The 144,179-nt window shown below is 39.7% G+C and overlaps 3 protein-coding genes and 1 pseudogene across 5 annotated transcripts; 1 reads left to right on the top strand and 3 right to left on the bottom strand.

Annotated features, from left to right (window-relative positions):
• Positions 1-68,950: 68,950 nt before the first annotated feature.
• On the bottom strand, positions 68,951-76,173 carry LOC148060952 (uncharacterized; annotated as a pseudogene).
• A 2,470-nt stretch (positions 76,174-78,643) lies between these two features.
• On the bottom strand, positions 78,644-80,875 carry colec11 (collectin sub-family member 11). Of its 2 annotated transcripts, none has more exons than XM_087779872.1 (7): positions 80,840-80,875; positions 80,313-80,471; positions 80,171-80,242; positions 79,421-79,492; positions 79,302-79,355; positions 79,131-79,226; positions 78,644-79,053 (listed from the first exon to the last, which is right to left on the bottom strand). In XM_087779872.1, the coding sequence occupies exons 2-7, from the start codon at positions 80,437-80,439 to the stop codon at positions 78,644-78,646; spliced, it is 831 nt and encodes a 276-aa protein (XP_087635998.1). In that variant the 5' UTR covers positions 80,440-80,471; positions 80,840-80,875. The 2 variants fall into 2 exon arrangements, with proteins under 2 accessions (XP_087635998.1, XP_087635999.1); XM_087779873.1 differs by having other exon boundaries at positions 78,644-79,035.
• Positions 80,876-83,095: 2,220 nt separating this feature from the next.
• LOC148060950 (unconventional myosin-VI-like) lies at positions 83,096-116,323 on the top strand. Of its 2 annotated transcripts, XM_087779483.1 has the most exons (33): positions 83,096-83,182; positions 86,708-86,854; positions 89,945-90,014; positions 90,297-90,370; positions 90,695-90,824; positions 91,131-91,236; positions 91,343-91,398; positions 91,473-91,570; positions 91,645-91,809; positions 92,626-92,706; positions 93,759-93,939; positions 94,288-94,432; positions 95,540-95,697; positions 97,134-97,225; positions 97,641-97,713; positions 98,658-98,785; positions 99,250-99,345; positions 99,730-99,900; positions 100,472-100,510; positions 100,591-100,684; positions 101,402-101,532; positions 101,763-101,840; positions 101,909-102,038; positions 104,952-105,042; positions 105,244-105,394; positions 106,656-106,864; positions 106,927-107,005; positions 109,964-110,124; positions 110,208-110,258; positions 111,915-112,018; positions 113,491-113,625; positions 113,865-114,083; positions 115,505-116,323. In XM_087779483.1, the coding sequence occupies exons 2-33, from the start codon at positions 86,738-86,740 to the stop codon at positions 115,702-115,704; spliced, it is 3,813 nt and encodes a 1,270-aa protein (XP_087635609.1). In that variant the 5' UTR covers positions 83,096-83,182; positions 86,708-86,737; the 3' UTR covers positions 115,705-116,323. The 2 variants fall into 2 exon arrangements, with proteins under 2 accessions (XP_087635609.1, XP_087635610.1); XM_087779484.1 differs by lacking the exon at positions 110,208-110,258 and having other exon boundaries at positions 83,097-83,182.
• Positions 116,324-117,895: 1,572 nt separating this feature from the next.
• impg1b (interphotoreceptor matrix proteoglycan 1b) lies at positions 117,896-134,475 on the bottom strand. Its single transcript, XM_087779898.1, has 19 exons — positions 134,409-134,475; positions 133,141-133,143; positions 131,407-131,616; positions 130,312-130,478; positions 130,209-130,237; positions 129,706-129,740; positions 129,594-129,640; positions 129,360-129,509; positions 128,440-128,498; positions 128,180-128,373; positions 127,722-128,117; positions 125,997-126,586; positions 125,572-125,661; positions 121,588-121,807; positions 121,183-121,393; positions 120,068-120,253; positions 119,813-119,990; positions 119,483-119,566; positions 117,896-117,979 (listed from the first exon to the last, which is right to left on the bottom strand). Exons 1-19 carry the CDS (start codon positions 134,473-134,475, stop codon positions 117,896-117,898), a joined length of 3,000 nt encoding a protein of 999 aa, XP_087636024.1.
• Between the last annotated feature and the right edge of the window lie 9,704 nt (positions 134,476-144,179).

Here is a 144,179-nt window from a genome sequence, read left to right as displayed (position 1 = left end):
ATGGGTCACAAACCTTTATTAATGTTTTTTTGCAATTTCCAGTCTGCAAAGTTTTAGTTTCCTTTTTGCGAAGTGGAAATTGTTGCTTCTTTACTTTGGTTTGGACAAGTTTCTTAGCCTCGCTGAAGGCCTCTGCTGCACCTGTAAGGCATAAATACATTAATTCCCGTTTATAAACACTAATTTTGTTGTTGAAAATGCGATACCAATTTCTTATAAGTGTGGGTAATGTTGGCTCAGCTTACTTAAGAAATTCTGTCCACCATCTGGGTTGTTGTCCTCTGCAATATAAACATGGCAGTATACTGAAATCAATGGTCTATAAACATGATACCACTGCTGCCATGAACCATGTATTCAAAAAATACAACAAATTGGCCAATAAGTTTCATAAAGTCAAGAATACCTGATTTGTCAACAGACAGGAGCTTTTTAACTTTGGAGTCGAAGCCTTTCTGGGTGATTTCACCTTAAACAATCAAATATGATTAGTTTGACAATAATTAAGAACGATAATATTGAGCTAATCCAAACACATTTTCATCCTTGACATCTTAATACAATTTACCATATACCTGTATTATATTTTCTCATTGCCATGAGATTTGTAATGAATGTATTTTTTAAATCAACCGTAGAATAAAACAAGACAGCATTTATTGACTAATGTTTTTTGTTTCAAGTATGTCTACAATGGCAATCAGGCTAACATAAATCAAGTATAACCCTTTTAATGGGTTGCAAGTACTTTCCCGCCTATATATACATAGCCACACAAGATGGCTAATGAGGGCTAATAATGTACGTAGAAATAAGTTAATATTTCTACATCACTAAGGGCAGGTGCAATATCATGTATAATGACTAATGAGACCTGAATAAACAATACAAAGAATTTACCGTCTTCGAGCTCCTTCTTCAGGGCGTCATACATTTGTACCTTATCCATGTTCTGGAATAAGAAAAAAAAAGTTAAAAAAAATATATATATATATATATATATTAACTTTTCAGCTAAATGTACGTAGCAATACGCTGATATATCCTAAAAATCGCTTGTCGCTTCATAATAAAATCATATAATACAAAAAAACAGACAATGCAATCGACTTACCTTGCTTGTATCCAAAGCGAATATTAATTTTTTTCACCTCAAATCGCGCCACGGTAGTTAAAATCAGTGACGTCAGGTGCATTTCCGGTTTCAATCGAAATAAATAGTTGTTTCCAAAATGCCATCGGATTTTTTAGTATCGTTATCACATGAATTTTTGTTTTCATTCAAAATAAAATGATACGTTTATTTTTTTTTCTATATGCTATCCGATGTTCTTTTGGCTGATCGGATCATTATCGCGTGCATTTCCGGTTTCATTCGCAATAAAACGGAACGTTATTTTTTTTCCCCAGATGCTATCTGATGTCGATTTGTCAAAGATCACGTCGTTATCACATGCATTTCTTGTTTTATTTGAAATAAAAAGGAGCGATTTTTTTTTCCAGACCATATCTGATGTAGTTTTGTCTGGGGACTTTTATTTTGAAGGTTGACAAAGTTCGATCTGACGGAGGTTTGTCTGAGGCCGTTTAGTCTGAGGCTGCTTCGTCTGAGGCCGTTTTGTCTGAGGCTGCTTCGTCTGAGGCCGTTTAGTCTGAGGCTGCTTCGTCTGACGGATGTTTTTCTGAGGCTGCTTCGTCTGAGGGATGAAGCTGTTTAGTCTGATACCTGACGATGTCCTAAAATGTACACCGTACCTGTGTGTTTTTTTTTGTATTCCAGCACTTTTCACACTTTTCTCATGTGATTCAAGCTCAAGACAATTTTGGCGGCGATAAATAAAGTGTATAACTTAATTTTTTTGTTTTAAGTAGGTTTGTGTCTATATATCTTAAGCAGAGAAAACTGGGATATGGGTAAATTAACAGCCTGAATACAAGACACCAGATTTAATTTCTTCCGTTAACAATTTTGTTAGAATATTGTCGACCAAAGTTGCTGAATTCTATTTAACTTATGTAGTTTGAATAAGGGAGGATAAGTAGATAAATCAGATTTCACCAGAGGCTCATATAATTTCAGAGATAAGTCTTCTTACCTTTAAATGCATATTCTTCACGAATAAAACGACAAGCACAACAACTCTGTTTTATTTTACGTACAGAACAGTGTTGTATTTGGGTAATTTAAACAGATCTTTAGAGGCTTCTGTAAGCAATGTTCCTGATTAAGCAATTACAGAAAGCAACATTTGACAAAACATTTGACCAATAAATAAATGTATCATAATCGCTAGAAAGACTTCTTACAAAATATGTGTGTGAAAAGCAAGCAATCACAAATACTGCATGTGTGTCTTGTAGTAAATGAGCCAAACTACACTGAAAAAAATATATAAACGCATCTCTTTTGTTTTTGCTCCCATTTTTAATGAGATGAACTCCACATACACAAAATAACTATTTTTTATCAAATATTGTTCACAAATCTGTCTAAATCTCTGATAGTGAGCACTCCTCCTTTGCTGAGATAATCCATCCCAAATCACAGGCACATGGCATAGACTTCTCAATAAAAAGCCAATCTGAAATGTTCAGTCGGGTCACAAAGCAAATTGTGAATGAAGGAATATTGTTTATTTCAGGCATGTCAGTTTAAATCATCAACATCTCACTTCATCATAGTTCACATATTACATGCATGTCCCAAAAGGGAAAAGTGGTAGAATCAAAAGCTTATCTAGTCCCGGCCCCATTACCCTAAGAATGAAATCATAATCATAATTATATCTTAATCTTGCGCTTATATCACTTTAGCATAACAGATTCTTGTCTCGGGTTTCTCAGGCTCCACTCATTATTTAGTTACAGAATGTTCTTTTGTTATCCTCCCATGTGTCTCAACACCATGTCTGATTAGCTTGTCTGACCTTTATCATGTATCATTCTTCAGTGGTTGAATTTTTTATAAGACATTAATAAGACATTTAGTGTTGCTGAATGTTTTACATCCTTTTCTAGTACATTCCTTTTTTTAACACCTGTGACCGATATGGATTTTTTTTTTAGGTATTCTGTATCCTCTTTTGTCTGAAATTAATATTTCCTCTAAGATTCTGTTTATTTTCTCTGTCATAAAATATCTTTTAAACGTTACAAGGGAGGCTTTTGTTTGCGGCCTTGTACATCATTGTACAGTGCGATAATTAATCAAGTCAAGTAGTTTAAGAATGTTGGATTTGATATATAACTGATTTATGTGTGCCCTATAGCTGACATAAAGTAAGATTCGCTAAGCTCAAAGTATTAGCAAGGAGTGTATGGAACACTTGTATGTATTACCCCAGATCTCAGCGCAGTATTGAAGGTGTGGAGAGATTAGTGCGCAATACAAAATATGGAGCTCTTTTTGATTTACTATTTTCTGTGCCTTCCATAGTATATGGAGATGCTTCTGGCCAACTTACTTTTTAAATTTCTGATGTGTGAAACTTAATATTTCATCAATAATAACTCCCAGTACTTGTAGTACTTGTACCAGTATTCTCACTGACCCTTTCAATATTCACTCCATTTACTTGACGCGATGTTGACATTTTTGTTTCAGCCTTTAATAGCGTGTATTTAGTTTTCGCTAGATTTGGTGAAAAATATTTACATTAAATCACACGTGAAGCTTAGCCATTTCCTGATTTATTGACTCCATGAGTGGTTTCAAGGTACTCCCAGAACAGTATAATGTAATATAGCAGGTTGATGTGTTGTCACCTATTTTTAAATATTTGGATCTCTTGTGTAAGTACCTCTTGACCCAATTCAGTACTACCTTTAATGCCATATCTATACAGTTTAGCTATTAAAATATCATGGTTAATAGTGTCCAATGCTTTTTTTAGGTCTATGAAAATTCTTATTGAGTGTAATTTTTGGTCGAAGGTTTTTGGTCACTGAAGTTTTTAGGGAGCAATTGTCATGGTGACAGAAGGAATGTCCACCAGAGCTGTTGCTTGTGAGTTGAATGTTCATTCTCTACCATAAGCCATCTCCAAAGGCATTTTAGAGAATTTGGCAGTACATCCAACCAGCCTCACAACCGCAGACTACTAAAACTAGTACGCAGATTCTCAACAGATAGTATGTCTCAAATCAAACACTGCCGCTACGCACTAACCAGAAATGACGAGACAGCTTCTTCTTCTACAACAATGAATGCAAACAGCTGTAGGAACACTATCGCCGACACCTGCTGGCAAAATGTTCTGCAAGTTTGAAAAAAGAAATAAAGAAATGTGAGAAACCAAATGTTTGCGATATTTACGCCGGTCATCAGCACTGAAGAAGTCTCATCCTCCTACTGTTGGCTGAAACTACACCTGTAGGTAAATGCATGTACATGCATATATACTGTTTATATATATACACAGTATATATATATATATATATATATATATATATTTATACACCTTTTTTTTTTTTTACCTAAATTGTGTTCTCTGCTAATAAATTGTATGTGCTTCAATTATAATAGACATTCTTTAACCCTCCTGTATCAAGGAAGGAAGGGAAAAGGGAGGACAGACTATAGGTAGAAAGAAAGTAGGTCCTTGGACAAAGGGAAGGAAAAAATTATTGTGAATAGAAGGAAACGGGTTAGGTCAACTTGAGCCAGAGGTACAACAGGTGAATGTATTGTAAATAGGATATATAGACTTTGGTTATGCTCAAGATAAAAAAAAAAATCATAACAGGTGTCGGAAAACCTCTTATAGGCCTACAGCACTGATGGTGTTAATGTCGTTTGAAAACGAACTATACAGTAACGTATAACTACTCCCCTACCAGTGAAGCATAATTGTAAGTCAGCATTGTCTATATTGTGACTGATCATCACACCAGCATTGTAACAATACAAGTATTAACAGAAAGTCGACAGAATGATCTCAAAGTAGATACTGATCATGTCTTATGTATTAGTGCACAACTGCATTCAATAGCTTGCTTCAGTCATTTAAAGTGCAATACAAAGGAAAACACAGAAGAACACAAGAAGATTTATTAAATATAACTTTATTAAAACATGGACTTTTTTTCCTCCAAAAGGCTCCAAACCCCAGGCAGTACTGCCAAATGAATGCCACAGTGCCACTATTGGCACTGTACTTCGAATATGGAGACCTCGGTCCGGACTTCCGCCTCTCCAGGGCATCTTTCAATTCGCTGATGGTTGCCCTCGACGAGGCATATGACCATGGACAGACTACTACCTGAATAAGAAACATTTTTAATCTGTTCAGTTGTGTGACCACACAGTAAGTAAGTAAGTAAGTAAGTAATATATATTTATATAGCGCTTTTCGAGACCAGGGTCACAAAGCGCTTTAACAATCAAAACAATACTCAAAACAGTACATACTTCAAAGATCAAGACAACACCGAGAACAACACAGGAGTTCGAGAAATTCAAGGAAAAGCCTGCACAAATAGAAACGTCTTAAGATGTTTCTTAAAGGAGTCAGTAGACTCCATCAAGCGTAAAGAGAGAGGAAGATTGTTCCAAAGCTTAGGAGCAACAGCCTGAAAAGATTTCTCTCCTCTGGTCCTGAGCCGTGTGCGTGGAACCATAAGTAGATTCTGATCCACAGACCTCAGAGCCCGAGCTGGGGTGTAAGGCTGGATCAGATCAGTGATGTAAGGAGGAGCCTGACCATGAATAGCTCTGAAAGTAAGAACCAGAATTTTAAAGTTGATCCTGAAAGAAACTGGAAGCCAGTGAAGAGTTTTAAGGACCGGAGAAATGTGAGTTCTCCTACTTGAGCGGGTCAGAATTCTCGCTGCAGAGTTCTGAATCAACTGCAGGCGAGACAGCTCCTTCTTGTTAAGACATGAAAACAAACTGTTACAATAGTCCAGACGAGAAGAAACAAACGCATGGATTACAAGCTCCAGATCATGTTGTGACAGCATTTTCCTAAGTTTAGAGATTTTTCTCAGTTGAAGGAAACAGTTTCTGGTCAGTTTTCTACAGTGTTGAACAAGAGACATGTCTTTATCAAATACAACACCCAGGTTTCTCAGGCTCAGTTTGACAGACTGACCTAAGTCACCCAAGTACTGACTCAACCCTGGAATCGTATCATCAGGAGCAATCACCAGAGTTTCAGTTTTGTCCACATTAAGCTGTAAAGTGTTTTCACTCAGCCATTGTTTGATTTCTAGCAAACAATTGACTAAGCTGTTCAGCCTTTGGGGCTCAGTTGGGTCAAAAGAGCAGTAGAGCTGGATGTCATCAGCAAAAATGTGATAAGAAACATCTGGAAATCTCTGAATGATTTTACCAAGGGGAATCAAGTACAGCAAAAACAATAAAGGACCCAGAACAGAACCTTGAGGGACTCCACACAACAGATCTGCCGATTCAGACCTCATTTGATTGGCAGATACACTAAAACTGCGCCCAGAAAGGTAAGATGAGAACCATTCTAACACAGACCCAGACAGTCCCACTTCATCCCTTAGTCTTCTCAGCAGGATCTGGTGATCAACTGTGTCAAAGGCTGACGACAGATCCAAGAGAACCAGAACAGTGAATTTACCAGAGTCAGCCGACATCATGATGTCACTGGACACTTTCAGTAAAGCTGTCTCCGTAGAGTGATGTTTACGGAAGCCAGACTGAAACTTCTCATGGATGTCGCTCTGATCCAGGAACAAAGACAGCTGCTCGGACACCACCTTCTCCAAGATCTTGGACAAGAAAGGGAGCTTAGAAATAGGCCTGAAATTACTGAGGTCAGTTGGGTCTAAGCCTGGTTTTTTGAGCAGAGGCTCCACAATGGCATGTTTAAATGCATTGGGAAAAACCCCTGTGGAAAGGGAGAGGTTCACCATATTGGTAACCCAGGGGCCAATTACATCAAATACTTTGATAAAAAGCCTACAAGGAAGGACGTCATCTGAGCAAGAGGAGGGTTTCATCTTGTTCACTAGTGCTGAAATATCACCCAAAGATACAGCAGAGAAGGATGACCAAGAGGAGGAGATGGGCTCAGAGACAGTAGGGGTTCCCAACAAAGGGGGAGAGATTTTCTCTTTGATCAATTTAATTTTGTCAATGAAAAATCTCAACAATGCATTGCTGTCAGCTTCACAGAAGACCGGCGTGATTTGAGGAGCAGGAGACACGAGAGAATTAATCGTGTCAAACAAAACTTTGGGGTTTTTCCTATTTGCTGCTACCAGTTTTCTGATGTAATCAGATCTAGCAGTTTCTACCATCTCATTGTAAGAAGTCAACAGATCCCTGAGGTGAAGTCTGTGCACCTCAAGTTTAGTAGACTTCCAGAGACGCTCAGTCTTTCGACAAAGTCTCTTCAGACTCAGGAGATCTTCATTTGTCCAAGGGCACCGTTTTTTCTGAATTTTCAAGTTCGATTTAACAGGTGCCACTTGATCTAGTATTTCAACACAATGATCAGTAAAACAGTGAATCAAACTGTCCACATCTGGACAGTCATCAAAGGAAAGACGGTCAAACATAGCAGAAAAACTGTCTGCAGTATCGGCTGAGATGACACGTCTCTGAGACCTAACTTTCAAAGGCTTAGGTTCAGGGATGAAGTCCAGGTTGAACAAGACAAGAGAATGATCACTCAGATGGACATCATGTACAGATACATTAGAAATGTTCAGGCCAAGAGTAAAAACTAAGTCTAAAATGTGGCCTTTTTGATGAGTGGGTTCAGAAACATGTTGCTCAAAATTAAAGGCTTCAGTTAAAGTTAAAAGTTCTTTAGCAGAACAAGATGTGACGTCATCAACATGAAGATTAAAGTCTCCAAGAATAAGAACAGATTCCATCTGAATAATGGAAGATAAGAAGTCACTAAAGTCTTTCAAGAACATCGCCGCAGGACCAGGCGGACGGTAGATTGACACACAATAGAAAGGTCTTGTAGAACCAACCAAGATCATCTGAGACTCAAAAGAAGTGAATTCCTGTGTCTGAATCACTTTGCAAGAACAACTCTCCCTAAAAACAGTAGCAAGACCTCCTCCACGACCAGAGAGGCGAGGCTTCCCCAGGACAGCGCTCCCTACTGGACAGAGTTCGTTCAGATGAATAAACTCTTCCTCTCTCTGCCAAGTCTCAGAAAGACATAATAAATCCAAATTAACTTTTGTGAAAAGATCATTAAGAATAAAGGATTTATTAGTAATGGAGCGAACATTAAGAAGTCCCACATTCAGCACCGATGACGTCACTGACGACGCCGCGTCACTGACAGGCGCGCAGAGCGGGATCTTTTGAAGCGAACAGCGGTCACGTGGGTACCAGCTGTCACTGAAGTTCAACTCGGTTGTAAAAGTCGAATTAAAGAGAGGAAATGAAAAAATCTTACCACCTTTCGTTGAGGTCTGGACAGACGGCAGCGCTGATGTGTCGTCACACACAGTGAGAGGAATGTCGATCAAACACCGATGACGTTCGATGACGTCAGAGTTGTTCCGAGCGATCGCAACTGCACGTCTCATCCTGACCTGTACTCCAGCCCGACTCGATCCCTTGTGGAAATCGCCCGGTACTCAAGAGATCAAACGATATTCCACAGAGTCCGAGTCGATGAGAAGCGGAGCCGGAAACACGTTCACCGGACGTTGGTAACGGTCGCGAGTGAAGTCCTCCATCGACTCTCTGATGTTGAAAAGAGCATCACGATCATAGATCCGAGATGCTTGAGACATATCTTAAGTGATATGAGCATAATATCCGGACAAGTAGTCGTTAAAACGACTGTTTTTGGCAATTATTGCAGGAGCTCACGTTTCAAGCAGCCGATCAAAGGCTCACCGGAAGCGGAAGACACAGCTAAATTCATTGACATTTTTATGGGGATCCCACGGTCTGCACATGACGCAAGGGTGCTGAAGCACAGTCCCCTCTATTACCAACAGACTTACCCTCCTGCAGGGCACTGCCGCCAGCCTCTCCACAACCGTCTTCAGGCCCGCTAAAATGGCCACCTGTCCAAAGCCAGATGTATTGTGGAGAGAGCCTTTGGGATCCTAAAAACAAGGTCGAGGTCTATCTTTATGAAGGCCTTGGAGGTGGACATCCGCTATGTCTCAGAGACCTGCTGCATCAAACTACACAACATCTGCCTCAGCAGCGGTGATGAGTTTGAGCCAGAGGATGCTGATGTGGAGGGAGCAGCAGGAGACCACTACCACCCAGAACCAGCAGCCCCAGGTGTAAAAATGTTATGCCCTCTGTAGTTTGAAAATAGAAGTAGTAATATTGCATTATGATGCAGTTAATTATGCAGCCCACAAATGCATATGTTGCTCTTTTCAAATTCCTTAAAGTATTCTGTGTTTCTCTTTTGATTTTATTATTCAGCCACAGTGTTGTTTTGCTTTACACATACAACATTAGTGATGGCGTTAATGGAAACCAACCTTGTTAAGGTTTTTCCACTTCTTTTATACAAAGGCTGGGGTCACCTTCCCCCGTATGTTTAGTGACTGTTCGCTCGCAAACTAGTGAAATAACATTTGCATTCGCTTTTTCATCCAAAATACACATAAACAAACGTAACTGACGCTTTGTGCAACCAAATAAGCCTAGACGCTCTTGTTTTGGATTCATCCAAACAATCCTTATGCTTATCCTTATTATCCTTAACTTATCCTTGATGTCTCAATCCTAGTCAGGATTGCGCGACTGCATTTGATTTGTGGCGGTCACTTCTCTTTACTTAAGGAGCCTTAAAGCAGGAAGAGATCGCTAGTTTGATCGCGTCTCATGACGAGGTTTGGCTCCACTTTGATCTTTTGGATCTACCCTTATTTGTGTGACTGTTTCCGCTTCTGGGTCCCAACATTATTACTACTAATATACAAGGACAAGTGAGATGTTTTATGCCTTCCTAGTAGCCATAGTCAAATACATATATTCTAGAATATCTGCAAGATACTCCATCAGTAACTTCAGCCTATACCTAAACACAGCTTCAAGAATATCTTGCATTAAAGAGAAGTAGTTGCACAAATGAAAACACTCAATGGTTCTGTACGTCATTGTAATGCATTTATAAAAGTCCCACACAAAATAATCATTGGGTCATCCTCACTGTAAACATTTAGGGCATCATCCCTCTAAATGTAACACATATGACAAAGGTATTGTCCACTCAATGCCTCCCCAAGCAGCCCCCAATTATCCAAGAAACAGTACCAGCATGGACCATTTTAGTGGAAAATGCAGACTCTAATGCAGGCCTCTCATAATCGTCCAGAAAAGGGTTGAGATAGTGAACTCTTTTTACAAACAGTCAAGCACACATGAGTTAATGAATCAGTGTCGGCTTAAACAAGTAGCACCTGACTGACAATCAACTGATTACTCTTCAGTCACCTGGTTGGTTCAACTATATGGGCTTGACCGGTTGGATCCAAAACCAAAGTTAAGCCGAATTGTGTCCATTTTCGGATATTGTCAATTGCACAGCCATATGATATCACATGTCACGTGAATCCTATTTTCCTGAATTTTATAATTCAGTGGACTAATAGATAGATAGATAGATACACTTTATTAATCCCTCTGGATATCTCCTTCGGGATATTGCTGAATAATAGCTGCTCGTTGGCGCTTTTTAACCCTTGATTTGATGAATAAACGCATATGTCTAAAATCTTGCTCGTTGTTGTAAGTTGAGTTCTTATTCAGGAAATCACGAGTGAAATAGGGGAATGCATTATAAACACCTCTCTTGCATATTGCCGAAATGTGCTTCACCAGATCAGGCGCTCAGACGGAGCGGTTACATTTAAACTTTGATGGTTAAAAAAAAAGCTTAACATACATAAGATAATGGCGTTTGTTCCCTTACAAGACTTATTTAATGTTGTGTAAAACTGTTTGCTCAGCTCAACTCTTCACAGAAATGTTACAGGGCAATCCTTCACTTTATTTAACTCTCTCCCTCTCTCTCTCTCATAGACACCCTCAGAATCACACATCAAGGTTATCCATGAATGCTTTCAAGCTGGGGAGGGATTTTAATGTTTATCGTCATCAATAACGGGAATGCAGTAGACAAAGGTTTCAGATGTAGTCTCCTTTATGTAAAATGTGCCATTAAAATACAAAACAAGCAAAGATTTAATTTACATATTGTGTATTAGTTGATTGTTAATATGCAAAAGTTAGCTCCTAAAAATGATGTGATTCTTTTCTGTAAATAAAGTGAAGGATTGCTTCTCTAAAGTTTCTGTGAAGAGTTTGTCTGCTTCAGGCACTCATTGTTGAGCTGAGGATTTAGACAACATTAAGATAAGCAGTTCAACATATACTCTTGACATATCATTGTAAATGAACCAACGTTGTTACATTATGTATGTTTAGCGTGTTTTCAAACATCAAATTTCAAATGTAACTGAGGAGGTGTTTTTGGAATGCATTAACTCATTCACTGAATTTCCTGAATGAGAACTCGGCTTTAAAACAAAAAGCACAATTTTACACGTATGTGTTTATTCGTCAAATCAAGGGTTAAAACGTGCCAATGAGCGAGTAATAGTCCACTAAATTATAAAATCCAGTAAAATAGGAGTCACTTGGCATTGTTTACATACATGTGACGTCTGGCTGCGCTATGGACAATGTAACAGCGACACATGCATTTTATTGTTTCCAAAATTACTATTTGAACAAGTGTATCCCACTGGAACTCGATAAAGTATTCCAGGTCCTTATTTCTCCTTCTGTTGTATCGGATTCCTAAAAATCTTTTCTATTTGTTCCACAACCCCCAAATATCTCTTTCTTTCACTTTGTCTATTAAGATTTAAAAATGGGTTCCTACTAAGTGTTTCTTATAATGTTGATATTGTAGAATCATCTGTACACACAGGAGATCATGCCTAATTTGGCAATGCAGTTCAGAAGCTTTAAGGACGCAAACAAAACTTTGTGCCAGACCACAATTTTAAATTTGTCTGGAATGACATCAAATATTGACTCCGTAACCAGCCGAGGTTTTGGCCGCTATACACAAAGTTAAACAGCGAACTTCCAAAAGCCTCTTTAGCTACAGCAGTTCACCTGTTATGGATTTTATCATCGTTTTATTTATTGTCTTATATGACAGTTATGTTTGGATGATTATCAGCATCTGTCAGATCCCTGCACTTCCACCTCCAACAGAAGAAAATTAAATAATTTGATTACTTCAGAAAAGTTTGTTTCTCTCTTTGTTTGTGTCTGATAGGTGGACGGGATCATCTTCAACTCATCATATCGTCATTCATGGGCAGAGATTTATACTATAAAGCATTACCATGTGCTGCTCCCACTTTTAGATTCATCAAATAATCGGATCTGAGTGTCCCGCATCCTTCTCAAATCTGGGGTAGATTCTTCCGTCTTTCCTTTGATGACTGCCCAGACGTGGACAGTTTGATTCACTGTTTCACTGGTCATTGTGTTGAAATACTGGATCAGGTGGCACCTGTTAAATCAAACTTGAAAATTCAGAAAAAAAAGGTGCCCTTGGACAAATGAAGATCTCCCGAGTCTGAAGAGACTTTGTCGAAAGACTGAGCGTCTCTGGAAGTCCACTAAACTTGAGGTGCATAGACTTCACCTCAGGGATCTGATGACTTCTTACAATGAGATGGTAGAAAGTGCTAGATCTGATAACATCAGAAAACTGGTAGCAGCAAATAGGAAAAACCCCAAAGTTTTGTTTGACACAATTAATTCTCTCGTGTCTCCTGCTCCTCAAATCACGCCTGTCTTCTGTGAAGCTGACAGCAATGCATTGTTGAGATTTTTCATTGACAAAATTAAATTGATCAAAGAGAAAATCTCTCCCCCTTTGTTTGGAACCCCAACTGTCTCTGAGCCCCTCTCCTCCTCTTGGTCCTCCTTCACTGCTGTATCTTTGGGTGATATTTCGGCACTAGTGAACAAGATGACACCCTCCTCTTGCTCAGATGACGTCCTTCCTTGTAGGCTTTTTATCAAAGTATTTGATGTAATTGGCCCCTGGGTTACCAATATGGTGAACCTCTCCCTTTCCACAGGGGTTTTTCCCAATGCATTTAAACATGCCATTGTGGAGCCTCTGCTCAAAAAACCAGGCTTAGACCCAACTGACCTCAGTAATTTCAGGTCTATTTCTAAGCTCCCTTTCTTGTCCAAGATCTTGGAGAAGGTGGTGTCTGAGCAGCTGTCTTTGTTCCTGGATCAGAGCGACATCCATGAGAAGTTTCAGTCTGGCTTCCGTAAACATCACTCTACGGAGACAGCTTTATTGAAAGTGTCCAGTGACATCATGATGTCGGCTGACTCTGGTAATTTCACTGTTCTGGTTCTTTTGGATCTGTCCTCAGCCTTTGACACAGTTGATCACCAGATCCTGCTGAGAAGACTGAGGGATGAAGTGGGACTGTCTGGGTCTGTGTTAGAATGGTTCTCATCTTACCTTTCTGGGCGCAGTTTTAGTGTATCTGCCAATCAAATGAGGTCTGAATCGGCAGATCTGTTGTGTGGAGTCCCTCAAGGTTCTGTTCTGGGTCCTTTATTGTTTTTGCTGTACTTGATTCCCCTCGGTAAAATCATTCAGAGATTTCCAGATGTTTCTTATCACATTTTTGCTGATGACATCCAGCTCTACTGCTCTTTTGATCCAACTGAGCCCCAAAGGCTGAACAGCTTAGTCAATTGTTTGCTAGAAATCAAACAATGGCTGAGTGAAAACACTCTACAGCTAAATGTGGACAAAACTGAAACACTGGTGATTGCTCCTGATGATAAGGTTCCAGGGTTGAGTCAGTACTTGGGTGACTTAGGTCAGTCTGTCAAACTGAACCTGAGAAACCTGGGTGTTGTATTTGATAAAGACATGTCTCTTGTTCGACACTGCAGAAAACTGACCAGAAACCGTTTCCTTCAACTGAGAAAAATCTCTAAACTTAGGAAAATGTTGTCGGAACATGATCTGGAGCTTGTAATCCATGCGTTTGTTTCTTCTTGTCTGGACTATTGTAACAGTTTGTTTTCATGTCTTAACAAGAAGGAGCTGTCTCGTCTGCAGTTGATTCAGAACTCTGCAGCGAGAATTCTGACCCGCTCAAGTAGGAGAACTCACATTTCTCCGATCCTTAAAACTCTTCACTGGCTTCCAGTTTCTTTCAGGATCAACTTTAAAATTCTGGTTCTTACTTTCAGAGCTATTCATGGTCAGGCTCCTCCTTACATCACTGATCTGATCCAGCCTTACACCCCAGCTCGGGCTCTAAGGTCTGTGGATCAGAATCTACTTATGGTTCCACGCACACGGCTCAGGACCAGAGGAGAGAAATCTTTTCAGGCTGTTGCTCCTAAGCTTTGGAACAATCTTCCTCTCTCTTTGCGCTTGATGGAGTCTACTGACTCCTTTAAGAAACATCTTAAGACGTTTCTATTTGTTCAGGCTTTTCCTTGATTTTCTGGAACTCCTGTGTTGTTCTCAGTATTATCTTGATCTTTAAAGTATATACTTTTTTGAGTATTGTTTTGATTGTTAAAGCGCTTTGTGACCCTGGTCTGGAAAAGTGCTATATAAATAAATATTACTTACTTACTTACTGTAACCTTATCTACATCTAATGTCTAACATTTGTTCCATTTCTTAATATTAAAATGACTTGAATGATGTAGTCCAGGGGTGGGCAATACGTCCGGTCGATTGCGAAGCTGTTGCGAGTCGATCGCGTGATTTAATAAAATATGATATAAGAAAATAGTAAAGAGAGCTCAGATTGGCTGCTGCGCATGTCAATCAAATGGTTATTGGGCCGATTGGTTGACAATTTAATTGACATGCACAGCAGCAAATCAGAGCTCCCGCCTCTTCCACTGAACGCACGGCAAAGTTCATATGAATCAAGAATAAAAAGAGCAAAACGTGCGACAGAGTTTTTTTTTTTTTGATTTTTGAAAAAAACTTTATTTTCAGTTTCTTTCAACACGAGACACTTGTCATTTTATACAAACAATCCTTTGTTTAGACAGGAAGATGCGTCATGAATAAATAAATTAAAACACAGAGTTAAAAGAGAGCTTTCCCTCATTTACTGAACACACAGCTGTTGTGCAGCACCAAACATCTTTAAACTCCGTTAGCGTGTTCATCAGGTCATGGTATCTAAAATCAATTCTTATCCTGGCTTTTATCAGTGTGCAAAACATATCTCTTAGTCCAAGGCCTGCCTCCCCCTCCACCTGATTTTTCCTTGTTTTATAGATAGCCACCTTCGCCTGCCCCACCACATAATTTAAAAGACACCATTTCTTCGAATCTTTTTTGTTATAACCAGCACCACCAATAAAACCAGCCTCCGACCACACCTCTCCACACATTAAAAACACAGCTTTTAAAATGTGCAATAAAACAACGAGTCTGTGACAGTCAAGATAACAGTGGATCAGGGTTTCAGCTTGGTCACAGAAAGGAAAAGTCTCTAAAACACTGGGGTTGATTTTGGAAATAAAAACATTGACGGCCAGCGCCCCCTGCAGGATCCTCCACTGCAGGTCTCCTGTCCTTTTGTTGAGTGGAAGCTTGTAGAAAAGCCCAGCCCTGCAGTCTCTCTCTCCATACTGTGTCCCTGTTGGTGCTCAGTTTTCCCTTTTGTGTAGCCACCACACAGTATTTATATACTGTTTTCCCCGAAAGCAGTTGTAAATCCAACAAGGACTTAGAAGTGCCCATTGGTTTGCCCAGCCCGCTCTGGTCCACGGACAGACTGAGGTCTGGGAACGGATCTCCCTGGTCCGGTACCTCCGCCCCGCTGCTGTACTCCCTCAGTATCTCATGCTCCTCTGCGCTCAGCCTGTTGCTCCACTGGTTCAGGATGTGTCTGGTGTGCTGGCTGGACCTCAGGCCCAGGAGAGAGGCCACAGCCTGCGTGTTGTGCAGCCCGGGCCCTGCCACATCCACCACCTGCCTCAGCCTCAGCTTGACCGTCCCCGTGGAGCGAAGGCGCAGGGTCAGGCCAGGGCTGCTGCCGTCTTGTATGTCCAGCCGGGCCCCGCACACCAGGGGCTCCTACCAGGAGCCAGAAGAGAGAGTCTGCAGGCCCCAGTCTGTCCCATTTAAAAAGTGTCCACGCTTTAAAAACACCATGATAAAAAGGAGGCAAATTACACGCACGATAAAAATCACAATTCAATAAAAACAAAGACTTGTCTAAAACGAGGTCTGCTATCCTCCTTAAAATGATGCCTGTGACCTGCCTCCAGACGACATCATCACAGCAGGAAAGGCAACACTGTACAAACTGCAGCCTGAAAGCTGCTGCCCTGCTCTCCAGGTGTATTAAGCCCTGCCCCCCCTCTTCTTTTGGCAGGTACAGTACACTCTGGGGAACCCAATGCAGCTTATCCCAGAAAAAGTTTAAGAGGACTGTTTGAATTGAATTTGCACTTGAGCCTGTGCCACAGGGTGGACGCTACCAGGTTGTTGATGATGAGCACCCTCCCTCTGTATGACATGTGGGGAAGCAGCCACCTCCTCAGATGAACCCCCAGGTACCTGAAGCCTCCCCTCTTCCAGGTCAGCCCCCCCGGCAGCTGGGGCAGACCAGCAGCCCACTTCCCAACTGCCAGCGCCTCGCTCTTTGCCCAATTCACCTTGGCAGCTGAGAGTTTCCAAAAATTTCAACAATTTTACTCAGTTTTTCAATATCTTGATTTTTTATAAAAATGATGATGTCATCTGCATAGGCTGATGAAATAAAATTTGTACTGATGTCAGGTAAAAACAGGCCGTCAATAAAACCACAAACATTTTGCAACATTGGTTCTATGGACAGTGAATACAGCATACCTGACATGGCGCAGCCTTGTCTAATACCTCTTTGTACATTAAAAGGTTTGCATAAACCACCATTTATCTTCAGCACACCCTCAATGCTCTCGTACAGGACCTTTATATTAGCTATCAGACCCGGGTTGCGGCCGTACCTTTGTAAAACTTTCCAAAGGTAGCGGTGCTCAACCCGATCAAAAGCCTTTTCCTGGTCTAACGAAACCAGACCAGCATCTAAGCCCAAGGAACCGGAGGCTTCCAAAATATCTCTGATTAATGACACATTGTCAACAATAGACCTGCCAGGCACACAGTAAGTCTGAGTCCGGTGGATGAGCTGCCCCATCACTTTCTTCAGCCGGTTGGCCAGGGCTTTGGACAGCAGCTTGTAGTCAGAGCACAGCAGTGAGACTTTATCTGCTGCAGGTCTCCCTTCTTAGGCAGCAGCGTCAGCACTGCCCTCCTGCAGCTCTGGGGGAGAGAGAGCTCTTCAAAACTCTCGGAGAAGACCCCCAACAAATTGTCTTTCAGCTCAGTCCAGAACGCCCTATAAAACTCTGATGGCAGACCATCTATGCCGGGGGCCTTACCCCCCCTGCACACTCTGCAAGGCCGCGAACAGCTCCGCCTCAGTCAGGGGCCCCTCCAGCTCTCTGTTGGTCTCTTCTGACACTGTGGGCAGGTCTCGACAGAATGTGTTAAAAGCAGCATCATCCTCCTGGTACTCACTGCTGTAAAGCTTCACATAGAACTCTACCGCTCTGCTCCTGATGGCTGCAGTGCGTGTGAGCGTCTGCCCATCCTCTGCCTGCAGCGAGTGCATCTGCCTGCTCTGTCCATTCCTCTGCTCCAGGCCGAAGAAAAACTTGGAGGGGGAATCCATTAGCGCAGCACTCTGGAAACGAGACCGGACTAGCGCCCCCTGCGCTCTGGCGCCCAGCAGGTCTGCCAGCACGGCTTTCTTAGACTTGAGGTTTTCAATACGACCTCCATCTCCTGTGGACTGTGAGGAACTCTGCAGCTCTACTATATCTACCTCCAGATCTTTGATAGACTTGGCCATGTCACGAGAAACATTGAGAGTGTACTGCTGACAAAGCTGCTTTATCTGTACTTTGCCATGGTCCCACCATTGTTTCAAACAACTAAAATCCCCCTTCCTCTCTCTAAAACCTCTCCATAAATAAATAAAAACCTCTCTAAAATGTGCATCTCAAAGCACAGTGGTGTTAAAATGCCAATAGGCAGACTTACTCTTAAGATTTTTAATAAAAACCTCACATAAAACCATGGAATGGTCCGAGAAGCCCACTGGACATATACTACACCTCTTAAAGATGCTCAAATGCTGCGTAAAACAATAAAGCCTGTCAAACCTCGCTAAAGATAAAACACGTTCTCTGCTGTGGACCCAAGTGTACTGTCTTATATTCTGGTGGATTTTTCTCCATACGTCACTCAGACTGTGAGTGTTTATGAGAGATAGCATCACCTTCTGAGAAGGTGCATGTGGTTCTGGGTGGTTTCTATCACATGTATGATTTGCTGTGCAGTTAAAATCCCCTCCTAAAAACAAATAGTCCTCTGGCTCACACTGCTTTAAAACCAAACTGAGTTTGTTTAAAAAGAGAACTCTGCCAGGGCCAGAAACAGGGGCGTACACATTAATAAAACAATATTAAAACGCTCATACTTTGCTTTAACCACAAGCAATCTCCCCTGCACTCGCTCCTCCACCACATGAGATACAGGACTAAAATCTCTTGAAAAAAGGAGAGCCACCCCTGCACTAGTGCTGTTAAAATGGCTTAAAATGACCTGCCCGTCAAACTCCCTCCTCCAGTCTGTTTCATTCAAAACATCACTATGGGTCTCCTGTAATATCATAACATTCATTTTTTTCAATTTAAACGTCTCAAAAATGCAAGCCCTCTTCTTCACATCTCTCGCTCCATTGACATTGAGCGTGGAAAGTTTAAAGTAACTCATTAAAACAGCTGTTAAAAGAGACACACAGACTAGAAGAGACAGCAGGCACACTGCTTTATGTACTCTCTGAGACGCCATCATTTAGCTGTTTTCTTATTTTCTTTCCCATTGTCTTCAGCCTGTAATATTCTGTGTCAGTGAACCCTCCTTCTCCTCTCATTCTCATCTGAGATTCTACAGAGAGCAACAGCAATTTTACATCTGCAAAGTATTCCTTATACTGGGGATTCCTCATGTTTTTGGTCTCTTGCAAAAAAGCACTTATACTCTTTACGGAGTACATTTCTCCTAGCTGTGAAGCAGAAGGCATTTGTGAGTCAGTAAGGGGCTGACTGTCACAGGTGCCACAGTCCTCCATCTCCTCTGAACAATACACTCACTCTGTTTATCACTGTCAACAGTTTCAACACACACATTTTTATCAACAACACTTTGAGTTGCATGTTTTGGGTTCTCACCACACTGTATTTCAGTTGCAACATTTTCTATTATACTCTCAGTGTTTACATTGTTTGGCAGGTTACTTTCCACATTTGTAACCTCCTGCGCTACAGTGTCTGTTGAAGAGCCGGCTGTAGGCTCAGCTGCTGGTGCCACAGCAGGCAACAGCTCCCTGAGCAGAATCTCGTCTCCAATGAATGGCGGGATGTTGGAGATTGTAATCCGCGTTGCCGGTGTTGTGAGCGGGGACACGGAAACAAACAAATCCTTTACAATAATTCCTTTCTCCACCACTTTGTTAGCCTTGGCCAAACTGTCCACAAAAATCACGACTGCTCCGTTCATTCGGGCCGCGGATCTTATGCTGCTGTGCCCGATTATATCCGCCACTGCAAGGCTACAGTCTTCCACCGAGCACGGGAAGGTGGTGGAGATTTTAAAGCCGTGTATTCGGCTTAGTTCCCCGAAAGCAACCATGCTCCCGGGTCCTGGCGCACCGACCAGCAGCCGCTGGTCGATCGCTTGAAAAAAACACCAAAAAAAGGTAACACCAAAAAACGCCAAACCGTTCGCCCAACTATATTTACCAATAATATTAATATTAACCAAAAAAAACTATGAGAGAGAGAGATTTTGATTATTTTTTTACCTGATAAACTGTGTTCCTTGCTAATAAACTTTATGTGAAGGAAGGAAAGAAGGGAAAAGGCAGGACAGACTAGAGGTAGGGAACAGGTCAATTGGATAAAAAAAAGAAAAAACGTAGGTCTGTGATAAAGGGAAGGAAAAAAATATTGTGGATGGAAGAAGGAAACAGATTGGGATATACATATCAGCATTGTAACAATTCCAATATTAAAATAAAGTCTCAAAGTGGATACCCCAGGCAGTACTGCCAAATAAATGCCACAGTGCCACTTTTGGCACTGTACTTCGATGGTGGAGACCTCCGTCCCGACTTCCGCCTCTCCAGGCCATCTTTTAATGCCCTGATGGTTGCCCTCGGCGAGGCGAGTGACCATGGCTGGGGACCCGTCATTGAGGCATTAGTTTTTCTTTTTTGGTTAGCCAGTGGGACCTCGTACCGTGTGGTCGGAAGAGCTTTCGGCATGCACCGAGCCACAGTCCACCATGCCATACACAATACGAGCATGAAGGTCCTCACCCTCCTCTCCAAGGTCGTCCGTTACCCATCAGAAGAGGAACTGCCACTGGTGGGAGCTGGTTTTGCCCGTTTGGCTGGGACAGCAGCCTTCCACAATGTTGTTGGCAGCATTGATGGCTGCCACGTCCGGGTGAAGCCACCGACCCAGGACATAGACTGCTACGTTAATAGAAAATTATTTTATTCTATTCAGTTTCAAGCTGTGTGTGACCACACAGCTAGATTTATAGACATTTTTGTGGGGTTCCCAGGCTCTGCCCATGATGCGAGGGTGCTGAAGCACAGCCCTCTTTATTATGAACGGAGGTACCCCCCACCAGGGTACTGTACCATTGGCGACGGAGGCTACCCCTGCCTGCGCCAGCCCATCGCCCTGTTGACACCGTACCGCCAGCCTCTCCACAACCATCTTCAGGCCCTCTAGAACGCCCGCCTGGCAAAAGCCAGATGTGTTGTGGAGAGCCTTTGGCATCCTTAAAACAAGGTGGAGGTCCATCTTCCTGAAGGCCTTGGAGGTGGACGTCCGTTATGTCCCGGAGGTGGTCACCTGCTGCATCATATTGCACAACATCTGCCTCAGCAACGGCGATGAGCTTGAGCCAGAGGATGCTGATGTGGAGGGAGCAGCAGGCCAGCACCAACCCAGAACCAGCAGCCCCAGGTGCCATCTGTGGAGCAGACGACAGGCACAGGATGGCAATGTTGTGTGTTGCGCCTGAGCATGACTATATCTAACAATAAATAATGTACATAGCAGTCACGACTCCTTATTAAAATGTGTCACAAATATGTCCTTATACTAGCTTAAATTAACATTTATTTTTTTCTACAAAAAAAAATACACAAAATAAAAATAAATTATTTTTTTAAAGATGATGCCAGAATGTCAAGGAGACGCTCATCCCTGGCAGCAGTCTCTTGTCTCTCCATCATCCCTCACCCTCATTTCCATCATGATCCTCTCTTCTCTCTCCCTCATCTCCCTCAACATTCGCTCCTCTCTCTCCACCCTCTCCCTGTACCTCTCCTCTTTCTCAGAGTCATCTTTTCTCCTCTTCTCTCTTCATAAGCTCTCTTGCGTTGATTTGCTGGAGCTCCAAAAAGTGTCCATCTTTTTTTTGGAGCTCATTCAGCGCATCCACAACATCCCGCCGCCTTTTCTGGGTAGATGCTGTGGATGCGCTTTGCCGTGGGGTCTGCACGGAGGGGGGTTCAACCACAACCGCGTCCTGGGAGGATGAGGCGATGAGGCGATGCGGTGTTATCGAAGGCTTGGCCCCAATCGCCTCATCCATCGAGGTGTACCACTTCCAGGATGCGGCAGTGACTTCACCCCCCCTCTGTGCCAGTTGAGGGGCACTTCAGCTTCTGTGAAGGAAAGAATTAGAGGGAATGATATATTTTACATCTCTATCCTTATTGCCATATGAAGCCATTTAACTTATAATAATGTTTCTGGCATCTGAGTAATGTGTATGCCAGCAGGACATCTTAGCTTGAATACCAACCTTGTACGCTTGCTTAAGGTTTTTCCCACTTCTTTTTGGAGTAGGCTGGGGTCACCTTCCCCCCCAGCTCCCGGGCATTAATGAACAACCTGATTGAAATACAAGTTGACACAACTATGCAATGACACTCCTTATAGTAACATTAATGTCTACAAACATGTAAGTTATGAAAGGTGTCATTCATGTTAGCATAATAAAATATGTTGTTCATTCACTTGCTCATAGCCAGTGATGGCTGCATTACGCCTCCCTGTAAAAAGGTAGGCGTTAGCAGATCGCCACTCAACGAGGGCCCTTGTGTCTTCATCGCCCCCTTAAAAATAAATACATTTTTAAATGAAAATAAATACAATAATATCTATACTCAGAACAGTAAAAATAATATAGTTTATATACTGTGTGCTGATACGCTAGCTTCAGCATTTCGGCTGTGAACACACATCTTATACATCAATAAACGTAACGTGCATGTTTAGTGACTGTTCGCTCGCAAACAAGCGAAATAACATTAGCATTCACGTTTTCGTCTGAAATACACATAAACAAACGTTACTGACGTTTCTATACAACAGCACTAGTGCAAACATATGAAATGAAAACTTACATCAGTATAAAGTCGAAAATTTGGCCGACTCTCAACGTTTTCTCTTGCCACCTCCATTTGACTGGTAGTGACTTCTGTTCACAACATCAACGTCATTAATATGGCGGCAGTTTAGGGTGGTTAGTGTCCATCGAACCATACTCAGTTTTGTGGGCATGTTAGTACGCCAATTTAGTGGGCATGGCGCACTACATTTTGCATGCTAAGAATTGAGACACACTCACGGACTAAAATTACTAACTTTGAGTACGCTAGTATGCGATGGTGAAGGCAGAGGCGTAGTCAAACAGTCCAGTAGACGGTAGTGATGGGTCCAGCAACACCGATACCTCGGCGCAGGCGTCGAGCTCATAGAGCAATACCCTGTGTCGGTGCGCGTACCGCTTTTAGAAAGTCACGTGACCGATCATGAGTGCTTTCGGTCACGTGACCGATACGCGAACTGTGTCGAACTGTTGTTGGTGTTTATAAGGAAGCGCATCGGTCAATGAGATTATTCTGCCAACAGAATCGCCTCACTTTTATGACAGGTATTTTGAAATTGATCTTCGTCAGAGATTATGGAGCAGCCTCCGGCAAAAGAAAGATTTCGGCCATGTGGGAATATTTCGATCATATATCGGAAAATAAGGTATTTGTGTTCATTTCCTTGTCGTTTCATCCTGTTTTCTAAAGGTTTCCACTTGATCTATTATTTTCTGCAGGTTAAATTTCGCATATGTACGACTGAATTGTCGTATTTTAACAAGTCCAGCTCCTCAATGCTGAGGCATTATAGGGCCAGGCATGAGAATGAAGTTCCAGAGACACCCAGGATAAACTCAGGTATACAGCCATTCTACAATTTACTCAGTTTCTTTTTTGATAATGAATTCCTTTCTTCTTTATCTCATTTTTAACCATCAAGCTACCAGGAAGCAGATGCTGGATGAAGCTCTGCTGAACTTCATTGTCAAGGACTGCTAGCCCCTCAGCATTGTAGAGAGTGAAGGGTTCAGGGATCTGGTGCAGGCCCTTAGCCATCATATGTTTTGCCAACCAGAAAGGTTTGTGTGGAAATTATCTGAAGTTGTAGTGTATAAATCCATTTTTTTTAATATATAAATTAAATATGTTGATTTGCTTTTGGTTTAACTTGGTGTTATTTTCAGACCATCAAAATAATGCTGGCTAAAAAATATGAGGAGGAACGGGAACGAGTGAAATTGGAAGTACAGCAAGCTGTGTCAGTGAGTATAACAGCTGACGTGTGGACATCTGTAAACATGGAGGCTTACTTGGCTCTTACCTGTCACTACATAAATGATCATTTGCAGTTGTGTACATCTGTGTTGGGAGTGCAATACTTTTCACAAAATCACACTGCAGACAATTTGGCCCAGGTCGAAAAGGGCATGATGGCGGACTGGGCCATAACTAATAAAGTAAAATGTTTTGTGACAGACGCAGCACCAAACATGATTGCATCCACTAGACGGCTCCAAATTCGACACTCAATTTGCATTGCACAGTCTTAATTTATTAGTTAGAAAATCATGTGACCAGATCCCCATACTTGCATCCATCAGACACAAAGCTAGGCACATTGTCACATACTTTAGATCAAGCACTACAGCAAAGGAGAAGCTTGTTCAAGTGCAGCAGCAGATGGGACGACCAACCCTGAAACTCAATGAGGTGGCAACACGCTGGAACAGCACATATGAAATGCTGTCAAGGCTAAATGATGAGAAGGAGTCAGTGTGGGTATCTCTGGCCTCTCCAAAAACAGATTCGACTCCACTTACAGCTGATAAGTTTAACATCATAGGAGAAACACTTATTGTGCTTGCTCCTTTCCATCAAGCCACAGTGGAGTTGTCTGAGGAGAGTAGAGTGTCAGGGTCAAAGGTCATCCCGATGATGAAAATGCTCTACGTTGCACTAGAGCAGTGGTTCTTAACCTGGGTTCGATCGAACCCTAGGGGTTCGGTGAGTCGGTCTCAGGGGTTCGGCAGAGCCTCCGCCGCGGAGGTTCGGACACACCCGAATTATCGTGTAAATTTGTGATGACAGACCCCGCTAAGCCATCACTAGCTACAGATGATCATGTTACACTGCTTGGCCAACCAGTGCTGAGGGGAATTGAGTGTGACTGTCGTGGTACTACGTCGTGTTATTCCTTCGTTAATATTTTAATCCATACTAACTATGTTGGGCAAAAGAAGAAAGTGGTCGGACAAATATGTACAACATGGATTCACATGTGTCACGGAACGTGATGAGAGTGAGGGTCCTATCTGCATGATTTTCAAAGCCAAGTTGCGCAACTCTAGTCTCGCACCGGCAAAACTAAAAGAACACGTCTTGATGTTGCATGGAGACGGGGAATACAAGAAATCATATTTTATTTTTCATTAAAGAGGGGTTCGGTGAATGCACATATGCAACTGTGGGGGTTCGGTACCTCCAACAAGGTTAAGAACCATTGCACTAGAGCATAGTACCTTGCGCACACAGGCAGCCAAACACCTCCATGAACACATGAAGCGTCGAGTCATAGACACTGCTTCCAATCTGGAGTCATTAAGTGTGTTGACCCTAGCAACACTTCTTGACCCCAGATTTAAATCACTCAGGTTCCGTAGTTCCACAAAATTGAACGAGGCCATTATTCGGCTGCGTTCAGAATGTGCGTCAGTCATCGGACGCACAAATGAGCCCCTGCCAGGACCATCTGCAGAACAGCTCTCTGCACCCACTTCAGGCATTTATTCAGCATTATTCGTTTGTTTTTGTTGTTTGAAATCATGTAATAAAATGCATATTTGTTGTTTTTAAGATGACCTTTGGAAACATCTTGACATGGAAGTGGGAAGGCAGACAAAAACAAACTGTACTGCAGATGCCATACAAGAGGTCCAAAGGTACCTGGCAGAGGGAAACGTCCCTAGGACCCAGGACCCCATAAAATACTGGGAACATCGAAGGACCACCTTCCCCAACCTCTACCAGCTAGCACTGCAGTTCCTATGTACTCCAGCCTCCTCTGTGCCCTGTGAGCGGGTCTTTTCAAAAGCAGGAGATATAATTACCAAGAAGCGAAACCGTCTGAAATTTAGCACATTGGAGAAACGGATTTTTTTGAATACAAATGGGTAAAAAAAACAAAACAGTCCACAAGCATCCTTATTCACAACACGTTCTCTTAGATGTCCATGTTATGATACACATTTACATTATTTATTGACTGTATCTAAAAAAAAAGATAAAAAGCTATCTTATTTAAATGAAGATATGAAATAATACTATATGAAATATAATGACTTGGATTATATTATTGTATATACTAGGTCTTAAAATCAGTGTCAGTTGAGTCGGTTCATAGGTTGCCTGTAGGGATTTTTAATGTCAAGCAGATGTCAGTATTCAGTGACACAGTATCGACACAGTATCAATACAGTGTTGCTATGTGTTGAAACGTTTCATGACGCCTCATCGACCCATCACTAGTAAACGGCAACAAAAAGCAATAGCAGGGTTAAGGCAAACTCGGCGTAAAGGGGCAGAAACAGGTCGATAATCACAATAGGCTGGAATTTGGTCGGGACAAAGGTAAGGAGACAGGGTAGGAAGCAGGAATATTCAACGGCAGGATACAGGTACTGGAAAATGGTGACGACAAGACAAAGGACGTGACAGAGAGTGGGGGCTTAAGAACATGGGGGAGCAAACGGAAGCAGCTGGGGGCGGGACTAACAAGACACGGCTGGGAACAATTACTACTCAGACAGGGGGGAAGTAAGACTAGCACAGACACGGAAGGGAGCGGATTTCACAATAACACCGGAAACACAAGGAAGAACATGTAGACTCATGACACTTTGTCTAGACACAGATAAGTCCGGTTGGAACAAGGTTGAGACTAAAATTTAATTTTACGATAGTTCAAACAGGGAATTAATTGACATTTGATACCTCAAATGTTACCAGACATTTTTTTTATCCAAGTCGTCTTCAAAATGCTATTGAAGGACTCTGCTCTCTGAAAAAAACAAGAAGGTAAAATAATGTTATTTAATAACCTGGATTTAGGTCTTTAAACACATTTGTATTTAACTATATCAAGCTTGATAACTAACCTGGTTGTGCACTGATGTCCCCATTCTGAAGGATTTCCATGCTTGGTTTCCCAGCTTTCGCATGTTGAAAGCCATTTGCATTCGACCAACAAGTAGGTTCTCCTTTCCCCGGTCACTACGAATCAATTTGGGGCAGCCTGAACTTACAAAAATATTTTTTGTGCACTTGGATTAAAGTTTATCATGCAAATAATACACACAAAATACAGCACATAACATCTTGTTCCTGCACAGCCTCATTGAAATATCTTGCAACAATGTTTTGTTTTCGATTGGAGATTCGAGCTTTAAGCCAAATAACCTTATTTGAGAATCTGCACCGATACAGATTCAAGAAGTTAAACATATACATACAATATTACTTCATCTGACATTTAGTGCTATATAGTGCAATATAATACAATTGAAATTGTATTTACATTAGGTTTTTAGTAAACTTTCCTCATGTACACAGAAATCCCAGTTAAAAGTATAACAATACAAGCTTTTGTTTGTAGGTTACGATTTGAAAGTTAAATATATACATGTTCTAAACCGACAGAGCACCTGCAGTCTTTCACTCACAGGAGTGTATATACAGACGTGGCACAAGGCATGATATGTATTTGAACATCAGCCAACAATTATAAATAAATAAATCCAAGATAGGCAGCAGCCGGAGACCAGATGAAGGTTGCAAGAGGGTGGATGTCAACGGAGTTGGAGGTGAGGATGAAGGAGATGACGATAAGGATGAGACGGTCAGTTACGAGGGGATCAAAGTTCTTTCGACGAGGGGCCAGGCGATTGCGTTCGGTCCACCGAACGTTTCGATGAATCACAGTGTCGGCTTCCTGGTTGTAGACACCTCACGTGAACAGCGCTGAATGCCTGGAATGTTCACTTGCTGAGGGAAAATCTTTAGGTCAGGAACACTTGCTTCTTACAGGAGGTAAGGATGATTCACGGGTTGCTTGCTTCTCCATGGAGATTCGCAGTCGGAGACGTGCTGCGAATATTGGTCTGGTCAAGATTAAAAAGAAACGCACAAAAACTTTGCGGAGTCTGGAAGGACGCTGGTCCTTCAGCGCGGTCCTCAGTTTGGGCTTGCAGGAGCTGAAGTCAGGAGGCCGGAGTTTCGTCTTGAAGGCAAAGTTGGTGATGACCCAGTTTATCACGCGGGAGGTGATAAATTCTGATGTTAAGAGGCACGCTCTGTTTTGGTGGAACAACACGATTTTCTCTAAGTTGAACACAGTTCTTATGCTGAACTCAGCGATCGTAAAAAGGGGCAAACCCTTATCATTGGTTGACGTTTCTTCGGCGGGAAAAGGTTCTTCCAAACTGACACCCCCCTCCTCCTTCACCTTCTCACCTTCCCAGTTTGTCTTTTTTTCTCGTCACACAAGAAAAATCAAATGTACATTAAAAATGCTATAAATCGATTTGTTCTTTCTAGATTAGTATTAAGTATTAACAAAATGAATGTTTCGATAATGATTAATTCAATTCTTATATTTCATATGTGATTTCTGTCTTCATTTTGATAACTTCAAACACCTTGCACGTAGCTCCATTCACTTACAAGTATATTTCTTTAAGCAGGTAATACACATTTCAATGAATATTATCCAAGACACACACACACACACATTTTGCCTGTGAAGACATCTGGTAATGGTTTCAGTGGTGAATAGCATTTTCACAGACTCTGCATCTGGAGGAGGCCATAAAGTTATTATCTGATTATTGTTGGTCAGAATCTCACATGTGGAGGAAGTGTTGAAATCCTCGGTCACTGAAGGTTTAGCTTGACCGTTCGTCAAACTTCTAATCCTTCTTGCTTTGGGAAACTCGGCTAATGGAACTTATTGCCCTGACCTATCACCCTTCCTGCTGTGATAACTCAGGCAAAGTTTGTGAAATGCCAATTCCACCATGTCTAGTGTTGTCTCAACGAGGAGGAATGTTGACACAGATCCTGGGGACTGGCTTAGCTTTCAAAGACGGTTTACATTGAATATAGTTCATAACAGTGGCTTTGGGATGACTTAAAAAGTTACGTGAATAATGGCTTAGAGTACATGTTCATTGTCTTATTAGTAGTATTGTTCAAAATGTTTAAAAATATGTAATGAATAATCAAAACAAAGAAATTAAACTAAAATAAAGTAAAAACTAAAGCACTCCGTCATTAAGTGACTTTTTAATGTTCTTCCAGAAAAGTTTACACATCCCAAGCTCTTGAATTAACTGCAGGGTTCAGCTCTGGGATCTCCCTTCTCTACTCCCAGTCCATCTGTAGAATGTCCATGCCCTTTTGTACAAAAATAAATGGTATGACATTTTTTAAATTTGAAATTGATGCAATCTAGTAACTGAGGTAACTATTTAACATTTAGCAGCCTTTTGATCCTTATCAGACAAAGTAATGCTTTTAGATGGTCTACATCAAGTGGGGCTTGCTGGAGAGCATGTCAGACCCTGTTATTCAGCCTTCTCATGATGAGCTGTCTTAACGTTTCCTGCAAATAAAAAACATGAAAAACTTGTGAGGTGGATGAGTTTTGATCTTTCCAACATAACAGTACTGTAACTCCTTTTACAAGAGCCAAACTGCAAATGTATTCACAAGTATGATCATCTTATATTATCTTTTTTACATTACAAAATTAGTACATTTTACTTGAGAAAACCTTCAGTACAACCAAAAAAAAGATCTCTAAAATTAACTGTATTAAGTATTTGGGAAGTGTTGTTGTAATATTTTTTTAAGACACTAATCTAATATAACTATTGTTTTTATTTGAATGCTTAAGGTAAGGTAAAACTTTATTGATCCCTCAGGAGGTCTACTTCGGGAAATTGTTTAAGCGTTCAAATAAAAACTGTTGAGGTTATAGCTAATGGAAAACTTTAGCCTACCTTACGTAACCTGACATTACGGTAGCAAGAGACGGTTAGGTATGAAATACACATCTTCTCGTATACCACATTATTTTACATACATTTCTTGACCATTAAAGTATATATTTTATTGAGTATTGTTTTGATCGTTAAAGCGCTATGTGACCCTGGTCTGGAAAAGTGCCATATAAATACTAATTATATAATTGCATCTTATTAAAAAAAAAACTACATAATAAATCACCATTTAGGAAATGGCTTTATTCACAATTAGTTTTACATACACATTCAGTAGACGCTTCAATTTCAGCTTAGGAGTCCATATCCGAAGTATCAATTTTTGACGAGCTAATACAAGACAGCAAATATTTGGCACTGTCACATTGGCCCATTTAAACTAGTTTGCGTTAGCTTGGTTTGTGTTGTGTTTATACTTGTAGTAAAACTATTTTTGTACTAGCTCCACTAAAGAGCCGAGCCAGATATTAAATAAGTCATTGAGGAGGGAGAAATGAAAAAATTCATATAGGCTAGTTCCTGGAATTCGCAAATTTGTATATATGTTTTATCCGTGGTTTTAGTAAAGTTGCTGCTCCACTCACTCTTCTCACCTCTACAAAGAGACCTTTTCACTGGACGTCTGAGGATGATACAACATTCAAGCAAGTTCGTCGGCTCTTCTCATCGGCTCCTATTCTTCACCATTCCTTTCTATTATTTTTCAGTCTACCGTTCCACATGGTCCTGTGTCAGTACCGCCTGTATGTGTGTTTGTGCAGGCGGCTACAGCTGCGGTTCATGTGTGGTTGTAGATGCGCCTCAATAGTGATTTGCTAGAGTTGGTAACATCTTCATGTTTGTATTAAACACGTTTATTAAGATGTGATTGTTTATAAATCATTTATAATCTCATACAGTGTAACTGTATTTGTTCTGTATATTTTGTAAAATTTGTGAATTGTTATTTACAGACACCAGTCTCTGCAGTATTCTTTCAAATATAAATCTATTTCATCAAATCTGGTGTCCTCGATGGCTCTCTAATCGGAGCGGCGGTTGTGAGCAGACATCCACCCGACATCTAATCATCTGAAGAAAAGTAAGAAAATGTAAGTAAGTAAAGAAGCATTCAGAACACTTGATGTTATAGAACATAACGCAGGGGTTTTCCATACAAGACAGTTAAAAGCCGTTTAAAAATGCTGAAAAATCAATTAAAAGTGACAAGCAGCGGCAACAAGCACGGCTACCCTTACCTGTCTTCTAAATGGATTTCAATGACCAGAATTTTTCCCTCAAATCTTCATAAATGAGTCCTTCTCCATGGATTTGAAAGTCATCTAAGTTATACAAACGAGTGAATTAAACAAGCATGCTGAAGGTTTCACATATAATATACATTTTAATGGCTAAATAATATACCAATCATTATTCTGGACCCAAAATCCCACACATTGAAGGTGTTTTTTTCCATATGGGCAACAAAGTCTTTGATATGGAGGGGGTTTGATTTACCATCATTGCCCAGGGTTGTGTCTGAGATAACCCTTTTAAAGTGGCTAGGAAATTTGTTTTTTACTTCTACTCCCTGGGAAAAATTGGTTAAATTGACATTTCAAATAGCGTGAAGAGGTATTTTTATTGAGCCAGCAGTACATCAACTGACTATACGCAACCGTCACATACATTTTTATTATTCAACTAAGTACATATTATTGTCATGGTTTGGGTTGTCTGTCATGTTTTGAATAGTCTTTATTTCTCCTTCACGTTTCATGTCTTTCTGTCTTATTTTTATTATAAATCACTCCTGTATGTTTCCAGTTTGCCCCTCCCCCTTCTTGTCTGTGTCCACCTGCTTCCTGATTGTCCCTGCGCACCTGAATGCACTCACATTCTAATCAGCACTGCTCTTAAACCCCTCTGTGTTCTGTCTTGTTGCCAGTTTGTTTGTAGCTGCGCCCCTGTCCAGCACTCTACATCACTTACCTTGCCACAGTTTTTTGTCTACCCCTGTTTTGACGCCCTGAACCCTGAGTCTCTTCAATTGTGTCGTTCACAACAATTATTATTTATTATTTTTCAACAGCTTAATTTTTGTTTTTTGTTATTAATTACTCTATACAAATTTAAAAAATAAAGAAACTATGCCAAGTGCCACTGCATAGGAATTGATTTAACAACCCAAATCACTTGAATTTGACACATTTCAAGGTGTCAAACTTTTTTCTTTGATACAAACCCCTTAAGGAGATAAGTTAACATGGGGCTAATGATATGTGGCGTTCCTATGTCAGTCAGATTTTATTTATAAAGCAAATTCAAAAACAACCAAGGTTGACCAAAGTGCTGTACAGGTTCTCAAAAACATAAGATACAATGACATAAAAGACTCTCAATGTAGGGCACATCAAGACACGCACAAACGAAAGCAACGGGGTCCAACTCAACATGTATTAAAAGTTGCAGAATAAAAGTGCGTTGCTACGTGAGAGGATTGGAGAAGCTACATGTGGGGTTTCTTTTGAGTATCATTTAAGTACTTTTTTTTTTAAACATGCAAACAAAGAAAACAAACATTATTCTCTGCCAACTATTTTAATTATTTCCATCCCCCTTAACTGAACCCTTAAAGAAAATTCCCCTTCTAACATTAAGTCCTTAAGTTCTTCCACATCGCATTCTCCATCCTCCACGAGGAGGATCACCCGGTTGTTCGCCACCTGGCACACCCCCAACACCCGGAAGACCCTGTCTGGTACTTTGAAACAGTTTTAGTTAAACTTATAGTTATACTTATACCTCTCTTGTACTTATACCCTTCCACTCTTCACTACTCTACTCCTCCTCGTATGAGTACTAGTACTAATACTAGTAAAAGTACTTGTACACATACTAGTACTACGAGTACACCATAATAGCACGTTTAATAATATTACGAGTACTTGTCAGACAGATGGACGGAGAGAAGGGAGAAAAGAGGGTATAGACGAGTCCATGGAGAGAACCCAGGATCCGATGACAGGGTGGAGATCCTGTATCAGCAGCAGCTCTGGAGGTGGAGCCCTACTACGCGTACTAGTACTTCTTCCTCATGGTCATCAACATTGCCATCTTGAAGTATGAAGACTCCTTCAAGAAACATCTTAAAACCTTTTAGATTCTTTGATTGTTTAAGCATTTTGTGACCCTGGTCTGACAAAGAGTTTCAAATAATGACTTGCATACAGCTTCAATGTTAACACCGTTTCTCGACATAGGAATGGATTTAACTCAAAACACTTATTTTTGAAAGTTTCAAAAAAAAAAAAAAAAAAAAGCAAACCACTTACAGGAAATAATGAATTATAAAACAGCCAGGCAAGAGAATGTTAACATAGGGCTAATGAGATGGTGCTGCTATGTGAAAGGATTGGTGAAGCTACATGTGGGGTTTCTATTGTGTATACTTTTTTTTCCAAGTAAAGGGACATGTTTTTTTGTTTTTTTTTTAAAGGTGCAAACTTTTATAACCCCAGCTCGTTAGTGTAAGGGGAAAAAAAGATGAAATTGGTTTAAAGAAAAATCATTTAATTGTGCAGGCAGGAACAACAAAAAAAATTCCCTCCCAAATATTTTGATTATTTCCCTCCCCCTTAACTCAACCCAAAAGAAAATCCCCCTTCTAACAAAATGTCTTTAAATGGAAACCAAACTCCTCGTCGTCCGTGAGGAGGGTCACCAGGTTCCCGACGAGGCAAGCCCCCAACCCCCTCTGGTACTTAAGCCTCCTGTTAACAAAAAATGAAAAGTGAAGTTAAAAATAAGCAATTTAATAGTTATTGAATAAAAAACAAACATGCTTGGTAGATCTAACATTTAAATGCTTAAATACACTACAATAATTGATTGTCAGGGGGTTTGTCAACAGTCCTTCAAGAATCAAATTTCTCCAGGTCTTTACGATTGGTTTAAAAAAAAAAAAAAAAAAATTGTGTTTTATACTGTCATTTTATCACATGTCACTGTATATTTAAACATTCTCAATTACCTCAATCCTTGTCCAGCTTGTGCTTTGCAGCTGGAAGCTTAAGTCCGTGGTGAGTCCCTTAACGTGGCTCACCACGACTGTCTCCAGCTGCAGGTCAGGCATGGCGGCCTCCCTCCAGAGGCTTAATTTCTGCCTACAAGTACCCTAACAAAGATAAAGACACTTTACATTTCAAAGTGAAGGTTAACAATCTTCAAGTGACTGTCAATATGCTGCATGTATGTTCATGTGTATTATTTTAATGTAATCCATCTTTTCTGCTGAGTAGCTGTATGTTTGCGATGCCAAAGATGTCTATACAAACAATAAGGGAATTATTAACTACAAGATTTTACCTGCTGCAGCGTGACTCTCCTTATGGGGACTGTCTTCCATTCGGAGACGACCAGCTGTACGACACTGGCCTAAATAAAAAGATTTGTACATCAGTGTATTAGCGAGACACCGAGCCACATAACTGTACTATTTCCAGTTTTTGGTTTGGCTAAGTAACACAAGTTTATTTGGGGGTAAAACAAAGAGTTCCAATTCACTCAGCCATCTTACATTTCTTTTTCTGATTTCTGAGTTTACGGACCATTGAAAATAGACTAATTGTCTGAGCCATCATTTACAAATTCTTCCAGACTTACATTATCAATAAAACACTTTTCAAAACAAAAAGGAATCTGTCACACAGCAAAAAAAAAAAATTAGTTTCTTTGGCAATTAACATTGCCAAAGAAACTTACCTCCACCACGTCTCCTTCCACAGACAACAGCCTCTGGGCGTTGCGAGCTTCCTCTAGAGTCACTCGTGCTGCAGCGGGGTGTAGGAGAGCCTCCGCTTCCTCCTTCACCTGGAGGGAGACCACCATGGGCGAGGTATTAAAAAAAAAAACAGCGTTTTGGCACTGATCCAAATGTGGTAGGGGGGGCTTTCACCATGAAGGATGTAAACCTTCATATAGTAGGACCCCCCCCTACCTCTACCATGGCTGCTTGCCTACTTAAGAGGCTTATTTTGGTCACTGACTCGCCATCAGTGACCGCTGCAGCCAAGGTTCTTACTTTAGCCCCAGGAGTTAAGACGTGGTCAACAAGTTGCCAAGTTGAAATTTTTTCCTGGGGCTCTGTCGCCACAACATAAACTCGGACTGGCCCGAGGCGGTCCAAAGGCCCGATTAGCTTTTACGATCGATCGGACTCGCTCTTTGCCGGCAGCTGTACAGGTCGATAGGTCCGGGAAAGACGGTCATGGGTTATGGGTCTTCTCTACATTTAAGGGAAAGTTTCCTGTCCAGGGGGCGTCTGTTCCGGGGCAGTGGTTCTTTTATGTTAACTTCTGTTTCGAGTCACCTGGAGAGTAACTTCCTTCCTTGCCTGTTGTGTGGGCAAGTTCCTTTGTCTTCCAGCCCCCCTCTTTTGGGTGTGTTCCGTGTTGCCCTTTTGTTTCACGCCCACAGGTGTGAACAGAGCAGACAGACAGTCCTTCATTAAATCGCTGAATAATCTCTAGTCTGTTTCAAGCTACCCTTGACACAGTGTATATCAGTATGCAAGTGAAATGTTGGTTGTGAATGTGTATTTAAACGTTTAAGCTCTTAGATGAGGCTAGTATTTTATACTCTATATTTTGATCATCTGTTTAGCATTAATTTAACTTATGGCGTATACGTATAGTGTAGAATAATTTCCAATCTAACACGTCATACCATTCGACGCCGTGCACTTGCCCCCTGGCGTCACTAGGGTGACTTTACAGGGGGGACAAAAACGTTGGTTTTCTCCTACCCGGGTCACCCAGTAATATACAGAGCACTCCCCGATGTCGGATTCAAACGACCCGGGTTATATTTGAGTCGTCGCCTAACTCGTCGTTGCCATGGTAACGTGACGTGATGTGTCGCTGTTGTCATTTGGCTACCATAATTCTACAACTATGAAGCGCACTTGACATTTTAAATGTCGACAATGCGATTCTACCCCTGATTATGCTTAGCGACCTCGAAACAATTTGAGAAGGTTCACAGCGACTATGAATCAGTAAAAAATGCTTAATTTGTATTTTTTGAAGCTTGGATTGTTCATGTATCGCGGAAGTCAAGAGGCTCTCGCGGAGTGATACATGCTTTAAAGGTCCTGTAAAATGACTATATTGTATATTTTTAGGTGTTACAACGCAACAATGTTGAGAATTTTTTATTAATGAGTTGAATAAAGTTTGGATGTGCTATTTCGCTTGATCCTCTTTATAAACGGGTGCGATTTTGTATGAAAATAGACCCTTTCATTGAGAGTGCGTTTATGGATATATACAGTATTTACATCCACGTTCTATATTTTCTATTTACCTACAAAGCCACGGAAAAGTTAGATTTATGGAACACATTATTTCTCGAAAATCAGAACCTTTTTCTTATTGTTTCAGGTGTGTTCGTCAAAGTTAACTTTCCGGATACGGTGTGTGTGGTTGTTATGGTGATCTGCACGGCATGCGTAACTACAATTTCTGTCCGAAACCTTGTTTCAATGCATTTCATAATTATTTCCTTTTTTAATCCCTTAAACACAAAAAAAAAAAAAGCAAATTAGATACGAAACTGTTTACGTTAATTGGGAATTATAATTTACATAGAAAATCCCTAGTGTATTTCTAAAAAAAAAAGACGTTGGTGCATGCGGCATGTGACGTCAACAGTAAAAAAGCCTGTGTTTTATGTTGGTTTTAGCCTAATTATTTAGTCTACACATAAAAACATTTTTAAAATATTGACTTTTGCATCACTTCAGCATGTGACGTCATCGCGTAGGAAGTGATGGAGAGAAATTGTACTTACATCAACGATCACTACCAGTTGTTTGAATGTCAAAATGGATACTGTAACTCCGTCTGCTCCTTAAATCTTTTACACAAAACAGAATACATTTCACTATTTATATTTTAAATAACGTAAACAACGTTAAATAGTGATTGATGTCGTCGTACATAATAAAATAATAAACTTTCATAATGTTAATTATGAAAGTCTATCTAATTATTATAATTTAGCAACTTCTCTTCAACTCATACCAATTTCAGAAACAATATAGGGTACTGGTTTTAAACCCCACCCTTTGCCATCCAAACTCATTATTAATACATATACAATAAGTACAATAAGTATATAGACCATAGACTTAACACAAAAACAACGCCTTATTTTAACATTTCAGACTTTTATTAGGCAATATGGTCCCGGAATTCACTGGCCGGCTCCCATGTGTCCTCCCAGGTCTTTCCACTGTGAAGTGTAACAAGTGCAGTGTCATTAGAATGCAAGGAAACTTTATGTTCGTTGATTTTGATACGATTTTATTTTGAGATTATTTTTTTAGTTATTATTTTTTAATTATGCAATTATGCACAACATTTTTTTTTAACATTTTGCTGGGACAACTTCAATATACCCACTGTCAGTAGAATAAAGGAATACCTTATCTAATTAAATTGTAAGAAAGATTGGGTTTTGCCCATCAAAATGTGCAAATAAATAAAACTAAATTTCTTTAGTGGCTGCAGTTTACGTAGAACAGAATATACATTGTGTGGCAGGCCTTGTTCTGCTGTTCAGCTGTGGAAGGGGGTGTTTATAAGTATGAACTTCCCTAAAATATACTTGATACCATTTTAGCTTAGTTCCACCTCCAAGTGCCCGGCCATTGATACAGAAACAAAGAGTTCAAAGTAAAATTGAACAAACATGTATGAAAGCAATATTAACTTGTTCTTACCACATAGAGCAAGGCAACCAGTGTATTTTCACTTATTCTTTCCCCTACACACACAAAAACATAACAAGCATTATTTTTATCTGTCGGAATGAGTCACTTGCCCTCTTTTATAAAACTTGCCTAGATTCAGGTATAATGTAAGTTTCTGAGTGGAACTATAATTCACTAAAATTCACTTAAATCATATGAGGGGCATCCTGCGTAACACCAGACACTCTCTTGAGACACCATTGTCTGTCTATCTAAAATATTGTACGCTGCCAGTTTTAATATACAAACCTAAAAACTCCACACAGAAAGGTTGCCTTTTTTAAAACCACCAATATTTTTTTGTTGGCAGATTTAATGAATGAAGGCCACAGAGACAATTAAGCAGCCAAATAAAAGACAACCAAGGGTTCAACATCCTACCTCTTTTGTCCTTCTCCCGATGATACTATCAAACTGAAACTCCTTCTGCCTGCTACATTTTCGGCAACCTAAAATGATGAAAGACATGTAAAGTATGTTTGGGTATCATAAAGCCATCAGAATTAACCATGACTCTTGAACCTTGAATCTTCACACGGGTCACCTAAATACAGCTAAATTATTATCATGACTGAGTAATGTAAGGTAACTTGTACTGTGTAGTGGCTAGTCAAGTAATAACAATAAAATAGACTTTTTTTTACCCCATAGAGAAATTCAAGCTGAGGTTTTTATGCTGTTATGTTGCTGTGTTTTAAGATTTTAGTTCTTTCAAATGTGTGTGTGTGTTTATACTCTGCACTTTTGTTGGGGGTTCAAAGGAAGAATTTCATGGTACGTAGTACCTATGATAATAAACGCTTTGAATCAAATGCCTCAAAGCAAATATTTATCTATAAATCAATAATGAAAACAAAGCTTACCTTTTTTTTTTAATCTTTACTTGTGCCACCTCCTTGCTCGTGGCTCTCCTCTTTCTCGTGGACTTGTACGGGGCATGAGGCGTGTCCGTAACAAGAGGAGGCTCAGCTGAGGCTTTAGATGTAGACGGAGCAAAAGAGGTGGGAGGTGGTGTGGGAGTGTCCAGAACAGGATTTAAATAGTTAAATGTCTCTTCCTGCTCCTCAGGGGAGGCATCATGATGCCCCTCCAACAGGCCGCCTTCCTTCTCCTCAGGGGAGGCATCATGATGCCCCTCCGACAGGCCGCCTTCCTGTTCCTCAGGGGGAGGCATCATGATGCCCCTCCAACGGGCCGCCTTCCTTCTCCTCAGGGGAGGCATCATGATGCCCCTCCAACAGGCCGCCTTCCTTCTCCTCAGGGGAGGCATCATGATGCCCCTCCGACAGGCCGCCTTCCTGTTCCTCAGGGGGAGGCATCATGATGCCCCTCCAACGGGCCGCCTTCCTTCTCCTCAGGGGAGGCATCATGATGCCCCTCCGACGGGCCGCCTTCCTGCTCTGCGGTGGAGGCATCGAGCCGCACTTCTGTGATGTTTGAACAATACAAGTTTACTTAATTAACAAAGTATTTCAACATTTACTGAAACAATTTGATTATTCTCTTACCCTTAGTTAGTACAAACTCGTATGCCCTTTTCATTTTGTCTATTAAATTCGTTATAGACGGAATGGGGGGCAAGTGGGTAATTACTTCTGCCTCCCACTTGTTTAAGGGCTTCTTTCTTCGATGGCCAATGAATAAGATAGGCTTGTAGCCTATTGCCTCGAGTTTTTTCACCTGAAAATAAATAAAAAGCAGTTAAACAACACTATTACCCAGCTACATTTGAATATGTCAACCGTACCAATGTATTACTTATATTTTACATAAGACCACCATAACGACACACTAAACAGTATTTAGGTTGTTTTTTTTTTTGTTGTAATTCTATGACAAATTGGATTAACATTACGATTTACATTCATTTAAAGAATAAATAGGGGGCCTCAGACTTAAATGGCCCACTGGCAGCAAGTTTAACACTTCTGCATTAAAAAGATGGGTAAAGTCAATGAAGAGACAAAGTAAAACCATTTTTTGCAAAGCATATGTCATTATGTCCCTGGATTAAGTTATGTAGGATTTAAAACATGGAGTAAAAAAAAACCTAAACATACAATAGGAGCACTTACTGCAAAACGGGCAGAATGAATTATCCGGGAACAGTTTTTGTTCTTCCGGACTTGTTCTCCCCATTTGCTGTCCAGGGATTCCTCTTTATCTATTTTCCTTTTGGATAGGGACACGAAGCAGCCACTGCAAGTTCGCTTGTGGGCCTCATTTGGGGTTTGACAGGCTGGACAAGGTCTGCATTTTGGCCGTGTCATATTGGCAATAGTTGTTTAGAAAACTCACAAAATTAATTGACAAATTTGAAGGACCTGTGAAGAGGGAAACATTACACTATTTAGAACAAGACACCTGAAAATTACTCTAGTGTATATATATATGTATGTATGTATGTATGTATGTGTATACAGACCATGTATTTAACATATATATATTTGTAAAACATTTGTAAAACATTTTTTTACGAGTGGGGTGCTATATGTCGGTATATGTAATAGGTTATTTGATAAGACAAATCTTTGTTTCTCCATACAGGCCGTAATTGAAGAAAAAAAAAAGTGAAGTTCATATTAACAACATAAAAAGTTGTAATTCAACAACCACTAGTTGGTAATTGTATTTTATCAATCTGGCACAATTATAATTGGATGGTATGGGATAATTTTATACATTTGTACTTACCGAGTTTAGGTGTTCGATGGTGCGTCTGAAAAACGTTGGGGGTTGCCGAGATTCTGTGATGTATAGGAGGAAGTAGTTCACTCCGATCTTTCAGTATAAGTGACACAGTCAATGTATATTGATTGCAAGATGGATAATGCGATCATTTTAAAGATGAGTTTTGGCTCAGTGATTGTGTAGTTTAACGTTTTTGAAAATAGGCTTTCTTTGCCATTGTGGTTGTAGTTGATTCACCCAGTTATATATATTTTTAATAATCGTTTTATTCTGAAAACCGGAAAAACGTGCAACCCAACGCTCAGTTTTAGAAGCTAAAATACTAGAAATAAAACAATTCAATAACTTGTTTATAGGCAATTTAATCAATGCTTTGGTGTTAATATATTTCCAATAAATGTGTCATTCTTAATTAAATATTTATTGTCAAAGGGTTATAATGTGTTTAACTTATGTTTGTTAGTTTCCCCGACTGTAAAAATGAAATCAAATTAAATCTTACATGAATAGTTTTCTATAACAGTTAGTGTCATTTATGCAACCCCTTTGATTTCTGATTAATAACCAATAAAATATACACCAAGTTCAAGGTTCAAACGTGAATGTTTCAAAGCAGGATTCACAGTCCACAGGCCATGCCAAGGTCTAGAATCAGAGAGGACTTTGAAAGCCTGGTGTGTGAAATTAAGCTTTTTTTTTTTTTCCTTTGAAAAGATGATAAATTGCTGTCATTGTCTGATATTATCAAATCGATACAGCTCTGCATTAGTAAGCACTAGGCACGCATACTGCCTACAACATTCTCACAACACATACCATACACTAAGATGTTCTTTTCCTGTTTTAACCAAGGTTGAACCACAAGACTACAAGAAATATGTAACACCATGGATCTTTCACTCTGTGAAGTTGAGCCATGAGTCCACCGCTAAAGTTCTTTCTTTGTGTGGTGTTCTGAAGAAACATGTATACAATAAACAGATCAAATTTAGTTCCTTCTCCTGGCCTTATTTTCAACTGTTTTAACCTCCTGAATTGCTGAATCCTGGCTCTCTGGTCATCTGGTGCTACAGAAGACATTCTGGACCTGGGTTAGACCAGTGTGACCTGGCAAGGGGTTTGAAGGGGGAACCGTAACATGTGATCTTATGCTTTTATGTTCATTGTTTCATAAGAGAGAACTTGAGTCATGTATGCATCAATGAAAGTACATAGGGATGGAAACATCAAGTAACTCTTGTGCGACAGCAGAACAAACAATGAATTGGATTGTTTCGGGAGCGCCACGTCCAGTGTCCATCAGAGGCGACGAGGTGGAGATAGTTGACAACTATACAGTAAGTACCTCGGCGTGTGTCTGGACAGTGAACTGGTCCTGCAACACAGACCATGTATATAAGAAAGTTCAGAGTAGACTGTACTTTCTGAGGAGGCTTCGATCATTTAACATCTGCAGGAAACTCGTCTGCATGTTCTTCTGTGGTGGCCAGTGTTTGATGTGGTGTGTTGGTGTGGAAATGTGTCCAGGAGCAGGTCAACAGGTTGGACAGATTGATCAGGAGGGCTGGCGTGTTGGTTGGAATGAAGCTAGACTCACTGGTGACAGTTGCTGAGAGGAGATCACTGAACAAACTGTTGATCATGGATGATGACAGTCATCCTCTGAACACTGTCATCAGTGAGCAGAGAAGCAAAACTAATAGACTCAGGGACTCATTCATTCCTCATGTTATAAGACTTTATAATTCTGACTTTGGGGGCAGGAGTGAAGTAAAAGTATGATGCTATTATATGTTATATATTAATCTGTGTTATTTTTCTTTGTTCTTTGTACTTAGATTCTATCTATCCATCTAACAAGAAATAGGTTCAAGTTCTTTTATTGTCAAATATACATCTATCAAGACATACAGCATAGATGAAATTGTAGTCCTCTCAGACCCACAATGCAAAACATGAAATAGACAATTGTAAGCCTATGTGTTCAAGATAAATTATCAGTAAATAAGACATTCATATATCTGTTTGGATATTTCATAACACCTGGCTAAGTTATTTATTTTAAGAAGATGCACTCAGACTTAAGTTATTTGAGTTTATTTCTGGGGTTATGAGATGTTACGTTCAGTTTGATAAGAAGATGGCCTCTTGAACTCCTCTTTCAAGCCATCTCTCCTTTTTAGCAAGTAGCTGTACGTTGCTGTCCTCAAGAGTGTCCTGTGGAGTGGAGACGGGCGAGTCCCGGCCTGAGGAGTCGTCTCTCCTGTGTTGGTCATATGCTTGTGGAGGTTGTGAAGTTTCTTGATGCACAGGTCTAGACATTACTCACTGGACTCCATTCACCACACCCTTCTTAATCCACTTTCAATATCTACAGCATGATACAGGATCACAGCTGTGGCTGCTTTATTGGATGAATTGTAACAATGGGTCTGGAAGCATTTTACATTTGTATGTATTCCAACATCAAAAGATGAAACATTTAATTAAGGTGAGGTTCATAATTTTAAAGGATATGTCACAAAAGTATATGATTTGTACATATACTTTTGTGACATATGTTCTTGCAAAGTGATTCAGACACAGGAATTCACTTCTTTTGAGTCTCAGATGATCTTGGTTGGTTCTACAAGACCTTTCTATTGTGTGTCAATCTACCGTCCGCCTGGTCCTGCGGCGGTGTTCTTGAAAGACTTTAGTGACTTCTTATCTTCCATTATTCTGATGGAATCTGTTCTTATTCTTGGAGACTTTAATCTTCATGTTGATGACGTCACATCTTGTTCTGCTAAAGAACTTTTAACTTTAACAGAAGCCTTTAATTTTGAGCAACATGTTTCTGAATCCACTCATCAAAAAGGCCACATTTTAGACTTAGTTTTTACTCTTGGCCTGGACATTTCTAATGTAGCTGTACATGATGTCCATCTGAGTGATCATTCTCTTGTCTTGTTCAACCTGGACTTCATCCCTGAACCTAAGCCTTTGAAAGTTAGGTCTCAGAGGCGTGTCATCTCAGCCGATACTGCAGACAGTTTTTCTGCTATGTTTGACCGTCTTTCCTTTGATGACTGTCCAGATGTGGACAGTTTGATTCACTGTTACACTGATCATTGTGTTGAAATACTGGATCAAGTGGCACCTGTTAAATCGAACTTGAAAATTCAGAAAAAACGGTGCCCTTGGACAAATGAAGATCTCCTGAGTCTGAAGAGACTTTGTCGAAAGACTGAGCGTCTCTGGAAGTCTACTAAACTTGAGGTGCACAGACTTCACCTCAGGGATCTGTTGACTTCTTACAATGAGATGGTAGAAACTGCTAGATCTGATTACATCAGAAAACTGGTAGCAGCAAATAGGAAAAACCCCAAAGTTTTGTTTGACACAATTAATTCTCTCGTGTCTCCTGCTCCTCAAATCACGCCGGTCTTCTGTGAAGCTGACAGCAATGCATTGTTGAGATTTTTCATTGACAAAATTAAATTGATCAAAGAGAAAATCTCTCCCCCTTTGTTGGGAACCCCTACTGTCTCTGAGCCCATCTCCTCCTCTTGGTCATCCTTCACTGCTGTATCTTTGGGTGATATTTCAGCACTAGTGAACAAGATGAAACCCTCCTCTTGCTCAGATGACGTCCTTCCTTGTAGGCTTTTTATCAAAGTATTTGATGTAATTGGCCCCTGGGTTACCAATATGGTGAACCTCTCCCTTTCCACAGGGGTTTTTACCAATGCATTTAAACATGCCATTGTGGAGCCTCTGCTCAAAAAACCAGGCTTAGACCCAACTGACCTCAGTAATTTCAGGCCTATTTCTAAGCTCCCTTTCTTGTCCAAGATCTTGGAGAAGGTGGTGTCTGAGCAGCTGTCTTTGTTCCTGGATCAGAGCGACATCCATGAGAAGTTTCAGTCTGGCTTCCGTAAACATCACTCTACGGAGACAGCTTTATTGAAAGTGTCCAGTGACATCATGATGTCGGCTGACTCTGGTAAATTCACTGTTCTGGTTCTCTTGGATCTGTCGTCAGCCTTTGACACAGTTGATCACCAGATCCTGCTGAGAAGACTAAGGGATGAAGTGGGACTGTCTGGGTCTGTGTTAGAATGGTTCTCATCTTACCTTTCTGGGCGCAGTTTTAGTGTATCTGCCAATCAAATGAGGTCTGAATCGGCAGATCTGTTGTGTGGAGTCCCTCAAGGTTCTGTTCTGGGTCCTTTATTGTTTTTGCTGTACTTGATTCCCCTTGGTAAAATCATTCAGAGATTTACAGATGTTTCTTATCACATTTTTGCTGATGACATCCAGCTCTACTGCTCTTTTGACCCAACTGAGCCCCAAAGGCTGAACAGCTTAGTCAATTGTTTGCTAGAAATCAAACAATGGCTGAGTGAAAACACTTTACAGCTTAATGTGGACAAAACTGAAACTCTGGTGATTGCTCCTGATGATAAGATTCCAGGGTTGAGTCAGTACTTGGGTGACTTAGGTCAGTCTGTCAAACTGAGCCTGAGAAACCTGGGTGTTGTATTTGATAAAGACATGTCTCTTGTTCAACACTGCAGAAAACTGACCAGAAACTGTTTCCTTCAACTGAGAAAAATCTCTAAACTTAGGAAAATGTTGTCACAACATGATCTGGAGCTTGTAATCCATGCGTTTGTTTCTTCTCGTCTGGACTATTGTAACAGTTTGTTTTCATGTCTTAACAAGAAGGAGCTGTCTCGTCTGCAGTTGATTCAGAACTCTGCAGCGAGAATTCTGACCCGCTCAAGTAGGAGAACTCACATTTCTCCGATCCTTAAAACTCTTCACTGGCTTCCAGTTTCTTTCAGGATCAACTTTAAAATTCTGGTTCTTACTTTCAGAGCTATTCATGGTCAGGCTCCTCCTTACATCACTGATCTGATCCAGCCTTACACCCCAGCTCGGTCTCTGAGGTCTGTGGATCAGAATCTACTTATGGTTCCACGCACACGGCTCAGGACCAGAGGAGAGAAATCTTTTCAGGCTGTTGCTCCTAAGCTTTGGAACGATCTTCCTCTCTCTTTGCGCTTGATGGAGTCTACTGACTCCTTTAAGAAACATCTTAAGACATTTCTATTTGTTCAGGCTTTTCCTTGAATTTCTCGAACTCCTGTGTTGTTCTCAGTATTATCTTGATCTTTAAAGTATGTACTTTTTTGAGTATTGTTTTGATTGTTTAAGCGCTTTGTGACCCTGGTCTCGAAAAGCGCTATATAAATAAATATTACTTACTTATTTACTTACTTACTTCTTGTGGATAAACTGCACCTCCCGCTTCATTTTCTGACAACCTAGATAGTTGCAAGATAATAAAATCAGGGAGCTCATTACTTGTTTTGTTTGCATCAACTACTCTCTATAACTCTCTTAAGAGCCTAAAATTGTGCACAGCTGTGGATCCAGATGGGACGTGCATTGCAGCGATTGCTGTAGAAGGGCCGGTCCATGCAGCGGTTGATGTAGAAGGGCCGGACATTGCAGCGGTTGATGCAGAAGAGCCGGGCATTAGAGCATCAATTGTAACACAACTGTAGCTGTGAGCACAAAAACGTAACATTATCATTGACATTTATATAGAAGGTAAATAGGTGAAAGAAAGGAATAATCAAAATCAGGACCCTTCTCTACATGTGGAAGCATGTTTTTCAATATGCTGTGCAGAGAATATCTCCAAACACAGCGGACATTGCTGCATAGCTAGATATTTCCATATATATACGGTTAGTGCAGGGGTGGCCAACCCGGCCTTCCACTGGTGACGCAGGAACCAATATGATTAATCAGAAAAGAAAGAGGAATATCCAAGTTGCAGTTCTGGCATTTTGACTTTGGCATATTGCTGAATGCCACATTGTTGGGAGAGGCTCTGTGCTAAGCTCAGCCTGAACTGGAGCAACATATAAGACTTTACTTTGTCCTCTCAATGTATGGCCTTTGTAGCCATTGTCTTCATGAGCGATATGGAAAAGTTTTCCAAGACCCCATCCACCTAGTGGATAAAAAAGATAACAATAACAACTTCTGAAATGTTGTCACATCACATTAAATTATGTCTGTCTGACATACAGACACACTAATGTTGACATTATGAATAATGTTTAAGTGAGTAAGTTATTTATATTTGTAGAGCGCTTTTCCAGGCCAGGGTCCCAAAGCGCTTAAACAATCAACATAATACTCCACAAAATATATGCTAAAAGGTCAAGACTACAACGAGAAAAACCCAGGAGTCTGCACAAATAAAAGTGTCTTAAGCTATTTCTTGAAGGAGTCAGTAGATCCCTCATAACCTACAGGAGGAGGTTGGAGGTGAAGCTAAGCAGGGAACAAATAAGAGAGGTCTGGGACAGTGTTAATACCATCACTGGACACAAGACCAAGGCCTCTCTGACTGCAGTGGACACGGTGGAGGAGGCAAACGGTCTAAACAACTTTTTCAACAGGTTTGAGCAGGTCACCTCACTGCCGCCCGCTTTAGAACCTGCCCCACCTTCTTGTGCCCCCCTCAGCTCCACACAACCTCTTCCCAGCTTGGAATCCTGTGGAAGGCTTCTTGTATCGTTCCAGTCCCGAAAAAGATCCTGCCGAGCGAGCTGAACGATTACAGACCAGTGGCACTGACTTAGCAGCTGATGGTCCTCAAACATCTCAGGCCACAAGTCCACCACGCGCAAGACCCCCTGCAGTTTTCCTACCGGCCAGTAGTTGATGTAGAAGATGCCATCCTTCACCTCCTGCATTGGACCTACTCCCACCTGAATAAAGGAAGTGGCTCAGTGAGTGAACAGTGATCCTGTTCCTGGACTTTTCTAATGCATTTAACACGATCCAGCTCACTGTGCTGCAGGACAAACTGACACAGATGCCTGTGAACCCTGGTCTGGTCTCCTGGATTTCGGACTATCTTTCTGATCGACCACAGTATGTCAGACTGAAGAACATCACGTCTGACACTGTGGTATGCAGTACAGGAGCACCTCAGGGGGCAGTACGGGCCCCTCTCCTCTTCACCATCTACACTTTAGACTTCTGCTACAACTCCGAGCTGAGTCTTGTCTAGAGGTATGCTGACGACACCATCATTGTTGGATGCATCAGGGACAACAGCGAAGACGAGTATAGGAGTCTGATACATGACTTTGTGGACTGGAGTGAGAGGAACCACTTGCAGCTGATCACCTCAAAGACCAAGGAGCTGGTCTTGGACTTCGGGAGGTCAAAACTACGTCCAGTGTCCATAAGAGGTGACGAGGTGGAGATAGTTGACAACTATGAGTACCTCGGTGTGTTGCTGGACAGTAAACTGGACTGATCCTGCTGGACTCACTAGTGACAGTTGCTGAGAGGAGATCACTCGACAAACTACTGTCCATCATGGATGATGACAGTCATCCTCTGAACACTGTCATCAGTGAGCAGAGAAGCAGATGGAGTGCACAATGCTCCTTCCAAGATGCAAAACTAATAGACTCAGAACTCATTCATTCCTCGGGCTATTAGATTGTACAATTCTGAATTTGGGGGCAGGAGTGGAGCGAAAGTATCGTGACATTCTATTCTATGTTAATCTTTGTATCCTTTGTCTTTGTTATTTGTCTTTAAGCTATGTTCTTTATCTTTAGACTTAGATTGTGTTATCTTCTACTTGCTTTTTATAGAAACTTTGTTCTTGTTCTTATTTCAATTTTCTTTATGAATTATCGTCTGAATTGCTGCATTCTAATTGTAAAAACAATTTCCTGAAGGAGACCTTCTGGGGGATCAATAAAGTTCTATCTATAAAGCACGGAGAGAGAGAGGAAGATGGTTCAAAAGCTTAGGAGCAAGAGCCTGGAAGGATTTCTTTCCTCTGGTCCTGAACCGTGTGCGAAGAACTATCAGCAGATTCTGATCCACAGACCTCAGAGCCCGAGCTGGGGTGTAAGGATGTATTAGATCACTGATGTCAGGTCGAGCCTGACCATGAATAGCTCTGAAAGTAAGAACAAGAATTTTAAAGTTGATCCTGAAAGAATCTGGAAGCCAATGAAGAGTTTTAAGGATTGGAGAAATGTGAGTTCTTCTACTTGAGCGGGTCAGAATTCTCGCTGCTGAGTTCTGAATCAACTGCAGGCGAGACAGCTCCTTCTTGTTAAGACATGAAAACAAACTGTTGCAATAGTCCAGGTGAGAAGAAACAAACTCATGGATTATAAGCTCCAGATCATGTTCCGACAACATTTTCCGAAGTTTAGATATTTTTCTCAGTTGAAGGAAACAGTTTCTGGTCAGTTTTCTGCAGTGTTGAACAAAATACATGTCTTTGTCCAATACAACACCCAGGTTTCTCAGGCTCAGTATGACAGACTGACTTAAGTCACCAAAGTACTGACTCAACCCTGGAACCTTATCAGGAGCAATAAACAGAGTTTCAGTTTTGTCCACATTTAGCTGCAAAGTGTTTTCACTCAGCCATTGTTTGATTTCTAGCAAACAATTGACTAAGCTGTTCAGCCTCTGGGGCAAAGTTGGATCAAAAGAGCAGTAAAGCTCGATGTCTTCAGCAAAAATGTAATCTCTGAATGATTTTACCCAGCGGAGTTAAGTACAGCAAATTTCTTTTTTTTTTTTAAATTGGCAGATAAACTAAAACTGCGCTCAGAAAGGTATGACGAGTACCACTATAACACAGACCCTGACAGTCCCACTTCATCCTTCAGTCTTCTCAGCAGGATCTGGTGAGCAACTGTGTCAAAGGCTGAGGACAGATCCAAGAGAACCAGAACAGTGTATTTACCCTAATCAGCTGCCATCATGATGTCACTGGACACTCCGAGTAAGGCTGTCTCCATATAGTGATGTTAACGGAAGCCAGACTGAAACTTCTCATGGATGTCGCTCCGATCCAGGAACAAATACAGCTGCTTAGACACCACCTTCTCGAGGATCTTGTCAAGAAAGGGAGCTTAGAAATAGGAGTGAAATTACTGAGGTCAGTCAGTCTAAGCCTGGCTTTATGAGCAAAGGCTCCACAATGGCATGTTTAAATGCATTGGGAAAACCCCTGTGGAAAGTGTTAGATTGGAAATTATTCTACACTATACGTATACGCCATAAGTTAAATTAATGCTAAAAAGATGATCAAAATATAGAGTATAAAATACTAGCCTCATCTAAGAGCTTAAACGTTTAAATACACATTCACAACCAACATTTCACTTGCATACTGATATACACTGTGTCAAGGGTAGCTTGAAGGAAGCGATTTAATGAAGGACTGTCTGTCTGCTCTGTTCACACCTGTGGGCGTGAAACAAAAGGGCAACACGGAACACACCCAAAAGAGGGGGGCTGGAAGACAAAGGAACTTGCCCACACAACAGGCAAGGCGGGAAGTTACTCTCTAGGTGACTCGAAACAGAAGTTAACATAAAAGAACCACTGCCCCGGAAAAGGCGACCCCCTGGACAGGAAACTTTCCCTTAAATGTAGAGACAACCCATAACCAGAGACCGTCTTTCCCGGAGCTATTGACCTGTACAGCTGCCGGCAAAGAGCGAGTCCGATCGATCGTAAAAGTTTGTATGTTTGTTTGTTTTGAAGCAGTGAATAAACGACCGTACACTCTGAATTGATCCTTTTTTCTCCATAAAGCAAAGTATTAAGACCCGGAGGTGACGTCGTGTTGGAGCGACGGTAACGGACTCCGGTATTATCCGTTTTAAAAGGGAGAGGTCAACCATATTGGTAACCCAGGGCCCAATTACATCAAACACTCTGATAAAAAGCCTACAAGGAAGGACTACATCTGAGCAAGAGGAGGGTTTCATCTTGTTCACTAGTGCCGAAATATCCCCCAGAGATACAGCACTGAAGGAACATCAAGATGAGGAGACAGGCTCAGAGACAGCAGAGGTTCCACACAAAGGGGGAGAGATTTTCTCTTTGATCAATTTAATTTTGTCAATGAAAAATCTCAACAATGCATCAGCTTCAAAGAAGACAGGCGTGATTTGAGGAGCGGGAGACACTAGAGAATTAATCGTGTCAAACAAGACTTTGGGGTTTTTCTTATTTGCTGCTACCAGTTTTCTGATGTAATCAGATCTGGCAGTTTCCACCATCTCATTGTATGAAGACATCAGTCATCGAAGGAAAGAGGGTCAAACATAGCAGAAAAACTGCAGTATCGGCTGAGATGAAACGCCTCTGAGACCTAACCTTCAAAGGCAAAGGTTCAGGGATGAGGTCCAAGTCAAACAAGACAAGAGAATGACCACTCAGATGGGAATCATGTACAGATACATTAGAAATGTCCAGGCAAAGAGTAAAAACTAAGTCTAAAATGTGGCCTTTTTGATGAGTGGGTTCAGAAACATGTTGCTCAAAATTAAAGGGTTCAATTAAAATTAAAAGTTCTTTAGCAGAGCATGATGTGATGTTATCAAATTGATTAAAGTCTCCAAGAATAAGAACAGATTCGATTTGAATAATTGAAAATAAGAAGTCTTTCAAGAACACTGCCGCAGGACCAGGCGGACGCACGACCAAGCGGACGATAGACTGAAACACAATAGAAAGGCCAACCAAGATCATCTGAGACTCAAAAGAAGTGAATTCCTTTGTCTGAATCACTTTGCAAGAACATCTATCTCTATAGTTTGCAAGAGCCTTTTCCCGCCGAAGAAACGTCAACCAATCATAAGGGTTTGCCCCTTTTTACGATCGCTGAGTTTCAGCATAAGAACTGTGTTCAACTTAGAGAAAATCGGGTTGTTTCCTCCAAAAGAAAGAGCGTACCTCTTAACATCAGTGTGTACCTCGTAACATCAGAGTTTATCACCTCCCGCATGATAAACTGGGTCATCACCAACTTTGCTTTCAAGACGAAACTCTGGCCTCCTGACTTCAGCTCCTGCAGACCGCGCTGAAGGACCTGCTTCCAGCATCCTTCCAGACTCCGAATAGTTTTCTTCAGTCTTTTTCAATCTTGACCAGACCGGTCCGATTGTTCCCGTATTCGCGGCACGCCTCCCCGACTGCGAATCTCCATCGTGAAGCAAGCAACCCATGAATCATCCTTACCTCCTGTAAGAAGCAAGTGTTCCTGACAAAGACTTTCCCTCAGCGAAGTGAACATTCCAGGCGTTCAGCGCTGTTCACGTGAGGCGTCTACAACCAGGAAGCCGAAACTGTGATTCATCAGAGCGTTCGGTGGACCGAACGCAATCGCTTGGCCCCCTCGTCGAAAGAACTTTGATCCCCTCTCGTTCCTGACTGTCACCCTCATCGTCATCACCTTCACCCATCCCCACCTCCATCTCCATTGGCATCTACTCTCTTGCCACCTTCATCTGGTCTCCAGCTGCTGCCTAAACCTCCGTCCAACATCTACCGTCAAGTAAGAAGCTGATCAGTTCATCTTGAACAAATTGATTTGTGTCTGGGTTTTTTAATATGCGGGTAGTCTAGTAAGATTTCGTACACGATTCTTTTCCCTTTTCCGTTTTATTCTCGGTTCCAAAACTTACCATAACATACTCATTTTTGTCATTCATTATTCATCCCTTTTTAAATAAATTTATAAAATGTCACGTCGTTGTTTGCGTCTCTATTTTGGTGTAATTAACAGGTCAATTTAAGAGCCTCTTACTCAGTAAAGAACAGATAATCACAACAAAGAGTAGTAAACTTCAGTTAAATGAGATTGATTAAAACTAGGGTTTCATAGTTAATTAATTAGGCCAATTAATTAATTATTATCCACGTAAATGTAATAGTTTCCCTTGCACTATAAAACAAGGATGGTGTCCCTTTTCTTCAGGTTAATCTTACCTAGAGGCAATTTAAAAGTTAAATCTACCAGAACTGAGATGTTCTGAAAATGACGTGTCGTCAGACCTGTTCAATGAGAGGAATGTTGATCAGATATCCAATACGTCCGATGACGTCAGAGTTCCGGGAAATCGCCCGGTACCCGAGAGATCATCCGATATTCCAGAGTCCCTGTCGATAACAAGCGGAGGAAGAAACAGACTCGCGGGACATTGGTAACTGTTGCGAATGTCAAACTCTAACATCGACTCTATGATGTTAAAAAGAGCATCGCAATCGTGGATCCGTGATGCTTGAGACATATCCTTAGAGATATGAGCATGATATCAGAATAAGTAGTCATAATACGACTGTATTGGAATTAATAGCAGGGCCGAAGCATCCGCTCAAAGGCTCACCGGAAGCAAAAGATGTATGTGTGATACAATGATGGATTTATATCTCCAAATGAGATTATTTCACAGATTAAAGCATGTTTTTTTACGATCTACATGACGAAACAGTTAGTTCGTCAAATCTTCTCTAGTGTTACGTGATGAATCTGTTTAGTACCATTTTTTTAAGGAACATCACAAAAACAAGTTTTTTCTTAGCACTTGCTTTGTAGAAATAACAACCACCATTCACAGTGCAAAGAGCCAGATATAGGCCCTTAAGTATGTCAAAAAGCTGTAAATTAGACTTTTAGTCAAAGTTATTTGGCACAAACAAGTCATGTAAACTTCTTTCTTGAGATTTAACAAAAAATAAAAAATATAACTGTTAGTGGATTACCTGTACATGTCGTCTATATAGGCTTTCCTTCGACCCACACCAGCAAGTTAATGAACGTGTATATGTTAACAGCAATAAATGTTTATAGTAATAACAACATTTTTCATATTTCCTCTTTAACTTAAACATGTAGGGGGACAATGCATTTCATTTTAGCTATTAATTTTTACATTATTAAGCTTTTATGAAATGGTACTTCCCCCAGAAACCATCAACATTTGTAAACCACAGGTACATTTATGTGAATCAAATATTCATTTTCAATACCTTACCTCAGCATGTACGATTGCACTGATGGACTGTCACAATTGGGATCTGTCCTTGATCCCTAATAAAAAATAAATAAACATTAAGCATAACAACTAAATTGATCATTATTCAAGTCGATGTATCCAGAAGTCAAACATCTTGTTTTTATAATAATAATAATAATCATTACCTGCTTGTGCTTGCATTCTCCTTGATTCAATAGATGTCTCGCAGAGTGGACAGCAGCTGCATGACCAAACATTTTAAATAAAATATACTGCTTATTGTTAATAACAGATCTAGTCTGGGTGGCTATGTCAGATTAACTTTTTTGAAAATATATATAAATATTGTATTACTTTTGCTCCATTACTATTACTTTTTACAGTTAGCTACATGCGCAATTCTCAAGTTGGTTAAAAGTATTTCTTGAGTTTGTGAGTCTGTATTTCAAATTAGACTGTTGGCTTTGAGCATAACATGTGTTCCACAAGTACTGTATTTATACCAAGCTGTAAAAACGTTAACTCTTACTGTTAAATTGGTATCCGCCATGTTTCATTGAACAAATGAAATAAAAGATTATTTTTTCTTAAATGAGGTACGATCTTTTTTGTTTGCAGACAAAAAATTCCGTGCGGCAAGATCTGGTCAGCTGTGCGCAGGTTTAGATAGGGAACTAGTGGTAAAAACCAACGTAACAGAGCACAACTACATCTATATATTTCTGAACACAACTTCATAAACTACAATAGTGGGAGTGTAAATCTGGAATTTGCGGATAAAGAAAACGCTTAACATTTAACAGGTTTTAGAGAAAGACATGCACTTTGATTACTATAGATAACAGACAGATGAAAATGTCACTGTAGGTGAACTTTACTCTGTGCTGAAGATGGGAATGCCAAGGTTTTATCTTTGCACACATATACAGTGCCTTGCAAAAGTATTCACCCCCCTGGCATATTTCATGTTTTGCTGCCTCAAAACCTGGAATTAAAATGGATTGTTTGAGGATTTGCTTCATTTAACTGCTGAAAAGAAGTATGCAGCAATAACTATTCGATTGCTGTTGGTCCCAATCTACATGCCGCATAAAGTTTGTACCAGGGTTGCATTATAGATGTCTTCTAAGACTTTTTCTTTTTCTAAGCTGTACACCATGAGTGACTGCTCAGTATCAATTGACAGTGTTCTGGCTAACAGTAGATCTCTGCTGTATGCACCAGACATGTTGAAATTTGTATCCCTGAAGTTTTATTGTGTTGCCAGCTGATTCATGAGAAATAATGCAACATCAAGAAGGTACCTTGTTTTTTCTCCGTAAAATATGCCGTTCTGACATGTTCATATGGTTGAGCCCTAATTTAAAAAAAAGGCTTAATGAAGTTATCTGATTGGTCAAACAAATTTGTCCAAGTTTTAATTTGTGCAGTTGGAAGTTGTCTTCATGCAAACCTGAAAAGGTGAAAAAAAAAACGTTTACCTACAAAAGTAAAACATTTTACACAGGCATTGAAGATTGCCTATAACAATTAATTTAATAGTATAGTATTTTGCGCATTGTTGTTTTTTGTCGATCATGTTAATGTAATGTTGGTTATTTGTTCTAGGTTCTTACAAACCGCTTGTACATTTGCTTACAAAACAATATTACGATTATTGTTCTGTCCGTTTGTAGTTTTATTTTCTGGTAAGTTTAAAAAGTGTCTCAGTACTTCACATTAAAACTTTCTCTGAACCACTGAGGTAAATCTGTTTCATGACATAGTGAAGCTCATTGTTATATAATAACTATAGTTGTATTACAAGAGTGTTCAACATAAAACCATCATTACATTAAATATAAAAAATAAACAAATAATGTCAAAATGTTGCATAGAGCTGCTTTAGTATGCATAATATATATAGTACTGTATATATATTGTGTTAACAACACTGGTAATAAACATGTTCTCATTCTCATATTTAAATTAAGTGTTATACATTTACATTGTTGTCTTTTTTCGGGACGTAGGAATGTGAAAATGTACACAAAGGTCGTTATATGTTAACTATTTTCCTCTGAGGCTATCCTGACCATTCCACTAGGACCAACTTGGTTAAGATTGGCCTCTTTGGAAAAATGTCATTTACCCCACTGTGGTTTTTATTTTAGCACTATTAGAGGATGCAAAAGATTTATGAGGCCGAGGGTCACATCCATGTTTACCTGGGGAGGCAAATAGGTTGCGGTACTATCCATAAACCTGAAGAGACAAATGTTATTGGTATTGAGTGTGACTTTGAAAGTCCAGTGAGACTACGGAGAAGCGGTGAGTAAAGTTCAATATATGTAACATTTCAGCAGGATGTTACTAATGGTTGAGAATAATTCAACCATATGTAGACTATCAAGCCAAATGTGAAACCCCTATCTATAATAATATTAATTTAGTCTATTGCGGGTAAACAGAAATAACTAAACGCATAAAAATAATTTCATGTTTTCATCCATCTTTGATCCTAATCCATCATCCAGTTTTTTAGTCTGTTTTTACACTAAGACATCACATAAAACACAACTGTTCCCAACTTGAAGTGAAACGAAATTTATCCAAACTAAACGTGAATTGACTGAAAACAAGGAAGCAGGATTCATTATTTATGTGTGGTGAACAGATCTCTTAAGATAAAGAAAATTCTTAAGGGGAGAAGGTACATTTTCTTAATCTATTTAATACGTTTGATGTACTAGGTTTTCCATAGTATCCCTCCCAATAATTAAATTGTTTAATTGTATCTTTATCACAAATTATAGTTATTATATTTATGTATTTTTAACCTTTGTTTTGGATATATTTAATTAATTCTATACTTATATTGTACAATCGCATGACGTTTCTACAGGACGTAAAAAAAACCTTTTGTAGTTTTGATGTAAAAAAATAAGTTGTCATTGTCTAAACAATTATTCTTGGAATCGTTCCTATGTACATAATAAATATACACCTACCTCTATATATGCATTGGGATACAACATTTTCTAATCAGGTTAGGGCCCCAATTAAGTATTTACGAATTATTATTAAAAGAAATTCAAGTTATTATTTTAAGATTACTACCACAATCACACATAATTAATGTGGCGGCACGAGCACGGATACAGTATTGCTTATGTAATTGTGGGTTCATCAACAACGCCACCCTGGGAATTTCACCCAGAGGATATTAATGTAAAGGTAAGCACATAGGTTCATTCGTGGGAAAGGAGCAGAGACAGTAATTCAGTAAGAATATTTATTATTTATATTATTTTACCACAATAGAAAAACAATGCTGGTTACGACTACGACGAACAAAATACAAATGAATATACTTTAACTGTAAAACTAAAAAAATGACAAATCAGCAAATCACAGAATGATCAAAATAGTCACACAGAATGAAACAGACACAGTTGAAATAAACGTAAACAAAAATGAACACAAGTAAGAACTCAAGAGTCCGGGGTGAACTGCGACACAGAGCCTCAGTCCGCTGTCGCTCGCTCGACTTGTGCGATTAGCCAATCACACACACGCACAGTCGGCCGTCAGGATACGGAGGTGGTCGGGAGGGGCGAATCGTTGCCACCCGATCCGTCCCAGCAGTTCCGGGTGAAGATTAAATAAACAACCCAAGACAAAACAGCAGTGAGTTAAGCGGGTGGTCTTAGCGGAGGCTGCGCTAAGTGACCTAGGGCGATCAATAAAAGCAGAGTTAAAAATAAACTAAAAAACCGGAGGAGGAAAGCTCAATACGTGCCAATCACCTAGCCACAATACCGATCAAAACATTCTTGGGGAGCACGGCACGAAACGGCGTCACCCACTTCGTAACGAAGTTGCAGAGGGGAAGCAACACGCAGCCAAGCACACACCCAGAGAGGAATCTATCAAAAGGATAAATGAGCTTACCACAGAGCTGGACAGAACACAACGAGAGAAAACAGCCGTCGCCAACAGCCTACCTCTGACCCCGGAAGCGGAAGCATAGGACGCTGATTGAGGTGGGAACTCAGCCTCCAGCCATTCAGAGCAAGAGAGAAGTCCCCGCCCCCTTTTAACCAGCAGGCTAAGACGGGATTGACTGGAATGCAAACAACCTCGTCCTGCTACAATCAACATACATGTAATAATCAAACTATTATCTAGGTTGATGCACAACAATGAAAAAAACATTTTTAACAGAGGAGCAGGCCCAGGAGGAAAACCTAAGTCCAGAGGTTGTGGTGGCAAAACCGACTACTGCATCTACCACTGAATATCTAGATTTTGTGTGAGTATAAATATTGAGAATTTTATCAAAAGCAGTAATAGCAGGTAAATAGACAGTTTGGCTTTTCAACTACCCCTAGTCTGTTTGATGAAGATGAAGCCACAGCAGCCAATCAGAGCTCCCGCCTCTTCCACTGAACGCACGGCAAAGTTCATATGAATCGAGAATAAAAAGAGCAAAATGTGCGACAGTCATTTTACGCAATTCAGAAAAACGATTTAGAATTATAAGCTTGTTTTAAAAAATATATATATATATATCGAACAAAATAATGTGTGTTTGATCGCTTCAGGTCTTCTCAACGAGAGTCACAGAAACATGACGTCAGTTCCATAAAAGTTAAACTGCAGTTTCCAATGAAAGCGCAACAAATGCTGGTTTTCCTTTTGTGATCGCGTCCTTAAAACACACTTGTACTAATACAACATCACATGATGACTATTTGTAAATGACCTTTATCTCACGAATATAATAGGGAATACGTTCAAACCCAAAGACGTTAAACAGGTGAAGGTGAGCCACACATTCTAATGACGTCAGAGGCGATCAGACAAAGCGATGATGAAGTTAGTGGTTAACAGTTTTATTCTCGTTAAACTTCATCTGAAGATGTTTTAAAATTTAAATAGTCCACTTGTGTGATTCATATCAGACATGTTTAAAATTAACAAATATAAACTGTTAGTTTGAATTCATGTTTCCTTTTTTTTTAGTTTTTTCATGATTGATGAGTCTTGTGCGTTATTTAAACATGATCGACATATTGAAATGGAGGCATGGAAAGGGATGAACCTGTCTGAATTCTTTGTTGATTTTGATGCACATAGGAAAAGGGAAGTTACTCTCAGAGGAAAAGTATCTTCTTATGAGGAAATATGCTCCTCACTGACTGACTCTAGTTATTTATGTAAGTCAGTATTTATATGAAGATGATTAAATCCTTCCATCATGACTGATTATCAGTCTATTCGCTTCATCAGAAAAGTAGCTCGCGAACCGAAAAAGTGTGAGCACCCCTGCTGTAGAGGAATGTAGGAAAACCCTAACTACACATTTTTAAAGGATCCCCTTTCTTTGGATCGGTTCTTCATAATGTTATATGTACATTATAGGCTTGCTCAAAGCCCATAGTGACAGAGTTGTCACGCCAGGCCGATGGCCTATCTTATATTAGCAGAACAAATCTTTGGAAAACAGCCTGCTGCCAGTTCTGTTGTTTCAGTTTCATACAGAACCAAAGTCTGGTGTACGTAACATTTTTTAGTGATGAAGGAGTCAATGATGAGGATGCAGAGGACCTCAGAGGACCTAGAGGGGAATCCTTTCGTCTACTTATTACAGAGTGGATCCTTTAAAGGTTTCTTTTTTAATTGTTTAACACCCATTTGTTCTTCATTGTATTACTTCAAATATCCATTACTTCCAGAAACGGCAAATGGCTTCCTTCTTTTGTGTAGGTTCGATACAGGAGCCCAGGGGATTGAACAAGAGACAGTCGACATAAGGTTGAAAAAATATATATTTTAAATTAACAGAGGTAAATTTCAGACACAGGTAAATCAAAATACAATTTCCAATGTCATAAACAAAACCAAAACGTTCAAGTCTTTCCTCTTATTGTCTAAGAGTCCAGTTCATAAATGTCCATAATCCAATTGAGGGAGGAAAGAGAGTTCTGTCCCATGTTCGGGGGAAGAGGAAAAAAAAGTACTCCTACCGCGATGTAGCGGGGTAATGAAGTCATCAAAGGGAGAGAAACAAAAAAAAAAAACCTGACCTGAAAACATAATTCAGGAAAGAAAACCCAAATTAATTACGCATTAAATACATTAAATAAATACAGCATATTTCAAACATTCATCAACAAAAATAATTTTCAATAATTCAATATAAATCAAAGTAAAGTGCACTTTAAATCAAAGGCATGAAGCCAATCTCAATGTTCCAGGAATTTGTTACGCAACATTTCTCAAACAGCTGTCTATTTAAAACAAAAATGGCCGCTTGGGCATTCGTCGCTTCGAGTTCAAAAACAACAACTTTAACTCACCGATGAGTAGCGTGAACGGATAAGGTAACGAAAGCCGCTGCAGTACAGTGATCTCGATTTCTGATCAAGTCTTTCAAAGTCCGCGTCAAGGAGTTTTTTTAAAGTCCGCGGCAAGGAGTTTTTTAAAGTCCGCGGCAACAGCGTGTGGGGGCTGCTACCGGCAACCACAGGAAGCGGAAGTGACGTGGGGGAGGAACTTGGCCCGCTAAAGTAAGAGCCGGACCGGAATGGATCGTTTTTATCTATATGTGGGTTTCACTTTCCCCCCCTGATCCCATGTACGTCCTCGGACATGGTCTAGGCTGGCACCGGACGGCTGTCTGGCTGGGGACAGTAGGAACCACACAATCTTCATCTTCCTGAAGAGCGAAAGTGAAGCTGAGTCCATGTAGGAGGCTTTGGATGCTCTTCAACAATGGACGGCCGAGCTGTGAATACTACAGTCTATCTGGAGGTTGTCTCGAACGAGCTGAACGGCGCAGAACTGGCTCGAGTTAAGGAATCAATGGCTCCGAGGTCAAAGGTAGGTCGGTTTCATGATCACTGGCGGAGGGTTCTGACTGAGGAGGAGAACCCACAGCCAAGGGAACTTTAACAGGAGAGAAAGATTCAGGGAGTTCAATGTTGTTGTCAGGCACTTCAGGTTCCACTTTACCCACAGGCAAGGTTTCCTCTTCTGAGGACTCGGGTTCACCAACTACAGAGCCTCCATCATCCGGATTGACAGAAGCTCGAGGCGGAACAGGGGCCTCAGAAGGTTCAAGGCAAGGAGCAGCCTGTTGGGCAGTGGGCAGGTCAACAAAAGTGGTGAATTTAACAGGGTTGTGCGTGGAGGGAACGTGCACAATAAAACTGTTGTCATTATCAGCATCATCGTCAGCAGGAATGAGAGGAGGCAGGGGAAGAAGATTCCTTTTCTTCTTTCCCAGTAGGCCAGGCTCTAGAACAGGTAGGTACCCACAGGGAAGAAGGAGATCTCTGTGTAATGTTCTTTCTGGCTTGTCTTTGCCTTCTGGGGTCACAGTGTAAACAGGAAGATTGCCAGCTTTCTTTATTACTATGTACACATGGGGCTCCCATCTGTCTGCCAGTTTATGCTTGCCCCTCAGACGTACGTTCCGCACCAAGACCCTGTCTCCAATGCTTAATTCTGACGGTGGGTTACCCGGCGATCAAAACGCAGTTTATTTCTGTTCATCAATTTATGTGAGTTTTCAATAGCCAGTTTATAACTCTCTTCTAGATGGGATTTTAGCTTTTGGACATACTGGGTATGTGACTCTGGCTTGTCATCATTTAGGGGTAGACCAAAAACCATGTCCACTGGAAGTCTGGGTTGGTGGCCAAAAAGCAGTTTGTACGGTGAATATCCAGTACTATCATTTTTGGTGCAATTGTAAGCGTGTACAAGAGGTTTGACGTAATCTTTCCAGTGTTGTTTTTGTTGCTCTGTGAGTGTACCTAGCATGTTCAGCAAAGTTCGGTTGAACCGCTCAACGGGATTGCCTCTTGGATGGTATGGAGTTGTTCGGATATTGTGGATACCAGCCAGTTCACAAAGTTATTTTATAATCTTGGACTGGAAGTCAGCACCTTGATCACTGTGCAGCCTTTCTGCAATGCCATAATGCACAAGGAAGTGGTCTCAGAGGCACTTGGCGACAGTCGTAGCCTTCTGATTCGGAGTTGGCACAGCGATTGCGTACTTCGTAAAGTGGTCGGTCATGACAAGGATATCTTTGGTTCTTCCATCTGGCTCTACAGAGAGGAAATCCATACACACCAGTCCATGGACGGGACGTTAGGATGTTTACAAGAGGTGCGGCGTGTTCAGGCAAGGATTTGCGTCGCACACATCTCTCGCAGGTCCGGATTTTATTGATCACATCCAGCGACATCCGTGGCCAGTAAAAACAGGAACGGACTAGGTCCAAGGTTCTCTCTGTCCCCAAATGACCCATCTGGTTATGCAGCTGGTGAAGCACTTCAGCCCGGAATTCTTCTGGCAGCACTAGCTGGTAGGTGCTCTCACTCCCAATCTGTCTCCTTCTGACAAGAAGGCTGTTACGAAGCTCCAACTTGTTAACTTCTCTCAGTATCAGAGGCAGATCTGGGAGCTGATCCCTCAGCTTTGGCGGCGGCGACTCCCCTCGCTCGAGCTGTGCGAAGAGTATGGAGTCGGCACGCTGCTTACTGGCGAGCTCAGCGGCAGAGAACTGCGGAAGCAAGGGAAGGGAGAACTGATCATCATTCATAAAACTGAGTAGAGCATTAGTGGGGTCACCAGCGATTGAACGGCACAGATGGCGGTCGGAGATGGCACGGATCGTCTGTTGGTCGAGAGAGATACTGGCTGGATCTAGATGTTGCTGGGCAAATTTGACGATTCGTTCTTGTTCTTTTCTGGATGATGGGTCATCAGCCAGCTCACCATGGGGCCTGCGAGACAAGCCATCGGCATCTGCATTCTGCTTGCCGGCTCTGTAAACAATCTTAAAATTAAAGCTGGACAAGGCAGACAACCAGCGATAACTGGTGGCATCAAGCTTGGCTGATGTGAGCAGGTAAGTCAATGGGTTGCTGTCTGTAATCACTGTGAATTGGGAACCATACAAATAGTCGTTAAATTTCTCACAGACTGCCCATTTAAGAGCTCCAGCTTGTGGGCAGGATAGTTGGCCTAGCTCCTGGTAAGTCCACGGCTGGCATAGGCTACAACTCGATTCACCCCGTCATGTTCCTGATAAAGGATGGCACCAAGGCCGCTTGAACAAGCGTCTGTGTGCAGGGTGTAGGGCTTCTCATTGTCAGCAAATGCTAGGACAGGAGCAGAGGTTAGTTTCAAGATGATCATTTGAAAGGCATCTTGACATTCTGGTGACCAACGACCTCCGAATGGCTATTTTGGGTTAAAATAAGCATCAGGCTTGATTCTGGCCTTCAGCTTCTTCTGAAACGGAGGGTAACCGGCGGTGAGGTCGTGGAGTGGCTTCACGATAGCCGAGTATCCATGCACAAACCTCCGGTAATACCCAGCAAACCCTAGAAAGGACCTTAGTTCTTTGAGGTTCCGAGGGACTGGCCATGAAGTAAGGGTCTTTATTTTGTCTGGGTCAGTTTCAATACCTTCCTGAGAAACTACATGTCCAAGGTATTTCACAGACGTTTGAAAGAATGAGAATTTCTCTACAGACAATTTTAACCCAAACTCCTTCAAGCAATTTAGGACCTTCATCAACCGCTCTTCGTGCTCCTCAAGAGTCGGTGCGAAGACTAGGAGATCGTCGATGAAGACCAAAACCTCTTTTAAGTGTAGTTTCCCCATACACCGCTCCATAAGCCGCTGGAAGGTGCTTGGGGCGTTGGTCACACCCTGTGGCATCCGATTGAACTTGTAAAACCCTAGTGGGCAAACAAACGCAGTCTTTTGTTTATCAGCCTCCTCCATCTCGATCTGGTAATATCCAGACTTTAGGTCAAGAACTGAAAACCATTTGGACCCTGACAGTGCAGAAAGTGTGTCCTCCAACTTCGGTAGCGGGTAAGCGTCCTTAATAGTTTGCAAGTTTAATTTTCTATAGTCTATACATAGACGAATACTTCCATTTTTCTTTCGCATGACCACAATTGGGGATGCGAAAGGCGACTCGGATTCTCGAATGACGCCAGACTCCAACAGTTCCTGCAGGTGTTTTCTCACAGCATCAACATCCTGAGGGTGGATTGGCCGGGGTCTCTGTTTGAATGGACTTGGGTCGGACAGATGGATGTGAGGTCGGACTTTGTCCGTTCGGCCAAAATCCAGGTTGTGCTTGGCGAAAACCTCAGGGATGTTGTTGAGCTGTCTTGTAATTCGCTGTTTCCATTCAGGTGATAGTGGAGAATCCCCAAAGTCGTAGTGTGTCGACAGTGGAGTGGTTTCAGGTTGGTCAGTAAGGACGTTTAGCCGTTTTAGATGGACATTTTGGAAGGAACATACTTCTGCAATGATAGCTCGGGCTCGAATGGTGACATCATGGTCGGACTCATTGGTCACTATGACCGGCAAATGGCACGGGCAACGTGCAGGCAGGTCAGCGAGGCAAGACTTCATGATGAGACCACCAGGCAGTGAGTATGAAACCGGATGTTCAATCATGACAGCCTTCTCCATTTTCAGAAATCGCGTGGCCAGGAATCCCTCGAGGACTATAGTCTGGCCGGCAGAGATGGTGCACGGGTGCTTTAACTGCAGAAGGGCACACTGGTTATCCAAGCTGTTCATATGGCGATGTTGAAGGATACACACCAATGATTGGTAACCAGGAGCGGAGGGTTGGAGAGGCTGGTCAAGGTGACTGTCAAAGTTTAGTCTGTAGGCAGCATCAAGGGTGTTGGTGCCTATGAGGATCATTTGTTGAGACTGCTTCAAATCAGGAATTATAAGGGCCAGATTGTCGATGGTAGTCATGGAACCAAGGAGGTCAGGAGGAAATGTCACGTTCAGTTCGATGTACCCAAGGTAAGGTACAGACTATCCGTTTGCTCCTTCTATTTCTAAGAGGTCATGCAGTGGTTTAATCTGGTGATCAGAAAGGTACTCGTTGTAAAACGAGTGGGGCACTGTAGTGATTTGGGAGCCAGTATCAAGGAGACAGTTTACGTGGGTTCCCTTAATCTGAATCTCCGACCGGTGCTCTTGGTTCCGACAAGGCCTCGGGGTAGATGTGGCAGTATGCGCGTAGTCTTGGGACATGGTCTGTTGTGGATAGCAGCTCCTGAGAGTCCCTGCACAGAAGCTGGTTCTAGTTTAACTGACCAGTCTGAATGTTCTTTTTGTTCCAGTCATGCTGTTTCTGGCGTAGCTGGTTTTTCTTCTGCTCAACCAGAGTTGCATTGGCTGCATTGGTGCAGGAGGACAAAATGTGCCCATCTTCACCACAGTTAAAGCAGAACCATGGCTTGGGCTTTGCTTGGGGCTGAAGTGAAGGGTGGCTGGACTGACGCGGCACAGTTTTGAACTTTGCTGAACTTCGCTGTGTCGTAAGGAAGACAGAAAACTGCTGCTGGAGTTGCGCCATTTGTTTCTTCAGTTCCTTGATTTCATTATTGCCAGAATGTCCACAGGAACACGTGCTCTGTGACTGGATGTTGGCTTTCTGCTTTGAACACACAGAACCTATGTGTCTTTTCATCAACATCTCCCTAGCTTGTTGCCTGTCTTCTTCCATGCGTAGTAACAACAGGAGTTACGAGAATGGTGGCGGGTTACTGCACCGCTGCTCCAGTTGTAACTTGGTTATCACCTCGTTTTCCCAGCATCCACGCAGAAACTGCTTCAGTAGGTGTCTGTCTGTCTCAGCAGCCGTTATCCCTCCTCTCTTCACCACTGTATTGAGCGTGAGCTGAAGCCGCTGGAGATACACCGATGGCCGCTCCACTGGATTCTGCAAGATGTTCAGGTATTGGGCGTACAACTCTTCACCATCCTGTACCGTGCCGAAAGCTGAATCCAATACACGTAGTAAGACATAAGGCAGAGTAGTTGGGGCCAAACCTTTAATTAGATCTGCGGCGGGGGTCAGCAGGCTCTCCATGATCCTTCTGGTGACGTATAATGCAGATATCCCTGGGTCAGCAAGAAGGAGGTCAATTTGGACTCGCCATGAATCAAAATCAGCTTCACTGGTCGGCTTCGGAATGCGTCCAGAAAAAGAGCGAAGGTGTATGGAAGAAGGTACATTCAGGTTAGTATTTCGGACAACATGCTCTACTACAACCCTCTGTATCTCAGGAGGACTCAGGTCATTGTGCGACAGGGAAACCCTCGGCGCAGACCCAGCTCTCATGGGTTCTGGTTGGGGCATATGCCTACGTCTTGCCCCCTGCTGTTCAATGAGAGACGGACCAGGGGGTGGTCGAGGAGATAGGGGCGCAGGCAGGGACGTCTGGGTCTCAGTCACAGGTGGTTCTGCCTTCAGCAAGTACATTTCTGGTTTCTCGCCGTACTCTCCTTTCTTATGTCCATTTTCATTATCATTTTTATTATCTTCGTCCTCAGTTGCTCCACTTAAATGCTCACGGATTTGATCCATCACTGTTTTTAGCACGTCCTCTAAACGTGTGCTGCTTCGGTCTGCTATCTCTCTAAAATTAGTGAGGTAATCGTGGGGAATATTGCTGCTACTTGCTGTGGCGACATACTCATAAGCGAGAGCAGTAAGGCTATACACATGGTCATCAACAGACGCATAGTCGTATGGGAGTAATCGAGCTAAGGCGCTAAAAGCACTACCTTCTTCGAACTCAACGATCAGGTTTTTATAAAAAGTGCTTTTCGGGTCGCTAACAGGCAAAACATTTTTAAGTGAACCATATGTGCGGAGTTCATCAAGGATTTCATCATCGGCACTAGTATTAGTGACACCCATGATCAACACAGAGCGCGATATGTTCACCCCTGATAGCACAACAAAATCCATTTTTGACATGAAAAAACAAGTATCAGACAAGCAATTATTCAAGCCACTTGGGCTCCTCCTGGCTAGCTCGCCACTTGTAACGCTCCTGGCTAGCTCGCCACTTGTAACGCTGCTGGCTGGCTCGCCACTTGTAACACTTAAGGGCTAGGATCTTTTATGTAGGTTCGATACAGGAGCCCAGGGGATTGAACAAGAGACAGTCGACATAAGGTTGAAAAAATATATATTTTAAATTAACAGAGGTAAATTTCAGACACAGGTAAATCAAAATACAATTTCCAATGTCATAAACAAAACCAAAACGTTCAAGTCTTTCCTCTTTTTGTCTAAGAGTCCAGTTCATAAATGTCCATAATCCAATTGAGGGAGGAAAGAGAGTTCTTTCCCAGGTTCGGGGGAAGAGGAAAAAAAAGTACTCCTACCGCAATGTAGCGGGGGTTGGGCAGCTCGCCATCATTTCACCTCGGTGAAATGAAGTCATCAAAGGGAGAGAAACAAAAAAAAAAAACCTGACCTGAAAACATAATTCAGGAAAGAAAACCCAAATTAATTACGCATTAAATACATTAAATAAATACAGCATAATCCAAACATTCATCAACAAAAATAATTTCATTCAATATAAATCAAAGTAAAGTGCACTTTAAATCAAGGGCATGAAGCCAATCTCAATGTTCCAGGAATTTGTTACGCAACATTTCTCAAACAGCTGTCTATTTAAAACAAAAATGGCCGCTTGGGCATTCGTCGCTTCGAGTTCAAAAACAACAACTTTAACTCACCGATGAGTAGCGTGAACGGATAAGGTAACGAAAGCCGCTGCAGTACAGTGATCTCGATTTCTGATCAAGTCTTTCAAAGTCCGCGTCAAGGAGTTTTTTTAAAGTATGCGGCAAGGAGTTTTTTAAAGTCCGCGGCAACAGCGTGTGGGGTCTGCTACCGGCAACCACAGGAAGCGGAAGTGACGTGGGGAAGGAACTTGGCCCACTAAAGTAAGAGCCGGACCGGAAGTGGATCGTTTTTATCTATATGTGGGTTACACTTGCATACTAACCATTAATCAAATATAACATTAACCCAAAAATGGCTCTAACAAAATCTTCTTACCTTTAAATGCATATTCTTCACGAAAAAAACGACAAACACAACAACTATGTTTCGTTTTACGTACAGAACAGTGTTGTATTTGGGTAATTTAAACAGATCGTTAGAGGCTTCTGTAAGCAATGTTCCTGATTAAGCAATTACGGAAAGTAATATTTGACTAAACATTTGACCAATGAATAAATGTATCATAATCGCTAGAAAGACTTCTTACAAAAGATGTGTGTGAAAAGTAAGCAATCACAAATACTGCATGTGTGTCTTGTAGTAAATGAGCCAAACTACACTGAACAAAAATATAAACGCATCTCTTTTATTTTTTGCCCCCATTTTTAATGATATGAACACAAAATAACTATTTCTATCAAATATTGTTCACAAATCTGTCTAAATCTCTGATAGTGAGCACTCCTCCTTTGCCGAGATAATCCATCCCAAATCACAGGCACATGGCATAAACTTCTCAATAAAAGGCCGATCTGAAATGTTCAGTCGGGTCACAAAGCACATTGTGAATGAAGGAATATTGTTTATTTCAGGCATGTCACTTTAAATTATTAACATCTCACTTGATTGTAGTTCACATATTACATGCATGTCCCAAAAGGGAAAAGCGTTAGAATCAAAAGCTTATCTAGTCCCGCCCCCATTACCCTCAGAATGAAATCATAATCATATCTTAATCTTGCGCTTATATCACTTTGGCATAACAGATGATTCTTGTCTCAGGTTTCTCAGGCTCCACTCATTGTTTAGTTACAGAATGTTCTTTTGTTATCCTCCCATGTGTCTCAACACCATGTCTGATTAGCTTGTCTGACCTTTATTCATGTATCATTCTTCAGTGGTTGAATTTTTTATAAGACATTAATAAGACATTTAGTGTTGCTGAATGTTTTACATCCTTTTCTAGTACATTCCATTTTTTAACACCTGTGACCGATAAGAATTTTTTTTTTTTAGGTACTCTGTATCCTCTTTTGTCTGAAATTAATATTTCCTCTAAGATTCTGTTTATTTTCTCTGTCATAAAAGATCTTTTAAACATTACAAGGGCGGCTTTTGTTTGCTGCCTTGTACATCATTGTACAGTGCGATAATTTATCAAGTCAAGTAGTTTAACAATGTTGGATTTGATATATAACTGATTTATGTGTGCCCTATAGCTGACATAAAGTAAGATTCGCTAATCTCAAAGTATTAGCAAGGAGTGTATGGAACACTTGTATGTATTACCCCAGATCTCAGCGCAGTATTGAAGGTGTGGAGAGATTAGTGCACAATACAAAATATGGAGCTCTTTTTGATTTACTATTTTCTGTGCCTTCCATAGTATGGAGATGCTTCTGGCCAACTTACTTTTTAAATTTCTGATGTGTGGCTTTCAACTTAATATTTCATCAATAATAACTCCCAGTACCAGTATTCTCACTGACCCTTTCAATATTCACTCCATTTACTTGAATGTTGACACTTTTGTTTCAGCCTTAATGGCATGTATTTAGTTTTCGCTAGATTTGGTGAAAAATATTAACATTAAACCACACGTGAAGCTTAGCCATTTCCTGATTTATTGACTCCATGAGTTGTTTCAAGGTACTCCCAGAACAGTATAATATAATATAGCAGGTTGATGTGTTGTCACCTATTTTTAAATATTTGGATCTCTTGTGTAAGTAGCTCTTGACCCAATTCAGTACTACCTTTAATGCCATATCTATACAGTTTAGCTATTAAAATATCATGGTTAATTAATGTCCAATGCTTTTTTTAGGTCTATGAAAATTCATATTGAGTGTAATTTTTGGTCGAAGGTTTTTGGTCACTGAAGTTTTTAGGGAGCAATTGTCATGGTGACAGAAGGAATGTCCACCAGAGCTGTTGCTTGTGAGTTGAATGTTCATTCTCTACCATAAGCCATCTCCAAAGGCATTTTAGAGAATTTGGCAGTAATAATAATAATAATAATACATTTTATTTGTATGGCGGCGCCTTTCAGGTCACCCAAGGTCACCTTACAAAACAGGAGTGACAGATCATAGCATCAATAAAAACAGAACAAACAAAGATCGAGATAAAAGTGCAGTGCAGAGTGTCTGGTTCATAGGGAATGTGCCAGTTTGAACAGGTGGGTTTTAAGTTGAGATGTGAATGTTGTGATGGAGTCTGACTGTCTTATGTGTGGTGGGAGGGAGTTCCAGAGTTTTGGTGCCGAGCAGCTGAAGGCTCGGGCACCCATCGTGCTGAGGCGTGACGTGGGGGTGATTAACAGTCCAGCAGAGGAGGAGCGGAGGGAACGGGAGGGAGTGTAGTCATGGAGAAGGTCGCGGAGGTAAGTGGGGGCTAGGTTGTGGAGAGCTTTGTAGGTGAGGAGAAGATTTTTGTAGTGGATGCGGTATTGAACCGGGAGCCAGTGGAGTTGGATGAGAACAGGGGTGATGTGGTCAGATGATTTGGTGCGGGTGATGATCTGGGCGGCTGAGTTCTGAATGATCTGCAGTCTGTTGATGAGTTTGGTGGGGAGTCCGGTGAGAAGGGCGTTGCAGTAGTCGATGCGTGATGTGACAAATGAGTGGACCAGGATTTCAGTGCTAGATTGGGTCAGTGATGGGCGGAGTCTGGAGATGTTGCGGAGGTGGAAGAATGCGGTCCGGGTGATGTTTTGAATATGGGGTGCAAAGGAGAGGGTGTTGTTCAGTATGACGCCGAGGCTCTTGACTTGGTGGGAGAAGGGTACAGGGAATCAGTCGATGATGATGGGTGTGGCTGGGGTGTGTTGTGATTTGGCGAGGGTGGATTTGGAGCCGATGAGCAGGGCCTCGGTCTTGTTGCCGTTGAGTTTTAAAAAGTTCCTGCTCATCCAGCTCCGGATGTCTTCTAGGCAGGTGATGAGGGAGGTGGGAGGGATGGCCACGGTGGGTTTGGTGGAGATGTAGACCTGTGTGTCGTCAGCGTAACAGTGGAAATGGACCCCATGGTGACGGAGGAGTTTGCCCAGGGGGAGGAGGTAGATGGTGAACAGGAGTGGACCCAAGACTGACCCCTGGGGGACACCCAGTGAAACACCCGAACGCCCAGACTTGTGGTGGCTTAGTTGGACAAATTGTTGACGGTCGGTGAGGTAGGAAGTGAACCAGGAGAGTGCAGCACCGGTGATCCCAATGCCAGCCAGGCGGTCCAAGAGCAGACGGTGGGAGATGGTGTCGAATGCTGCGCTGAGGTCGAGGAGGATGAGAATGGTGGGCAATCCGGAGTCAGCTGCACGGAGGAGGTCGTTGGTGATTTTGACTAGGGCTGTTTCAGTGCTGTGTTTAGGACGGAAGCCGGATTGGAAGGGTTCGTGGAGATTGTTTGTGTCAAGGTGGGACTGTAATTGTGCGGCAACCACCCTTTCAAGGGTTTTGGAAATGAAGGGGAGGTTGGAGATGGGCCGGTAGTGGTTGAGGTCAGCAGGATCAGCACTGGGTTTTTTCAGGATTGGTGTGATGGCAGCCAGTTTTAGGGAGGGGGGTACGGTACCTGTAGTGAGGGAGGAGTTAATTATGTTGGTGATCATGGGGGAAATGAATGGAAGACATGCTTTGACAAGGGAGGTGGGAAGAGGGTCGAGCTGACAGGTGGTGGTTTTGGCCTTGCGGATGAGTTCTGAGACGGTCAGTTCTGTTACTGGGGTGAAGTCAGAGAGGGAGCTGATGGGAGGTTGGTCAGTGATCATCCAGGGTGGGTCGTCAGAGGGAGTGCGAGATGTGGCCAGTAGTTGGTGAATGGTGTTGATCTTGGAGCTGAAGAAGTCCAGGAAGGCAGTGCACTGATTGGCGGAAATTTCAGGAGGGAGGGTTTTAGGAGGCTGAAGTAAGTGGCTGATTGTTGAGAAAAGGACTCTGCTGTTACCTGTACCGGTGTTGATGAGGTTGGAGTAGTATGAGGATTTGGCAGTGGTGAGGGCGTTCTTGTAGTGATGGAGGTGGTCCGAGTACATCTGGCGGTGTACAGTGAGTCCAGTCTTTTTTTAGAGTCGCTCCAGTCGACGGCCAGTGGCTTTGAGCTGGCGGAGCTCAGGGGTGAACCAGGGAGCAGTGTGGGTGAATGAGACTGAGCGGGTTTTCAGGGGGGCCATGGTGGTGAGGGAGGAGGAGAGGCAGTTGTTGTAGTGAGTCACCAGGTCAGTCAGGGAGGATGCTGAGGGGGGGCTGGGGTAGGAGCTGATCAGGGAGGAGAGATCTGTGGTGTTGATATGTTTGATGTTCCTGAAGGAGATGGTCCGTTGTTCCTTGGCTTTGTGTAGTTGGGTGTAAATGTCAAAAAGTACGGCTTTGTGGTCGGAAATGGGGAAATCAATGACATCAAGGTTAGTGGGAGTGATGTCAGTGCAGCAGATTAAGTCCAGTATGTGACCTTTGTTATGGGTTGGGAGGTTGACATGTTGTGTGATGCCAAGACAGTCCAGGAGTGATGTGAAGTCGTTAGCAAGCGTACAGGATGGGTTGTCAATATGGATGTTGAAGTCACCAAGGAGAATAACAGTGGGGGACATTGCACATACAGATGTTAATAGTGATGAAAATTCATTGAGGAAAACGGCAGAGGGTTTTGGTGGTCTGTATATGGTGACAATGATAGTGGGTTTGGGGCCTGTGAGTTTTACAGCTAGACATTCAAAGGAGGAGTGATGGGGGACTGTGACAGCAGTGACTTTGATGTTTTCACGGTGGAGGAGAGCGAGGCCACCCCCCCTCCCAGTGGCACGGGGTTTACTAATAAAAGAGAAACCTGATGGGACAGCCTCATTAAGATCGGAGAAATCGTTTGGTTGCTGCCAGGTCTCGGTGAGGCAGAGAATGTCTAGGCTCTGGTCAACAATAAAGTCAGCTATCAGCAGGGCCTTTTTACTGAGGGATCTGGTGTTGAGTAGACAGAGTTTCAGATAGGTGAGTGGAGTGTAACAGGTTGCTTTGAGCACAGGGGACAGCACACTGTGATTGACAGGACTGACAGGGCGGGCTGTACGAGGAGGTGGGCGGGGCCCAGTGGACCAGAAAGAGCGGATGTTTGTGTTGCTGTTGTGAGTGACCTGAAAGTTCCGTCCAGAGCCTCGGTGGATGTATCTTGGTCGTTTCAGGATGTAGTGGTGGGATGCAAGCTCAGGTGGGGGGGTCCTTGAGAAGATCCGGAGACGTAACATCTCCGTTGCCGAGTAACGGAGCGGCAGAGATGCGCTCGTGAGAGCCGAGCAGCGCGAGCCAGAGGAACAGGTTGAAACTCCACATGATGAGAAGTCGGCGGCGACGTAATCCAGCGCTAGATGATGATCCAGGTGGTGATGGTGAAGCCACAGAACCAGCACAGCGGAGGCAGAGGAGTGGAGCGTGCCGGTTGTAGCTTGTAGCGGTAGCGGTAGCTTGTAGCGGTGTAGCAGGGAGGCGGCGTCCTCCGCGTTGACAGCAATCCGCGGGCGCAGGTAAACGTCCGGGAGAGCTGGCAGGGTGGCGGCGGACCGGTCCGAACTGGCGTGCTTCGTGGGGCACACCGGCGCGGGCTATCCAGCCACAGAGTGCGGAGAGGAGCCCTGTGTCGGCGGAGTTAGCTTCTGGCTAGCGGAGCTAGCTTCTGGCTAGCGAGTCAGGCAGTAGCAGCAGGCAGGCAGGCAGAGACTAAAACTGCTGTTTCAGTGTCGCAGAGTGGAAGATCGAGCGGGCCGAATCAAGCAGATGGGTTCGAGGACCAACATTCATAAAAGACTAAGCTTGATAAATCAATATGAAACGTCAAAATAGCGAAAATAACGAAGACCAGGGGAGGCGCGGCAGCAGCTTGCCAGCGGACCCTCCAACGGTTAAAAGTACATCCAACCAGCCTCACAACCGCAGACTACTAAAACTAGTACGCAGATTCTCAACAGATAGTATGTCTCAAATCAAACACTGTCGCTACACACTAACCAGAAATGGCTCTGAGGTCTGTGGATCAGAATCTACTTATGGTTCCACGCACACGGCTCAGGACCAGAGGAGAGAAATCTTTTCAGGCTGTTGCTCCTAAGCTTTGGAACGATCTTCCTCTCTCTTTGCGCTTGTTGGAGTCTACTGACTCCTTTAAGAAACATCTTAAGACGTTTCTATTTGTTCAGGCTTTTCCTTGAATTTCTCGAACTCCTGTGTTGTTCTCAGTATTATCTTGATCTTTGAAGTATGTACTTTTTTGAGTATTGTTTTGATTGTTTAAGCTCTTTGTGACCCTGGTCTCGAAAAGCGCTATATAAATAAATATTACTTACTTACTTACTTACTTCTTCTACAACAATGAATGCATACAGCTGTAGGAACACTATCGCCGACACCTGCTGGCAGCATGTTCAGCAAGTTTGAAAGAAGAAATAAAGAAATGTGAGAAACCAAATTTTCGCGATATTTACGCCGGTCATCAGCACTGAAGAAGTCTCATCCTCCTACTGTTGGCTGAAACTACACCTGGTATATGCATGTACATGCATACATACTGTATATATATATATATATATATATACATACTTTTCTTTTTTTTTAACCTAAATTGTGTTCTCTGCTAATAAACTTTATGTGCTTTAATTATAATAGACATTCTTTAACCCTCCTGTATCAAGGAAGGAAGGGAAAAGGGAGGAAGAAAGTAGGTCCTTAGACAAAGGGAATGAAAAAAAATATTGTGGATAGAAGGAAACGGGTTAGGTCAACTTGAGCCAGAGGTATAACAGGTGAATGTATTGTAAATAGGATATATAGACTTTGGTTATGCTCAAGATAAAAAAAAAAAAATCATAACAGGTGTCGGAAAACCTCTTATAGGCCTACAGCACTGATGGTGTTAATGTCGTTTGAAAACAAACTATACAGTAACGTATAACTACTCCCCTACCAGTGAAGCATAATTGTAAGTCAGCATTGTCTATATTGTGACTGATCATCAGCTTTGTAACAATACAAGTATTAACAGAAAGTCAACAGAATGATCTCAAAGTTGATACTGATCATGTCTTTTGTATTAATGCACAACTGCATTCAATAGCTTGCTTCAGTCATTTAAAGTGCAATACAAGGACAGACCATGGACAGACTGCTACCTGAATAAGAAACATTTTTAATCTGTTCAGTTGTGTGACCACACAGCTAAATTCATTGACATTTTTATGGGGATTCCACGGTCTGCACATGACGCAAGGGTGCTGAAGCACATTCCCCTCTATTACCAACAGACTTACCCTCCTGCAGGGCACTGCCGCCAGCCTCTCCACAACCGTCTTCAGGCCCGCTAAAACGGCCACCTGTCCAAAGCCAGATGTATTGTGGAGAGAGCCTTTGGCATCCTAAAAACAAGGTCGAGGTCTATCTTTATGAAGGCCTTGGAGGTGGACATCCGCTATGTCTCAGAGACCTGCTGCATCAAACTACACAACATCTGCCTCAGCAGCGGCGATGAGTTTGAGCCAGAGGATGCTGATGTGGAGGGAGCAGCAGGAGACCACTACCACCCAGAACCAGCGCCCCCAGGTGTAAAAATGTTATGCCCTCTGTAGTTTGAAAATAGCAGTAGTAATATTGTATTATGATGCAGTTAATTATGCAGACCAAAAATGCATATGTTGCTCTTTTCAAATTCCTTAAAGTATTCTGTGTTTCTCCTTTGTTTTTATTATTCAGCCACAGTGTTGTTTTGCTTTACACATAAAATATAGTGATGGCGTTAATGGAAACCAACCTTGTACGCCTGCTTAAGGTTTTTCCACTTTTATACAGAGGCTGGGGTCACCTTCCCCCGTATGTTTAGTGACTGTTCGCTCGCAAACTAGCGAAATAACATTTGCATTCGCTTTTTCATCCAAAATACACAAACAAACGTAACTGACGCTTTGTGCAACCAAGTAAGCCTGGACGCTATTGTTTTGGATTCATCCAAACAATCCTTATGCTTATCCTTATTATCCTTAACTTATCCTTGATGTCTCAATCCTAGTCAGGTGCGCGACTGCATTTGATTTGTGGCGGTCACTTCTCTTTACTTAAGGAGCCTTAAAGCAGGAAGAGATCGCTAGTTTGATCGCGTCTCATGACGAGGTTTGGCTCCACTTTGATCGTTACCCGAGACTTGTACTTTGAGACATTACGTTTTTTTCTCTCTTTTTTAGTTCGCCCGTTCCAGCTCGTTTTGGATTTACCTGGTTTGGATATCATTTATTAAAGACATTGACTTTTGGATCTACCCTTATTTGTGTGACTGTTTCCGCTTCTGGGTCCCAACATTATTACTACTAATATACAAGGACAAGTGAGATGTTTTATGCCTTCCTAGTAGCCATAGTCAAATACATACTGTAGATTCTAGAATATCTGCAAGATACTCCATCAGTAACTTCAGCCTATACCTAAACACAGCTTCAAGAATATCTTGCATTAAAGAGAAGTAGTTGCCCAAATGAAAACACTCAATGGTTCTGTACGTCATTGTAATGCATCCTCACTGTAAATATTTAGGGCATCATCCCTCTAAATGTAACACATACGACAAAGGTATTGTCCACTCAATGCCTCCCCAAGCATCCCCCAATTATCCAAGAAACAGTACCAGGATGGACCATTTTAGTGGAAAATGCAGACTCTAATGCAGGCCTCTCATAATCATCCAGAAAAGGGTTGAGATAGTGAACTCTTTTTACAAACAGTCAAGCACACATGAGTTAATGAATCAGTGTCTGCTTAAACAAGTAGCACCTGACTGACAATCACCTGATTACTCTTCAGTCACCTGGTTGGTTCAACTATATGGGCTTGACCGGTTGGATCCAAAACCAAAGTTAATGTCATGTGTATGTTCCTTCCTGTTTTATTTTGAAAGTGTGTTTCCGTGTTTGGTACGTGTCCTCTGTTTTGTCTTTACAGACGCTGGCAGGTGCGCGGCTGGGGATGATTGAATGGCGGGTTCTTCCCACTCATAAGGAGCGTCTCTGACCGGAAGAACTCGCCAGAGTATTCAGTTTCCTGACCAGGTTGGCATCTCGATATCGCTCCGCTCTTAAGAATCTGAACGATCTGCTTTTTGAAGCCCCCTGACGTTGTCAGCGTTCTTAGTTGCTCACGTGAGTCTTTTTCCCTTTTGTTTTAGTTGCTGTTCGAGACCCTGATCTCCAGCCGTGTTCCTGCCTCCGTCCCGAGCGCCTGTCCTGTTTTTTGTTCCGGTCCCTTCCGACCGTTTTTTGGACATTAAAAGACTTTTTGTTCCGAACGATTTATTCACTTCCGCGTCTGGGTCTCCTGCCGTGTTCGACTCGTGACAGTTAAGCCGAATTGTGTCCATTTTCGGATATTGTCAATTGCACAGCCATATGATATCACATGTCACGTGAATCCTATTTTCCTGAATTTTATAATTCAGTGGATTAATAGATAGATAGATAGATAGATACACTTTATTAATCCCTCTGGATATCTCCTTCGGGATATTGCTGAATAATAGTTGCTCGTTGGTGCTTTTTAACCCTTGATTTGATGAATATACGCATATGTCTAAAATCGTGCTCGAGTTATTATTCAGGAAATCACGAGTGAAATAGGGGAATGCATTATAAACACCTCTCTTGCATATTGCCGAAATGTGCTTCACCAGATCAGGCGCTCAGACGGAGCGGTTACATTTAAACTTTGATGGTTAGAAAAAACGCTAAACATACATAAGATAATGGCATTTGTTCCCTTACAAGACTTATTTAATGTTGTCTAAAACTGTTTGCTCAGCTCAACTCTTCACAGAAATGTTACGGGGCAATCTCTCTCTCTCTCTCTCTCTCTCTCTCTCTCTCTCAGACACCCCTGGGGAAGCTGGGGAGGGATTTTAATGTTTATCGTCATCAATAATGGGAATGCAGTAGACAAAGGTTTCAGATGTAGTCTCCTTTATGTAAAATTTGCCATTAAAATACAAAACAAGCAAAGATTGAATGTAGATATTTTGTTTACTAGTTGATTGTTAATATGTAAAAGTTTGCGCCTAAAAATGATGTGATTCTTTTCTGTAAATAAAGTGAAGGATTGCTTCTCTAAAGTTTCTGTGAAGAGTTTGTCTGCTTCAGGCACTCATTGTTGAGCTGAGGATTTAGACAACATTAAGATAAGCAGTTCAACATATACTCTTGACATATGATTGTAAATGAACCAACGTTGTTACATTATGTATGTTTAGCGTGTTTTCAAATTTCAAATGTAACTGAGGAGGTGTTTTTGGAATGCATGAACTCATTCACTGAATTTCCTGAATGAGAACTCGGCTTTAAAACAAAAATCACAATTTTACACGTATGTGTTTATTCGTCAAATCAAGGGTTAAAACGTGCCAATGAGCGAGTAATAGTCCACTGAATTATAAAATCCAGTAAAATAGGAGTCACTTGGCATTGTTTACATACATCTGATGTCTGGCGGCGCTATGGACAATGTAACAGCGACACATGCATTTTATTGTTTCCAAAATTACTATTTAAACAAATGTATCTCACTGGAACTCGATAAAGTATGCCAGTTTCCTTATTTCTCCTTCTGTATCGGATTCCTAAAAATCTTTTCTATTTGTTCCACAACCCCCAAATATCTCTTTCTTTCACTTTGTCTATTAAGATTTGAAAATGGGTTCCTACTAAGTGTTTCTTATACTGTTGATATTGTAGAATCATCTGTACACACAGGAGATCATGCCTAATTTGGCGATGCAGTTCAGAAGCTTTAAGGTCGCTAACAAAACGTTGTGCCAGACCACAATTTTAAATTTGTCTGGAATGACAACAAATATTGACTCCGTAACCAGCCGAGGTTTTGTCCGCTTTACACAAAGTTAAACAGCAAACTTCCAAAAGCCTCTTTAGCTACAGCAGTTCACCCGTTATGGATTTTATCATCTATTTATTTATTGTCTTATATGACAGTTATGTTTGGATGATTATCAGCATCTGTCAGATCCCTGCACTTCCACCTCCAACAGAAGAAAATTAAATAATTTGATTACTTCAGAAAAGTTTGTTTCTCTCTTTGTTTGTGTCTGATAGGTGGACGGGATCATCTTCAACTCATCATATCGTCATTCATGGGCAGAGATTTATACTATAAAGCATTACCATGTGCTGCTCCCACTTTTAGATTAATCAAATAATCGGTGTCCCGCATCCTTCACAAATCTGGGGTAGATTCTTCGTAGCGGGGAGCTTTATGTGAAAATCTGGGCAGGGATTTACTTTCGCTTCCTGATTGACACCCAATTTTTTTCCGCATTCTTTAGAAGTCACCATAAATTATGTAATAGCATACAGTATATTTGGCTTTCAAAGCAAATATGTACAATATCTCAAATGTTAATTGAACTCCAAATAATTGTATTTTTTGATTTTGCCAAAGTATTTATTCTTAGTGTTCAGTGTTGTTCAATTTTGTCACTATTCAGGAGACTACCAACCTTAAAGAATAGTGCAAACACACTCATGACTTTTTGTAAATTGTCATTTCATCTGAATTTTTGAGCATCTGCCACATTACTCATTATTGTGTGTCATATTGTTTCTGAGAGTAAAGGTGCTTGACTGTAACCTTATCTACATCTAATGTCTAACATTTGATCATTTCTTAACATTAAAATGACTTGAATGATGTAGTCACTAGTCAGTTGCATGACTTACACCAGCGTTAGCTTGCTAAAGAAAATGGGTGAGAAAGAAAATAAGTACTGTTTAACACAGAATTACAAGTCACTTATTTGTTTAACTAATTTTATATGTCAACATTACTTAGATACTGTCCTTGTCAAACTCACAAACAAAATACATGGTTGGGTTGCAGGAAACATCAGTCCATTCTCCTGAAGCCAACAATTCAGTACAGTCCTCATCATCATAGGCGTTGTTGGGTTCCCCTCTCCGCCATTTGCTGAATGTGGACATTGGCGTGTTGTCAACATAAGTGAAAACTCCCTCTTGTTCTAGGTCATGGATGCCGATGTAGACTCTGCTCAGACCCGCTTGGCTGATGTACGTGGCGATGGCTGTATTCGCGCCCTCGTCCTTCGGCATGGCCAGGTGCCCTCCTCTTGTCTGACAGTAGGCCTCAGCATCAAAGTACCGCTTTTCCTCCTTCACCATCAGATAGATTTTATTGTCTGTCTCCTTCATGCCAGCAACAGCTGCAGGGGAGGTCAGTGCTGAAACATGAGGACTTGCATTTCTATAAATATCACATTAAAATATTTTTAAAGGCATCAAAACATCATTTGCATACCATTTTTGATGAACTTCAACTCAGAGGAAAGTTGTGCTACAATGATGTCCATCTCTCCAATCATCTTTCTCATTGGTGTGCATTCACAAGGAACACCTATAGATAACAAGTTTGGCTTATTCAAACAACTTTTCAGAACTAAGAACTGTTATTTAGGGTAAAATATTTTACCTGGCTCTCCAGCTGATCCCTGGGGTCCTGGGTCTCCCATCTCTCCCTTGTGACCTGAAAAAGGATGGTCCATTTATCAACAAAAAATTTTAAAAAATACTCCTTTGAAATTGTTGAACCTTTTATTCCACTGGGGCCCAGTTTGCCATAGCGACCAATGATGCCCTTTTGACCTTTAATCCCTGGATGACCTGAAAAACATTTTTTTAAACAGAACCTTAAATAATTGTGTTTTACAAAGAAATGCTCTTAAAGAAATTAATACATTTGATAAATTCTACATTAGAAAATACTTAAAAATGTTGAAATAATTACGTGAAATTGATATATTTTAACGATCACACATCAGAATAGTGATTGTTTATGACCAAATTCTCAATTATCCAGGTAATTGTTATCGTCAAGGCTCCAAAGAGAGGCACTGTGTAAAGTTTTAGTAAGATCTTTCATTTCTAATCCAACAGGCTTCTTCCGTTTAGGTGCAGCTTTTTACTGCAATACCCGGTCCATCCTACAGAGAGCGTAAGTGCTTAATGTTCACCAGCATACTGCGCTCTAGTATACATTTTTTTTAATACATTTTCATCCTTCTGTACAATACACTAAAAATAATAAACAATACTCGTAAAAAAAACGATTTGCTAATATTACTGGAGAGGACAAGTTTAAATGCCTGCTTCTCATTACTGTTACACTCTTGTCTGTTGTAGCAGATTGTGGGACTATTTCTCATCCAAATGTAAACACAGGGCCATCTCTGGATAACTTGTTAGTGATGTAACAGGGCATTATCAGCTAAGTTATGTGATCTTTACCCCAGTCTCTGCCTTATTTTAGCCCAGAAGTAGTGATGGAAACTTGATGTTTACCATTTTCTCCATGAGGTCCAACTCTCCCTGCTCTTCCTGGCCCCCCTTTTATTCCTTTCTCACCAGGTTCTCCTGGCAAAATAAAAACACAAGTAAATACAGTGCATGTTGTGTGTATGAGTTTGCTGATATAAGTGCATACCTTTGAGTCCTGGCACAAGGATCTGAACATTGCAGGTCTCCTCTGTGAGGAGTTGTCCAGAAGACATCTCCAGTGATAATGAAATAAGAATCAGTACAAACGGTAGAACTGACCTCTTTCTATTCATCCTTCTTCATGGGTTTTTCTTAGACTGCAGTTCTGAAAAAAATTGATTGCAGCTATTTAAACAAAATACAATATAACACAATCTTCTTTTGGGTAAGGATTGTTTTTGTCATTTTCCTGTTGCCTTTTTTTCAATAATATTAAAACAAACAATTGAGATATACTGTAACTCAGATTTATAAATTGTTGCTGAAACTTAAACTTCTCAAATGGTTGGATCTTCTTTTTAATCAAAGAGACGCACTGCATTCACTTGTTATTATGTAATATAATATACTTGTTAACAACGCGTTATATAAAATAATATTAATTAATTAATAAAATGTAATATTATTAAATTAATAATAAAACAATTATTAATGATTGATATCATCTAGTAATTAAAAGTGTAAAAACCTTACCTTTATCTTTCCAAATTTTCAAGAGAGAAATAAAACGTATGGACGCTTCCAGAGATGAGAAGACGTTCTGAACTTTGGTGGTCCTGCAGAAGCATCCCATGTTGCATCCAAGAATGTGAGCGATAGCGCAATCATAAACACAGATAAAGTCTCAAGCAGCAGAAACCTTACACATAATTGGCTGGGAAAGCCCCAAATGGATTCAACAATCCCGATTCTTCCGCAATGAAGGCAAGACTTTTTTTCAATACTTTTTTTTATAATAAAATGGCTAATTCATAGTTTTTTATTTCCACATTAATAATTTTATTTAATCTTTTTTTTGTATTTGTTGTATTTTTATTTTTTAAAGTACACAGTATGACCTGATATAAAGTCCAAATAAAGTCTAAAATCAAAACAAGTAAACAGAAATAAAAATAAAAACCTCTAAAAAACAACCCACATAACTAGTGAGGAGTGTACTTGAAAAAAAAAGAATACATTTGTACAGGGAAAATATAGAAAATAAAACATCTCTTTTCAGTTGAAATAATTTCTAATAGGTTTGACGGTCCACTTGGTCCACATCTTGTAAAATGTGTCCATTTTACGTTTTTGAAGTGTGAATATCTATTTCTTAGTGGGAGATTTAAATTTTAACTTCTTTATTGTGATATTTTATTTATTTTTGTTTTACTATTTTTATCTTTTTTTTTTATCACTTTTCCTCTAGAAATTGGCAGCTGCTAAGCCATCAAGAAGAGGCTTGCGGTAGAAATGAAGCAAGAAAGATGAAGTCATCATCAATCATGTTGCTCCTTCTAGCCCGTGATGCAGCTCCTGCAGTTAAGGGAGAACATATTTGGGGATGAAAATAAAAATAATTATATAAAAACATAACCCCAACCTAATTTATAGATATATGTACAGTATTTATATAACTTTTGTCAATCGAAAATGAGTCTGCAATTGAAGTGTTAAACCTTCCACTGAAGCAAAATTTTAGTTGATTTAAACCATTTTTTTAAAAAACTTGTTTTTTCATCCAATCCTTTCGGGGGGGATTTTAAAAGGATAATTACATTGCTAAACCACAAGACGAATTGACTTGAAATTTTAATATATTGTATAAAATTGGCTCACTCTGCAAAACATGCTCTGACCTAGACTATATTTTCAGAATAGACAGTGTGGGCTTTAATATACTGTTACAATCAGCTAAAAGCTGCATATGAAACAGTTATGACATGTTTTATAAGTTTTGTACACCCCATATTTAACTAACCATTGTTAGATACAGCAGATAAAAACCTGCATGTAGTGTTTCAAAAGTCAACTTGTGCGTAAATGATACTTGTGCTCTGCATTATTTAGTGTCTAATGAAACAACTAACAAGCTAACTATTTAAGGAGAGGATAAGAACAGTCATAATGGTGTTTACATGATGTCATCACGTGTCAGTAATAAGATATGATCCAATAGCATAGTATCCAATATCCTAATTAGATTTACAAACCCAGTGGTGGTTTTCAATGGTGGATACTGTGTCTCCTTTAAAAATCCCCCCAAAAGGGTTAGCTTACATACCTCTCAAATATTTATGTCTCCCAAGAAAGCATTTTCTACTTTTCTGCACCAGTGAAGTAGGCAGTGTTATATTGTCATCATTTTAAAAAAAAAAACATATTTCTGTCATCTGTATGCAGTATTGACAATTTTGACTGGCTGTGAATGGTTGTAAATATTTCTGAATGTTTTGTTTTGTACACACATACAGCACAAAAGTGTATTGGTCGATAAGTTTTACAACACGTATATATATATATGAGTGATACTTTATTTCACTTACTTACAAAGAGAGAGCAAAATATATTTTATATAAAACGTTTGTAACTTGTCTTAGGATAAGGTTGGGTAACTCGGAATCATGTTAAAAGCACACCACGTGGATGATTGATACTATTGAAAAACCAACGGAACGGTGTTATCAGTATTTAATAATGTCAACAAAGTATTTTTCTATTCGAATGCAGCCGACAGTATTTGCGCATGCGCTTTAGGTCTCATCAAACTAGGACGAAACAATCAACAACAACAAAAAATGGAAAGAAAGTATTGTTGAATTTAATGACGGTCAAACGCGTGCTTCTCTGGACTATCCTCAAATTCAAGTTGAGGAGACCTCGTCTGTCAGAAGGGAGGCGTCACTGTCTCAGACTTGACTAATCCAGCAGACGTCCTGCTGCTTCACTGCGCGTCTGCCCGCCGCCAGGAAGAAGCTCAGCTCGCCGGCTGGAGTCACTGACTCGTATGTGGGATCTCAAAACTTCCCCGAATTGCCTGCCTTTGAAAGAAACATAGTAAGTGTGTTATCTTTTTTTTTTTTTACCATTGCCGTTTATCAACGATTTATGTAGAAAGTTATAGTCTTATTTCAGGGCTAATAAATTAACTCCTGTCTACTTGCTATTGCTATTTTTGACGGTTAAAACGCAGTATCAATTGATAAATAATTAATAAATATATATCACCAGCTACGTAACGATGTAAACTAACATAAGAGGTTTAGAGTATTATTTGTGTTCTGTAATGAACTGTACTATCTTGTCGGTTTTAATATTTTAAAAACCTTTTCACCCGAAACCAAATACTCTTTAATTTCCTTTCCTTCTCACAGTCAGTCGTGTATATGTATCCCGTGCAACACAATGTGAAATGGCTGCAGGATGTAACGGTTCTGAAATACACTATTAAAAATAAATGGTACCAAAGTTAAAGATTCATTCACATTTTTGCAAAACGATCACATACTACATGTTGCTTTTAAAAATGTAACTTTTTATAACCAAGTTACTTCATGAATGTCGGAATGGAAAGAAAATCCTGTCTGATCGTTGGAACACAGGAAACTATTGCCAGGAAATAGCAAGGTCTAATGTCCTGCTTTAACTTGACCACAGTGTCCATGCATACGCTTTGTTTACGTCACCTCTTGACTGTGCACCTTTTCACGGAAATGGGAAGGAGCCATTACTTCAAAGAGTCATTGACTTTTTAGAATAAGAAGCGTCTCACCTCCCTGACTGGATTAAGGTCAGATAGTAAGAGGATTTGAATCTACTAAATCAAGTAATGATCTGTATCGCTTGTGCTGTATAGGCTGAGGTCCGTTTTATTTTTATGTATTTATATATATATATATATATTTGGATAGGTTCTGTTTTGAATTCCAGTTTTATCAAGATCTAAAGATCTAGTTAGATAGCTTTTCTTATAAATGGATTTGTTTTAAAGTATTATCTTATGTGTTACATTTATATTCTGTTGACACTTGAAGAATGGATGAAAATGAATTACTCTTTTGATTGTTTGATCCTGATGGTGTCAGTTCTTCTATTCTATGTCCTAAGGATGGCTACAAACATTTACATGTCATGAAGTCAATAGCGCCTCATAGATTTGGCTTTTTATTATCACAGATTCTAATTCTAAGGCACTAACTTCAGATTTGTTATCAAATCTAACACCATCTATGGGAACTATGAATGTAATGTAAGCAGTTACCTGGTGTTTTATGTTATATAAGACAACAGTGGTACTGTTGTCAACAGAAATACTTTTTTTTAAGTGTACCACAATATTGCAGGATGTCTAAAATGTGTTCTGCCATTTGAAAATAATCTGCAAAAATAAATAGTGTGACGTTTACAAGCATATCGGGAACAAAAACTGACATAGTGTAACAAAGTGCAAACAACCCTGCAAGGGTCAAGATTTTAAGTGCTCACAAAAAGTCCAGAACCAAATAATAATAACCCTTTTTTAATAACACTTAGAGTAAACAAATCAAATAAAAGTATTCCCTGCTTTAAAACTAACAAGTTTTTGAGAATAAATATTAATTAAAGAAGCACACTCGGTATCATCGTATATATTAGAACAAATTATGTTAACAAATCCAATAAACTAGTCTGAATCTGATTCACAAAAGGTGCGCATGCATAGGACCTTGGAGCACAGAGGTTTGGATGACTTTTGTCCATGATCACTGTTTTAAACAAAATTTTAAAACCAGAAAACACCCAATAATCACATTAGTATTGACAGATACTGCGTCGTGCAGTATTTATTGAATAATGATACGTTTTTTATTGCGGTCCCCAAACTTGGATCATCATTTGATCAACACGATTTAAAGGTTAGTTAGAAAACCATTTAACGGTGTTATGACTAAACTAAACTAGTTAAATGTATTTTTTCATCATTATATATGATGGAGCGTCCGCTGAAGACACAAACACACCGAACTCTGTGGTGTTAGGCTTTATTCAACACAAACTCCTATTTGTTGGCTTGAGGCAGTCAACATTAACACTAACAAGAAAGTTTGTTGTTGTTGACTTTCAGGCAGTCGCCTGCAAGTTTCTCTCGTCTCTACAGAACAGCACAGTAAACTACTTTATTTTCTTTCATCTCTCCTTTTTCTCAGATCTCTTCATATTTTTGTTGTGATGCTTCTCTGGATGCTTAATGAAGTTAGTGGTGTTAAATCTTGTGAAGCCATTTTCCCTTCTACAAACATCCGCTCACATCTTCTCTGCAGCAGAGCCGCTAGCTCTGTTTGCTTCACCGGTGCCGGTGTGTGACATAAGCGTAAATATAGTTATTAAACTGCTTGGGTCGGATGTGTGGATCACAGCTTTTCCACTGTACCCGATCCAACTTTTAGGGGCTTTTTTCATTGTGCAAAATTTCAGGTTGTTTAATTTTCGTTCTGCAATCTTGAAAATTGATCTGCAAATTGCCGACGGGTATTTCGAACACTAAGACATATTGCTAATGTCACCTGGCATGACCCTCAAAAAGACCCTGGAATAACTTGACAGCTTGGAGATTACTAAGGTTTCCTTGTTTGTCTTGTTCATCCTGTTTTCTTATGTAAAATTTGAGCCACAATATGTTGCTCCAATGACTTTGCATAAGCCTGGGCTGCATTCTGGTAAAATTTGGTTACTTGTCAAAGCGTGTGTCAGCAGTTTCCAGCACATATCCTTTGTGTCATCTGACCTTAATCTCCGAATCTCATTAGATACTGCAGTAGAACATCAGCAGTTTTTGTTGTGGTTGTAGGATTAGCTGCCAGGAGACATGGATGCAAGCACTAATCGTTCACACTGACAAGGCTTTCAGGTCATGATCACACATTCAGTGTCAAGAATGAAAGTGGTTACCTGGATGATTAGTGTGTCAGGGATTAGGCGGAGCTTCAGAACACGTTGGCCTAATACCAAGTTATCGCTCACCAATATGGTTTAAGTGTTTATATTGATTTATGTGTCTTTTATTTTAGTTAAATGTCACCAACCTACATCTCTGTGCAGAGTTACAACTTTTTCTACATTTTGACTTTCAAAAGCAACTACTCATCTCATTACTTTACAGACTTGTATAGATTTGCAATTCAAATGTTCACTTAAGAAAATCGAGAAGCTTCCCTTGCTTTCAGAGTTGAAAGTCATATTTTCATACAAACCAGTTGAAAGAACAAAAAATGTATTTGCAAACTTTGGCATTTATTCGATGCTGCTGCGATTGACTGAACCAATCAAAACACCAAGGCTTCGGGTCCTTCAGTAGTTAACCCTTTAATAGATATTTAAAGGAAACATTTGTGCTTGACAGATTGACGCCCATACAACATTATTTAAAGAAGCAGATGACTTGTAGTTATGTACAAGTTGATAAAGTGATTCATAAAAGCTAAAGTTGGTTACTAACAAAATGGACAACAATCTGACTTGCCTATACTTTCAAACCCTTGAACTATTAAATGGCTAATATGTTTCTTGCTGAGTTGTGTTCTTATGGATGTTTGTCTCTTTCAGGTGTAGGAGGCTGCTAACTAGAGGCAAGCCATGGAGGATGGGAAGCCAGTATGGGCCCCCCACCCCACAGACGGGTTCCAGCTGGGAACTATCGTTGACATAGGGGCCGATGCACTCACCATTGAGCCACTAAACCAAAGGGGCAAGGTGGGTCATGCACGCTGTCTCTTACAATTCTGGTTACAATAAAAGTAATATTAGTATAATAAAATTAATTGATCATTATTCTAAAAGGTAAAACAATATCAACTTGTGATTTGTAGATAAAAATACATTGTGAAGACTTTGGCATGATACATTGAAAGTCAGAAAGGTGTGGACAGAACAATATGTCAAATATAGGACACATGAGAGCCCACGTGTACAAAAGCATGAATAAATCAACAGCGGAGCAGCCGGTGCTCTGATAATGTTGCCTTCAGGGAGAGCAGTTCATTAGGAGATAGAGGCCACCTGCTACACCTGAGCTGTCCCATGTCCCCAGCAACTCAGATGTTTACAAAAGAAGCTGTTGATTTCAATTTGTTTGCTTCAATCCTCCAATCATAAGCAGTGTAACTTTTCCTATTGTGTTGTAGAAGTAAAACGGTTTCAAAGGATAAAAAATAAATTTCCTGTATTGTACCACCTGTTTAAAATAGTGCATATGTCCATTCACCTTCAAAAGTAAAAAGAAAAAAAAAATCTTATAGATAGATATACATTATGTCCATGGTCTATAAAAAGTATTTTTTTTTAAAGTAAGGTTATTGTATAAAATGGTTCACTCTGCAAAAAAGCTCATTTGAAGAAGATATCCTTCTATTTACAATCTCCCCTGCTTTCTCTGCATCACCTGTTTTCTTCAACCATCTTTGAACACATGCAGTTGGAAAAGGTAGTGCAAAGACAAAATTACCAACATTAGAGCAGTTTGACATTCCACTATGTCATCACCCAGAATGTGTGTGAATGTATTATAGTGTTGGCCGCATATATCCACACTATAGTAAAATAAGAACTACACAAATGAGGGACATGATGCTGGTGGAGGCACAGGTGGTTGGTTGTGGTGTGGTTTGGGTGAATGTCAGCTCAACTGACAAGTGTCACAAGATGCAACTCTACCGTACGAATTGCATTTAATTTGTCATTAGCACATTTAAACATGATTTGAATTGGAATTATTCAAGTCTATACTGAAATTGAATGCCTGCAAATGACTATAACATATCAAACCGCCCAGGGGCCCAATCTGGCCTCCCAAGTCATTTAATGTTGCCTGACAAATGGTTGTCTCAAAATCAAAGTTGATTAATGTTCATATTGATATGCTGATTTGTTACCACATCACTGTTATAAGATAAAGAACAGAGATAATAAATGTCAACAATTATACCAAGCTTTGCAATAAGAGTAAACTGATGGTGTAAGAAATGCATTTGATGGGGTGTTTTGGTGTGAGAGGACAGACACAGGTACAAGAAAGATTGAGCCTCTAAAGATAAAAAAGACAATCAGTCTCATACTTCCTCTAATAGTATGATTGAGTTTTGATACTATAATAAATAAAGTTGAGGTTATCTTGGAGTGAGAAAACCATCTAGACAGGGAGAAAGTAACATATCTTGTTGTAAATCTATTTACAGAAAAATGCATTTAGCTGTTCTCAAGTGGAAATGATGTGATGATAAAAGGATATTTTCAGTTTTGTAGGTGCACAGTTTCATTAGACTCTTGACTGGTGCAAGATATGGAAAAATATTTAGAAGAAAGAGATACACTTTTTTTGGACGAGAGACAAGCTTACTACTAGTGACCCTGGTCTCGAAAAGCGCTATATAAATAAATATTACTTACTTACTTACTTACTAGTGACTAGTAGTAGTTCTAGGGCTGTTAAAGCTTAATTAAGTAGTGCCATCATGTTTAAAAATTATGCAATGTTCAATAAGAACGAGTTCAAAGCAAAAAGCAAAAACAAAGCAGGAAAATAGTGCTAATACCGCCATCTAGTGGAATCTGAAAATAATGACACTGCTTCACGAAGCTTTATCAGACCATCACAATTACTACATCATAAAGTGTATATTATCTGATGAAATGTCAATTTAAGTGTTTTAAAGTTAAAGGAAAAAAGGGAAAAATATATATGTATATATATATATATATATATATATATATATATATATATATATATATATATTTCTGCACATCATCTACACAAAATTATCTATTATGTTTACATTTCTTTGCTAGGGTAGAATAACCTTTTGATTTTCAACTTCACTCTTAATACTATGAATGAATCTTTAATCATGTTCCCTTTTAAACTAAAAAAAAGTGGTATTATTACATTACAAAAGATTAGCAACCAAAGACAACCGAGCTTAAAGCAGTGATTATATTAAAACATTGTATTGCAATCTGAATTAAATATATTTTGCACATTTTCTTTAATCATAATTGTTTCACCCTTTGTATCAACCTGCTGTACTTACCAAAAAAGGCTTTGTTTAATTTCTATGTTCAAACTGCAACACATAAATGATCCCTGACAAGAACTGGAAACTACAACAGCCTCACTGCAAACTCCTTTCAGTAAGTGAATGAAAGGATCAATGAGGATCTTTGTTATCTAGTTCGGAGCTCATTAGTGCCTCATTTCGCTTCACGAACCACAGCATTGTACAGTTTTTTGGTTGGACTTTAGTTAAAGGTTTTTTGCTGCCAAATTGCAGCAGCAAGCTCTCAACAGAATGTATTTGTTCTCACATGCTTGTGTGATGATAATCTGTGGTCACATTATGGGTCCAGTGGAGTCCCTTGCACCAATCGGACTAAAAAGAGCTGAGCCAGAAGGCTAATGTCTCCATATTAATATTGTAATAGTGTCATATAGATATGGATTGGAAACTTATCATTTTGTTGCTATATATATATATATATATATATATATATATATATATATATATATACAGTATATACTTAATGTACACTTAATGGCTGTAATGATGACTTCATTAGTTCTCAGAGGGGCAGCTCCAAGCCTTCAGCACACACACTACACTGCTCATGCACACAATCACTGTCTTCAGATCTTGTTGCTCTGCTGCCAAATTATTCATGATCTTGTCTGTCCATCCACTTTTTTTTTTTTACCCCAGCCAACTTTATTTCCAACACATTTGGTGTACTGCTGTAAAAGTATTGATAATATGATTATTGAATGAGCATTTTTGTTTTTATAATTTTCAGACCTTCCTGGCACCATTGAGCCAAGTCTTCCCAGCAGAGGATGACATCAACAAGCATGTTGATGACAACTGTGAGCTCCGTCTTGATTTCACCTAGTGATGGTCTGATGAAGCTTCATGAAGCTGTGTCATTATTTTCAGAGTCCACTAGATGGCAGTCTCTGCACTATTTTCTTTTGTTTTGAACAATTCTTCTAATGAAACATAACTTCATTTTTAAACTGATGGCGCCACCTACTGACCTCTAAACGACATGACATTGATTCATGAATCTTCATCAGACCATTACTAGTTTCACCATTATGCCGTTTAATGAACTTTGTTTTCAGTTTGTTATGCTTTTTTCATTTCAGGTAGCCTCATGTACCTTAATGAAGCAACCCTCCTAAACAACGTCAGAGTGCGGTACAAAAAAGACCACATTTATGTATGTATTATGTATTTATCGCTGTGTGCTCTATCATTTCTCAGTTGAGAACAAAAGACATGATCTTTTTTCTTTGGGGAAACGAAACAGGTGGCAAAGAGGGATAGGTATGGTAGCTGAGGGGTCACAAAGTCAAACCTTATCCTGATCCTCACTTAGGAAATGAGGACAGATGGTAGATGTAGAATAAAGGCCAGTAAACAAGTTGAGGTGTGTCTCCATGGCTCTTTTTTTGTTAAGCTGATGCTTCATGCTGCTTAATAATTAATTAGTCTGTGGACGTTGTTACACAGTGTTTAATTATTTGTATTTCTGTGTTTTCAGACGTATGTGGCGAACATCTTGATTGCTGTGAACCCTTACTACGACATAGCAAAACTGTACGGACCTGATGCCATTAAAGCATACAAGGGAAAGTCCTTAGGCACAATGCCTCCTCATGTCTATGCCATAGGTGACATTCTATTAACATTTTTCTATTTTCAGCTTACCAGGGAGAAGAAATAATTAAAAAAAGAAAGGCATGTAGGTCATGTATAGCAGGGCCTTGAATTATTATCACAGGAACATACTGTATACATATATAAGATGCACAATCTATACCATCATATCTGAAAATAGTAATTATAAGGCTATGGTAGTGTGTGCCACCATGGCAAACCGATTCACTTTAATGTTTAAAATTAGTATTTTAGTGTTTTCTGCTTTGCTGATGTTTCAAATTTGATATACAATATGCATGTAACATGTTTTTTTCTAGCTGACAAAGCTTACAGAGATATGAAGGTTCTGAAAACGAGTCAATCCATCATAGTATCTGGTGAATCTGGTGCAGGAAAAACTGAAAACACCAAATTTGTTCTCAGGTACATCGACTCTCATGCTCGCGCCCTACATTTACAATATCTTTACTTTCATGAGATTCTTGTTGTAAAAAATAAATAGTTATTAAAGTTGTCTTTCATGGTCTAGATACTTGACCTCAACATATGGAAGTGGCCAAGATATTGATGAAAGGATTGTCGAAGGTGCGTCTCAACTCATTCTGAGCTTTGAAACTGTTTCATTATAGACTTCTCGCTCATTAATTTAATATTTTCAGCAAATCCACTACTCGAGGCATTTGGCAATGCAAAGACAGTCCGGAATAATAACAGTAGCCGCTTTGGGAAGTTTGTGGAAATCCACTTCAATGAAAAGGTTTGTATATTTGTACCTATATGCACCCTCTGTAAGCTTAACTTGAGATGAACCATATCATACTGTCCTTACAGAATTCAGTTGTGGGTGGATTCGTCTCACATTACCTCTTGGAAAAATCCAGGATTTGCATGCAGAGCAATGATGAAAGAAACTACCACATCTTCTATAGGCTTTGCGCTGGAGCATCTGAGGACATCAAGAAAAAACTACACTTGGACTCTCCAGAAAACTTCAGGGTTAGTTGTCAACTAGTTTTAAAATCAGAAGTGAAACCGGAACATAAAATACTTTATTTATCAATATAAATAAAGTGTTAATATTACATTTTGTAATAAAAAAAAAAAATCAAAGTTACATTTGTTGCTGCAACGATCTTTGCATAAAATATTAAAACTATATTCTTATAAGCAAGTAAGTAAATAAGCTTTATTTATAAAGCACCTTTCGCCAACTAGGGTCAAAAAGCGCTTAAACAATGAATCAATACACAATTAAAAATACTTTCAAATTTAAAATCTTTAAAAGGCAACACAGTGACTAAAATAGCAGACCTAAGACAATAAAGAAAACGCCTGCATAAACACAAAGGTCTTAAGTATAGGTTTCCCAAAATTATTTTTATTAATGTTTATTTATTTGTTTTGGTACAGAAATCTGGTGTACAAAAACCCCTTGAATATGTGCTTCATATACTTTGTGTTTCAGATTTGTCATTTGAAACAGTTTATTGAAAAACAAACCTAATAGGATTACAATTTATTTTCCACTAGATGGCGCTATAGCACAGTAAAATATGACATCAAAATGGAGTCACCGTTATACGAGTTATTTATGTGTGACTGAAGAGATAATTCATTTTTTCTCATTCATTCGTTTTGAAATAAAATCCCTTGTTTACATTAACAGAGCCAATGATTTTATCATGAAGGAGGCAGTGTCTGTGGAACACAGCCTCTTTTATGTTTTTTCCTTTCCTCTACACCTGTGTTGATTTTTTCATGATGGTTTGACAGTTTTCAGAGACGTGTATTCACTTTCATTTTTATCTGCAGTACTTGAATCGAGGTTGCACCAGATACTTTGCTGGAAAAGAGTCCGAAAAACAAATCATGCAGAATCGCAAGAGTTCAGAGGTAATGAATTCATCAATTTTATGATCATGTTTTTATTTTAATTCATGAAAGCCGTTTTTTTTTTTTAGAATAACCATAGATTCAACAACTACATCGTTAAGACACAGCGTCTTGTTAGAAATTCCATAGGGGGGGTCATGAGTCATTTTGTGAAACGATTAGGAGAATTGCTTTCCTAGGGATTTAATATGAAGCTTGATTTTTTTCTATTACAGAAAGAATACAGTATTCATGTGACCTATTTCAGAATGATGGATGCACGCTTTAGCTTTCTCTCTCTCTCTAGATATATAATTGATTTCTTTATTGTAACAAATTAAGTTATAAATTTGTTTCCAATTCCTAACTATTCCAAATTAGACAGCAACTGTTTCAGACAGTTATTGACAAATATTTACTCTTATTTAGTTGATTACATTCATAAAAATCGCTCTGATGTTAACACTAACTACATTCATGTGTGTCTCTGTTTCTGATACAGGACAATAAGGTGAGGTTTCACGCTTATTGATGCTTGTGTTTCCTTAAGTAAAAATGTAAACATGGGTGGTTCTATTCTCTGTGTTCTTTATTGGGACTGGTGCTGGTTTTTCTTATTCAGTTCTATTAATTTCTGTCACAGTTTATAAGCCTTATTTGGTGATAAAGTATTTGAATTAGCTCTCCAAACCATGACATCTTGTTGTAATTAGACAGTTTAATTATCACTGTGTGATTGATCAGCTAATCCTACTTCTAATAAATATCCTGGTGGGTTGTTCACTGACATTTCATATTGCATGTATGAGTTCTCCTTCTGTCATTATTTATGAGATCTGGAAGCCACTGTAGCATAAAAGACTTCAGAGTTCATGGGGTGCATGCTTGCTGTGTTCTCCTGGTGGTGACATTTCATTGTATGAGTTCTGCTTTGAAATTACAACTTTCAACTTAATCGTTCTTTTATTTGGGATTTCTAATCCTACATGTAGATTGTGGTAAGTATGACATCATCAGAGATCATCTTTACTCATGAGTCTCCATGTCTCTCTCACTGAATTTTGTGGTGGCAGCATCTAAAGTTTGGAGCTTTGAAGGACCCTCTGCTTGATGACCAAGGGGATTTCAACAGAATGTGTGTGGCCATGAAGAAGATCGGTCTGGACGACACCGAGAAACTGGACCTGTTCAGAGTTGTGGCTGGAGTTCTGCATCTTGGGAACATTGACTTTGAGGAAACAGGGAGCAGTTCAGGTCTGAATTGTTTTAATAAATATGTATGAGTGTAACTTATTGTATATATTTTGAAATGTCTAATAGATAATCTCTTGTCCAGCCTTCTCTGCAAGCACTATAAGCATCTCATGCCTCGTCTTCTCATTAAATTATTTTGTTATCTTCAGTGTAAATAGTGACTTTGTTATTTTGCAATAGTGTCGTGATAAATATTTAAATTAACCAATTCATTAAAATATTATTTTCGGGAAAGATAATTCATTATTTAAGGATCAAATGCATTGTACCAAATAACTACAATGTATTGGAAACACAGCAGGATGACAGTTTGCTGAGTCTTGAATCTTTTTTCTTTTCATGAAACAGGTGGATGTGCCTTAAAAAATCAATCTGGGCAAACTCTGGAGTATTGTGCTGACCTCCTGGGTCTGGAACAGGACGACTTAAGGGTCAGCCTCACAACAAGGGTGATGCTCACCACAGCAGGGGGCGCCAAAGGAACGGTCATTAAGTAAGAACAGACTATTACTTTGCTACTGTGGTTTGGGATGGCTTCAAGATTCAAATTGATTCGATAAAGATGTTGATTAAAAACTAGTAAGAGTTTTTTTTTATAGGAATTGAAATAAAACCTGGACTTTCATTTAAGCTGCCTAGGAGAGGTCAAACATTTACAATAATTAGTTAGAATAGCACTGCTCATTGTTACTGTACTGGAAGTATAAACATTGCTTTTAGAACGTGCACACTATTTTTGGATGCTCAACCAAACTATGACTCAGATAACGCTTATAGATATAATCACAGATGTGAATCGTTTTCACTTCAAGGTGGAACAACTCTTGTGTACTTTGGTGGAAATGTAGAGTAGAGAATGATGATGGTCAGGTCAGATCGATAAATATTTCAACAAGGCCAGATGCTGGCCTGGCCTGGAAGTCTTTTCGTTGTATTAATAATGCAGGCAGTATCTGAGGAAGCGGGCAACCGTGACTTCAATACTGTAAAGACCCGATGTCTGGGGAGCAGCTGAAGGGACAGGGGACCTGCTTTGTTATTAATCCCCAGACGGATCCATAAAACCTTTGAGAGTTGGAGGGCAGCAGGAATGAGCAGTGACTGAACAACCAATAGATTTAGTCAAATAATCAAGTTCCTGGGATTTTGCTGTAAAGTTAAACTGATGAAATTTGCTTCTGTAGAAAACTAATAGTAAAATAGCGGACAATATATTCCAGAAGAGTGTGTGAGTGGAATATGAAATGGAACATAATGTGCTTGAAAATCAATCGCAGCAAAGGGAGACTCTCCGAATCTTTCATTTTCAATTCCTCCTCTTCCCAGCTGGGAGAGCTTGCTTGAACTCCGGGTCACCATGAAACTGCACTGTGTCCTTACAGTCAACCCTGCTAAATAATGAAGCGAGAATGTGTAAAAACGCCAACAGAGAGTGTGGTTTGGTTCAAAGTTCAGGTTTTAGTTTAAATATTTAATCTTGGATTGAAAACGATCACTTAAGCAAGAAATCAGCTACTCAAGCAGCTTTTAAGTGTTTCAAGGTAAATGTGTGATGACTAAAGAGTTAAAAGGATAGTTTCAATCTTACTTTTTCCACCAGAGTACCTCTTAAGGTGGAGCAGGCAAACAACGCACGTGATGCCTTGGCCAAGGCTGTGTACAGCCGCCTCTTTGACCATGTGGTGAGACGAGTGAACCATTGCTTCCCCTTTGACTCATCATCCAACTTCATCGGAGTGCTAGACATCGCTGGGTTTGGTAATTATGCTTTAAGCATCTTAATCACGATGTTGTCCATATGAAGTGGATATTGTGTTTGTTTCTATCTTTTGAAAATACACTCGACTTCTGTGGTGCACATAAACACTTGAGATTCACATACCTACTCATGTCACCGCCATTTGAAGTGAGCCATCACGGCGCCTCTAGAGTGAGTGGATTCAATGTTTTCATGAAAGCCTGCTGTCTGGTTTTCGATAAATCCTCATTCATGAGTGTGGCTTCAGATATTGCAAAGAAAAATAAATAAAATAACATTAACAGTGCAATAATCGAATGCATACATCAGAAATCAAGGTCGGGGCCAAAATTGGCTCGCCAAGTCATTTTATGTGGTTTGTTGGATGGTTGGTTCTAAATCAAAGTACATTAATGTTCATGTTAATATATTGACTTATAAAGATGCCAGTGGTTAAAGGGCAACTAATGTGAAAACCAAACCTTCCTGACTCACTCATACGTTTCAGTTATTTAGTTATTTTATTGGTGTTGTTCGTAAACATTTGGCACATTGTGCTGCATTCAAAAACTTTTATGTCATTTGAAGCGAATATTTGAAATGGGCTGATGAAGCTTCATGAAGAAATGCTGTCTCGAGGTCAGTTGGTGATGCCATAAATGATGTGATGTTTCATTAGAACCATTATTTTTAGAACAAAGCAAAATAGTGCAGTAGATGCCATCTAGTCGACTCATCACTAGCAAAAAATACTTGAAATTTTCCGACCTACTGTGGTTTAGCTCTACATAAGGTTGTGTGTGTAAAACTAAGAGAGATTCATTCAAAAACCATCATGGTCCATTGTGCCAAAACTGTGACAAAAGAGACATGTTTCCCCCATGTTCAGCATTCACATAGTTTTCTTATTTTTCTACTTATTCCTGGGGAAACAGTGTTTTGTTTATCCAATTGTATTCTGTAGTTTATCAAGTCACAAACGAGTTCCTTGGCAGAGTTATGGGATTTCTGATTTTCTAGTTTAAGTAAACACTGATTATTAGCAGATTCAGAATGGAACCTGAACTCTCTTCCTGTGGAAGATTTTAGTTTTTATCCTGAGATAGGTGGTTCTAGGTGATTATGTTATCAAGCTGCAGTTTTATTGTGCATTCTTTTATAGGAACGTCTGATTAAAAAGGTCAATGTTTATTTAAATGACGCTCATCTCTATCCCATACTGTGCCGTCTGATGTTGATGGTTGTTGGAAGTTGATTATTAGATGTAAGTTGAGGTTGGATTTTCTAATAAATATTTTTAATCTAAAAGAAATATACAAATACATCTTGTCATGTCAATTTTTATCTCTCTTATCCGGCATTAATGTGACTAATTCTCTGATGTTCTGTTACCTGATGCTACCATATACAAACAAGATGTAGTCAAAGAAAAAACTTTTTTTCATTGTCTTCTCAGAGTATTTTGAACACAACAGCTTCGAGCAGTTCTGCATCAACTACTGCAACGAGAAACTGCAGCAGTTCTTCAATGAACGCATTTTGAAGGAGGTGGGTGGACTGTGGGTCTTCGATGTCTCTTTTCTTGATTTCCTGGAAAATCTGCCACATTACAACCAACTATATGATCTATTTAGCTGACCAATGAATGTGTTTGCTAACCATAGCATTCATTTTCTTTTTGAGTAGGATTCTTACCAATGTGGTTTTCTTCTACCCTTTCATTAGAATGCTAATTTCTCCGGGGACATGATGAGGCTTCTTCTCTACTGTGATTTCTTAATGTTATTCTCCTCCAAGGTCTCCAATTATAGCTCGTTCTTATTGAAGCCCGTTTTGATTATCTGTGTCTTGTGTCATAAATTCAAGTGCTCTTGTGTTTATTACACTCGCAAGGATGCCACTTTGAAATTCTCATTTCCTATCAATTAATTTGTCAAATGATTCTTTGGTCATGTTTGTGTAGGAACAAGAGCTGTACCAGAGAGAAGGGCTTGGAGTGAGTGAAGTGCGCTATGTTGATAACCAGGATTGCATTGGTGAGTTCACCTGTTTTTGAGCAAAATGTATTCATATAGTACATGTCACAGATGAAAAAACATTCTGATTTGATATCAACAGTTTCACTGTTAATTATGCATTACCTTGTTAAGCTTAAAACAACAATACATAACAATTTGCACATAGCTTTGAGTGGACCACCTGTCCTGAGAGTAAGAATAAGAAATATTCTTGTATATTATATACAAAATAAATCATGTATGAGAATAATTTATTAATCTGTGTTGATTTAATTTTCAGATGCCTAGATATAGCAGTAGCAAAGTGTCAGTCATCAGTGCCCACTAGCTCAAACCGTACTCAGGATGAGCTTGGCTATATTCATTCATTCATTCTCAGGGGGAGTCATCAGACCTGCTTTTTATACTTCTTTCTCTGAGACAAAAACACTGACTTCTCATTATCCAAGGAGCAGGAATATAATAAAAAGAGAAGCTATTATGAAACTCGGAGGGGTTTTTGAGAGATAAACATTCAAGCTTTTCCTTTACCGTGTCGACCAATGAATCATCAAATTAATGTAATGAAGTGGTCAGCGCATCAAGATGAAGCAGTTTCCATTTGTATTTCAAAGGCTGTGGTTATTCAGGTGTGGGCTTAACTGACAACCGGGAGTGTGGTTTATGACTTGCAAATGACCGATTGGTTTAGACATTAATTCGCTCATCAGTCTAAAGTTTTATGCACAGGTGCATTTTCATGCAAATATTATTTTCTAAGGTCTTAAGATCCTGTTTTGCAACACAGACTGCTTGCTGAATAAATGGTTAAGCTTTTGGGCCAATAGAGTGTTGGGGTGTATATTTTCGATAACTAATAAGCAGTGGGTTATTTAAAGTATTTAAATGTGTGTGGGGAATGAAAACAGTATCAATAGCAAAGACCAGGAGGTTCTGTGAGTTGACTGAAGTGTTTTGTCCAGATTTGGTGGAATCTAAGCTGGTGGGAATCTTGGATATTTTGGACGAAGAGAACCGCCTTCCTCAACCCAGTGATCAACACTTTGCTCTGGCTGTTCACAGCAAACACAAAGAGCACTTCAGACTGACGGTGTGACCCCTGAATATCTCTCCTCTGCTACGTTGAATCTTTTCTCTTCTGTGATTTTCCTTCCATTGTCCATTTTGTTGTGAAAGCATCACGTTGCTGTTGTCATTGTGTTTCGGCCTGTGAGTGACGTACTCTTCCACTCTTTGTTGCTCCTGTTCATCATTCTGCCAGTCTCTGCGCAAGCATGAAATCTTTTTACAAATGAATCTTTGACGCCATTTCAAGCTTTAGATTAGAGGAAACCAGCTTTAGCTGTACTCAGCTCCACTTAGATTTGTTTCTCTGATAAGTCTACTTTACAGAAAATGCAAATATAAGTTTTATAGACAGATTGTACACCTGCCTTATACAATTATTTTTCAAATGACACAGGTGTTATTTAATGAGTAAACACAAACATGTTATAAGATTAAACAACAAAAATATTTTATAAATATTAATGTCATTGTATTGTTCCCTCTCAGGTTCCGCGGAAGTCCAAGCTGGCTGTACATCGTAATCTTCGTGACGATGAAGGTTTTATCGTCAGGCACTTTGCTGGAGCAGTCTGTTATGAAACAGTAAATTTTACTCTTTTATGTTGTTATGTTAATATATACTGAGATTAAGAGAAATACACAAATAATAAAACAAAAACAATAGTGGTAAATAATTAAAGTTAACTCTATGCATTTCATAGTTTTGCTATATCTATATATCTATTATTTACAAGTCCAGAAGAACATTGGTCATAATGCCGACTCAAAAACCATCAAGCTGTTGAACAGGGTTTTCTCGAGGAGATGCTATGCTTTTTATAGCTCAGTTATAAACAGTATTATTTCCATCCCATTGATCACCTTAAACGTATTTACATTGACGTTAAGTAAAGCCTTACAGCCTCATTAAAAAGCTATAGCCTCTGGTCATCAAATGTGGGTGTTTACTTGTCTGTTTCTGAATAGACTCGATTTGTGGAGAAAAATAATGACGCGTTACACATGTCCTTGGAAAGCTTGGTGAGCGAGTCAAAGGACAAGTTTGTTCGAGCACTGTTCGAAAATTCCAACACAGCCAAGGACTCCAAACAGAAGGCGGGCAAACTTGGCTTCATCAGCGTTGGCAACAAATTCAAGGTGAGTAACATTGTTCGAAGGTTTTGCGACAAAGTCTCATAGAATATCAGAAAGTGTAAAGTTCTATTTGATAATTTGCTGTAAGGGAAGTTTATAGTGATTGCAATCTTTCCCTACTATGGATAAATCCACCCACTCAATACATCCATCCACCCATCCAACAACCATCCATCCATCCGTGCACCCATCATCTACAAATCCATCCGCCCATGCATCCATGCATTAATCCAACCACGGATCAATCCATAAGATCACCCATCCATGCTTGCATCCACCTATATACTCATCCATACATCCGTCCATTCATCCATCCACCCGCTCTCTCGTTAAAGCAAAGAGATAGTATTCAGTCTCATGTCTTCACTCATGCTCTGTTTATCTTTATGCTTTTAAAACTAAAGGCTCTCTAAACCTCCTGTTTGTAAACAAGCTTTCAACCTCTCAAATGTCTTTGTGTTTACAGCAATTGTTTGTTCTCAGGGATCTCTGTAGCTCATTCATTATTAAACATTTTGTATAACTTGCAAGCTGCTGTCATTCTCTTTGGATAATATATTTGTGTTTTTTTCAGACTCAGCTAAACCTGCTGCTAGAAAAGCTACGCAGTACAGTGAGTATTGGTTTTGCTTCACAGGCAAACAAATGCCTTTTAAGTAACCGCAGTATGAACATGAATATTTTTCTCTTCAGGGCTCAAGCTTCATCCGATGTGTGAAGCCAAATCTCAAAATGGTCAGTCACCAGTTTGAAGGAGCCCTTATTCTCTCCCAGCTGCAGTGCTCAGGTGACCTTACACTGCAAAACTGTTTCATGAATCAACAAAACCAAAATCTACAATTGTAACAATAATAAATGTTGTTTTTTGTATTATTCAACAGTAATTATTATATATATTATTCATGAGAATAAAATGCTTACATTATGGTTATGTATTATGGATCAAAAGAGTATCGGTTCTTCAGTCAATCCTGGAAATGAGTATGTGTGCACAATGCTCAAAATGCACAATTATGAGAAAAGCATGCTTATGCTTAAACATGTTAACATCACAAAAGCACTTTTATCTGTTAAATGTGAAGATAAATTATGTGATTCTGCCCAAGCAACATTTACATTTCTATAATTGAGCAATGTATGCTGTAGTTGTTGCACATGAGGATACGATCTGTTGTTTACCAGTTTTAAATTCCATGATTACATTCTAGTTTTTATTATTTTGTTGCAGATCTGAATTATATACCAATGAAAAACATTTATTGTTAAAAACATATCAGGCTGAATATAAAATCTTTGTCCAAATGTGTATTCATTTCAGGTTCAAGTTAATTTCTTATTTTGACTTCATTTTTTTAACTAACCATAAACCGTGTTTGATATATAATCATGTCTGAGACATGTTTATTTGCTTACTTAATAGATTAAACCTTTATTTCCATGCATGCTGTGTAATGGGTAAGTTTTCTGAATATGTTGATGATAATATTTTCTTTCTGTCATAAAGGAATGGTGTCAGTGTTGGACCTGATGCAGGGCGGATTCCCTTCACGCGCCCCCTTCCATGAGCTCTATGACATGTACAAACAGTACATGCCAGAGAAGCTCACACGTCTGAATCCAAGGCTCTTCTGCAAGGTGCATAGTTTCATTAGTTTCAAAGAATGTGCTCAATCTTCATCGGTGCCAACTGTACCACTAGGTTTAATACAACATAATCAGTTTAAGATAAATCTAATTAGTTGCACAACTTACCAAACACAAGCAGTCTATGGCCACTCTGACATACACGGAAGTGATTACGAATCTAAGCTCATTTCTGCCCACATATATATTGTAAATGTTACATGATGTTTTTTTTCCTCCAGGCTCTGTTCAAAGCTCTGGGCTTGAACGATGCTGACTTCAAGTTTGGACTGACCAAAGTGTTTTTCCGTCCTGGAAAGGTATGGAAACTAGAGCTGCTTCAATTGAACACATGAAATGGTTTTCATTCTTCCTGTGCGTGTTTCAGTTTGCAGAGTTTGACCAGATCATGAAATCTGATCCTGACCACCTCGCAGAACTGCTGAAGAAAGTGAATCAGTGGCTCGTGTGCAGTCGCTGGAAGAAAGTCCAGTGGTGCAGCCTGTCTGTCATTAAACGTGGGTAGAATAATACATCTCATATAAATCACATTGTTGAACACCTGCAGCACATTGAATGTCGGCATAAGATGATGAATGTGTGTTGAACACAGTAAGTGAAGTATATTATTTCTGATTCTGCTGATTAGTGATCCACCTACAATACAGCACTATAAACATGATTTATCATTTCCACTTGGGTTACTGTACAACCCCACCGGCCAGTTTCAATCAGATTATATTACTGCTGTCACTCTCCATTTTATTAGGGGAGGAGATGAAACAGAGGCAGTTCTTTGAATTTCAGGTGCAGCCATTGCTTTGCACCATTAAACAATATTCCCGCGTCACTGATGCAGGAGAAAACTGCTACTGAGCCTCAACATGTGCCAAAAGAAAGTCATGCTTCATGATCATATTAAACAATGTTTGGATATTATTGCAACCATTATTCATATCAGCATGAACCTTTATTGTGTCTCTGACCCATTCTTTAAGCCAAGGCTGCATCAAAAGTTCAAAGTCACAACAAAAGATCTGGCTGATGTTTTCTGACATATATTAGTTTACCAGGGGCTAAAAGGCTGCTAAATGTTTTACTAGCTTGACCTTCAAACTGCGATTGTAATTGCAATTGCAATTGCGATTGCAATTGTAAGAAATGTAATGTTGGTGATACATTTTCTGTTATGGACATTCGGGATTATCTTATTTTGTCCTCTATCTGATTGAAATCATTTATAATTTAAAGTCTACATTATTAGGACAAAAAGTTAAATCAAATTCATTTTATGTATTTATTGTTGAACCAGCTTTACATTCACATGTCAATGACATTATGTAGTTGGTCATGATTGTGTGACTACATATACTGTAAATACATAACACCGAATGTGTCCAGCAAGAATTAAAAATAGCTTTTACTCAATTTATATCAACATTTATTATCTGCTTACCAATTTTGATCGGATTGTATAAACTGAAATTTAATTTTTAAATATTTCTCTTATGATTTAAGAAGAATTTCATATAGGGAAAGTCTTCTTGACTTAATCACATGTTTCAAAAGTCTTCCTCTCCAAGAGGCAGTAAGTCTCTCATCATTATGATGTTTTGAAGTTATTACTTTATTAAGTTCTCCCCTGTCTAAAATGTTGACGAACTAGAGGTTACGAGAGCAGAGTCCATTATGACATGATAATGGTATTCACTCCTTCTCCAGCCAGCTGTAATCACATCTGCTTTGTTTATACAACGAGTCCCTTCGAGGCGGAGAATTTCATGTCACCTGTCTCATGAAGTAGTGATACAAAAGTACAATTTAATTAAACAAAGTTCAAACACAAAGAGTCCATATCTCATAACACAAGTAGAGTCCAAAATCTCACAAGAAATGTCCAAATCGAAATTGTCCACAAACACAGGGAATAAATAGTAAGTAAGTAAGTAAGTAATATTTATTTATATAGCGCTTTTCCAGACCAGGGTCACAAAGCGCTTAAACAAACAAAACAATACTCAAAAAAGTATATACACTTTAAAGATCAAGATAATACTGAGAACAACACAGGAGTTCCAGAAAATCAAGGAAAAGCCTGAACAAATAGAAACGTCTTAAGATGTTTCTTAAAGGAGTCAGTAGACTCCATCAAGCGCAAAGAGAGAGGAAGATTGTTCCAAAGCTTAGGAGCAACAGCCTGAAAAGATTTCTCTCCTCTGGTCCTGAGTCGTGTGCGTGGAATCATAAGTAGATTCTGATCCACAGACCTCAGAGCCCGAGCTGGGGTGTAAGGCTGGATCAGATCAGTGATGTAAGGAGGAGCCTGACAATGAATAGCTCTGAAAGTAAGAACCAGAATTTTAAAGTTGATCCTGAAAGAAACTGGAAGCCAGTGAAGAGTTTTAAGGATCGGAGAAATGTGTGTTCTTCTACTTGAGCGGGTTAGAATTCTCGCTGCAGAGTTCTGAATCAACTGCAGGCGAGACAACTCCTTCTTGTTAAGACATGAAAACAAACTGTTACAATAGTCCAGACGAGAAGAAACAAACGCATGGATTACAAGCTCCAGATCATGTTCCGACAACATTTTCCTAAGTTTAGAGATTTTTTTTCAGTTGAAGGAAACAGTTTCTGGTCAGTTTTCTGCAGTGATAGGATAGGAATATACTAAGGCAATACTAAGGCAATAGTAGAAAAGGCAAAAACTAAATAGAAGTGAAAAAAAACAAGAGGAGGAATCACTGCCATTTGCCAACATTAGAAACTTTTGGTCCGGCAAACTGGTCTGGAGCCGGGTGGTAGAAATACAGCACTTGATTGCATGATCAGTTCTAGTCATGTGCAGTCCGTCAAGCCCCAGGTGAGAGAAAAAGAGAAAAGAGGAAGTTACCAAACAAATTAAAACCACCATTAAGGTAAAACATAACATTCCAGGATTGATGACACGTGGTAAGAAAAATTGATGCTTGACCAATCACAGCAGAGTGGGTGGGGTTATGGTTAACAAGATTTCATCTCCAGTAGTAATGGTCTGATGAAGCTTCATGAACCAGTGTCATGTCGTTTAGAGATCAGTAGGTGGTACCTTCAGTTTTAAAATGATGTGATATTATATTAGAACAGTTCTTAAAAACACAGGAAAATACTGCAGAGACTGCCATCTAGTGGGCTCTGAAAATAATGATACTACTTCATGAAGCTTCATCAGACCATCACTACCAGACGGACAAAGCATTTTCAGTGGGCGGGGAAATGAGTACAATAGAGGTAACCAGACTACCAGATCTAACTTGGATCAAGATGACTTGTGCAGTATATTATGTTTACACATGCACAGAGAAGGACTGCTAGATTGAAATCTTAAAATGAAGACAAATTATACTTCAACACTTGATAACATGGAGCGGGGATGACTGCTTGAATATTCACAGTTCGTAACAAGATGAGCTACCGAGCACAGGCGTGCATTAAGATCCAGAAGAGCGTCAGAATGTGGTTGTGTAAGAAGAAGCATAAGCCCCGGTGAGTCTCCTTTTGATCAATTCTTCCCATTTTTGGTGTTTTTGTCTTCCCACGCTTTTTATTTTTATAGCTCAGTTGACAAGGTCATTCTGAATAGTTTTTGTCCTGCAGCTGCACTTGAAGGGAGTCTTGTGTGACAAACTTTTTCTCTACAAAACAGAAATGACATTATGTGAAGTTGTTTTCGTCTACATCTTGCAGCATCGATGGGATGGTGAAAATCAAGAATCTGAAGAAAAATATAGAACGATTCAACGAGGTGGTGAATGGGCTGAAAGAGGGCAAACAGGAAATGGCCAAACAGGTCAAAGAGCTGGCCACAGCCATAGACTCTCTTTTGGCGAAAATAAAGGTGAGTCAGCCTTGAAGTCTCAGACTGGCTTCAGATAGAAAAATGTTTTTAGCTTTTTGTTGCTGTGAAGAAATGCATTTTAAGGTGACGGTGTGTGTGTGTATGTAAAGCTAAAAAAAACAAAAAAACATGGGAACATTGAAGATTGTCTTGAGTAAGACAAAAATAGAAAATTAAAGATTAGATGCGATTGCATTAAAAAGGGGCTGGGAGTTTGTTTGTGAAAATGTGTATTTGTAAATTGCAATGAGCCACAATCTCAGCTCCTCAGTCAGTAACATTCTTAAATCGTATTTCAGTATATTTCTATTTCCCTCGATTCGAATTATACTTTCAAATTTAGACTTAGACTTTGTCAAACAATATGACTCTATGATGCAGCCAACAATAAATGTGTCAATTCCAGTAGCTAGTGATTCTTCAACAGATTCAGTACCTCTTTTTTTCTGATGGTTAATGCAGCATGAACTTAATTAGAACTCAGTTAAGAACAAGTCTAAAAATCGTTTCTGTATACCTGAAGTGTTCATTTCAATCAGGACTCTTCTGTGAACAATCAACAGGTGTGATGATGCCTTCCTTCCTTGAGGAATCCTAATTTACAAAAGTACCTCCTGACCTACTCTTTCCCCCAATCAGAGCCTTCTTCTCTCTTATGTTCCACTATTATCCTGTTAGCAGTCCCACCGTCGACACTCATGGTGTTCTGAGTGCTAGAAAATTGCTCCTGGCACGGTGTCATGCAGTGAATAATGCATGAGTTACCAATGGCTGTCATTCAGACATCTGTACATCGGGGACAAGAGCACGTCATCTCTCCCCCAGTCACTGCTAGAGGCGCCTCTAATGAGTCTTCACAATAAGATGACCTCTTCGCTCCACGCTGATTGTCTGACAGCTATGATGGGAATTTAGCTTTGTGTCTCTGTCGCGACTGTGTCAGTCACAGTGTTATGTGGACCGAGTGTGCCATGGACAAAATGTGACAAAAAGTGTTGAGTGTGAAAGTAACTTTTATGTCCCACTAACTTGAGGAAGACATGCAGGAAAAAAGATGAGAGTTGAGTTAATGGCCAAATGGCGTACTTCCAAGTAGGATCATGAGTTACAAGAAAGATTTTTAATGACTTGGCACAATTTTTCAAGAAATCTACAACAGCATGAATGACGACATTTATTCTATGAATAACTTGTGCGCTATATTTTCAGTATGTGACTTCATCTAAACTGCTGATGTAAACTTGTGTTTTCTGACCCTCAGAGCACTCTGATGACCTGGAAGCAGATCGACACCGAGTACCAAGTTTTGGTCAAACGCTCGGAGCAGCTGCTCTCCTCCATGCAGAAAAAGAAACAGGAGGAGGAAGAGGGTGAAAGGCTGAAGCACATTGAGGAGGAGATGGAGAAGGAGAGAAAAACGAGAGAGAAGGAAGAACAACGCCGTAAACAAGAGGAAGAGGACAGGCGACTGTAAGAAGGCTTCGCTGCTCTTGTTTTATGTCTCATCAACAATGATGAAAATTATGTTTCAGGAAACTGGAAATGGAACTGAAGAGGAAGCAGGAAGAGGAAGACAGGAAGAAAAGAGAAGAGGAAGAGAAGGTTTTACAGGTTTGTCAACACATCGCTTTCCTACTGAGTGACAGCTGTCTAACGGGCAAAGAAGAAGGTTTATTTGTTTCGTGCCTTTCTAGACCAGGGTCACAAAGCGCTTTAACAGCGGCTAAACATTCTAAAAACTTCTTCACCTCCTCTGTCGCCACAACAAGTCAGCCACTGAGCTCCTCCGCGTCTACAATAATGTATTCAATTTTGCTGTTTATTTTGTTTTGATTTAGTCAGAATTGTTTAACAAACGTCAAAATTAAAACATGTTATCAAAACCCCTCTTCAGGTCAAATAATGAGCCGACCAGCAATGAATGTTTGCTTACTTAGCATTTCAAGAGAAATAAAACATGTTTTATAAGAATGTACATTTTATTCATTACAGTGTAAGAAAGACTTTAGGTTGTATCATATTCACACACACGTATACTTGTTCACCTACAGACAATTTCCCAAGTTTCCAATCAACTTCTGTATGTTTATGGACTGTGGGAGGAAACCGTAGTGTCCGGAGTAAACCCACACAACACACACAAGTTTCATTTGTAATTTCCTTCACATGTACAGGATATTAAGAAAATGAAGTTTCTCAGTGTTATGCGGTGTAGACAGACAGGACTGTTTAACTTAAGCAAAGTGCAAAGACACAACAATAACACAAAGTCTAACATGAAGGAACAATAGACAATAAAATAAAATAAAAATATATTATATAATGTCATATTTTTCATATGTTATTAAGCATAGGCAAAGTTTAATAACGCAAGGTTCTAAGGCATGTACTTAATTGACAGAGCAGAGGCAGTGAGGAACAGCAGCTGACGTGTGCAGAGGCGCACAGTTCAGATTTGTAGTTTCCTGTAAGCCTGGGGAACTGAGCTAAGGGCAAAGAGGGGAGTGAGTTCAGCAATCTAACAGCCTGGTGGATGTAACTGTTTGTGAGTCTAGTGGTGTGGGAATGGAGACTCCAATACCTCCTACCAGGCTGAAGAGGTTGTGTGCTGGGTGACTTGCAATGACCACAGTTGTTATGGCTTTGTGGGTGGGGCAGGTGGTGTAATTGTCCTTCAGGGATGGGACTGGTTCACCATCATTCTGGCTGTCTTCCCTGTACTCTGCAGGGCACACTGTGATACAGCTGGAAAAGACTGCTCTCAATGGGTCCTCTGCAGAACATAGTCGTGATGGGTGGTGAAGCATTTACACGCTTATCTTTGTGCAGGAAGTAGAGGCGCCGCCAGGCTTTCTTAGCTAATAAACTGTTTTGGTGGTCCAGAAGAAGTCCTGACTGATGCAGTTCCCAGCATTGTTGATGGTCAGTGGCTGGTTTTGGGTGTTGCCCCTCTGGAGGTTGACAACCAACTCCTCGGTTGTCGCTGTCATTGCTTGTCATCAGAAGATCAATCTTTTTTTTCTGTAGTCAGTCTTGTTGTCCCTTGTGATGAGACCCACAAGAGATGAATCCACAAACTTCACCAGGTTATTTGCAGTCATGTGTCAGCAGGGGGAAGAAGTGAGCACTCAGCCCTGTGGAGCTTCTGTATTCAATTGGATGCTGCATTAGGTGTTGTTCTTTAAAGCAAATTTTACGTTTAGAAGATGAAGTCTGATTTCAAAACATGCTTGCTTAAAAAAACATACTGCAAGGAAAAATATGTAAAAAATAAAAAAAACAGTTTCTGTATCCTCTTGGGAAATAATGTTTCTGACTTTGTTATAAGATCTGACCACGAACATGCTCTAGAAAACGTCTAAATTGGAAAGTCATATCAACACAATGTTTCCCTTTGAAGTTGGATAAGCAGCTTTGCTTTTCTTAAGTGTCCTTCTATGTGGCAGACCCCCCCATGACGTTGCAAAGTTTGTGGTATCAATCTGTCTCTGCTTGTGATGAAAAACAAAGTGATAGTGACAATAGATGGAGAGTCAAGGTGGAGATACTTGCTCCAAAGACGATGCAGATAAATAAAGGTCCTCTTTGCATGGGGTCTATATGATTAATTCACCCAGTTTCAACTAAAGACACTTTTTGTGGTTTGTTTTGTCTTATCTTTTCCTTATCACCTCACCTCATCTACACACAGTTACATCATCCATCTTTGACTCCCCTTTCACATGCTTTGTGTTCACTCAATATTTCTGCCAGCTGAAATTCCATTCAACTGCTTTTGTTTCCCTTTTGGCATTTTCAAAGGACTGAACCAGTTAATCTTCTTTATATTGACCCTCTGCCTCACACCTCTGAGCAATCCTTTCAACCCAAGTGTCCATACTGCACTTCATCTTTGTCTGATTGACACGATGATAATATAGAGATTTGGCTCACTTAGAATGGCTTGATGCACACTGATAAGCCATCTCGCTAACCCCACTCTTAGCCTTTTGTTGCATATAAGTATGATCGAACTGTCAGAAAACTACTCGTTGTTGGCAATTGTGTGGAAGTGATCAGAACACCACGGAATGGTTTTCTGTAGTTCAATCATTCCCAATAAGGTGTTGAATCACTTTGATCGTAGCTCTGCTTCAGACGAGTTAGAACTAGAGAAAATACTTCGTTAAACACAACCTACAGTAGAACCACTTGCATGAGTTATGAATTTCATGACATCAGTCATAAATGTGTTTATGGACTCCAGAGTACCACAAACATCACTGATAGTAATGGTTTAGAGCTTGTATGTTAAATCTCCCTTTAGTGTAATTTGTATTTTTTTTTATACATGGGCCAAAAAAAAAACTTTTTTTCTTTGTTTATTGGTTGTTAATGTGTTTTTATAAGGCCATGTGAAATGGGACCCTTGCCAGAGGTATGCACTTTACAAAGGCAGCCCCTTCTTAAAATAAAGGAACCAAATTTTTCCTGTATACGTTGTTTCAATCACAATAACTTCCAACATTCTTTGGACTGTTTTTATGATGACAACTTGAATTGGAGATTCATTGGCATCTGTGACTGCAGGCTGAGTTGGGGGTCCAGCTGGCTCTGGAGCGAGAGGAGCAAGCTCAGCGTGCCACCGTACTGGAGCAGGAAAGACGAGACCGGGAGCTGGCTATGAGGATCGCTCAGAGCGAGGCTGAGCTGATCTCAGAGGAGGGTCAGATTGATCCCAGCCTGCGCAGGTACCAGAAATGCAAATCTGCAGGACCCAAGTTGTGTAAACCTGGCATAACTGCACTTTCTTCTGTTGCTGTGTTTCTCTCAGTGATGAACTTTTTTCAGATCTCCCTATCTCATCATCCTCTGCCAGAGCCATGTAAGAAATGAGTAGTATTTCCCGACTAATAATTAGTCTAGCGCAGGGGTCGGCAACCCGTGGCTCCGGAGCCGCAAGGGGCTCTTTCAGCTCTCTGATGCAGCTCGCTGAGTCTTTTGAAAATAAGTTTAAATGTGGGAATTTTTTTTTAATTCTTCACAGGGTTTTTCCAATAATTGAATTAAAAAACGAGCAAACCTCACTTTTATTTGACAAAAACTCTTAGTGTAACATTTAGCAACAGACTTTGCTGATATAAAAACATTAGTTCTTCACGGTCATCAGAACTCTGACTCCTCGCTCCCCCTCCCTCATCTGTCTCACTCCTAAAGGAACAGTAACAATGCAAAACAATGATCGTTATAGTATTTTACTTCAGTTCTGCAGTTGCAGACCTAAAAAAAAGAACAACGATCTGGTAAACTATCATTTCTTCTAGCCTACATAGATAGCCAACGATCACTAACTAACGTTTTATTGATAGGCGAACAGAGAAAGTGAACATTATGGAATTATTTTTATTTTTAAAGTCAAATGGGTTTTTGGGGCTCCCAGGTATTCTTTCAGGTTGCCGACCCCTGGTCAAGCGTAATACCCCAAATAAGGAATGAAGACCCTTTATTCCTGCCTGCCTAACCCCTAAAATTGCCTTTTCAAATTGTCAAGTAAAGTCTTCTGCTTGTGGTAGTCTCCTGTAATAAATCTTCAATGTTATTAGCAAGGTAGAGGGGATTAAAAAAAAACAAAAAAACAATGTATTATCTCACACGCACAAAAGAACTACACTTCATGTCTGCATCTACTAGCAAACGTGTCAAACTCGTTCTCTCATATTCAAAGATTAATGTTCATGTATGGTTACATATAAAGATGCTAGTGTTTCATATAAGATAACGCACAGAGATGATGGATGTCAACAATCACAGTTAAACTAAAGGAAAGGCATTTGTTTTGTTCGAGACCACTGTACTAGCGTCTGAAAACACTGATGCAAAAACATTAAACTTTTTTTCTAATTGACAAATCTGACCTGAATGTGCAAAAGTCTTTCAAAGTTGGTACTGTTTTTTCCTCTGATCAAAAATATCGTCATATATAGCATATAGCAATAGCGTCATACGTTCCTGTTCAGTCAGTTGAACTTTGGAAGATGTGAACGAAATCACCATCAGATTCTCAGTTCCACATCCGCACACAAAAGAGCTGGAGTCATTAACTAGCAGCCCAGCAGGTAGGCTGGAGTGCGGGGACATGACTTTGTTTGAAAATAGTCTCTTCCGGAAATAGCTGGAAGCCCTGAACATCACTTTAGCCTCAACTCACTTCTACACCTGAAACAAGAGCTTTATTTCTGCCTCTGCACTCCATCCTGAGTCAGCGTCCATCATTGCAGTCGGTGTCCAAGTGCTCACGACTATGTGCATAACGATTCTTGATCACTGAACTCATCAGTAGTGTGTAAATAGAACTCTTTAATCTGAAGCCTTATTGAATTAGCAGGCTGATCCCTATAGGAAAGCTGCTGATGCGGCTGCCGTGAGCTTAGACATGACGCAGCCATGTGTCAGTGTGTCAGCAGCCCACTTGTCAGAGTCAGAGACTCTCCAAGGCTGACTATGACTCACATTCTGACTTTCCTTCTCTGTGGCCACTCAGGGGTCCTCAGGTGCAGGCGACCAAAGCTGCTGCCGGCGGGAAAAAGTACGACCTCAGCAAGTGGAAGTATGCTGAGCTACGAGATGTCATCAACACTTCCTGTGGTGAGGAAAACAACAAGAACACAAGCAGATGTGAAGTGCATTATAGCCAGTGTGCTCGCGACTCTTCCTCTTCAATAATTAAGAGACTGTTTTGGCAGATTTCCCACCGTACAGTGAATGCCGCCATGTCCGCAGGGGTGACTGGGGTGCTCTCCAGTATTTTCTCAGTCATTTTAGAGTGCCGCTTAGAAATCGCTGAATGTGCAGCTGTGCTTGCTGTGGAGACATGAAGACTTGCCTAACAAGTCGAAAGACTCATCCGAGGATGTTTCCACAGGTGCAGCAGCTTATCTGTGGGAGTTCTCGCTGGCATAGAAAGAAAAATCATTTTGCATGATGGCAGACCTGTGTCATCATCCAACATCCCTCTAATCGGCAAGAAGTCTTCCACTGTGTGCTCCACTGAAATCTCAATTCCCATATTCCCTAAGGGATTCCTGAGACAGCTGGCTAATTTGTCTGTTTTTCGCCCAATTGTTTGCTTGTGGTCAAAGTTATTTTTTATTCTTTGTCACTTTTAGAAGTCTGCATTACACAGGTTCTGTTTTCACTGCAGGGGTCCTGTTTTTCTAGGTTTTAGTTGATTGTTTAGAAGTGGGTTTGTCGGATTTTTTACATATTTATCATTTAAATTTTCTGAAATCTTTCGTCTATTTATTATAGAAATGTGACCCCCAAAATATTGTTTTATATATCTCTAAATTTCCTCATGTTAATGACCCTCTCATGTTTTTGACATCTTCAGAAATTAAAAAGTATGCGAGGTAACCCTCCATTCTAATCTGTGATTGATCCCCTTTGACCTCAATGTCAAACAGTGTGATCATAGGAGCTGAGTAATATATACTGAGAAACTGTTTTTTTCTCTACTGGCATCTTAAATACATATAACATGGCATCTATAAGACACTCATAGCCAAGGATGCATTCAAGAAGTTGACATGCATCAGAACAAAACAGCCCAAAATTGACGTACCATTATTAAAAACTTAGTCAACCGTCCATATGTAACAGTGGTGTCAAACTCAATTACACAAGGGGTCACATTCTAAATAAGGGGCTAAACAATTTTCAATGGTTACCACCTGTGACCAGAACTCCTTTAAGAGTAAATATACATATCATTGCAATGCTTTATTAAATTATTGAATGCTAAATCTAGCATAACTATCTTTAGCATTTGTTATTGTAGTTTTCTTTATAATTGCTAACATCAGCAATCTCTGTCTCTTAAACTCTAGCATGTCATTATATCAAAGTGAACTTTAATCGATATTTTCTCAAATTATACTTGCAGGCCACCTTCAATGACTTGGTAGACCAGATGTGTCCGACGGTCCTTGAGCTTGATACGTGTGATTCAGATGGTTGAAAGACAGAAACAGTCATTACCAGTTGTCTGAGTTGAAAAGAAAGCTCTCTCTGTGTCACACATTTGAGTCAAGCTCACTGGTTGTTTGTTTCTGGGACAGATATCGAGCTGCTGGCTGCCTGCAGGGAGGAGTTCCACCGGCGTCTGAAGGTCTACCATGCCTGGAAGTCCAAGAACAAGAAGCGCACAGACGATGGAAGCGATCAGAGGGCTCCAAAATCAGTCACTGACTACGGTGAGTGCTGTTATTTTCAGTCCCACTGATCTCGGTACTTATTAAGTATTTTAGGTCTGAAAATACATGGAAGATACTTTCAGTCTTGTGAAAAGGGGCCAAATCGGTATCGGTATCATCAAGTTATAAATCAGGAGCTCAGACATCTAACTTAAATTGTTGTCTGCATCGCTCTGTGTCCTCAAACTCTCCCCTTATTCTGTTTTAATATCACTTCTCATTTCTCTGAAAAACAACAGCCGAGCAGAACCCAACACCTCCGATGACAGCACAGCACCAGGAGGTGACCATGAATCGCCAGCAGAGGTACTTTCGCATTCCTTTCATCCGGCCTGCTGACCAGTACAAGGACCCCCAGAACAAGAAAAAAGGCTGGTGGTACGCTCACTTCGACGGGCCCTGGATCGCCAGACAAATGGAGCTGCACCCTGACAAACGGCCGATTGTACTGGTGGCAGGTGAGGGTCATGGATGGAATTCTTTCATTTGTTCTGCTGCTGAAGCAGACTGATGAGTAATGACAAAACCAGAGCTGCCACAAGGATTTTAAGTAGGCAATCGGATGTCAGAGAAAGGGTGTTTATAAAGATGGCTGCGTATGAGGCAGAAGAGTTGATGGCTATTTACGGATGATGAGTGAGTCACATGATCAGAATCAAGTCCATTCTCAGTCACAGATGCTTGAGTTCGTCGCATGTCTGTTCTTCTAAACTGAGTAAACTGGTTTCTCGTTACTCTACGAATTAAACCAAAATTCAAACTTCTATCACTTTCTTCTCAGCATCATGTCGAGTTATAGACAAACATGTATGTACATTTGAATGTAGTGACTGATTCTCCAAAATTACACATTTGAAAAATATCCAAATATCTGCAATGTCCATATTGTACTGTACATGAAATTATTTTTTTCAAAAAACATTAAACAACATCTTGAGGATGTTCTTTAATGAGGAAAGATTTTAGGCAGTAACTAAGAGACTGATTACTTCCGCTATATACAAACTTATTATATATAGACTAATTAAAAACATTTTGGAAAAATTCCACATATTGACGCTTCAATACAAGATGGACATTACAGATGAGCTCCAAATAGGTATTTGGATATTTTATTATTCTTAATTTTTTACGTGGATGTTTGTCATGTTTGTCTATAACTAGAACGGTTTATAATCAGTCAGTATTATATTCACGGCCCAACCTTCAGATAAAATAGTAAAAAATAATACCAGTAAAAAAAATGTTTAGTGCGTAGGAATAAATCTCACCATAAAGCTGAATCAGCAAGAGATCTAGACCGGTTTTACTGCAACAATATGGTCTAATATAGAGTTTGTGTTTTACTTATTTTATTAGTTTACAGACTTAACTTTTATGTTGAACCTGACTGAATCAATCATCTGTCAAGAATTAAATGCTTATATGACTTTAAAATCAGGTCTTCATTTTCAAACACCTTTCAAAGTGTAAGAATCAGTATTATAGAAATAATATAAATTCCTTTCTGTGCGGCCCGGTAAGAAATGTTTCGCAGCACGGTACTTTAAATTCAGCATGTGTTGAAAGGGTCTGTAAGACTGCAACAGTCAGTTTGGTTTAGTCTTGTTTATGGTCAAGTCCAACTGATACGGCTCTGCATTGGCAAGCACCTGGCACACATTCCACCTACAACATTTTCAAAACACATACTGCTTGCAGTATACTAAAGAGGAAAAAAGAGTGTGTCTGCTGGTGAAGGTGTAATTTCATGCATTTTCTAAGACAGAGAATCTTTATGATAAATGGTATTTTTTCAATTTAATCTCAGTCATGGGCTGTGATTAATTACACACTATATTACACTATATTTATATAACTGGATGTCTCTGCGATACAGGCAAGGACGACATGGAGATGTGCGAGCTGAGTCTGGAGGAGACTGGTCTGACCAGGAAGAGGGGCGCAGAGATCCTCCCCAGGCAGTTCGAAGAGATCTGGGAGCGCTGCGATGGAATTCACTACCTGAAGAAAGCCATCGAGAACAAGCAGGCCCGGCCCACCTACGCCACCGCCATGCTCCAGAGTCTCCTCAAGTGATCCACGGCGGCGAGATAAGAATGCGACATCCAGCCTGAGCCCTGAAGCCCGAATACCCACGTGAAGACGTTCTGCTGCTGCGCCCTGTGTGAGATAACTGTAGAGAAGGTTTCCGAGCTGTTTTAACAATGACTTTCCTTTTTTTTAAACTACTTTTTTAGTCTTTATTCTCAATTCTAATAACAGTCGCTTTTGTGCTGAAATCAATCTGTGCTGCGTATGAGTGAGGCCTTCAATGCAATAAAAATGCAAATCACCGAGGAAGCCTTACTGAGGAAGGATTAGCATGTGTGCTAATGAATAGTAGCAACTTTTGTCAATGTAGGCACAGTTTTACTGCAAAACGAAAATACTTTTGAGATTCAATTATTGTAGTTCCTCACAAAGGATTTGTATTTGTGTGTGTTTGATTTACACACAGTGTTGGGTTTAACTCCAGGCAGGACTGACCATGTGATTTGTGTGTTCATGAATATTTTATAAACCTTCTTCTTTCATACAATTATTCCAGCTCATGTAATGACACAATGTGAACACATTGGATGTTTCCCTTCATTTCCTCTCTAATGTTTCTGATGTTGCACTGGAAGCGTGTAAGCAATAAACCTCCTCAATCATCTGTAGTTTGACTGGAGACTGTCGTGGATCGTCCGATGGTTGTCAGAGGACTGTAAGTGTAACTGTGGTAAACGAGATTAACATTAACATAAGCTAACAAGTTACTAATGCCAAAGTGATTGAGCAGACGTCCACAAGATTAAAAAAGCGTTTGCCAGCCAGCAGTCTACAGTGGCCTTGAAAACATTTTCTGTTCCAATCTGCCAAGTTTGCGATCAAAACTTCTAAATGAAAATTATTTCCAAGGTGGACTCCTATTGTGTAAAGTCAGTGCTGTGCACAAATGTGGAAGGTAAAGATGTGCTGAAAACATCAATCCGCTTCCTGTTTCTGCTACACTTGGATTCAACATCGGAAACATTTATAGTGAGTAGGTGCTAGACATACTTCGTCGTCATTCTCAGAGAGACACAAAGATGAAGAATACATGAACATCCATTATCATTTCCTTGAGGTTAGTTTGCTTTTAACTTGCTATGTAATTCTTACACATGAGCTAAAATTCAGCACCTCTTACTTTTGTTGTGTTGATGAATGTTATGTTGTGAATCTGAATCAAAAGCATCATTTTTTGTAATTCAAAGAAGGGATGAAACAGTTTCAGGTGAATTGATACGAGAAAAGCAGCTGTGATCTGGACTTATTAAGAGTATAGTTGCTAATTCATGTTGTTATTGACTGAACATGAAAATGCTTTTAATGGCTGTTGTGGGACGACTAAAAACTTCATGTTGTAAGAAAAAATAATTTTCATGAGTCGACTATCACAGCAAAATAGACGAAAGTTGTGAAGCTAAAGTCGGTTGAGTTTTATCTGATTTAATACATTGACAAACATTTAGATATGCTATACTATATACATTTTTCTTTTCTTTTTATAAACCAGAACATGCATTTTTATTAGTAATTAGAGAACTTAATTTTCCTTATTATTATTACTAATTATGGTCTTTAAAATGTAAATAAAAAGGTTATACTTCTTTGTGAAGGACAATATTGGGCGTTTTAAGACTCATAATAGAACTAATATATTTACCTCCATCTGTGCGATTCTTCGTCCAGCATGTCAAATACCTCTGTCCTCCACGTATCCAAACCATTTTATTTTTTAAAATATCTGTTCTAAGGGTGTACAACAATTAGAAGCATTGTAACTTAAATAATAAAATATAGACATTGGGGGGAAATCATGACAAATTCATTTTTATTGTTTGCTTTTCAATGTAAAATATATGATAAAAAAGTGCTCCATGGGGCAGAAGGAAGAGCAACACTATTTCTAAAATCCATCTTTAGTCAGCATTTACAATCAGTCTCTGTTTTGGAACTGAATAGAACAACCTCCAAACAACACAATCTAAACATGTGAGAACACTGACAGATTCGTCCGACTGGAAATAATAAATACCTCATTGTGAGGAAAGAAGAACCTTTTGAAAAGGCTATACAGGAACTGCCCTTACTTGAAATAAATAGAAATTCAGATTTCAAACAAGCTAATACATCCATAGCTCTCTGCCTAACAAGACAATTGGCTGACTATGAACATGGACTTGTCTACGTCGCCGCTCTCTCAAACGACGGTCACTTCCAGATGCTCGCTGTCTGACGTCCGCACGAGGCAACATGTTCGGTATTCATTTGATGACAGCCACGTCTGACAAAGAAGAGTAAGTCATTAGAAATGTTATGTTATGTTCCATCAAACGCATCAATCAACAATTCGTGAATTTCTCCATGGAGATATATAAAAGTATCTATCTATCTATCAATTTATCTAATTAGAACATTTAGTGATTCAAATCCTCGTCAAATTTGTAACAGCCATGATTTGGTTAGAAAACTGTAAATTAGCAGTTGTTATACCTTTCAGTGCGTCAAAGAGCTGTAAATTAAAAACATGAAGAAAAATATATGTAACATGAAAGACCATTTTAATTAACAGTAACAGTATTGCTTAGTTTACAAACTGAAATAAATGTCGATTTTATACTGAAGTCAATTACTCGTGAGAATGTTTTGTCTTTTATCTTTATTTTCCCTATTTATCATTAAAATCCAATACAATTAGAAAAAATGTAGTTAAATCATTTAAATGCACATTTTTAAATGGTCTCTGCTGGATGATATATTGTAATGGATATAAAACTGATTCCTTTAAATGTAATTTCATTCCCCAGATGCAGCCATTGTAGAATTTCACCACCAGTATTCAAAAGTCAAGAGTTAACTTCAACAAGAAATCCCTTCTCTTGTGTGATTTAGTTTAAAAATAGTCAGAATACATAACCGCTTGAGAAGATCATGTCAACAACTTTTAAATAAATAATAAAGATTTAAATATGTAAGTGTAAATGTTAAATATATGTATAAAATATAGGTTTGTTCCAACCCTAAGAACAAAAAATTGATGATGTATATATGATTTATGGAAAAATGTCTTAGTTGAGAATTAAGAGCTTTTTTCATTTTTGTTTAAAATGAAGACCAACATTAGTAATGGAGGCAATTTTTCAAATGCTCTTTGAGTGTTTAAATGTATTAATTACTATAAGATCTTAAAAAATGTAAATGTCTGACCTTTTTAATGAAATAATATACTTTTTGGATAAAGTTTCATGGTTTAAATGAAAAGTGTGATCGATGAATAGTTTAATATATTAAAGGGGGTCAACTACTGTTGATTTAAGTGTCTCTTAAGTAGATCTTGGACCTCGTTTGTACTCATAAGTATGTTTCTGTTGGACAAAACTCTCTTTTAATATAAATATTAACATTAGAAAATCTGCTTAAGCCCCACCAACTGAAAATACTTTTTCTGAAGATTAAATCTTGTTTACCCTAACCACGTCTACTTGGTCAAACATTGAGGTTAGTCACGCAGCGTCATCCATCCCAGAAGTCTCCATCTCCAAGGGACTTGTTTTTTAAACAAAGCGGGAGTGACAATAGCTGGATCAGTTTTCTCAATAGTTACCAATTAAAGAGTAATACTTGCTGACAAATTCAACTTTTTTATTCCCAACAAATTCGGCTTGAGTTAACTACAAACAGTGGCGAAAAACGTTTTGATTTTGTTATGTATCACTATGGCTGCTCCACATGAAAGATCATAAAACATTCATTTTAATATTTTTAAGTGAACACAGGCTGGACTCACTTCATTGTGTGGTATGCAGTGATGGAAGTCCACCATGTCCGAGACTAGCTTTTCCGATCTGGTTGTGTAGAGCTGACGGGGGATCTGTGGAGACGTTGAGCAGAGAATTCACCATTGGTCTCACCTACAGCATCATTCATCAGATGAACCCGGATCAGTCATCCTCCTTTGTTTGCAGGATGAACTAACTACTGAGGCTCCTCAAGCTTAAGAATCCAAGCCTTCTATTCCCATCAACTCCATGTTATCATGTGACTCTTTTAAGCCTCTCTAAGTTAGTTTGTGTTAGTCAAAGTTCCTGGTTAGTCTTCTAGTCGGCTGAAGGTGTACCTCAATACTCAGATGTATATTTTCAATTGAGGCAAAATGTTCCTGCTCAGATTGTCGGATTGGTTCAGCACTTGGGGCGCACTGGAGCGTGGACACTTGCGATAAGGCGCCATCGTCATTCTCAAACACTGGGTTTACTCTTAGAGTGTTCTCAAACACGTAGGGGGAGGGGCTGTGCCTACAGAGGTGAGGAGACGGCAGCACAACACAACTTATTGAAGGCGAGGACGAGCACAACATGACATTTTCACTTACACCAGAGTCACAGCCTTCCTCGGCTGTAGACACTTCTTGTTGATGAACGTCAACACGCCAATGATGGCGGCGATGAGGCAGACGCTTCCAATGAGACAGGTAACGATGGTGGAGGGGTCAAGAGGAAGTGTCACCAGCTCGCTGCAACGTTCTCCGTGGTAGTGCCAGTAATGGCCAACAGGGCATCTGGAACATCAGGAAAATGTATTTGAGAAGAGATCACACTTTTTACATGACCATGTTTATACCTTTACCCTGAACCTATGAGGGCTGCAGTTTTAAGTCAAAAATGTTTCAAAACTCTTCAGTTACTTCAGAGCAAGATTCAGGCTGACACAGCAGTTTAAAAATCAATGTACTCATGGTCAGCAGCAGATCTGTGATAGTCCAGTTCGAAACTTAACAGCATTTAACGACTCTCATTTCCGGACAGTAAGAAGTGACTTTTTCACACACTTTGAACCCTGTAGCATATACTCTACAACACTGAGGGTAATCTATAGAATCTATAGATGTGTCACTAACTCTCTAAAGCACAAGAACAAGTGGGAGAGAAAAGTATAGAGGATGTTAGTTTTAGTCGTTAAAAAAGAGAAAAATAACATTGATTTTGTCTTTACAGTTAATGTGTGCACCTGGTACACACAAACATGATGGAAAACACTCAGAGGAAATTTTAGTGAACAGCGATCGATCTGGCGGAAGAAGTAAATAAAAATGCTGCACTAAAACTTGGCATCAAGGGATCAATGTCTTCTAATCCAGCCTTGCTACTGTCGTTTTTACTGCCGTGATTCAGGAACTGGTCGTAAAAAAAGGGTTCATATAATGTTAATCTTTTCTTGTTAATATCATCTGCAGCTTGTATAAAAGTATTTGCTGAAGTCCGTAAATAACTTAAGTAATGGTTTTGTCTTGGGAAATAAAAACAATTGATCGTTTCCGATAATCGATTATTATGTAAGGAAAGAAGTTGTTAATGAAACCGTTCTTTATCTTGGCTTTTTTTGCAGCCTTAAACTTTTGTTGACTCTTTGTATAGTGGCTGCACAGACTACAAATCTAAAACAGGATCACAACTGTTGCTTCCATGTTAACTTAAGTCTCCAGGGTACCTGCAAGTTGCTCCGTGTCCCGGAATGATCTCACACAGACCCCCATTGAAGCAATATTCAGGCTGCAAATCGCATGTGCTCTGGCAACGGAGACCGTCCACTTTGTTGTAGCCAGGGTCACAAAGACACTCGGCCTCGCCGGTCCAACTGTTGATCACGCAGCGCGAGAACTCGTTGCAGGACATGAATTTACAGGGATCAGCCTGGTCAGCTGGAAATAAAAAAGAAGGGAGCGATGAGGTGTGTCGGATTATCAAGTCAATTCTAAAGATAGATCACTGTAAAGGTGTCCCCCGTTTGTCACCTTAATCGCTTAGCATACGTCTTATTTATGGAGAATTCCGCCTCTGACCTTGAGGCAGGAATAAGCAGTAGTTAATCTTATGGCAATGGAACTTATCTCACCGGGTTCTATGTCCAGCGAGCGACTGTCGATTTCAATGTCGAGCCTTTTGGACGTGGCAGCGCAGAAGTCCTCAAGGACACACTGGACCGCCTGCGTCACATTATACGGCAAAGGTTTGTCCAGTTTCATCTTGCTGTTAACAACAACGCTGCCGTTCCTGAAGTTGAGGATTTCCAGCTGCTTGAATCCGGTCAGGTTCGACTGAAGGTACGGAAGAAGCTGAAAAAGAACAAAGGACTTTTCAAAATGTATTTTTTTATATTGATTCAGATTCAAAAAGTCTGTGAACAATTCTAGGGTTACTTTTGTACTTTGATCATCAATGATTAGATCTGTATGTTAAAAACCTAGTATTTAGAGAAATGAAAGAAATTAGTCAGCTTCGGTCAAACACAGCCCCTCTCAACCTCCTTATGTCACTCAACACAACAGTCTGCTGTTTAATTATTTCACTACCTAGTTGAATCATCCTACTCTTTACTATGCTCCAGCCACAAAAACTGAATTAAAGCATATTTGACTTGTTAGGCTTTGAAAGCAGCAAAACTTAAGAGGGACAACAGGATGTTAGAATACAAACGTGATGCTTTCATGCAACCAGCCTGACACGTCTCTGATATGAACTTGTTAGCAACCTGAAATGACGTCTAAAGCTATTGGCTCTTCGCCTACAGCTATTCATCGTCTCCGCCGGTGAGACAGAAACATCAAAACAAAGTTCAATATTGCTTCAGCGAGGAAACGATTTAGGGAAAGATTAAATGCTTGTAATGTGTGCCGACGAAGCTATTGGGGCAAAAAAGGCGGCGTAGCGTCTACAGTAATGGACCTGCATCGATGTTCATTGATCTGAATCAGTCTTGGCTCGGCCACTTCAGTAAAAACAACGTCAAGCCGCCAGAGTGTGAGAGGCAGAGATTACGATGCTGTTGCAGGCCTGCTGTACAGCAGCAGATAAGATGCTTTAAGGAGCTCTGCTCTGATCGGGTTACTACACTTATCATTGGTGGACAGTTTGCTCGGGGAACTTGTTCCCGGGAGCTAATTGTTTCTGGAATCAATGATAGGTCAACTTCAGTGATAACCAGGAAGTGCAGCGTTGCTTCTCACATGTGGCAGAGTCACAGCTCATCCATTTGTCTTAATGCACTGTGTCAAGTTGTAGATGAACACTTGTGATTAGTCACCAGCCTGTGTCCCTGTGACCTTCAAGATATATCGCTGAAGTGTCCTGAGCAACAAAAAAACACTCCACTCTCCACGTCAAACGCGGCCATTCATCTTTAACATACAACAGGCTTCGCTCCGTCCGGGTTACACTTGTATCTACTGGTTCTTGTTTCAGGAAACCCAGAGAGAAGAACAGTTTTGTAAAAAAACACCTCCATGTCCAGTTTTAGTGGTTGCTACACAAACCAGTAGGTACAGGAGTAATGTAAGGGAAGGACAAAACTGCTCTGCTATCAACACAACCTGGATGGATCTATCAGCACACATCTGCTACCTGTGGAGAGACATTTAAATCTCTTCTCACTCTTCTACTTCCTCCACAAAACCTAGACTATTCCTATTGGGAATATCGACACCCCATGGTGGATACTCACCAGTCCAAGCGTCTGAACACATATCTTTTTGCTAGGAAGCTACATTCATAAACTGAAGAGGAGAAACCAAGTCTGGGCAACCATTAAAAGTTGGATATGGAGTGTTATTTCAACTTCACCACCTGTGTGCTAAAAGGTGAAAATATGACATCAATAAATACATGCGTATGGACAAGAATCAGAACTCATTTGCAAATTTGTTGTTTTTGGTTATCAAAACATCTGTTGCTGCGAAACAAATGACAAACCAAAATGAGTTTTTCGCTCATTGGTTGAATTCCTTGACTGATGATTGATTGAAACCTCCCTGGTTTCCATAAATATATATGCAGGAGGTCATTCATCTTGACACAGAAGCAACACAAGGGATACATGGTTAAAGCCCCGATATGTGAGGTTTAAAATATAATCTCTGGAACCATGAAACTGCAATGTTGTTAATTTAATTTATTTTTTGTTTTTTAAGCAAAAAAACATCCTGAAATAATTACAACATTAGCCAAATCAATGGTAGTTGGTGAATTATACATTTAAAGCCAATATTGAGTTTCATAAGTTGAGGTTTTTACTCCTTGCAACTGACCTGAATGTGTCTTGCTTAGTTAACCTTATCTCTAAGGTAAAAAAAAAAACAATAACAAAAGCAATAACAATTATTGTGCCCTTTAATTATTTCCATTTTTTTGTGTCAAAGAATACCTGAATTATACAAATATTTGCATTTTTCTGGTTAAGTCTTGACTATCGGAGAGACCAAACATGGTAGCACACATTCAGATGTCCACCCAGGCCTCACTGATGTTGCACTAAGCAGATTGGATCCTTTTTATATGTGTGCAGCTGGAAGTGAGCTGAGTTACGTAAAGCTTCTTAACACAAGTCACAACCCTCCAACAGTGACTCAGATATGCCCCATGACCCTGACCAGCCCTGACGAGTTTATCCTCAAGCACGTGTACGATCAAAAGATGAAGCTTGTTTCTTACATCTGGTGAATAATCCATTAGCATCCTGACACGTTAGTATGTGTTTACGAAAGGCACGTGTGTGTACTAATAATTGGATGTAGCCTTTCCTATAGTAATTAATGACCTTGAAAGATTAATCAATTTTTTTTCTAAATTAAACAGGGACAAATCTTTGTTTAATAAATCAAAGTTATAGGAATCCTCTCCAGACAAAGCGTCTGTCTGTACTTTTTGAAATGTTCTGCTTACATCGTTTTTCCTTCTCGGAATATTTACCCAAAAATGATCTCAGGCAATGTATTGTGAGGCTATTAAGTAATCAATAACCCTTCAGCTGAATAAAATGGCATAATCAGCAGTTGTACAAACAATGAAAATTGGCAAGACAGAAAGTATGTGGTCTTTCAAAGTTACTTATCGTCTTACTGGCAGTTTTATGTTCTGTGTTTGACAATAAAAAATACAATTTCTCAGAAGGCAAATAAGGAAATCTTGTTCATTGTAGAACCCTGAATTTGTCTAATGAAAATAAGTACACCGAGTTTTGCAATAGCTTTTTGTAAAAGCATCAAAGCCGAATTGAACAATAGACCAACTTGAACTTCTTGAGCTATTTGTTGTATATGTTTTGTTTATTAAACCAACAACATCAAAACACAGAATCACAGTAAATTCAGGCTTTTTCATACATTGTAAATATGAAAACAAACTTTAGGGAGTACTTACACTTGCCAAAGTGTACCGTGCAAAAATATCTTTAGTCCTTCAAGCTCAATTGTTTCCGTAGCCTCCTATTACTCCTTGGAAATAAGCCTAAAACCTCAAATACTCAACACTATGTTGGGCACGCGCAAGTTTTAAACGGATACATTATTCGTTCAGGGTAACTTTTCACAAAATTGTGAAACTGCAAATTACAGTGGTTGACTGCATTTAAAGTCAGTTTTCTTACCAATTGATTGCCGATTCTTTCATTGGTATAAACGTATAATTGTACTGTATGTGTTTAACTATACCATTAATTGAAGCCTGTCTGTGTCAGTAGTTCCCTGCATTAGCATTGTTGTCCAACATTTGTCAAGAATAAGCTGCCAAACAAACAGTTTCAAACAATGGACAGACAGACACACATGATCATTCTACCTAGAACTGAGTAAGTTTGTTAGTGGACCAGTGAGTGGAAAACAATAAGCATGGTAGAGCCTAGTGTAAATGTATCCTTTATGAAATAATTAAGGCAAACAGACAGAAACATGTAGCTAAGAAATGTTCAACAGAATACATAAGAAACGTGTTATTATCTCCAGGAACATGAATTTGAAAGAGCAGCTGAGGTGTTATTCGGTTAGTTACTGCATGGCTGAGAGGTTAGTTGAGTACTAGAATGGCTGAGATGTCAAAAGACAAATACCGGTATGGAGGCTAAAGTCTTCTGTCTCTTAGGCTCATATTTGCTGGAAGCTCCAGGGTTTGGCGGGGTTTTGGGCCCTGTGTGCTGAGTCTGAGCAAAACACAATCATGTGACCAATGTGTTCCTTCTGAAATGCTGAAGTCAACCCTTTAATTTGGCTTATGGTCCAATCAAAGACTTCTAAAACTCAATACAATCATCAAATCTGAAGTAACATATTAGGATGGCAGCTGAGAGATTAAGGCCTGCTGCAAAAAAAGTGCATCCTTACTTGTGCACAACATCCAGACTGAGCACCTTTTTGGTACAATCCTTTACATAATTGAAATATTGCACAGAAGTATTTCTACCTGCTGCTACAACAGAAAGTAATAAAACAAAATATGCCCAATCATGATGTCCAGGACCAAAGCTTGTGTACCTACCAGCTCCAAAAAGGTATTCTCCAGGGATCTATACTCCGGCGAACTTTTGTTGAAAAGGTCGTCTGAGAACAGCATGTTAGTGACCCTCAAGCTAAAGAAAACCACCAACTCTTTGTTCTTGTTCAAAGCCGCTGTCAGAGGAGTGCTAGTCTGTCTCATCACCGGAGCTGCCGTCGATCCGTACATTCCTTCGTCATACTCCAGTGGCGCCTCACTGCCTGCTTCTTCTTCAACCGGGGGCTCAACTTCTATCCCGGATCCGATCTGAATCGCCTCGACATCTTCTTGAAAGTTCTGAAGGGAAGGCTCGGTTGATCTGGGGGGTGCACCACTAGGCCCTGCACTTGTAGCTTCACTGATTTCTGGAAGGGCAGGGCTCAGAGTAGGGGTTGGTGACGGTCCCTCGCCTGGTTCGGCCTCTTGAATCTCATTTTCATGAAATGATTCTGTTGAGAACCTTTCGCTGACAAATGTGTCAGTGATTGTGGTTGTTGTGGAGTCGAGTAGGAGTGCCTCTACTGTAGTGGTTGGTAGATCAGATCGGGGGTCTGAATGATCTACTAGTACTTTCTCCTCTGTTGGCTCAGATTCTTGAAAAGGAAAAATCACATTAGTAAATTAATATTCCCATTATATTGCATTTCTTTCACAATTAACTCTTTTCTCATCAAGACCATAGAAAATGCTCTGAATTATGGATTGTGTAAATGTTTTTGCACATTTTTATTTTATATTTTAACTCTACGGATGCAGACATTTATTTTTATAATTGTGTCCCTAAAAAAAAGGTCAATATATTTGTGATTATTTCAGAGGAATTTTTGTTCATGTTGAAGTAATTTTGGAAAAAAAATCTAAAACTACTAACAATGGAAAGTAATGTTTGGGAATTTGTCTTAACCAGATCTAACTTGAAAATAAAAATAAGACACTATATTGTTTTGTCACCTTGTGTATCTTAACTCAATCCCTGCCTAGAAAGAAAGGACCACTGGCAAAAAGGTAAAAATTCATGCCTTCTAATGTTTATTTACATATTAAATACAACTAAAAAAGGTAAAGAAGATAAGTTCAACCAATACTTTAGCAGATGTCTGGCAACCACATTGCAATCTGCACTTTGCTAGCTCTACGTTAAATCACATGAAGAGGCATCGTTGAATAAAACATGAGCTCCATTCATGGAATATTGAACTGCAGCATAAAGTCATTTTGACACTGCTTTGATATTTAGCTTTAATATGTACCTGTAAGTATGTCATAAAACAGTTTTGAATATTTGAACTGCTCTGATAAATACTACATATTAAAGCTCAACTAATGTTTCAAATGTTGTTATCTCTCCAAGATGCAGTTAGTCCCTCATCATGACGATGTTTTAAAGTTATTACTTTAGAAAGTTCTCCCCGGTCTGAAATCTCTGAGGTTATGAGAGTCGAGTCCATTATGTATGTTACAATGGGCTTCGCTCCTCTTCCAGCCAGCTGTAATAACACCCCACTTGTTTTATACAACGAGGTTTCATCTCCACATAAAAAAGGTGTTTTCAATGGGCGGGGCTTAAGCACATTTTCTAATGTAAATATTTCAATAATAACAGAGTTTTGTACAAACAGACACATACTAATAAGTACAATAGAGGTCTAAGATCTATTTAAGAGACACTTAAATCGACACATTAGTTTCCCTGTGATGACAATCCAAAAGTGTTTTTCTGAAACTCACCTCCCCCAACAGGCTCTTCTATCGTTTCTTCTTCGACTTCATTTGTTTCAATGACTGGTGCTTCCTCAAACTCTGCTGGAGATATTTCTTCTATCTGCTCTGAAATGGATTCCACTGGTGGGTCTGGTGTGGAACCTTCACTGTGCTCCTCCACAACGCCATCTGCTTCTTCTGCTCCCTCGTATACAACAGTTGAAGTGAACTCATGCGGGACAAAAGGCACGGACGTATGTGACTCAGACTCGGCTGAGAAGATCTCCTCCACTGCCACAGTGGGGAAGAAGTTCTGGTGGGTGGGTGTGCTGTGGTCTATCATGGCCTCTGTGACCTCATCACCTGAGATCGCTGCATCGGCAGGTTTCACAGAGAGTTCTGCCACTGGATACACTGTCGTGACTGGAGAGAGAAGCCAATTACTTAATGTTCTTTTCACACAAACCAGAGGCAACCCGGCTCACCCGTGCCAAAGTTGAGCGTTTGCAAGTCTATCGGGAGCAGTGGCTCTTCTTTCAGGGCCTTCACGATAATCTGTTTCAGTTTAGGTGCGTTTGGATCCTGGTCGTCTGCCGCTGACTCGCTCGAGCCTGGATCATCGTTCAGTTCAGTGTCACCATTGAAGATCGCTGCATAGCGCATGGAGACGTCCTCCAGTCTGAGCAGAAGAGACGTTTCCACACATTGACTCACGCTCTCAATCCCAAGGTACGATTTCACTCACCTAAACCCAATAACACGAATTTCTTTGAATCCAGGAACCTTTTGAAGAACATGAGTCATCTGCAAAAGAAGACAGTATTATAAAAAAGAATATTTTCACCTGCAGTGGCTTAAAAATCAACCATCTTGAGAATATAGATGTTGGTGTGATGCTAACAAACTAAAAAGCTAACTATGATATGTTTAGCTATTATTAACTAATTAATTAACTAATAAATTAATTAGTAACAGCCATTTATTTGAAACACAGGTTGGCTTAACATAAGTTGGCTTGCACTGGTGTGATGTTAAACAAATGAATGAACTGCTTACAAGCAGTATCTCAACTAATACCATTTGTTATTGAATTTATGAACATATAGTGTTTGTAAAGACTAAATTATGTCATAATTATTGGTCCCAGTGATAATAATAATAATAAAACCGCTGTATCGACAAACTTTTTTGAAATTATGATTGGATGAAAATATCATAGAATGATACAATTTAATTTAATTAAATAATGACAATATTTCTTAGTAGTTACCTCTAAAAATTAAATGTTATGTATTTTATTTCATGTTTATCAATTGGCAATACAACACTGGCAATGAAAGAGTATGAATAATTTTTTATTGTAACTAATTGACAAACATTTTTTAAATGTAAAATTATGATTGGATATCATAAAATGAAAATAAATTAACAGTGAAATAACCAATTATTTCTCAGTAGTAACCTTTACGTTACAAGAATCTAAAGCAAACAGATATACATTTTATAGTTATAATAAAAATGAATAAAAACAGGTCAGAAAAAAACGTTTATAAAAATTATGCAAACATGATGACATTTTCTTTTGTCTGAATTAACTTTTTACCTTTTCCTTTTTATTTAAATTTAAGACAAAATGTTAAAACTTATCTTTTATACATCACACACCTTTTCTTGTATCTCTCTGGAGACGTCATTAAACTCTGGAGCTGATGGGTCACTCAGTAGCTCGCTGTACGAAGGATCCACCACAGTGACGCTGAATTCAACAATGTACTCTTGGTATTTCTCTTTTATCATGTTAGGGTCCAGTTTTATCTGAAAAAAGCAGTACAGTTGAAACAAATGTACCTGCCAGTGTTTCATAGTCGACAGAGGGAGAAAAAAAGGAGGTGAACGCACCATGTCAGCCTCAGTTGGGATGAGAATCACAGGGGGAGCCCAGGTGCCTGAAGAGGAGGATGATATTAACTATTTTACTGCTAACTAGCTGTCAGTCATTTGTGTCACTTACAATCTTTTCCTGGCTCAGTAGTCCCATCAAGAGGTCTAGCAAAACAAGATTACCGGTTAATGCCAAACTATCATTACAAAAGACAAACATCATTTTTAAAAATATCTAAAGTCCAACACTTGAACACACTCTCCATCTTCATGGTTGAAGCATTCCAGTTCAATTGAAGTGTTCTCAAAAATGAGAAAGATTACAAAAAACTTTCTCAAGAGTGTGTCCCCACATGCATGTATTTCTCCCATCCAAGGTCATGTTCTCCGCAGGGATCTCCTCCCAGACTTGGATCAGTGGAGATGTGGCAGCAGAGGAAGGAACAGTACATGATGTGCCAGGGGACCCTTTCTCGATTCAGCACATGGCATCAATAAACCACGGCCATGTGAGGTCATACCCAAGATGTGTGCAACGACAGGCTTACAGGCTACATTGAACCTACTTTGGCTAGATCACCAGCAAAAGGACTACATTAGATGGTAGATTCTAAACTGCTTTTGTGCACGTACCCTTCCATCTCAGCATGCTCCGCCACACGCTGTGAGACAAAAAGAAAAAAAAATCATTCACCAGAATCCCCTGAACTTTGTGCGACATTAGTGGAGCACTTACTTTGGCAACCATGTCAAGATGCTCTTGTGAGCTGCTGAAGTTCTTGGCGAGGTCGTCCATGCAGAGGTTCTCATGTTGACAGGCGTACACCCAGACACTGTACTCCTCTGAGCTGGGAACTCTGTCCAAAAAGATGCGGAACGCCTCCCATATTGCCTCCTGACAGACTGCAGACGCACAAGCCATTGTACTGAAGTGTCACCAAGGAAGGTTCACGGTGTTGTTTGCTTGTTGCGAATTGAATGAGTTTTCTTGATTATATTCCAATAATGAGTTTAAAGTGTGTGGCACAAATGAAAGCCCATAATCAATCCTCTGACAGCTTGACTGCGTTCGGACAATGAAACACATCATTACTAACTGCTTAATTACCACTTTCATCAGTGAGGCTTTGAAATGAAGGAGTACATTTATTTCTGCTTTATCGTACATTTTCAATCCATTTCAGGTTCCATGGCCCCTTTTGTAACCTTTCAGTTTAAATCTGTCAATTTAATATTTAAACTTGTTCAGTGTAAGTCTCCCTTATATTTTTTATCACATGTTTTTATCCCATTCATTGGTCAGGAGAGTGACGTAAAGAAGCAGAAAAAAAGTTTGATTTCTAATGATTGAGACAAAAGAACACAGCCCTGATGGTGTAAACTAAATGTTGCACTTTAGTCTCAACAACAGAATGGAGATGACTGGAACTGCATCTGTTCAAAACCATTAGAGTTTATGACCTGGCACTTTTTTTATTATACTTTTTTTTTATCTGCACAATCAGGAATTTAAATCGAAAACAAAATTGCACTTTTCTACTTGCATTTGAGATTAAAAAAATACCTTATTTAAATTGATTATTTACAGATCATAATCAGTTAATCTCTTTTGGGTTTTTTCAATCTCTTGACTGTTCTTAGATAATCAAACATCCACATACAGAGCTTCATCTGAACTAGCTGAAGTAAATTCATATTGCGTCCAGAAAAACTAGCCAATGAGCTGCCTACTTAATATACACGACCAGGTAGAAATACACATTTCTGCCACTAATCTGCTTTTTAAATGACATTGTGTTATTCAAAGATTGTATATCTTTCTTCTGTTTACCTCGAAGTTTAAAATAAGCCCGATGGCTGCCGATGACGGCTTTCATGGTCTCCTGTGGGCAGACCCTGACCCCAGTCATCAGGACCGCCGCTGACCTTTTGGCCCGATGTCCATCTCCATCCAGGTTTGTTTTAGGCTTCACTTGTTGAGAGGATTGCAGAAAATGTCGAAACTTAGCATCCTTGAGTCCAGGTAAGCCAGGGTGAGTATCTGTAGAAGCCACAAGTACAAAAACCGTCAATGTATCAAATCATTCTTACACTTGCCTGTCAGCTATCAAGGGATTGTGTCGATCCTCTCGTGTGTGTTTGCTAATCCCTGTTGTTTCTTCACTGTCAATAATCCAGACCAACATCACTTGCTTCTTGATTTAACAATCAGTTGAAAAGTACAAAGGTAGGCAGGTGACAATGAGGTGGGTTAACGGTGAGTGTGATCATGACACATCGAGGTGGAGGCTGACTAATCAGATGATTCATATGTCGTGAATGTTTTTTATTGTGTTTCTTGATTTTTTTTTTTCTCAAAAAAATCTGTCCCTCCGAGTCATTTAATGTGGCCCACCAGATGTTTGTCTAATAATCAAAATACAACAAGATAAATGTTCATGTTGATATTGTGATCCATACAGATGCCAAGGTTTATGTGAAGCTAGGGATCAGATATTACCTAAGTCACAATTTTACAGAAAACACCAATAAAAAAGGTTAAGAAAAATGTATTTAATAGATGTGCTTCATTGAACAAAGAGACAACTAGGATAATTTAAGACAATATCCAATCAGACTAATTAAATCAATTAAAGACAGCTAAATATCCTTTTTTTTTCCCCCAGCCAGCGCTGTAATTATGTTAATAGATTTGAGCCTCTTGTGTGATTGAGACTTCTGCTCTAAGTCATTTTTTATCTCCAGCCCCTTGGGGAGAGAGTTTGGGACACTCTGGACATTTGTCTATCTATTACATTTGCACATTTGGAAAATCATTAATATGTCATAAGGATGCCAAACTGAGCTAACTTGATGTTATCCTTCCTGTATTAAAGTTGGATTGGAAGTAAAATTCAACCCCCTTAAAAAGATTAAGGGGAATTATAAGAAAACACAAATGGATGCTACAATGACCAATAAAAACAAAATAAAAATCAATATGATTGACATGACATTTCCACACAGCAAGATCATTCTCTGAGCTGTCTAAATATTACTTTTACTATGAGGGTGACAACAAAAATGTTTTATCTGTGTTTATTTAATTGTATTTTGTTTATGTATGTATAACAGTTCTTATGTCCGTCAGGGAAATGTTTGATGAAGCAACTTTGTGAGCTATGATTTAAGAGGATAATTGCAACTTAGATTATATTGTTTTTAGTTGTCGACCATGTTTTTTGACCGTTGAACAAGAAAGTTCAATGCTATTGTACAAAAACTATGGTAAGAAGATTAACTGTTTTATAGCCATTAGCTATGGAGGGCATTAGCCACGGATTACAACAATTACCGGATGTATATTAAACCCGTTTGAGAGAATTGCAGAACAAGGACATAAGAGCTGGTCGAATAAAATAAATGAGAATGACTTTGCAAAGATCTTTCCCAATTCAAACTCTGGCTTCAACTTCTGACCAACCTTTGAACCGAACAAAAGTTCCCAGCTGAGGATCAACTACCCCCATTTCCTGATCACCTTACTTCAGAAAACAAACTCAACACACTGGAGAGGAATTATAACACTCTAATTCCCTTCTTATACACGACCCAGAGCTCCGATCACCAGCAAAATTATTCCAAAGAAATATTTCATCAAGAAAGTCATTCATTGTGATGCCAGGTGGCAAACCTCAGTGGATTTCTTAAGACAATAATCCAGGATTAATGAGCCCCCAAACACCAACTGCAGGAGCAAATAATAAACACTGCACAGGTTCCATAGATTTCCAGTTATAATGGCTTCATATGTTGAGCTTGTACTGGGAAGAAGGACCTCATTTCTTGCTTTTGTGTCTTACCCTTTTTTCCCTCCATATTATTTGGTGATTATTACTTATGAAGGAATTTGATTGCATTTATTATTATTATTGCACTTTCAAAAATAAAACTTAATTACTGTTACTTTGTGATAAAAATAACACTATAAAAATGTGTAAAATGGTGAAATAGTAGAATGTAGAAAAGAAGAAATATACTTAATTTTAAATGTTGTTGTTTTTTTCAAGTTAGGATCTGGAAATTTTGAAAGTTTTATTCTTCGGTTCAGTTTAATCCAGAATATTGAAGTAGTTAAAGATGAGCTTGACAGATTTGTTCGAGGTCTGTTAAGGGACTATTGGATAGTTCAAACAATGTGACATGAAGCATAAACTCAAAACAGCTCTGCTGCTGAAACAAACAAAACAGAACTTCCATTCATGAGCATGAATGTCAATCTGTAATCTCTCCCGTCGGCACAAAGATAGCTTCCCTCACAAATTGGTCCGAGAACAGAAACATGCCAAGAATGTGAGGACAATTAACATCCATGCTGATGGTCCAGCCTCAAAGACAGGTCGGAGGCTTGCAGATGTCACAGAAAAATGATAATGGTGAGTTAAAATTAAAGTCACGTTAGCAAATGTCCAGGGCTCTGGGTGAGCATGAGAATTTGGCACATGCACACAGACCCTCAACGAGACCGTGGCGGCAAAAAGCTCGCAGCAGAATTACAAGCCAGAAAAGATTAGCGTCCTGCGACGGTGGGAACAGAATGGCTTTTGTTTCCTTCAACATAATGAGCTCAGCCGGGCACATCACAGCGAACAAGACAAGCCAGCACAGACGCAAATCTTATCACTGATGGAATTATTTTATCTATCTCCTCCGTCGTCTGTCACCAGCCGTTTCACTCAAAATCAACACCACGACCTCAGACTGCCTCCGCGCCCGCAAGAATCCTCAGGATGATGAAACGGCAGAACTTCTTTGTAGCAAATCTATCAGAGATTATCAGAGATTTAATCCTACCTTTGAATTGAGTTGCTTGGTGAGTAAGCAGACACAAAAAGAAGAAGAGTCTGGAGCGTAAAAGCATGATTTAAGTCTTTCTTAAACTTGGCATTAGTGTAGAGACTGGGTGCAGACACCAGAAGAAATCCTGGGAGTTCATGAAAAGCGCAGAAAGTCTCTCCGGCCGGTCCACTTCAGACAGTCCTTTTTTTTTTTATCCCTGCAGACAACCGGGAGGAGAGGTATCCGGAAAGAGCAACCAGGGTTGGATTCCTGCCTCGAGGACTTTTCTTTCAAGTTGCAAGTGTGACAACCGTGATGAGGTTAAAAAAGCAGGTTCCTTTTGGGTCTAATCTCTTTACCTTCTACTTGTTGCTCATAATCCTTGCTGGGCCACGTGGCCTCATCCTCTAAGCCACCTTCTGGACCCTTGTCTGTCAGGCGAGCCAAGTTGGAAATGTTCAAGGCCAAAGGATTTTGCCACAGAGATTCCCCGATTTGATTACCGCTGATCAGCCTTCTCATGTGTCCACATCATTCTAGGTCCTGAAATGAAGCTGTCATCACTTATTAGCTTTGACTTTAAACATCATGAAAAAGAACTCCAACATCTCTGGCCAAATAATCCCACAAGAACAGGTCCAGCCAATGCCTCTGCTTATTGAAGTTGTGGTGGCATCTTCTGTGGTGGCACTCAATGGTGGGTTGGATCCGGCATTTAAGTCCCCGCCCTCATCTCTCCCTGTGAAAAGGATTAGCCGCTCTTGTTAGTTGCTAACAATTTGCACCAGTAAATAAGCCTCTTCAAGTAGCAAATAATCCTTCTTCATAATCTAAATTCCTAAAGATTATGGCCACCTGAAGGGTAATCAATTCAAGCAATTGATATTTTTCCTGGACAGAAAAGTGCTGAAACAACTTCTGACAACAAATCCTCAATTGAATTGAAACTAATATGAGTACAGATTAGATTAATTTGTTTTTCATATATTTATAATCCATAAAACTGGGAATTCAAACTCAATCACACGCGGCCAAAATCCTACAGCCTTTCAAACTCTACCTGGTTTGTCTTTCCAACAGCATGATACGTTAAAATAGCTACTATTCTTATTCTTCATGTGCTCTGCTTTGATTCCAAGCAAAAATCGGGTGACATCCATCGACTGCCAACCACTGATTGTTCAGACAGTGATGTCACTAAGGAGTCAGCAGCGCAACTCCCAACGCAAGAAGCAAATCTGTCATTAATAATAACAATAAAAATGATGTCGGTCAAAAGGTTGTTTAGTGGCCGGTAAAGTAATGGTCTGATGAAGCTTCATGAAGCAGTGTCATTATTATCAGAGTCCACTAGATGGCGGTCATTGCACTATTTTCCTTTTTTAACAACTGTTCAAATGAAACAGCACATGATTATTTAAAGTGATGGCGCCACCTACTGACCTCTAAACAACATGACACTGCTTCATGAAGCTTCTTCAGCCTATCACTACTTGGCGGGCCATATTTGTCCCCGGGACCTTTAGTGCATCAATGTGGCCTCAAGAATAAAATCATCACATGTCATTGTGAGAGCAACTTTTTACTTTTGGATTTGTCTATACTGGGATGATACAGAGCTACAACTGTAAACCCTCTAGCTAACGTACATGAAATACAAAGAGACAAACCAGGCGGGAGAAAAGAGGGGCAGGAGGACACACTGTCTCCATGCAAGTTTTTTTTCACAATATTGGAATTATATTTTTTATAGGACAATAGTCACCAATATTGGTTTATCTTTGCTTAATCATAGACTCTATATCATGGGATTATTTCACCTTCATTGTTTTCATATGCAACATGATGTCTTGTGGGTGTTCCAAGATTTACTATCATGGAGACATTTTCAAGACATGAAGCATAGCTTCTATTTTCTTATTTCAATGATTTAAAGTTCCCTTTTTGCAGTCTTTTTTCTTTAATTTCCACAAGAATGTATTCACTTCCTCCTCCCCTAATGTATTGAAATGCAATAAAATGTTTCGCTCCAGTAGACATGAAAGACTGCAGTCAGCAACAAAAGCATGAGTCAGAGTTTCTGCATCGTCTCTCAGAAAAGATCTCCGACACTAAACTAGAGTTTTAATTGTCGTTCATGAAACTTTGCCTCGAGTGATCTTGTTATGGTGGTAGAAGTTTGAAAAGTTGACACTGGGATGAGTCACCTACCTCTGAGACTTTTAATCTTAACTTCACTTAACTTAAGTATTTATTTCATGAAATAAGGTTTATTTTATAAACAAGGTTTAATTCTCGGGTCTTGTTCTGTGGAATCCAATGTGTCTTTTATCAATATTTGTTTTAAATGGTTATCAATATAATTGATCTGAAAAAATATTAATCTGATATCATTAATAAAATTAACATTTTATCCTGTGAAGTGAGACAAACAACAGAACTGGCGAGTTACAGATTGTTTCCTTTTCGGATTAACTCTTCAGTGTCCCAGTACAACCTCCCAGTAGGAGACCTTGAACCTCAACAGGATTACGGTCAAAGTTGCAAAATAAATCTGGGTCAAGCTGAGTCAAAGATTAAAAGTCAGGATTACCAACATGGCCATCGTCAAACTAAAGCAACTCCTCTTTGTTTGTGTTTTTGTTTTGATAATCAAATCCAAATCAAAGTCCAACTGGATCTCATTTCGACGGGTTTAACCTTTTCTCCTGAATCGTGCTCTAATTGGAGAAGTCACTTTAAATTATGCAACAGAGGGAAAGTGCTACTTGCCATCTGTCTCAAGAGGAAACGATCTCAGGGGGGGAATCTGGATTCGGGGCTGGCAGAGTTTGTGAAAGCTGCTGACTAACAGCGACCGTGCATCACCTGTTGTTGAGCCAGTAAAGAGTCTTAAAGATTAATCTGTGCTTGCTGCAGTTAATACAAGACGGAGCTTTTAAAGTCTGTACTAATACACTGCTGATTGATATTATGGGATGTTTTAGAAGCTTTTTTTTCTTTTAAACATTCACATTATGAACTACAAAAAGGTAGCTTTTTATCAAGGGACTACATTTAATAATGCATAATGAATGGTCTGCCCTGTGGTCTCCTCACCAGGCAGACGCCTAACAGACATCCTGACTAAACACCCGAGAAACCTCAGTCGACTTTTCTTGATAACAAGGAGCTGGTAAATTGAGATTTTTGTCTTTAAGCTCAGCTCTTATTTTCCCCCTTGTTGGTGCAATTCAATGACACGAGCTGTGGATTGTCTACTTCAGTAGATACACAACCCTGCAAACACACAAGAGCAGGAGCTGTGCAGGCTGAAGGGGGTGCTACAACATGTAGGTTTATCATAACGTGAGCTGAACGTAAAAATAAAGTTACATAAAACATCAGTGTCCTTGCTTGCTCCAACAGGAGAGCTGAGAAAGGTGGCAGCCAGAGGGGTTAACATTCCAATATTAGCACGGTGTTTGTGGTTAATGCTCCTCTCTGGGAAAATCCACTCTTGGCTGATTATCGTGGTGATCCATCCAACAGGACCTACAGCTTAAAGTGCGCTCAGTGTGAAGTGGAAGCTACATCAGTGACTTTGTGGCCTGCAGCTGAACCTTCATGATGATCTTGCATGTGCCGTCATGTGGAGATTATCATTGTCATCTTAAACGCCTGTAAACGCTAATGAGAACATATGGTCTTGAAATTCCAAACAAATTATGTGATGTTTAAAATGTATTTGACTTTACCACCCGACCTCATTTTATTAAACCCTTTTATACTATTAAAAAAATATATTTTTCGCTGATATTCAGTTTATACCCATATCATTTACACGCTCATATCATATTTAAAATAAATCATAGAATACAAAATAAATGTTAAGTAGGTTTTTATATTCTCAACATGTTTTTCCGTAAACAACTTGGCATTAATAGTTACTGTATGTCATATATTGTGAGTGGAAAACTTTGTTTTCTTTTTTTTTAATTTCAAGAAGACACATTTGGAACAAATAAGAAAATTATGGACACAGACCTGTGCCTAGCAGCACATTTCCACCTATATTTTGATCTTAACACATTCATTTTATTTTATTACCATCATCGTTGCGGTTAGTTGGACAGCAGATGTCAGAAGTGTTCCAGAAAGTAGTACAGAACACAAGTACTCAAAGTAGAAAGTTTGTGTGCTGCTTAGTGAAAAATCGGTCAAAATATATGTGGTACGATGGTTATCCCAAACACCAACAAAATAATATTATCCATTCCCAGTTGCAATGTCAACATTTCATATCTCCTTGGCTGAGGTGATAATGACTCCACCACGTTTTTTTATCCATACCCATCAGCGCAGTGTTGTAATTTAGGCCAGAGATCAAGATCATTTACAAGGTGGTCATCTAGCTCTCTGACCCTCAAATCAACCCACGTCATGTCACTCTGGTAATGCACAATAGAGCCAGAAAATGACTAACAAGACCTTAGTTTGCACCAACAGGACAAACTTTTTTTTTTAATTTGTCAAATGTGTTCACATATTTATTTGTTTGTTTGCCACTTCCTGTTTTGTTTTGGTGATGGTTCCTTTTGCCGAGTGTCCGCAACATTGCTGTCTTTTGCCCTGGCTCTGTCTGATTAACTTTCTGTGGCTGCACATGGTGTGATTACCCTTGAGCGACAGCACCTGGCCCGTTCTCTTTTCAAGCTCCTCTCTCTTTCTTTTACCCCCTCTCTTCTTTGCCAGTGATTTGTCAAAGTCATGTCCAACTCTGTGCCCTTCATTGCTTTTTGTCCAGTCCACGTCAGTCTTTGATTTTTACCTTCCTTACATATTCCGGGCACTTCATTTTTTGTGTGTAAAGTCTATTTTGGCTGGAATTGCCATGTTTTTATTCTGGGCTGATGTGAAACGGCATTTTCATTTTTATCTGTACTTTGTGTGTGATTCCCAAACAGGTTTCAATCAATCAATGATATTCGGAACAATAAGGTCAAATAACCACCGTTTATATTTTCCATATTCCTATACTCACACACATCCTTGTATGCACACACACCTTCCAATTAAGCCACAATACGATCATCTAAATAAAAGTGCTGACACGTTGTTAATTGTGATGGATGATCAGCTTCAGGCTTAGATAAAAATACAGATTTTTATAGACTTAAATGTACAAAGCGCTCCAGCAAAAATAGATGTGTATGTGTGTGTGTGATAGCGACAGCACTGACACAAATGGTTAGAGGGTCCCTGACGCAAACTAGGTTAAGTTGAAAAAAAGTTGTGTACTTCAAGACCTTGGCTTTCAAACTCAATCACACAAGTGACCGTCATCTTTTAGCAGATAAAGTAACCGGATTTATTTTTCCCATCGTAATAAGGATGTTTTTGTTAGTTTATCCTCATAATATAGTGTAATTTACTTGTAGTTTTGGTTTTGTTTCAAACTTATTTGCTTAATTTATTTAATTTGTAACTTAATTTACAGATGGCATAACACATTAGAAGCAATATTACCTTATTAACCATCTATAGTTAAGATAAAAACATGGATCAATAGATGAGGAATAATACATTTAAAAGAATATTTGAAGTGTCAATCTATAATTTACATTAGTACATGAAGTGTTTGAGGTCCATGTTTCACGATCACAGGAGTTTAAGAGGAGCCATGTTGTATTGTTTGGGAACATTAGCTCTGACACAATGAAAAGAATCAGAGTTGAAAGAGTAAGAGTTAAAGATGCTCAGCTTTTCATTGGGAATCGGGCGAATGCCTTGAAAACAAACAAAAAAAGTGGGTACATGTTGAACAAAAAAAATGATAAAGTTTCGAAGTAAAGAAAATGTTTTCTTCATTTCTGTTGTCCATAAAGGAGGAAATGTTAACGTCATCAAATCTTTCAGTGGCCGCCGAGTCATCTGTGTCTTATATATACACGTGATACAATTCTTGACAGAAGCAACTGACATCTGGAGCAATGGGTCCGAAAGTGTCAGAGATAATGAAATCCAAAATGGGATGTGTCTCTCTGAAGAATCATATCCAAAGCTCTCTGTGTTTGACAGAGAGATGAATCACTAGTGTTTTGTTCTCTTTATAGTCCCCCAGCATCCACGCCTAAGAGGGTTTTCTCCAGCTGTCCAATCTGAATGTGAGATAAAAGGCTCTGCTCCCATGCTGGTGGAAGGAAATAGAGCTGTGACTCCTGGTAGTCGGTGAAATGGAGCTTGTTTATCATTTTCCCCACAGGCAGCAGGTTCAGGGCGCAAGTGAAGATAGAGGGCAAACACAAATGAGGATGTAAATTTGAAGAATGAATATGAAGGAACCTGGGAGAAGGAAGAGTTCAAGTCTATTTACGGTCCAATATCTTTTACACCGCTGCTTCTTGAGAAGTTCAAAGAGAAACACAGTCAAATGAATCTCCAAAGAGACCTTCTTCAAAAAGAAATGTCGTTGCTATGTGTTCATATTTCTTCAACAGTTCCCTTCTAAAATGGATCAAGATCTGGGTGAGAGGTAAATGAGGCTTGGAATCAAAAGTGGTATTTGCAACAAAATTTCATATTCGTCTTTCCAGCTCATTGTTCAGGTTGCTATGATCAGGCTAAGAAAAGCAAGAAAGGCCCTTTGGAAATCTCCTTCAATTATTTATGGTTTCCAGGACCATTTGAAGACACTGTGCACAGGATCTTCTCCACTTGGGGATGCTTGGAAAACCTAAACATAGAAAAACCATGAGGGATGTTTAAGGGTTCTACTTGCTTTACAGCAGCTCTCTCTGACCACTGTACCACAGAGCTTACAGAACACAGAAACATTACGTAACAATATGACTGGTACCAGTGTTTAATTCCATTTGTCACCAGACTGTACAGAAAGTATATATATGTGTGTGTGGCAAATTATATAAAACCTGCTTACAATGTTTTTTTTCTCAACCTTTTCTTGAAATCTAAAAAATGTAATCAAACTAGTGTTTACCCTGTGCAATGAAAACGTCTATACTTTATTAATCATTCCACAGAGTGATAAATAACACCATTAGCACACATATTTATTCCATAAAAATTCTTAAATATGTGTTTATAAAATGAAAACAGTGCTATCACCTTATTATTCTCAAAGTGTAGCCAACCCACATCGACTCATCTGTCAATGCTCTTTTGTCGGTTCTCCTCGCTTAAAGTCTTTCTTTACACTCACTCCATTAATGTTGGCCACATTTCTCCAGACACATTGCCAATAACTTGTTGTCTGGGAAATGCTCCGACTGCAGCCAGCGGCCTCATGTACTAAGGGGTTATACGCACAAAAAAACGTGCTGAGCCACCTTGTCAAAGCTCATATGTTTCAATACGGTAAAAGGTTCTGCAAGGTCTGTCGGTCGCTTACGCACGGATCAGCTGCTCAGATGCATGTCAGGCTCATTATTCACGTTGAATTGTTCACATCAGAGTTCCATTGACGATCAATATTGATCATAAATTAACACACAGTAGTTGTAGTTACACAAGTGGATATTGATCTATTCACAAACTTATTAATATGTTCTCATTCACCAAATTGATGATCTGTATTAATTAATACAACATTTTATAATTAATATTTTAATCCGCTATTTTACACTATTCAGAAAAAGATTAATGGAATGAGCTTGTTTTTATTAGATAACAAAGAAAATGATTTGCGTCTGATGCTTCAAGTCAACAAAAGTCACGAAGATTTTTGTGAAACAACTTTGGATCAAAGTGAAGCTGTAGAATGAAAGCAGCTGAAACCGTGTGATATAAATACACTGTCACATGATTTTTTCATTTGTCATTCGTACACAAAACGTTTTCAGATCAGATCTTCATCATCAATTAATACTCAGCACTTTAAGTTACTGATTTAAAGTTTTATTCTTGTTTAACTCAAATGGAGACGTTTCAAATAAAGCCCTGATCATCTGTAAATAAAGTATTCGCGTTAATAACTGTGTATATAAAATATAAACATTTACACCGGAGCTCGTCTGCATATTCGAATATAAACGGTTAATCCGATTTACATTCATTCTTTCATTAGTTTGTCGTGATCGCAGAGAGAAAAATTCGTGTCGCAGACAGATTTATACATGTAAATATTTTTGTGCTGCGCCATATTCTGGATTTCAGTTTCCGGACATATTTAGTAGAAGATCAACAAACTTCTTAGTACATGAGGTCCCAGGTCTCCAAATTATGCAAAATATAGTTCCAACACATTGTTTCTTATAATGTTTATGACGTTAATGTTGAAAGAAAATTCATAATAAGATTTTATTACAATAGCATCCAAATGGTAAACTTTGCTTAATCATAATGAATTTAATTTAGTTTATCATTCTTTAGTTGTGCAATAATTGTGTCAGGTATCCTTGACTGAAGGAGGAACTCTGTTGCCATGTCGATGCTCCGAAACCTTGTGGTACATGCTCACTACATAGTATTTACTGCTTACTATATAGTATCTAGTGCTAACTGCACAGTATCTAGTGCTCGTTGCATAGGGTCTCCGATATTCATTAAAAGTATACATTGCACATTACATAGTATCTAGTGTTCATTCATAGTACACATTTTTCATTACATTGTATCTAGTGCTCATTAAATAGTATACATTGCTCATTACATAGTATCTAGTGCTCATTTTATTGTATACATTGCTCAGTACATAGTATCTGGTGTTTATAACATTGTATCCAGTGCTCATAACATAGTATTCATTGCTCATTAAATAGCATCTACTGCTCACTACATAGTGTCTAGTGTTCATTAGACAGTATCTAGTGATCACTACACAATATCTAGTGATCACTACATAGAGTTGTACATTACATACTCCCTACCGTGTTCATGTCGGTCTTGTTATTTTAGTTATGCTGTTTAATCTACCTTGTCTGTACAACTGATGCCAGTCCGCTCAATAGCAGTAGTATCAAACACAAGGCCGGGCAGTGATGTAGGAGCATCTCACTTTTTATTTTAGGGAATCCAGACACCCTGCAGAGGTAAATAATTTTGATCACCACCCACAGTCAATAATTATAGCTACCAGTAGGGACATTTACTTATGACTGAGGACACTGTCCATCACCCACTCCATCCTCTCATCACTTGTTGTGCCCACTCCACCTGAAGTCCCCGCATCATTGACACCCCCTCAGTCCTCAGAGACACCATGTTGTATGATGTCCCACAAGTAAGAGAGACTCTACAATGCTGCTCATGGGGCTTGCCAAGTGCCTGTCCTGCTGTATCAATCTGATCACAGCCTACAGCAGCACGACAGAGCCATGACTAAATCTGAATATAAAGCCGACACAGGCCAGCAGCCAGATTATACATCACACCTCTTTGCTCTTTGACAAGCTCAATTACGCCACTGTTGACCATGAAAGCATGAATTTAAATGATAGCGGCTATTTTCAGTTGCTGAGATCAGAGAACAAACACAAACGCTTGTGCTGAAAAATAACTCAAAGTGATGTTCGGTTTATCTGCAAGATTTTTTTCTGTGGTGTTGCTTTAAGTTCACCCCTACACTAGGATTTCATTACTGTATATACATTTATTTTAAAACTTCTGTTAGTGGATTTAAATACTAAATATGTACACTTGTAATTCTGACTATTTTCTTATGAAATAACTTTTTTCATTCAAGGTTGATTCTGATAAATGGCTATGTTCGTAAACAGAATTACATTTATTTTTCTATTGGGTGACATGAAACTCATGAAACATATTTTTTTTATGATGGAACATTAT

This window comes from Callionymus lyra, chromosome 18, assembly GCF_982586985.1.
Source record: "Callionymus lyra chromosome 18, fCalLyr1.hap1.1, whole genome shotgun sequence".
Classification (NCBI taxonomy): Eukaryota; Metazoa; Chordata; class Actinopteri; order Syngnathiformes; family Callionymidae; genus Callionymus; species Callionymus lyra.
This window is presented reverse-complemented; position numbering and strand designations above follow the sequence as displayed.

What these genes read in the sequence shown, in the direction of transcription:
- colec11 (XM_087779872.1), bottom strand. Translation starts at nt 80,439, where the DNA reads ATGAATAGAAAGAGGTCAGTTCTACCGTTTGTACTGATTCTTATTTCA. An exon ending in TGGACCTCATGGAGAAAATG is followed by an intron (nt 79,493 to 80,170) that starts GTAAACATCAAG and finishes AATGTTTTTCAG; the next exon opens with GTCATCCAGGGATTAAAGGT. An exon ending in GTTGAAGTTCATCAAAAATG is followed by an intron (nt 79,054 to 79,130) that starts GTATGCAAATGA and finishes CTCATGTTTCAG; the next exon opens with CACTGACCTCCCCTGCAGCT.
- LOC148060950 (XM_087779483.1), top strand. Translation starts at nt 86,738, where the DNA reads ATGGAGGATGGGAAGCCAGTATGGGCCCCCCACCCCACAGACGGGTTC. An exon ending in CAAGCATGTTGATGACAACT is followed by an intron (nt 90,015 to 90,296) that starts GTGAGCTCCGTC and finishes TTTTCATTTCAG; the next exon opens with GTAGCCTCATGTACCTTAAT. An exon ending in ACTCTCCAGAAAACTTCAGG is followed by an intron (nt 91,810 to 92,625) that starts GTTAGTTGTCAA and finishes TTTTATCTGCAG; the next exon opens with TACTTGAATCGAGGTTGCAC.
- impg1b (XM_087779898.1), bottom strand. Translation starts at nt 134,475, where the DNA reads ATGCTTTTACGCTCCAGACTCTTCTTCTTTTTGTGTCTGCTTACTCAC. An exon ending in TCCCAACTGAGGCTGACATG is followed by an intron (nt 129,510 to 129,593) that starts GTGCGTTCACCT and finishes TGCTTTTTTCAG; the next exon opens with ATAAAACTGGACCCTAACAT. An exon ending in CTCGCTGGACATAGAACCCG is followed by an intron (nt 121,394 to 121,587) that starts GTGAGATAAGTT and finishes TTTTATTTCCAG; the next exon opens with CTGACCAGGCTGATCCCTGT.